General features: G+C 38.6%; 6 protein-coding genes and 1 pseudogene across 6 annotated transcripts; 2 read left to right on the top strand and 5 right to left on the bottom strand.

Moving 5' to 3' along the window:
• Positions 1-2,876: 2,876 nt before the first annotated feature.
• On the bottom strand, positions 2,877-12,765 carry atp6ap1b (ATPase H+ transporting accessory protein 1b). The gene is made up of 10 exons (XM_042491350.1): positions 12,608-12,765; positions 8,786-8,906; positions 7,441-7,515; positions 7,156-7,346; positions 6,557-6,594; positions 6,362-6,447; positions 5,989-6,215; positions 5,852-5,887; positions 5,238-5,481; positions 2,877-5,125 (listed from the first exon to the last, which is right to left on the bottom strand). The coding sequence occupies exons 1-10, from the start codon at positions 12,727-12,729 to the stop codon at positions 4,913-4,915; spliced, it is 1,353 nt and encodes a 450-aa protein (XP_042347284.1). The 5' UTR covers positions 12,730-12,765; the 3' UTR covers positions 2,877-4,912.
• A 2,860-nt stretch (positions 12,766-15,625) lies between these two features.
• gdi1 (GDP dissociation inhibitor 1) lies at positions 15,626-24,370 on the top strand. Its single transcript, XM_042491351.1, has 11 exons — positions 15,626-15,914; positions 17,589-17,696; positions 17,903-18,002; positions 18,208-18,342; positions 18,427-18,625; positions 20,058-20,189; positions 20,293-20,392; positions 20,789-20,960; positions 22,146-22,290; positions 22,423-22,477; positions 23,447-24,370. Exons 1-11 carry the CDS (start codon positions 15,870-15,872, stop codon positions 23,597-23,599), a joined length of 1,344 nt encoding a protein of 447 aa, XP_042347285.1. The 5' UTR covers positions 15,626-15,869; the 3' UTR covers positions 23,600-24,370.
• A 2,863-nt stretch (positions 24,371-27,233) lies between these two features.
• On the bottom strand, positions 27,234-44,066 carry itih6 (inter-alpha-trypsin inhibitor heavy chain family member 6). Its single transcript, XM_042491344.1, is given in 19 exon segments — positions 27,234-28,063; positions 29,144-29,464; positions 29,467-29,526; positions 29,608-29,721; positions 30,189-30,236; positions 31,011-31,040; positions 32,258-32,305; positions 32,411-32,428; positions 33,128-33,154; positions 33,264-33,669; positions 33,671-34,863; positions 35,535-35,706; positions 35,844-35,960; positions 36,073-36,242; positions 37,275-37,522; positions 37,653-37,763; positions 40,142-40,296; positions 42,869-42,904; positions 43,606-44,066. Coding segments are annotated over 19 exon segments (3,636 nt in total). The 5' UTR covers positions 43,720-44,066; the 3' UTR covers positions 27,234-27,815.
• Positions 44,067-45,474: 1,408 nt separating this feature from the next.
• On the bottom strand, positions 45,475-60,365 carry pfkfb1 (6-phosphofructo-2-kinase/fructose-2,6-biphosphatase 1). Its single transcript, XM_042491348.1, has 14 exons — positions 60,256-60,365; positions 53,080-53,205; positions 52,816-52,912; positions 51,889-51,955; positions 51,257-51,331; positions 50,656-50,712; positions 50,438-50,559; positions 50,140-50,347; positions 49,314-49,460; positions 49,096-49,200; positions 48,270-48,399; positions 48,117-48,179; positions 47,970-48,034; positions 45,475-46,009 (listed from the first exon to the last, which is right to left on the bottom strand). Exons 1-14 carry the CDS (start codon positions 60,305-60,307, stop codon positions 45,950-45,952), a joined length of 1,374 nt encoding a protein of 457 aa, XP_042347282.1. The 5' UTR covers positions 60,308-60,365; the 3' UTR covers positions 45,475-45,949.
• A 7,417-nt stretch (positions 60,366-67,782) lies between these two features.
• On the top strand, positions 67,783-73,808 carry LOC121946502 (annotated as a pseudogene).
• A 2,532-nt stretch (positions 73,809-76,340) lies between these two features.
• Positions 76,341-78,583, bottom strand: si:dkey-78k11.9 (P2Y purinoceptor 1). The gene is given in 2 exon segments (XM_042491087.1): positions 76,341-76,436; positions 76,438-78,583. Coding segments are annotated over 2 exon segments (666 nt in total). The 5' UTR covers positions 77,008-78,583.
• A 1,263-nt stretch (positions 78,584-79,846) lies between these two features.
• ccn5 (cellular communication network factor 5) lies at positions 79,847-87,100 on the bottom strand. The gene is made up of 5 exons (XM_042491357.1): positions 86,919-87,100; positions 84,931-85,147; positions 84,138-84,386; positions 81,572-81,813; positions 79,847-81,188 (listed from the first exon to the last, which is right to left on the bottom strand). Exons 1-5 carry the CDS (start codon positions 86,982-86,984, stop codon positions 80,901-80,903), a joined length of 1,062 nt encoding a protein of 353 aa, XP_042347291.1. The 5' UTR covers positions 86,985-87,100; the 3' UTR covers positions 79,847-80,900.
• Positions 87,101-104,079: the final 16,979 nt, after the last annotated feature.

The following is a 104,079-nucleotide window of genomic DNA, read 5'->3' on the forward strand; positions in this document are numbered from 1 at the left end:
TATGCTTTGGCACATCTTTGCACGCTCTTTTATGTTGTTTTTTGGTGTTTTCAGCTGTTTTTGGTACATGTCATATTTTGACATTTTTGCCATACTATAGCCTTGCCTTTTTGGTCATTTTTTCAACATGTATTATTATGGTGTTTTTGGCTGTTTTTGCAAAATTCTATGCTATGGCGCATCTTTGCACGCTATTTTATGTTGATATGAGATATTTTCAGCTGTCTTTGGGACATGTCATATTTCGACATTTTTGCCATACTATAGCCTTGCCTTCTTAGTCATTTTTTTTAACATGCACTTTTATGGTGTTTTTGGATGGTTTTGAAATATTCTATGCTCTATGCTTTTATGCTGTTTAAGGTCTTTTCAGCTGTTTTTCGAACAGGTCATATTTTGACATTTTTAGCCATCTAGTCATGCCTTTTGTGTCATTTTTTGGACCTGCATTATTATGGTGTTTTTGGTTATTTTTGCAACATGCTATAATATGGCGTGTCTCGGCACACTACGTAATGCAGTTTTAAGCTTTTTTGGAACATTTCATGTTTTGACATTTTATGCCATACTATAGTATTGCTTGTTTGGTAATTTCTTCGACATGTCTTATTGTGGTGTTTTGGGCCATTTTTGCGACATGCAATGTCACACTATTTATTAGGTTTTGAGATGTTTTCAGCTGTTTTTGGGACATGTCATATTTTGACATTTTTCGCCATGCTATATTATGTCATTTGTGGTTATTTTGTCAACATGCTATACTAAAATGTTTTTCGCCATTTTTCGACAAGTTGTACTACGCATGTCTCCACATTTTATTTTGTGTGTTGTTGCATGTTTTTTTTAACCTGCTATACTATGAGGTGTCTTAACATGCTATACTATTTTATCTTCAGCTATTTTTTCAACAGGTAATGTTTTTAAGTTTTTTTTAACATACTATACTAAGTCATTTTCTTCTGTTTTTTCAGTAGTTCATATTCTGACAGTTTTCAACATACTATACTATGTCATTTTGGGTTGTCTTTTAGATATGCGATATTATTATTTCCATCATTAGTGGAGAATGTGTTTACCTTGTTGCAGGGCGGAAAATGCACTGCAGTCCTCGCAGATATTCCATATCCTTTCTTACTCTCTGGTTTCCTATGCTAGGCATGGACTATGGTGCCAAACTGTGAAGGAAAAAGACAGAGTTAGACCTCTTATAGTTGTATCATGTTTACACTCATCATTGTAAAACAACCTAAAAATTATGCTTTGAAACAAATTGATTACTTTAAAATTTTCAGAGTATTGCATATAACCACAACATTGACATTTTTTGCTGTCGATACGAAAAAGCTATGGTAATACACTTTTGATACGATTCAAATTGGTTTAAAGCACCATTACATCTATACTCCTCTTTTTGTCATTTCATTTCCTTTTTAAACCAGAAAATATATTTAGAAAAGTGAATAAAATAATATAAAGAAATATAAAATTGCCCTTTTTCATGAAAGTGACCCATTCGCAACACACTGATTTCCGCATCAAAAGATGTGAAGTGGACAAATTATTCTGCAAAATAAGATAAATGTGGCAAATATTTAAGAGATGCACCTTGTGGTTGTCATAGCTGCTGGTGCCGACGTGCAGCACGGTCTGTCGGGGTACTGTGACTCCCAGCCAGTCTGGCGGAGGATGGGGGGGGGGGAGGAGCCTCCTCTCCTGAGAACAGCTGAAGCATACTCTCTGTACAGGAGCCGCTGACATCTTGAAAACGACTTGTGGGCGCAAAAAGTAACGGAAACTGAAGGAAAAAGCAAAGTTACACTGGTACAGTTACCTGCTGTGTCGAGCTGCCACGATGTAGTGTTATTTTGTCTTGACTTTAAATTTTACTCTGTTTTACCATACTTTTTTATTACTATGTATTTTTTATTTTTAACATTTTTCATCTATTAAAATGTGTTACCTTTTATCTTGTATTAATAGTATAGTATTTATTTCACTTATTATCAGTGATATATTTATTTATTTTTATTCATAGGTTTTATCCTGCGTCTGTTGTTTCCTCACTTATTATTGCATTTCCTCAACTCCTGGTTTTAATGAGAACTCCTATTTTAAGTGCCTGTGTACTCATGTGTGTGTGTTTTATTGTGTAAAGCACTTTATGTTACAGTTTTGCTCATATGAAAAGTGCCCTACAAACAGTCTGATTTATTAACAAATTTAAATGAAAAGCTACAATAATTATGAATTACGTTTTCTTGATTTTTTTCTACATATTTTTGCCCTATAATTCTCTCTTTATCTTTTTAACATTCATTTCCAGGTATTTTTTTTTTTTTATCTTTTTCTATGTCTCACATTTGTGGGACAATTCTTGCCAAGTTGCTCAATGTGTAAAGGTGAAAGGTGAGGTGAAAGGTGTACATAGTGTAAACTACTTTTTTGGGCTTTTATGCCTTTATTCCATAGGACAGCTTAAGCTTGAAAGGGGACAGAGAGAGGGGATGACATGCAGCAAAGGGCTAAGGCCGGACTCGAACCCACAGCCGCCGCGGCGAGGACACAGCCTCAATACATGAGTTTACATACATGTAAACTTATTTTTACATTACTTTATTTTTATTTCATCTAATGCGTATTTCACATTTTGCCAATTTTTAGCCTTTTTTTTTTTACTCGTTTCTGACAATTGAACTGCTGTATTGTGTAAATGTTCCTGGTGTTGTATTTCTAAACTCTCATCTGATCATTTTGTCCCTTTGCTTTCTAAAAAAATCAAACATATTTGCTCAGGTTTCAAAGGATTAAATGCTTGTGAAAGACGCCTAAACGCACCACAAGACAAGTGATGTTGATCCGGGTTCCAAAGGCTTAAATCTCAATTTATGTATCTTTATTTTCATTTAAAGACAATGTACATGACATGGCAATTGCACAGTATCAAGTTTCACAAAAGCAGAGCTTAGGCACTGTTAGGGACTGTTCATTATTTATGAGAGGGGAGGCACCTGAAATAGTTTTTTGAGAACTGGGAATGAAGCTATGTTGTTTGATATGGCTTTGAAGAGGGACATTCAACTTTAAACTGTGGTATTTTGCTTTTTGTTTTGTTTTGGGGTGTTGTTTTAGGGGGGTGGGACGACACTCCAACAGCTGAGATAGAGGTCGCCTTGTACTCCAAACTCCAAAAACTTGAAAGTGGGTTTGAAAGGCATTTTTTTTTTTCTGGTGGAGGGAAGCTCATGCATTTTTCCCAAGTCACTCAGGGACACTCGGGGTCATGATATACATATAAAATAATTAAGTCACATCCCAGTCACTCCCCTTCTCTGATAAATTAAGCACAGTCCATTATTATTTTGGGGGGGGATTAACCTGAAGCAAGGGGTAAACTTGTTTTAATATAAATAAATACTCTCAAGAAAAATTGTTTTAAAGTGGTGGATTCGCCCTTGAGGAGCTAAAGCTAAAGTCAGCATAGGGGAGTCCGGAGATGGTTGCAACACTTGAATTTTTCCAAACAAGAACAAGCTACCTGATTCCCTCTGCACATGCTCAGTTTACTCGCTATTCCTCATGCTAAAATAAGCAGCTTATGGCAGAAACAGAAAAATTTATAAAGAAAAATATAATTTAATGTGAGAAAAAACTTTTTTAGTTTATTTTTTTCTAATAGTATTGCCTGCTTTTTGGTTAATTTCATGACTTTTTAGTCATGTTTAATATGTGTCTATGTAGATATCTTTCATGTAGGTTGTTAGTGCTTATGTTTCAGTTGTTAGCCTCAAGGTAAACTACTTTATGGCTGCTCTTGCACTCCTCTGGGTTAGCTGTGACAAGTGAAAAATGTAGTAACATACTGAAAATAAAATTTTAATTGAGGCTACATGGCTCACAAGCGCCCATACACACCAATCATGTTAAAAAAGTTATTTAAGTGTTGAATAAAAAAGATTCCTAAATGGTTAACAAATAACCAAAATTTATTTAACCAGTTGTTGATGCGTTTTCCTGTCAAACCAGTCAAAAACGTACCTTTGTAATCGCAACTTATGACAAAACCATTACCTTTTTATTTTCATTTATCATTATTTTTTAAACTTTTTTTTCTCTCTGTGAAAACAGGGATATGGTGTTTACATTATTACAGATACAGTGTGTTAAATATAAAATAAATAAATAGGTTAAGTTTTTGTCCTTGTTGTTATTCTATAATGTTTAATTTAATCCCGGGCCATGTTACAAATATGTTGGACTACGGGGTGAATATCGAGATAACAGTTAAACCGTTTAATAGCAGACAAATATAACTGATTTTGTGTCACATTTTGAACGCTCTGGCTTACAAGGGCTCTAAGATACAAATAAAAATGTCACAACCATCCCCAGCCTCCCCTACTTTATAAGGCAATCCCAAAACATAGCCACAAACCGCAATCTACTCTTTATATACAGGCACTTCTTTCATTACCAGTAGTCTTTATAGTCGAGTTGGAGAAATTAAAAAAGTAAGAACTGAGGTCTGAAATGGTCCTCCAGCATCCAGCGATCACATTCATGTTGGCATGCAAAACATTCTCTGGTATGAGAAATGTGTGCAAATCATTTTAGAGAAAGCAGCCAATGTGTCCAGGCCAGCAGTGGCACAAAAACATCTTTTAGCACATGCACTCAAAATCAACTCGTAAAAAAAAAAAAAAAAAAAAAAAAAAGATGAAATGGAATGTGCCTTGCAAGAGACAGCTGTGGGAAGATTCGAGAGAGAAAACCACAGGCGAGAATATCAGAGAAAAGGTCCATGTGCCAGAAAAGTATCTTCAGAAAAGGACCAGACACAAAAAAGCAACACGACAAGGAGGGACTCTCCTGGTAGGCACTGGAGGACTGAGGAGTGTGTGTGTTTGTGTGTGCTTCACTCCGTCTGAGGCACGGATATCGATGGACCTTTGGGGTCGTCGAATCGATCCATGGTGTTTAGCTGCATGATCATATGCAGACCATACACAAAAATTAACAGCATGAGCAGTGAGGTCAAGAGCCCCATCCAAATCCCCGGGGTGAAGAAGCCTGCACAGTCACTGGCATAGGAGAAATCTGTTCCATTGGACAAACTGAAGCCCTGAATCTGTATCGGAAAATGCACAAAACTCTCTATGAACAGGAAAATTAAAGAGACACCTGATTGATGCATTGCTGCAGGAATATCGCGTGGCAGGATGTAAAACACGGCACTATACCTGGAAGTCGGCAAAGTGGAGCCTCCACTCGGTGGTGTTGGGGTTGGGGTTGGTGTCGTTTCGCACCAGCAGAGCATCTACGTAGTTGGTGACAGACTGGCAGTGGAAGGAATACTCTATGGGGGTGTAGATGCTGCGGCTCCCGCTGAAAGATGCAGTCATACTGCCAGACTGCAGCTGCACAGAGTCCAGGGTGGACCAGTTGCGTGCAGACACAGGGAAGAGCCGCTGACTCATGGCAAAGCTGGAGATTAACAGAAAAGTATCTGAACGACAGCATATCGTATATATCATTATGATAAATGGTCATGATTGTTATTCATTAATCTATGGCTTAGCCCTCGATTTCTGGTCAAGATAAAAGAATTAACACTAAACAAACGAGAAATATAAGGTCTTAATTAGTGAGCTTTAGAAGAGGATTTTGCCATCTTTGGACAGAGACAGGATAACAGTTTCCAGTGTCTGTGCTGAGCTCAGCTGATTGGCTTCAGCAAAATATCTAACAGACAGACACAAGAAAAGTATTGATCTTCTTATTAACTATTTATCAAATGAGTGAATTTAACAAAAATTTCTGACTATTCCTTTCAATTAGGAATTTATTTCCTTACCTTAGAATAAAGCCTGTTTCATAAGTGAGGACAAGCCTAAAGTGAGAAAAGAAAACAACATTAAAAATGTCTTATTTCCTTTCTCCTGAAAGGAGTTCTCTTGAACAAACATTAAAAAACACTGCAGGACATCTCACAGTGAGTTGCTGTTGTTGCACATTGATCCTGCCAAGGAAGGTGTTTGTGTAGCAAGGTCGGTCCACTCTCCGTCCTTTGTGAGGCTGACGTTGAGATTCTCAGCCCAAAGCATTATGCAGGGGTTACCCGACACATTAAACATGATGGGCGGTTTGACGTCGCGCACAACTTCTTGGAGCAAGGAGCGCCCCGCATGGTGGCTAGACATAGATGTTTCTGAAATCACCTGCAGAGATAATTAAAATAAATATTAGAACACTTCATATCTTAATGCGAATTTCACTTTTTACAGTATATGATGTCAGGATGAAATCAAAAATTAATAAATATCGCATGACTCTGGTACACAGTGTGCTAGATAGAACATCTTACTCTTGATGGCTGGAGTCCTGTGTATATTGCAGTGTATACGACATTTTTGTCTTTCATGGTATCCAGAACTTTCCCAATAATTACATCTGTTGAAAGCAAAATGAGTTACACATTGCACACATCAAATTGTACTCTAACAGTGGTAAAAACGCTGATGACTTTCCACAGTGAAATTCTTCAACATTTAAAACTTACCGTTGTCATGGAGGACTTCCTTGCAAGACTTGTCCGAGCTAGAAAACCGTAAAACTGTTAGTTTCCACATTTACAACAAAATTGCAAATTATGCCACACAGCTGTATGCCTCTGCACACCAATCAAGTTGCAGTTACAACTTACATCTATATCTGTGAACACATGAATGATTTACACCCGCCGCAGCAGCACAAAAGATCTATACGATCAGCACAGTTTAAAGATTAGTGTCAATAATTCAGTATCTGACCAAATGTGATGTGACCTTGACCTTTGACCACTGAAATCTAATCAGCTCACTGTTGAGTCCACTCGAACATTTGTGCCAAATTTAAAGAAATCCCTTTAAGGTGTTTTTTAGATAGGTCACTGTGACCTGACCTTTGGCCGCAAAAATCTAATAAATTCATCCTCCAAGTGGATGTTTTTGCTAAGTCTGAAGAAATTCCCTCACTGCATTCTCACGTTCATGTGAATGGTTAAACGGGCGGACAACCTAAAAACATAATGCCCCGGCCTCGGCTATCACCGGCAAGGAGGCATAAAAAAATGGAAACATTAACTGCACTGACTCATATACTGCAGAGCAACAGTCTTACCCAGTGCAATAAGGAAGACTGATGAGCAGCAGATTGCTGGCAGATGTGTCGATGCTGAGATCTGACAGAGTGTCTGCGTCCACAAGCAGCGGCGAGACACCAAGCTTGTCTTGCAGCAGAGCCAGGACAGCAGAGGAGCCGGACCACTCTAAAGCAGGGAGCGTCACTGACGAGAAGGACTGCAGTGCAGCCTGAAAAGGAGCGAGTGGAAAGAATCATCAGTATCATCAGCCTGACAAAATTATCTTCACTTAGGACTCATGTTTAAAGATATAAAAAACCTACCTCCAGGTTTTGAAAGGCACTATCCTCCTTGTTTCCAAACACTCCTCCAAAGACTGTGAAGTCATCTTTGCTTAACTGAGCACAAACAAAATGTCACAATTCAACAACATGAGCGGAGAAGCAGAAGAATATTGGCATCTTAATACAATGAAAACTGAAATCATCAATCAATCTCATTGACCACAGAGACCTGAATTATGTGCTGCAGAGGAACTGTGAAAGGGGAAGTAATGCCAAAGCTCATTGTCACACCAGAGTGAGAAGACGGTTACACAGCGTCACATGGAACTGCAGTACGATTACAAGTGACTCATTACTACCCTCTTTTACACAGTTTACAAGGACAAGCTCTCTAATTCATGAACAGTAAAATCTGTGAAAATCTGTACAAGCTGAGAGCAAAGTCTTAACTCTTATGTGTTGTGCTTTATGCACCTTATATCTTAAACAAACTTACAAAAACCTGCAGGACTCTTACAATTGCCAGTTCTTCGAATTTGAAATCAGGGCTGAAGACTTTTCTATTTGTCACTGCCTTTTATTAAACCAAATAACTATGTATCTCTCACACTGCAGTGTAACTTCTGGTCTTGTATTTTCTGTTATATTGTTTTTGTTGTGTTTGTGTGTTTATAATATTCCTCTGAAACCTGATCAATTTTTTTTTCTTTAAAAAACATAGAAGGAAGGCAACAAGCTACTTAACAAGACATGATCCAAAAGCTAGCAAAAACAATGGGTTAAAAAGTTACAAGAAATTTACCTGAGCATAAGCAAGAAACAAATAAGAAAATTATCTAAAAAAATGTGCTGAAAATTGTAATTATGTTAAATACTTTATATTTTTCTGTAACATAATTTTAAAAATTAGAATAATTATAAATATAGCTTTCTTGACATTTGTCCCTATTTTTTGTTTTGATTATTTTCTAAAATATTCCTCTCTTCTTTAAAACAAATGTTTAGGTAAAATTTCTTGTAATTTGTGGGACTTTTTTGCCAAGTGGGTCATTGCCTTTTTTGCCCATGTTTTCAAAAGAAGTCAATCCAATTTGCTCAGTTTTCAAATGGTCCTATAACTCCTGAAAAGCGTCTGAACGCAGCACAAGAAAAACTGAAGTTTACCCAGGTTTCAAAGATTCAATGGCTTTATTTATTTTGCATTTAGTGTCCCTGTTTTTGATGTTTTATGGAGTGCACTTTGAAATGCATTGTTGCTGATATGTGCTATAAACTTGTGTTGCCTTCTTTTCAAGACTTTTCACCCTTGGCTCAAATCTGTTTAGTGACTGTAACCGTGTTTGCCACAGAGCAGGAATATAGTTTTTATATCTCGGGGACTGACCTTGTCCTGCAGGAACAACAGCACAGTGTGGGGTCCAGAGCCAAGAGCAGAGGTGAGGTAGGCAGTCAGCTGTTCATTGGATGTGATGTGACCAGCTGCAGGAGAGGCCAGTGGTGGTAGGCTGAATGTGGAGGAGAGATAAAGAAAAATCAGTCTACACCACCAGGTGAGCAAGAGGGTGACCCCCGATGTTCACTATTTTAAATTAACCCTAAACCTTGCAAGGCCAATATTTACATAGAGCTGACCAGTTGGGACTAATCTATGTCATGAGATTTTAGGAATGTCAACGCCCTCTAATCAACTACTGCCTTACCCTCACCCAAACCAGGGCATGAAGTTACTTTCACTCATAACATTTAACCTGTGTGCCAAAGGTAAATACAGTTACAGTTCCTACAGTATTTTTTTTTTAATTAAGGTATTTTTTATTTTCCAAATACATCACAAAAAAAGGAAACAAATACAGCTTGAACATCAGAAACAAGCTCCTACCCAACATCTGATTTTCTTTACATCAACATAACACATAACAAGCTGGTGGAACAGAGTCCTTCCATTTGGATAATATAATCTTTTTGGCCCGCGGAGAGCAAAAGGCAGTCATATTTATATTAAAAATCACTGAAAGGAGCATTTGCCAGGGCCACGCCAAAGAGTGCAATTAATGGAGAAGGGTCTACTGTTTTTCCACAAATACTACAAAAGGTCTCAAAGTTCCTACAGTTTCAGGCAAGCCACATTAAATGCTGCATGTGGGATTCCACTGCTTTGATTTCCATCATGCATGAATTTGATTTGACTTGATTTATTTCAAACACATAAAAAAGAAAATAGAGGAATGAGCATACAAACAGGCAGACAGACATAATAAGTAATACACAGACAATAAAAACATAAAGCAAAATAAATATTCAAACACATAATGATCTGGTTTACATATTTGAAAAGGAGTGACAAGTGCAAATTATTTAATCCAAGCTCTTCTTTCTAAGTCATTGAACTTTAATTGACCAGCTTCCTTATTCATTTAAACCTATATAATCCTGTGTATTCTGCATATTAATTTATTAACATACCCAAAATCAAACATCTACACTTTTACATTATTATTTACAGAAAAAAGAGGAAGATAAACTAGCAAAAAAATAAATATCAAGTAACCAAATAAATTAACAGTAACCCCTGTAAATGCCTGGTGATTGTCAAACCCCGTCTTCATCGCTGTACCTTGCAAAAATCACGAGAAACCTTTTGCATGAGGACATAAATCTTGTGTTGCATGGTTTCAGGCATGCTCCAAAATCTTGATTAAGTACCGAATTTTTATCTAATTATCATTTCCCCGTGTTGCTCAGGTTACAGCCACAGCTGGCTAGTAGACAGTAAATCATCTGCTATGAGCATCCCCGACAGAGAGAATATTAGTGTTGTTGGTTCAACTATCCTTATATATTTAACAAAAGATGTTATCAATTATTTTGAGATTTTACAGAGAAAAAAACATCAGTTAACGGAATACTTCTAAATGTGTTTAAGACTTTTGAAAGACTGCAAATCCAATATTAGTTCAGACCTTATTTTTAGATTATTAAAACCAATGCCTTTTAAGACTTTTTAAGGATCTGAGGGAACCCTGAAATAAATCAATCAATTGGTGTATCACTGCCACCAAATCAAAGGTCAATTGTGTCAACATAACAGAGTAACACTGAAACTGTGCTTCTGTTTTTTATTTCTCATTCAGAGTTAGTTCAAGAAACCCAGAGTGAAGTCACACTGAAGGGTTTACATGAAAACTTTAGTTCTGAGTAAAAAATCTGCATTTAAAAGTTTCTTTTATGATTAGCAGGGGTGGGGGGAAAAATTGAAACAGCATAGTATTGCCATATTTTTTGTGGCAATATTGTATCAACACAAGGATGCCATGTATCATTTTTTAAGTTAATTATGATTGCAAATACAAGATAAACTTTAGTTAGCTGACAAGAATAACCAAATTAATTGCTTTAACAGTCCACCAGTTACATGTGACTGCTATAAAAATGATTTTAGAGGGATAAGGAGACTGAAAACTTTATCTTACTCAATAAAACATTTGTCAATAAAGCTTACCTTTTCAGGACATAATTTGCAGTCAAAAAAGTAATACATTGCAAAATATATATATCACAATACTTATCATATTTCAAAACATTTAAATCACAATAATACAGTATTATTACTAAAGTATCGTTATAATATTGTATCAGGGGCTTTTGGTGATTCCCATCCCTTATGGTTAGGATGTACTTTATCCTCTTATTGGAATCACATAGAGAGTGACATTAATGTAAAATACAAAAAAAAAAAGCCATCAGGACATTTACAGTCATACATAATGAAACTCTAAACTAGCTGCAATTTCCTCTTCCTCTGACTATAAACACCTCATACAGTATTGTACTTTCATATTTTCCTTCTGTAGAGGCAGCCTGTTGTCCCTGTCTAATGTCTGTCTGCTACATATATTAGGGAACTGTGAAAAACTCAACTGTAGTGTTAAGATGTATTAGTAACTTTAGTTTGGATATACAACTCAACTCTATTTATTATACTGCAGCATTACTGACAACTTTTTGAGCTGCACCAATTGTTTTACTGAGCATTTAGATATAGTTATATTGTTTTCACTGTTGTATTTATTGCCATTAGTAGTTTTATTTTTGTTTGGTTTCTTTGATAATTTGCCAGTTTTCTTTTTGTTTTCTGTCCCTTTTCGCCTTGGATTTCAAAGATATATTTGTTTTATGATGAAATGAAAATTTTGTCTTTTTCTTTTTTCTTTATTTTATATATTAATCTATTTTCTTTTTTAATTTATGTTTTATCTTTTTATCTTTTTTACTCGTGGTTTTATTGCTTTTATTGTTTCTGTTGTTGTTGGGCTATTTCTTTGTATTATTTTATAATGACTTTACGCATCCCGCAGCTTGTTAGCATTATTTTTGTCCTCTACTTTTAATATTATTCTCTCTACCCTAGTTTCTTCTTGCTTGTGCACAAAGTCTCGGTCTGTTTGGCTTTCCGTTGTTGTATCGCTGCGTTTATATCCCATTTCTGCTTTGCTTTGTTTGTCAAAGTACTTTGTAAACTCTGTTTTTAAAGGTGCTGTATAAATAAAGTTTAAAATGTTTGGCCCCAGGGAGAGGAGTTGCTATCCTGGTGGTGGCTAATGTGGATCCAAATAAATTTAAAAAAAATAATCTTTTTAGCATTACATTTGACAAAACAAGCCATGACCATGCTGATAAACACGCCTGAGACAAATACAGATTATTATGAGCAGAGATGCTAACTCACTGCGTTAATGGATTTAAATTATGTATGCCAGCTACAATAAAGGCATGTGACTGTGACGAGTGAGATATGGACTTTCACAGTGATTTGAGAACCATTATATAGCTCGAAGACTTTAACAAAACAGCTAATAAGCAGTGTGAGTTTTCATTTGTCAAAACAAACGTCAAATATTTTTTGTTTGTAAGAATTTAAGCTAGGTCGACGAGCTAGTCTTCAAGAGTATAGAGTTAGCGACAAACGTTAGCATGACATTAGCATGACATTAGCATGACAAACAGGTCGGACAAACAGCGTTGAGAACAAACGTCAAATATTTGTGTTTATAGACTTAAAACTATTAATCTTGGTCGACCAGCTGGCTTAAAACAGAGTTAGCAACTAGTGTTAGCATGACATAGCTTAGCTAACAGCCGGCCAACGTTGACTGTTTTTACGTGAGAGTTTTACTCGATAAATAAATAGTTAAAAATGAAACATTACCCGTCATTGGACCACATAAGAAGTGGCACTTGAGTAGTGGAGCTCCCCGTGGAGAAAAGGGTGAATAAAAAGGCGATTAAAGCCGTTAATAGCACTCGGCTCGAGCACCCCGCTCCTGCCATCTTTCGTTTTTCCGCACAGTTCTGCTCACGTGACGCAGATCAGCTGACCGCGTGCTGACAATCACGTGCCGCTGCTGCTCGAGCTGAAGAAAACAGGACTTCCGGCTTCTTTCATTCTGCAGACTGCCTCATGGCCCTGCCCACAGCTGCCCTCCTGAACTCCACCACAGACCGCAGCTTTGTCCATTTTGTTCTGGACACATAAAGACTCAAGTTTTGTCCCTCTAAGTCTGGACACAAGCTAGCATTTGCTCTCAGGGGCTTTCTTTACTTAATAGAGGATGGCTTCTTCTTTTTTACAGGCCCTTCCCAAAGCAATATTTTTCCTTGAGTCTGCTGAGTGACTGCAGAAAAATGCATGACCCTCCATCCAATATAAACAATCATATTTTATTATATTCACACCGAATGTAGGTATTGGAATAAATGCAGCAAGCAAATACCACAGGAGCTACAGTTATCTCCCAAAACAAACGCCTAATTTTTTTTAAAGATTGCATCATAATCACAAATTCTGTCTGCACTTCAGCAGAAAATGATGGATGCATGAAAGAGTGTATTTAAAATTAATACAAAAATTAATAAATAATAATACAAAAATAATATAAAGTATACATTTAAAAGCATGTATTTTAAATACTTCCCTCCATCTGAATATTTGTTATAAATGGATGGATATGTGTTTCTGTATGTGTAGAAGAAATTCTATTTCTTAAGCTAAATAATCTACTTAAAAACCCTCTCAGCTCAGCTGGAATATGCATCTTCACAAAACTGAAAACAGGGCTACTTTTCTGACACCATGATAAGTTGTTTTTTTTATAGTTAGGCTATGAGGCTCTCTAAATAATTTTTAAGCTCTGGGGTGGTAGATGTATTTGTTGATTTGGCTTAGAGGAGGGGAATTCAACTTTAAATGGTTGTAATTTTGTCTTTATTTTAAATACCACAGGATCACAAAATTGGAAAGTATGTTTTCTTTTAAAATCTTCAAAATCACTTAATTTATCACAGCCAGAAACTACAAAAACATGATTATTTGGTTATTTGTGGTGGAGGTAGGGGTATACATTTTCCTCCAGTCACTCTGGGAGACTCAAAGAAAAAACTATTTGTAGCTTCAGGAAGGATCATGATATACAAAGAAAACCCTACCTGAAGCTACAAATGCTACTCTGATAAATAAAGTACAGTCACTTACAGAATATCATTGACATGACTTTTTTTAGTAGATTCAATTACCCAACAAAATATAAAGGGGGTGAAATTTTTAATGATACTAATTAAAATGCGATGCATCAACGCATCATATGAATTTTAAAAATATAATGTATAATAAACTGGTAAAACACTGATACGGATCATTTCACTGCATTTTGAGTACTTTTACTTTTAATACTCTCAGTGCATCTTGCTACTTAGATACTTGCACTAAGGTTCTGAATGCAGGACTTTTAGTACCCTACCTGTGGTGGAGTAGTATGTGGTACATCTTACACCAATGATAATCTAATGATGGGATGTATAATAGTACAACAGTCACAATCTACTTAGAATACTTTCAGTACATTGTCCTTTTAATATATATATACTTTTACACACAGAGCACTTTCAATGCAGGGCTCTTACTTGCAACAGTGTGGTATTAATACCTTTGCTAAAGTAAAGTATTGGATTACTTCCTGGATAGTGAATACTTAAGTGCAGTACATAGCAGAATATATATATATATATATATATATATATATATATATATATATATATATATTGCCATTCAGAATAAAAACAGAATAAAAAAATTATAGCATTAGAAAAAAAAAAGAAAGAAAGAATAGGCTTAATTATTAAGAAAAAAAACAAGGCCGGATCTAATAATTTGTCCTTCTTATTATATTTATACTTGAATTAATGTACTTAGTTACATTCCATCAATGTTAACAAAAAATACACATTTTCCAAGTCTATTCAATACATTTTTAATAATAGCATTCTGTTCTCAATACCTATTACTAACAACTTTTAATATTTTATCATCACAATTTATAATGAACATGGAATGCCAAAAAACAAACAAACATATAAAAACATATATAGAAATAAATAAATAACATTTTTAAGGTAAAATAAGGTGCCGGAGCACATAAAAGAGCATCAGTACAAAAAACAAATAAATAAAATAAAATAAAAAATGAAAAAAAAAAAAATCCTGCAGACCCCCCCTACTGAGATCTGTGGCTTAGCCCCCACTGTCATTAAACTGTAGAAACACTTCTGCATAATACTGACTGTGCAGATGTGTATAATACAGCTGAGCTGCTCTTTATCAATGACAGGTACACCTGGCAACTGTCCATGGTGCTGACACACTTTTAAATTTGGGCATATCACTCCTCGTGTCATCATGTCCCATCATCCACATATGATGCATACACAAACATTGTAACACATAAACAGACAAAAAGCGGAAAAAAAGTAAAGTTTTGAACAGTTTCTGTGTGTTGAGAAGGGCCTCCTGTGTGTGTGTGTGGTCAGTGAGTGAAAGTAGCTCCCATCCACACAGCTGTGTCGGCGGAGGGATACCGCTGCCTGCATCCGCGTAACGCTGCGCCTACAACTGGAAGGGAAGGATAGAAAAAGGAAACAGAGAACGCACAGACTTGGACAAAATGTATTAAAAATGACAATAAATAAATACATCTTAAACTCCAAATCAAAGTGCGAAAATCGAAACTAAAAATGTGCACACTGGCTCGATAACGCCACATCAGCGCCGGGTTTCCTGTTACACTCAGCCTTCCAGTTTGAGCCCATTGTGTGGCGGGATGGGGAAGAGAGGAGGAGGATGCGCACTATTTCCTGGCGCGCACTGACATTGTTCTAGAGTGCTCCACGATCAGGGCCATCTTTGGTCGTCCTCGCCGGTGACAGTGTGGACAGTTTATTCCATTGGTCATTAATGCCTAATGATTAATAAATAATATTTCACTTTGAACGAGCCGTTGAAAGCACTCGGGCAGAGGAAACAAAAAGGAAGCCGAATAAAAGCCGGCTTTTTGTGGACTCTGTGGTGATTCTTTCCTTCAATACCCTTCATTTCTCAAGGCAAAAAGAGGGCGAGACGGGAGAGGCGGTGATACAACATGGATGAGGAATATGATGTGATCGTTTTGGGCACCGGACTCACAGTAAGTAGTCAGGCTTCATTTGCGGAGGAATGGAACAGATTGTGCGCACTTTCATGTTTTTATTATTTTTATTATCATTATAACAATGTATCCTCTTATCTTTACCGAGCCCCCTGCATCCCCCCTGTGCGCTTGTGACATTACAAAATGATGATTAGAGAAATGTATCCAAATGTACTTCGACCTGCTCGTGCATGACAGGAAGCATACGTTGCGTCCCGGGAGTTATTTTATTGTCCTCGCGGCTGGCTCAGTGTTGTGTTACACCCTGTAGCATCTTTTAGGCGTAACCCCACAGTGTGTCATGGTCCTCTTTGCATAGACAGGCCTCCATCCTGAGGTTGGCGCAGGCCTGAGCACGGGTTTATTAAATGACTGAGCCATTCACCGCTGCCTCTCGCCGCAATTCACTTCACTTAACACACCCAATGCGGCAGAAACATGCAACGATGCGTTTAAGTGATAGAAATCTAGATTTTCGCCTACACAAAGGTCGACATTTTGGCAGTTTTTAACACGTATTGAATATCCTTATTTTGGTCAATGAATAGTCATAATAATCTGCATTTTGTGATGTGATGATATCACGCGGATATTGTTCTCAAGAATGCGTATTATTGTTATTATCATTATTATTATTACAGTAGATACATATGGGTGATTTATTCACGCATGCGCACTCCGTTCCTTCTGCCCTCCCTGCAGCCTTCTGTCAAAATTGTGTCTTCAGTTCAATCTCTTTGAACCCGACGAACATTTTGTTTAATTTCTTTCAAAAACACAGGGAGAAAGTAACGAGCAACTTACAAAGGCATGGCCCAAATTTTTTCGAAAAAAAAAGTAAAAAAAAAAAAAAAAAAGTTGGGATAAAATTAGACTACCTAAAACAATGTAAAATAATAATAATAGTAATAAGATTTAAAAAACAATCTAAAAGGTGCTGGAAAATATGTTTTTTATATATTTTTTGTGAGTAATATGATTTAAAATATAAAATTATTGTAATTATAAATGTTTTGGGGATTTCTTTTTTTTTTTTTTTACTTTTTTTGATAATTTTCTTATAATCCTCCCTTACTATTTTAGGGTAATTTACATGTCACATTTTTTATGTGTCATGTAAGTGTTATGTTAAAATAAAAAAATAAATTTTCTCGAGTTTCAAGGGCTCAAATAGCTTGTTAAAGGCGTCTGAATGCAGCACAATTAAACTGATGTTAATCCATATAAGAAAAGGGTTAAAATCTCTTTCCTTTTACTACCCTAAGTCACTTATTTAACCAAAAGGCAATGAGCAACTGTAAGAAATGTCCCACAATTTTTTTTCAAAGCTGGAAAAAAACTACCAGGGAAAAAAGCTGCTAGGGGAAAACTATATTTATAATTATTATAATTACATATTTAAAATTATGTTACAGAATTATTATATTTTAAAGGACATTTTCCAAGTTTTGTTTGCCTTTTTTTACTTTCTTTCACTTCATTATTATTACTATTATTATTATTATTTTACTAATTTCCAGGATATGTTCTTGTACGTTCTACTAATCGTTTTGCTAATTTCTGGGTCAGTTCTTCTTTTGTTGCTCATTAACATCCTCCCATGTTTTTGAGAGAAATCAGGTCTCAAAGGATTAATTTCTCAAATTAATGTTAAATCTTGTTTTTTTGCAGGAATGCATCCTGTCTGGGATCATGTCTGTGAACGGGAAAAAGGTCCTGCACATGGACAGGAACCCCTACTATGGTGGCGAGAGCTCCTCCATCACCCCCCTGGAGGAGGTAAAGGGCTCCTGGGATCTATAAACACCAGTCAATATATTTTATATCCCTCAGTACATCTCATTTTACTTCCAGTGCCATTGTGCATCAGCTGCCGTCTTCATTCGCTCATCCTGCAGGATGTTTTAGCTTCTGTCAGCTTCATAGATTTCATCCTCGCAGGATGTTGTTTAAGTTTCTCTTAACTGTCATGTTTTTTCCCGCAGCTGTACAAGCGCTTCAGTCTTCCAGATAGCCCGCCCGAGTCGATGGGCAGAGGAAGGGACTGGAACGTTGATCTCATCCCCAAGTTTCTCATGGCCAACGGTCAGTCCCACATCGCTGATTTCATATAAAAACTCTATCTCCATAAAAGTCGCCATATACTGAGGAGAGAGACAGACAAGTTTACGTCATTACGATTAGCTGTAGGATAGTGAATTAACTGGGATTCTCCATCTTGATGCTTTTAGGGAAGAATATTGGATGGCAAATAATAAAATGTATTGTGTGTTTGTGTGTGTGGTCACAGGTCAGCTTGTGAAGATGCTGCTATACACAGAAGTGACACGGTATCTGGACTTTAAAGTAGTGGAGGGAAGCTTTGTGTACAAAGGAGGAAAGATCTTCAAGGTGCCGTCGACCGAGACTGAGGCACTAGCTTCAAGTAAGGCCCTCGAATACATTAAGCATATTTCAATCACATTTAAGTGGGCGTGCTACGTCGTAAAGCTTTTATTTGAACTTGCAGATCTGATGGGAATGTTTGAGAAGCGAAGGTTTCGGAAGTTCTTAGTCTTTGTGGCCAACTTTGACGAGAATGACCCGAAGACTTTTGAGGGCGTGGACCCCAAAACCACAACGATGAGGGATGTTTACAAGAAGTTTGACCTCGGCCAGGACGTCATTGACTTCACCGGCCACGCCCTGGCCCTCTACAGGACAGATGAGTAAGAGCAACAGCAGAAAAGTCAAACATCAGCAGGACTTTGATGGCTGCGTTCATGTTAACATGTAATTACCAGGGCTGTGCTGAATGTTATTTTTTAACATTTTGAGCTTTTAGTTTTTTGAATGCAGCAATGAATGTATGTCATCATATTTTATGATGCCATCACCCTTAAAAAAAAAGTTAAATCATTGAACAAAATCCTCAGTTTGAGAACAGTGATTCATCAGATTAAATACATTACTCTCTTCAATGATATAATAATAATAATCTTTTATAAATTTGACTTTCTTTAATGATTAAATGTATTTTTTTACCGGACCGCCTTGTTGATAAAGGTGTGTGCCTCCCTTTATGTACAGACGTCAGTGAAAATGTCATTTTTGTCATAATTTGAAATTTCATTTTTGTCATATTTTCAAAGTTCATAAAAACATGTTATGAACTTTGAAAATATTACATCTAACTTTTTTTCAATAAATTTGAACTTTTAGACTTAATAATGCACTGAATTAAATACAAATAATAATAAAAATAACTTCATCTATAAAGCAACTCTTAAAAAAACATTTTACAATAAAAAAAACAATAATAAAGCAATGTAAAAAAAAATCATAAGACATAAAACGGGATAAAATAGTACAAATAGTAACAATACAAACAACCACATGAGAAAATTAAAATAAAAGGTAAAAGCAGAAAATCAATTCTTAAACTCACATGTAACCAGTGAAGGGCGCCGAGGATCGGTGTGATGTCATCGCTTCTCTTTGCGAGTTAAAACCCAGGTGGCAGCGTGCTGTATGAGTTGCAGTTTTGGGATGTTTTGCCTGCTGATGCCAGAATAATTTACCTGCAGTAATCAAGTCTGAGGGAGGAAAAGGCATGGATCACCTTTTCTAAATCTGCAGAGGAAAGAAATCAACTGATCCTCATTAGATGTCGCAGTTAGGCAAAGCAGGAATACAAAAGATAGTGCTGAGTCAGAAATTACATCTAGATTATGGGCTTCTTTTTTACTTTAACAGTTAAGGCACCCAGACTATAAGAGATATTGTGGATACTACAGTTGGGACTGGAGGGGGAAATATAATTCTTTTTTGGACATCCAACTTTAGAAACATTGGTGATGCTTGGCATTAATGGAAAATACAGTTGCATATCATCTGCATAGAAATAAACATCTATACTATGTCCAATAATACTAATAATAATAGTTTAGCGTAATCCTTATCTGCAACTGTAGACATGCAAAAAAAAGAAAAAAGTATATATAAATGAAGCTTTACTATAGCCTTAGTGATTACAAAAGAATATATATAATATATGCTCTACTGACTGCCCAATGTCAGATACGGTTTATTTATTTAGTTGCCCACCCAGTTTTACTCCGTGTATTCCCAGTCATTATCTTGTTCTCTTTTCTCCTTCAGCTATCTTGATGTTCCCTGTTTGGAGACGATCAATCGCATCAAGCTGTACAGTGAATCTCTGGCGCGGTACGGGAAGAGCCCCTACCTCTACCCCCTGTATGGTCTGGGAGAGCTGCCGCAGGGATTTGCCAGGTTTTTTTTTTATTTTTCTATCTCTAGTGCTTTATTATTCCATAGATTACAGATTGTAATTAATATTAAACACAAACCTGTTCTTACTCACGTGTCATTTCAGATTGAGTGCAATCTACGGGGGGACCTACATGCTGAACAAACCGGTGGATGAGATAGTGATGGAAGGCGGCCACGTGATCGGAGTGAAGTCTGAGGGCGAGGTATGCAGATTTATCGCCCGTGATTATGCAGATTTAAAGATCAGTCATTAAGTTTATTCATGCAAAGCGGATAAGGAAATGAGGTTCTTTAACTCTTTGAAACCTGAGCAAAATTGGCTTGATTTCTTTCAAAAACATGGGAAGAAGACATCCAGCAGCTAACAAGAAATTAAAGTTAAAGTTAGAGTTGAAGTTAGAGGTTAAAGTTAGTTAGCCCTCTCTTTTAAAAAAAATAAAAAATAAAAAATCTAAATCTACTAGGTTCTTGCAATTTACAGCACATTTCTTGCCAGGGTGCTCGTTGCCTTTTTTTCCCATGTTTTCGTAAGAACTCAAACCAGTTTGCTCAGGGTTCAAAGGTTTAAAATGCTGCGTGCTGTGTCATTGTTGCTGCAGGTGGCTCGTTGCAAGCAGCTCATCTGCGACCCCAGCTACATCCCGGACCGCGTCCGTAAGGCGGGTCAAGTGATCCGTGTGATCTGCATCCTTAGCCACCCCATCAAGACCACTAACGACGCCAACTCCTGCCAGATTATCATTCCTCAAAATCAGGTTAACCGCAACTCAGGTAAGAATCATTGTCACCGTTAAACTAATCAGCGCAACGTTAGAGCACAATGTGATTGAGTTTAGTTCTCAGAAATTGGGGCAGTGAGATCAATAATGAAGATTGATTTTCTGTTAAATGTAACTGATTTGATTTGAAGACCTGAAGAAAACAAGGAGCCTTCTTACAGGGACAAATTACGTCATGCATTTAGGAGGAACATGCTGGTTTTAGTCCTCCTAAGCTAAAATCTTACAGGTTGATTTTACTTTAAATCACTCACAAAACTAAGTAAATATTACTAAATTTTAAGTTAACTTAACAGTTAGATATAAAATAAACATAAATCAAGATTAATAGTTATATTTACTTACATTTCCTAGATTTTTTAAAGTAAAATCAACTTGTCAGATTTTACAGTGTAAAAAGCTTTTTTTCTTAACCCATAAAGCAGATATAATCAATGTTCTTACATTAACAATGGATCACTTGTATGTGAAAACGGTCACTCATAAAAACTCGACAGTTCTCAGCTCCACAGAGGTTTTATAGTCTTTCAGTTCATTTTTTTGATTTCCCGACAACAAACTTTACTGCTCTGGTTCACTTTCACGCCTCTCATCAGCTTGTTTCCTGACGCAAACTGCACAGAAGCTCTAATAACTGACAGAAGGGGTGGTGTTTTCAAAAGATTACACTCTGAAACCCGGTTTCAAAAGTTTGCATTTCCAGGATGGTGTGAACGAAAGGCTAAACCGCAACAAAAGCCTAACATTTCATGCGAAACGCCCCCTTACATATGCCGGATATCCAAAAAAAATGGCTTGAAATTAATATCAATGTTGCCTCTTATCTGCTTCGTATCTGCTCACAAGTTCACTCTAATAACTGCTTGTGTCTACATGGTAACCCCGAATTCCCACAGACTCCCACGAGATTTCATGTTTCAGGTGATCATTTTATCCCAAATCATAATCCTTTCCTAATCCTAACTAAGTGATTCTGTGCCTAAACCTAACCAGACCTCAACCACAGGTTGAGTTTTGAGTTTTGCGATTCTAGCAACGACAATAACAACTTCGGAAGTGAATATGTTTCTGTGAATATGTGCGTGTTTCCGTCGCCCTCCAGTGGCCAAAATAATCATGTAATGCAGCTTTTTGTTAACTCTGATTTGACTTTCCTCTCCTCTTAACCCTTCTTTAGACATCTACGTGTGCATGATCTCCTATGCTCACAATGTGGCAGCCCAGGGGAAGTACATCGCCATCGTCAGCACCACAGTGGAAACCAGCGAGCCCGAGGCTGAGATACAGCCGGCCCTGGAGCTGCTGGAGCCCATCGACCAAAAGTCAGTCCAACTTTTACTGCTAATTATTCTGTGCCGTCAAAGTTATAGTTTAACAAACATGCAGGTAATAACACTTATAGCAACAACAATATGTATTTTATTAATGGAGTTGTTTTGTGTGTTTTTTGACAGGTTTGTGGCTATTAGTGACCTTTATGAGCCCACAGATGATGGTACTGAAAGCCAGGTAAGACAAATTATAAAATCTTTAGAAAGCGGCTTACTTGATTAAAACAAAATGTATTAGATGTGGCAGTTTGGTTTGGTCAGTCCATCACTTTAGTACAAATTGAAATCAAATTGATATATAATATCTCAGCAGCTATTGGATACATTGCCATCAAATTTTGCACAGATATTCATGGTCTTCCAAGAATAAATCCCTCTGACTTCTGACATAATGCCAATAGTTAGCCTACTGTGTGTGTGTGTGTGTGTGTGTGTGTGTGTGTGTGTGTGTGTGTGTGTGTGTGTAAGACTCCAAGGCACAGAGCTCTAGTCATGCAGCAGAGATAGAGAGGGGCTGAGTGAATCAATACTCTGCACACAGTTCTTAAATTAAATGAGATTTTACATGTTTAAATAGCTAAATTTGCAGTAAGCTGCAAGGCTGCAGACCACTGCACAAAACCAACAAACAACTAAACTGATAATGTTTTAGCTCCTCATTATAGATTTTCCATCGGTTAATAACCGCCAAGCCTGGATGTTGTTTTAGCAACCTGTCACTGCGTTTCTAGCAGGGATTGTGCCCTCAAAACAGGGTTTATAAAGCTTAAAACCAAGTGGTTTCTGTGCCTAAACCTAACCCTCCCTCACAGCAATGCTGAAATCTGAAATCTGAAGTTTGAATGTGACATAAAAACTGCTAATTTAATGTGTCCGTGATTTGCAGCAACATAAAATACCAACATTTTTTCTGGCGTTTGGGTTGTCCCACCAGCCTCAGCTTTGTGTTTAGTGTTAACTGGCGGTTTAGTGTTAAAAATAGCACGCTAACACGCTTAAGTAAGATGTTGAACATGGTAAACATTAAACATCAGTGCGTTAGCATCATCACAGTGAGAATATTTGACGTTAGCATTTCTCCCAAAGCGCTGTTGTACCTGAGCAGGCGGGCTGTAGATTTTTAGTCTTCTTATTTTATCGTTGCCAGATCTTCTCCTCGAGGTCCTACGATGCCACCACTCACTTCGAGACCACCTGCAACGACATCAAGGACATCTACAAACGTATGACCGGGAGCGACTTTGACTTTGAGAACATGAAGCGTAAACAGAACGACGTGTTTGGGGAGGATGAGCAGTGAGCTGTAGAGGGGGGCTTCCTAGAGAGGGCGGGGCCGGGAGAGGAGGCGGGGCAAAAAGGGGCGAGAGAGGCGGCAGAGCCCGCGTTAGAGGGCCAGGGGCTGCCTGAGAGCAGACCTTTAAAAAACAAACGGGTGGGAGTGACGCGGAAAGGGGGTGTGTGTCTGGGCTCTGCCTGCCCTCGGCCGCTTGCCTCCTTTTCCCTACGTCCCTCTCTCTCTTGACAAACACATCAACGCTCACAAACACACACACACACACGCTGTTCAAACACTCACACTCCTTATCTCTGTCACCGAAAAGCAGGGTTGATATGGTCTTTCATTCCATTGTAGAATTTACAGTATAATCATGTCTTAACTATTGTCATTAGAGGTGAATTTATTACTTGTTGGCGATTTTCAAAGCATTTCATTCTTTCTGTAACGTCTTTCTCCTCATATCAGAGGTTGGGTGTTTGGGTGGAAGATCGATGGCGTTTAGAGGTGCGAGCTCTGACATGAGAGATCTGTAACAGCTTAGTGTAGAATCCTCTGGAAGGGTCACCTCCAGTTGACGTGCATGCATCTTTTACACACAGTAGTATTGTACATAGAGTCAAAAACGACACCGCGGTATGAAGGCTGGACCATTCCACGCATCGCTCCTGTCAACCCTGCTTTCACTTTTTCTCTTTCTCGGTCTTTTACCTGTGTTAAACGTCAAAAGACGCCGCTCCTTTTGGCAAAATCTGTTGGTCAGGCAAAAAGAAAAAAAAATAATGTGATGAAAAATTACATATAAATGGGCTGTTCTGTCAACTGATAGTGCTCACTTTGCAATGCTGTTGTGTTCCCTGTGCTATACAGGCAAGCTAACCAGTGGCTATTAACTGTCACCCACCGCCCCCCCTCCCCACCTTCCTCCTCTCCAAAAAAATACCGTTCCTTTGTTTATCTCTGTTTGTGTGATTTTGAATTTGAATAGTTTACGTTCTAACATTTTAAATTATTGAAGAGTTTTATTTCTATATATTTGGTGCACATTTCACTGGCTGAAGTTATGAAGTTTACAGATCTGAGGTTGAAACTGTGGTCTTCAAGTTTAACAAAAAAATAAAGAAAAAAGAAAAAAAAAGGGACGAAGCAAAAGAGAGGATTTTTGTAGTGTTCGGGAAAGGACGTATTCTGGAAGATTTGGATCGAGTGGTAGGAGACATAAATTTGAGAGGCGAGAAAGTGTGGCGCGGGTTAAGGAATGTATGCGGGGAACGTTTTGGATTTTGGATGAAGACTGAAATTTCGGCTCATAGTGAAAGCACCAGATTGTGTCTTGGTTGTTTCAACCCTTGTGTATGTCATTTAGGTATTCCCTTAGGGACTAAATCCTACGAAAAATTAGTTAAATAGAGGGAAAAGCTGGAAACTCCCATAACTTTTAAAGACTTTGTAGCAAAAGGTATGAAGCCACAGTTAGAGTAAAGGCGCCACCCCAATGAGATCGAACCAAGATGCTTTTATTTGGTTTTAGCCTTAATTCTGGGTCACACCTCCGGGCCCTCTAAAAAGCTTCATTTTAACAAGTGCGCAGGTCAGTCTAGTGCCAAAAATGGTGTCGCTGTTATTGGCAAAAATCGCTGACGATGTTAAAAGTGCAGTTTGGTAGTGCTGCTCTGCAGATCTACGACAGAGAGGATATTGTTTTCGGTCGGGGCTGATATTGTACACCTGCGTGGAGGCCTCGTATCTCTGCAGCCGGATTGATCTGCGGCTCGTTACACACCAACAACAAAATGAGACGCTCCGATCGCTTTCTTTTAAAGCATCTCACCACGACAAATCCCTTAGCAACTCTAAACAAAGTTATCGCGTGTTTGGGGTGTTGACGTGTCTTATTGTTACGCTCTATTTATTTGAATTTCACTGACGTATTGTGGGAAGTTTTATGTCATATGCTGAATATGCTATGCTAAGAAAAAAAACAGATTTTAAAAGTGATGCACACCGAAATTCTTTTTTTTGGTTTGTTTGTTATTTGCTGTGTCACCTTATTCAGTGATCATTCCAGTGTTGCATCAATACTTTAATATGATTATAAGCATTCCTAAGAAACAGGTTTTGATGGAAGGATAGCAGCAACAAGTCAGTCGCAGAGCTGAAATCAAACAGCTGTGTGTTCACAACAGTTTTCACACTGTGCATCATTCAACATTGTGTGTCCTCTTCATCCTGGAATTATCGGATAAAAACTGGAAAACTGTTTACTCTTTAGATATATCTGAAGCCCTCCCTCCCCCTGCCCTCCCTCAGCATCAGATCCTCTCTCTCTTTTTTTTATTTATTGAAAACAAAAGCCTCGTGTGTGGTTGTACTGTTTTAATTTCCATCCAGTTCGGCCTTTTGGAAACCACTATTGACAATATCCCTTGAAATTGACAAAAATAAAATAGTTCAGGCTGAGTAGTAGAAAACTTACTGTCCTTGTTTGATCACTAGTATGTGAACAATGCCTAATGTCTTGTGTAACAAATAAAATGAATTAAACTATGAATGAAATGATAGAAAAATAAAAAGCACATGGCAAACCTGGAAAGACCCCGATTTTGTGATGTGTTTCTTTTTGAGGATGCAGTCGGTGCATCCAGCTGAGTAACCTTTTGTGGGAGTATTATTTATACAAAGGGCTCCTACAGTTTTAGACTTTTTAAATGCCGCCCAGAATTAAATGTAAGACTTTAAAAAGAAACATGAACTGACAACAATTAATTGAGATTTGGGACAGTTTTGCCTAAATGTTTATTGTAACATAAAACAACGTTTTTTGTCTGGTGGCGCAGACAGGGGATGAACAGAATTGGGAAATATCTGCCATTTGTTCTTGAGTTTTGTGTTTGTAACTCTGGCTCGATACACCTTGTGCAGAGCTTTGTACGCATTGCCTTTGCTTGTTTGCTTCACCGCAAAATTTTGGTTAAACACCCAATTTTTGTTGAATCTGCTCTTCCCTATAATGGCGTACAGCGTACAGCGACATTGGACCGTTCGCTCTGAGCTTTCTGGCCTGAAACAAAACATGAGTGTCGCTGGTTCCACTATCCAAAAGAGGTAATGCTAATGCCAGAGGCAAGTTATTTAAAAGAAGATATATACCAATTATTTTAAGATTTTACAATGAAATGTCAGAAGTACAATTCTGATATTCCCATTTGTTTGCATTTTTAAGACTTTTGAAAGAGTGTTTAAGGCTTTTTAATACCAGTAAAGTCCTAATTTTTAGATTAACTAACCCTTTGAAACCTGAGCAAATTGGCATAATTCTTTCAAAAACATGGGAAGAAGAAATGACTCAAAAATGGGCAAGAAATTAGTATTAATTGAAAGAAAATTACCTGAAAATTAGTGACAAAAAATAAATTAAAAAGACAATAAAAAATTTTTTAAAATGGAAATGACCTTGAAAAAGTGCTGTAAAAATTATAATAATTATGCAACATAATTTTAAATATGTAATTATGGCAATTATACAGTTTTTCTTTTTTCCCTACATGTTTTTCCCTAGCTTTAAAAAAAACCCAAAAACTAAATCTAAAAATTTCTTGCAAATTGCGAAACACTTCATACCAAGTTGCTCATATCTTTGAAATAAATTGCACCAATTTGCTCGAGGTTTAAAGGTTTAAATGCTTGTAAAAGAGCAGCAGACCCCTGACATCCATACAATAATATTTTATATACACTTACACTAAAAAAATACAACTTACAGAATGATACAGTTTAAGTAATTACATGACCTGCCTAATAATCATCCCACGATGAAATATAAGAGTATTTTGTCTTTAAAGTGATGACAGTTAGTGTGTAAGGCGTTTTGGAGAGAGCGCAAACTGCTGCAGCACAAATGGACATTTTGTGGTTGCCATGCGAACAGGAGCGTCTCTGCCATAGATACAGAACACAGAACGTCAATCCAAGTGAAATTCACTGATGGGGAACAACAGCCTCGCTCAGCCCCTCACTATATTCGTGAAGAACCACACTTCCTCATCACTGCTTTACGTGCAGCTTTCCCTCTTTTGTAACCACACCTGTGCTCCTTACTGAATATTACACATCGTGTCATTTTAGCCTCACGGAGTCCCAGTTCTCGCTCATCCTTTGTCCAATAATCATGACGTAATAATCGCTGTGACCTGAGCTGTGCAGCAGAGAGGCGACAAGGTGGAGCAGACTCCAGCTAGAATTACACACGATCCACCACGTAGCTCTCGTACGGATGACCCAGTAGTCTCTCTATCTCTGCCTTGGGCACCACCCAACACTTGCCCATGTGGCGTTTCCGAACCGTGTCTTTCAGCGTCTTGTCCTGCAAGGTGACCCCCATGTGCTCTGATCCCCACCTCAAGATCCCCCGCGCTGAAACTGCCTCATTGTGTCCATCCTTATAGTCCGTTACCGCTGTTACAGTCATGTCAGCGTGCTGAAACTGGCCTGTTGGAGATAAAGGACAGCAGTAGTGGAAAGTAACTAAGCGCATTTAGTCAAGTACTTAAGTATAAAACAGAGGTACATGTACTTGAGTATTTCAATTTTATGCCATTTAAAGGTCCAGTGTGTAGGATTTAGGGGCATCTATCGGCCAAAATGGTATATTATATCCATAACTATGTTTATATGAGATTATAATCACCTGAAGAATTATTGTGTTTTTGTGACCACCATGTGTTGTTTATATTTACATACAGATCGGGTGCTCGTCTACGAAGCCCAGCATGTTTCTCCAGTAGTACAGAATGGACAAACAAAACACTTGCTCTAGATAAGACGATTTGCATTTTTGCGTCAGCCATCGCAGCTTTTTCACATGCCTGGCACATGGGGGAAGATTCAGTTGGTTGCAATCTGCAACCTCACCACTAGATGCCAACAGACCCCACAAACTGGACCTTTAATACGTTTTCTCCACGAGATTTCAGTGAGAAATATTATATTATCTCATTTATTTAAAGGTAAAAGTTACTATACTATACTATACTATATAACACTACACTAAATTATACTATACGACAATGCAGTACACTGCCCTATACTGTAATGTACTATACTAGATGACACTACGCTACACTATGCTACTCTATACTATACTAGACTACATTATATATACCATATTATATTACACTTCAATACACCATACTATACTATAATGTACTATAATACTGCAAAAACACTATGTAACGGAATAATTCACCCACAAAATGATAACCTGTGTGTCAACATCCATTTACAAACTCTCACACAACTCCTGCAGACCAAGTCCAAAGCCACAAATGAAAAGAAAATTAAAAAATAAATAAATAAATAATCTACTAATAATTACATACAATAATATACAAGTCATAGGACATTTTTCTGCTGAATGAGGACTTTTGCTTTTGAAACTTTCAATACATCTAACCTATAAAGGTTATATTGTTTTACTTGGGTAGGGCATAAAAAGGACTTTTTCTTACTTTAATTTAAGATATGAGTACTTCTACTACCAATGAAGGATAGTGAGTGATGAGTACTTACCCAGCAGGCCTTGGGTTGAAGCAGACAGCCCCCGACCGTCTGTGATGTAAAAGCCCAGGTGAGCCAACTGCAGGTAGCTGGGGTGTTTATAGTGGTGGAACAGGACCAGGAAGCGCACCTCCTTGGCCAGCTCGATCCAGCAGCTCCGATGGTTGTCCACGGTGACGGTCACACCCTGCCTCGTCACCGACCCCTGCTGATTAATGGGAATAATATCCCGCCCTTCCCCTTCCACCACCACAGCGTCCAGTGAGAGGGAGATCATGATGTCACCAGAGCCGCCTGTCGGAGAGGAAATGGTGAGCCGGTCGAAATAGGTTGGGAGCGTTCCTCTGCGCCGTGCTTGGAGGGAGCTCCCATCAGGTGGCCATCGACAATGATCCCTTGAGGAGAAAGAGAACAAATTTTCAGATGTCAACATTAACTGTGTGCGTGTGCATTTATTCACTCGTTTCTCAGCGTACCTCTCTCTGGATCCTCTAACAGTCTGAGGACATCATTCGCTCTGCCGTCAACGGTGAAACACAAATTATGATGCAGCTTTGGCAGCTGGACCACAAAATGAGGATCTCCATCAACTATGACAGACAACACAAAATCATTAATACAACACAAGCACAGAAAATACAGAAAATATTCTAAATTAATTTGATGGTGTAATTGGAAGTCATTCAATGAAAATAGTTCAGATTGGATGTTGGAATTTTAAGGTTTTTTTGATCATTGCCAAATGTAGAATATTGTATTTAATAGCATGAAGAATATATTATATTATAATAATATTATATATATATATATATATATAAAAAATATTGAACATTAAAGAATTCTAACCAGAAGTTTCAGCTGGTTGCAATGTGCAATCCTCACCACTAGATGACACTAAATCCCTGTAAATCACGCTGTGTTTAAATTAGACTCCTTAGCCATTTAAAACAATATTGTCAGTTTTACACTGCCTCCTTTTTCACTTTTAATGTTGGAGACGCAAACTCGCCAGTTTTCATGGAATGACTCAGAAACATTTAAAAAATGGGTTGTTGACCTGAAGACGAGAAGACCCGGATGGTGCTCAGTCTGGTCGGAGCGGCATCTGAAAGCAGGAGACAATAAACTGTCAAATTTCAGGTTCACCAGGAACTTTGTGTCAATGGAGGCAGCTATTCCTACACTCAGTGGTCATCTCCCACATCCACCTGTTGACTGATTAGGTGGTCTAACACACCCACATCACAGCCCTAAAACCACGGGAATCATTGTATAAACGAGCACTTAAAACTTTCATTTTCACCATTGCCATATTCTCAAGAAATATAACCTGCTCAGTTGGGAAAACCTCCTGAAATATTAAAAAAATGTCTGCCTTGTTTATTAGATTATGCATGGTTTGCATTTAGCCATTGTATCAATCATTTAAGTGGAATGTGAAGAAATGGTTAATTGAAAACCGACAATGTCAGCACTTATTATAGGTTATTTTCTATTTAATCTAAAAAGGATTGTACACATACTGTGCCCACAACATCTGCTATTTATATTTTACCCACTTATATTGTTAAATTGTGTTGTTTATTCTTACCTTGTATATGTTTAACTATATTTTGTGCTTTTTTGTTTAATGTTATTAGTCTTAACCATTGTACATACTGTTATTTTTATGATGCCTTTTAACATCAGGCAAGGGACAACTATGAAAATTAGTGTACACCGTCCCTTTTTTAAATAAATACATTTAAAAAATCAAGTCCTCCTCACTCCCAAACACTGAAAACTATGACAGGACTAAACAGGTTTTCAAGCACTTTTGGTACATTGTATAACACAAAATATAAGACATGCAGCTGCAAATAACAGCTGCCATTCTTACCCAATGATCCTGTGTCTGGAGTATCATCCCCTAAAAACAAGTCAGAAAACGTGTGGTGAATTCCAGTAAAGTGAGACAGTTACGTTACTATTTGATAAAAAAAAATATAATAAAAACTGACATTATGGCATTACTTCCGGGGGTGTGGCACACTGTATCCAACATCAACAACAACAATAAAAATAAAATACAGCTGTATGAATTTTAAAAAGATGGATATTTTGAATGATGTGCAACGGTCAATCAGAGATTTAAGACATCAGGTTATATTGATCTTTTTTTTAATGTGATTTGACACTATCCCAGTTTGCCAATTGCACATTGTTAACTTTGGTTACTGGTAAAGCTGGTACTGCCATTTACTGGGTTCCCTGTTAATATTTTTTCCCCTTCTTTGAAAATAATTTATGTTTATTGCTGTTGTCTATATTATTATTGTGCATTTAATCAGAATCAGATATATTTTACAGATCCACAAGGGTAAATTGAGATTCATTACAGTCTCTCTGATGCCAAGTATAGAGAATTATGGAAAATAAATAAGTATAAAATAAGAATTTAGTAAAAATATAGAACAAAATCAAATTATAAAATTAAAAAAATAAATAAATAAAACTTCAAATATGTGCATTTGTAAAATATATGTGAATCATATGTATTATTCTTAAATTTCAAACCAGTATGTAAAAAAAAATAAAATGTAGAATATGTATAATATTCTGAGTATGTAAAGTGCATGAAAATATATCATCACAAAGTATACCAATATGTTCCTCATGCTACATTTAAATATACCAACCACTATGTGTGTTTCAAAATGTAAAACAATGTGCATAATGCTACAGTGTACAACATATGCATAATTCATCAGGCCTAAATTTAAATAACAACAGAATGTGTTTGAAGTGACCCAGTTTGCCAATAAAGCTGCCCCAGATTGAATACAGCGACTGACAAAATATGGTTTAGGGTCAAAGTTTGATTAAGGAAAAGTCATTAAACCTGTCTTTAATGGGGTTTTTTCTTTCTGTAGAGTAGAGCTCTTCAGCTTCTTAGAATAATATCAGATGAAGAGTTAAGACACTTAATCATAATTAAAAATGATGCAGAAGGTCAGTTATGTTTTCAGTATTCACCCTATTTGACACAAAACTTCAGAGGCCTGAAAAGCAACTGAAACTAAAAGTACAAAATTGCCTCTGTCAATTCTTCTTCAGAAATAAAGATGTATTCAGTTTGAAACTTACATGCGTCGTAGTTGAGATCGTAGTCGTAGTCATAGGTTGCATCATAATCTGCGGAAATGGAGGCAAACAATGAGAAACGGAGTTCAGGACACGTTCTGCAGCTCAGGTTTGATTTAATGTGGAATGAGACAAAAACAAACATGAAAAACTCACCTTTTACAAGGTCGATATCTATAAGAGAAAACATCAGATTCATATATAGTTACAAAGCTGTTACATAGCTGATTATTGGAGTATAACATAATAAAACTGCTGTCATGGTGTCTAAATATGTTCACATTCAGTTACAATGTACTTAAAACAGGGGTCGACAGAATATCACTCTGGTCGTTTATCGAGGCTGATATTTGGCGTTTTGCCCATTATCTGTATCAGCATTTTATTTTAATGATCGCAGATAAAATAAATTAATGAAAAAGTGTGTGTATTACACTCAAACAACACCAGGGAAGGCAGTCTGCAATACATGCAAAGAAAGTGTCAGCACGGGAGGAATTTTACTTTATAAAATCTCAGGCAGCTATTTTTATTCGTTCACTTTCATTTAAATTTTCACTGAGCTTTATAAGCAAAAAAAGTTGCAGGGAACTTGCTGCATATGACGTTGAAAGTTTCAGTTTTAAACATTTGCAAAAGGTGTTTCCACAAAGATTTGTATTGGAGTTTGTTATATTCCAAATTCTAGATTTTGGCAGAAATATTTTCATATTGTTATGATAAATGCATATCAGCTGCAAATATTTGTCATCAGTCTCATTAAGTACTAATAAATAGTAGCAGTATCCGACCTAAAAAACCAATATCGGTCGACCCTGAAATTAAAAGCTGAGAAAAAATCGTTTATCGATATTAAGAAAACATCAGTTTCACCTTTTCTCTGGATGAATGTGGAGACATCTGGTGGAGAGATGGAAAACATTCATTTAGGAATAATACACAAAAGTGTGCACCATGAACACTCAGCCTGTAGATTGATTGACGATTGTAGATTAGAGAACAAACTTACCCAGAAGCCCTGCTGCTTCCCACAGCCGTTGCCCCTCTGTTACACCCGGCATGGGAGCAAAGGTGGCCGACACGAAGGTGGCGACGCTCAGGTCTGTGTTGTTGTCGTCCACAGCTGGAGCGGCTGCCGGGGTGGGAGAGGTGAGCGGAGACAGCTGGGGCGGAGCGGTGGTGACTACAGGCACATCTGGAGCAGATGTGGTGCTGTTTTCTGCCTCTGTGGAGGGCACAGTCACTCTGACAGGAAGGAGGGGGGTCCGCACCGTGCTGGGCTGTGGGGTAAGGGGTCTCCCGGGCAGCGGTGCAGGGTTGGTTCTGAGCGGGGGTGTGGTGAATGTTAACTCTGTGGTGGTGGCGGAGGGGGTGGTTGTTTTGGAGGCGCTGGGCTGGGGGGTTGCTGTCTGTGGGTGGGTCGGGGGGTGGTGCTGTTTTTAGAGCATTTTGCAGAGAGGTGGGGATCTTACCGGCAGCTGGAGGAGGAGGCGGAGGAGGAGGAGAGGTAATTTTGGATTCATTATGGGAAGGAGCGGGCTTTTTACCGGATAATGGAGCCGGGGCCGTTTTAACAGCACTGGGACTTGAGGTCGTCGTTTTCTTGGATGGTGAAACAGCTGGTTTTGAAGTGGAAGGTGAGATTTTCTTAGTTTGCTTTGGAGGCGGCTGAGGGGGGTCTGGTTTTGTTTTGTTGGGGCGGGCGTTAGAAGGTGTGCTGGGCTTTTTCACAGCCCCAGCAGCTGATATTTTGGTGGTGGCGGTAGTCGTTGCTGTCGTGGTTATAGTGGCTGCAGTGGTGGGTTTTGCAGTGGTTGGATTCTGAGCGGCTTCATCTGCGTCGGGCTTTACTACAACTAAAGAGGTAACTGGTGTTACGAAGTTATATTTGAGGGATAAATTTGTGGCCTTTTCTGCCAGTAACCTTTGAGTGGCAGGGTCAGTGGCGTTCAGTTTGGCCAGCAGCAGCTCCTTGATGGTGAAATACGCCCAGAGACGGTGCACAAAGCTCGAGATTCCCTCCAAGCTTCCTGAACAGTCTAGAAAATCTGCACTCTCGTTCCCCTTTGCGTGGGACACCAACACGTCGTTCTCCAGCTTGACATGTTGCTTTGAATCAATGGCGGACATCGACACTTTTAAATCCTTCACCCCTGGTTTCACCCTCCCTGCTACCACCAACTCGGAGCCTTGAAAGTAGTTTGGGAAAAGGGAGCGAGTGATGTCAAACGCCTGATCATCCAGGTACGTAAGCTGGATGTCTGATAGCAAAGGGCTGGCGACTTCATCATAGAAGCCCTTCAGCTGCAAGGCTGCGTCTGCGTCCTCGTACACCATCCTGGCCACGCCGCGGTTATCCAGCGCGAGGCGTTTCAGGAGGAGGAAGTCTGCGTCGTCTCCGAAGGCAAGGCCAAACAGAGAGGCGGCGCCCAAAGCTTTCTTGGCATTGACGAGGATTGTGTCACCAGCTGTTACTCCGATGGTTGCCTCCCCATCAGTGAGGAAAATTACCAGAGGGACACGACGGGATGAGAGGTGGCTGGAGGAGGGAGAGGACGAAGGGTTGACGAGCTGGGCAGCTGAAAGCAGAGCTGCATTGATGTTGGTCCCTGAAACAAGTGGAAGAAAGTGAAAAGAAAAGTGATTTTGAGAACATAATGATGTCACACTGAAGTTGGCCTTTGACCTTTTGGATAAAAAAATGTCATCACCTCATTATTTTATCCTTTCGGACATTTGTGAGAAATTTTGTTATAATTAGCACGTGTATTCCTGAGATATGGCCAAAAACATGTTTCATGAGGTCACGGTGATCTTGTCCTTTCGACCATCAAATTCTAGTAAATTAATTATAAAGTCCAAGTGGACGTTTGTGCCAAATTTAGGGATCGTCCCTGAAGATCTTTTTGAGATACTGTGTTCAACAGAATGACATGCAAGGTCAGAGAGACCTTTTTTGAATTTGAAGAAATTCCCTCAAGGATTTTTTGAAATTTTGCGTTCATGAGAGTAAGACAGATGAGGTCACAGTGGCCTTGACTTTTAACCTATGACCACCAAAGTCTAATCAGTTAAATGTTGAGTCTGTGTGAATGTTTGCGCCAAATTTATAGAAAAAAATCTCAAGATGTTTAGATACTGCATTCACAAGAATAGGACGGACAATCCCAAAACACAATACCTCCGACCTCAGCTGTCACCGGTGTAAAGGCATGAAAAAAAAACCAGCTGGTATTATGATCAACAAAGGCACAACTCAAAAAATATAGTTTCAACTCACAGCCTTCTGCAATGATCCTCTTCACGAAGTCTTTGGCGTCTCGCACATTCTGCCGAGTCGCCCTCACCGTTCGCCCTTTCTTCCAGGTGTGAACTTTGTCTGAGAAGGTGATGATGTTGAAGTGGTCTCCCTCTCTGAGATCCCCGAGAATGGTGCTCATGGCCTGTTTGGTCTACTGACAGAAAGTATCAGAATCACTGACGGAAATTCCACATTATATTTGCAAAATATTGTTATATTTTGGCAAGTTTTCTCATCTCAGAGCTGTTACTCTGGCCACGCGGAGTCCATGAGGTTTGTCCACTTTACCTGTCTTATCTTTGTGCCGATCATTGAGCCGCTGACATCGATGACAAATATGACATCCTTAGGAACCACAGGAAGCCCTCTGGGTGCAAAGTAATGCACAAAGTAGCCATCATAAACCTGAGAGAGGGTGGAAATACAAAAACTACACTTACTGGTACCAAAAACATATTTCTGTATTGTTACAAACATGCACACTTGCGTACTTGACAAATGAAAAGTTGCTCCTGACCTGGACTTCACCCATGAGGTCTCTGAGGTCCACATCATACTGAATGATGAAGTCTACATTTAGACCTTTGGAGGAGATGCTGTTCTGCTGCTGCAGAGTGGGACTGTAGCGAACTCGAGCACAACAAGTGCTCCGCTCAACATGAGTGGAGGGAGGCGCCTCTGAGTCACCTGAGGGAAAGACGGACATGGTTAATCCATGTAGCAGTAACCGTGTATCTAAAACCTCTATTTCAAAACAGTTGAGAGGCTGTGTAAAACCTAAATAAAGACAGAACGCAGCGATTTACAGATATGTTTACGTACAGTCCAAAGACAAGATATTAAATGCTCAAACTCAGACTTTTTTTGCATCATTCATTCATAATTTAATGCCTGCAAAACATTCCAAAAAATTTGTGACAGGGGCAAAAGTTGTGGAATATTAAAAAAACACCAGTTTGGAAACTTACACAGGTAAACAGGTGCACTGGTAACAGAACAAGGTATCATGTCTGGGTATGAAAGGTGCATGCTCAAAAGGGTGGTCACTTTGTGAAAAACTGCTTGAGCAAATAGTCCAACAGTTTAAAAACAACCTTTCTTAATGCACAATTGCAAGTAATGTAGGCTTTCGCCATTTTAAAATCCATAACATCGTTAAAAGATTCAGAGAATCTGGAGAAATCTCTGCATGTAAGAGGCAAGGTTGAGAAAACAACATTGAATGGCCGTGACCTTCGACACCTAAGACTGCGCTGCATTAAAAACTAACACAGTGGACTAAATGTGGTGGCATAAAACCAAGTTAGATGTTAAAAAACATGTCGTTATTCCTCACAGTCTCTCTCTGCTGGCCGCCAGCTGTTTACAGACCTGAAAATTTAATCTTGCAGCTTTTTTAAGACTTTCCAAATGTTAACTAACTGGATGATCCACTGATTCATAGATGTCTCTTTCCCAATGTAAGTCTATGGAAAAAGGTTTCTCTGGGCCCGTGGGTGTAATTCTACCATTGGTCACTTTGTGAAATTTGCTTTAGAGCCTGGCACACTTCCTGGGGGCTTATACTTCTTACTGTTGCACATTCAGCTCTAAACACTTGACGGTCAGTACAAGGCAATGAATCTATATTTCCAACACTCTGAATAGCATTCAAGGTCCTTTGGACTTTGTTCATCCAAATTAAAAATATATGCTGACAGGTAATAACTCAGATTTGACCTTGAGCAGCGTTGGAGAGCAGTCGGCTCGTCCTGAGAGGAAAGGCTTTGATGAAACTGAGGCCCGTCCGCTCCATTATACTGACATCCAACGTGAGGTTCTGCACAAGCTGTCCCGGCCTCAGACCTAAACTGAGCTCATAGCGGCCGAGTCGACGAGGCAGCAGCTCCTCGTAGGTCAGGGAGAAGGACATCCGAGCTCCTGACGGCACGCTCACTGCAACACGAAACTTCTCTATCTCCCTCTCTCTGGAACACCGCAGAGAAAAGGGAAAGGAAAACTCACAACGTTGGATTGAAAGTGCTGGAAAACATGGAGCATGAAGACACATTTAAAGTTTGTGAAAGGTAAGGAAAAAAGAACAAATTTGGGACTGACTTGGTAGCAACAAGTCCGGCTGTTTTTCCTTGCTTCTTAGCAGCATCGTAGATTTTCCTGGCAGCAGCTCTTTCCTTCACCTGGGCCACATACACCTTGCCGTTAGAGGTGCTGATGGGAAAGAGGAAGAAGAAATAGCTCTCTGTGTGACTCACAGTAGCCGGATTATATTTCAGTCACAAACACGCCCGGCCTGCGCTGAGTCTCTGAGCGTGATTTACTTTATTTCGCTCCTTGTGTTTCCACGGTGATCACAGAGCCGCTTCACAAGCGCGCATCATGTTTGTTGACAAATGGAGTTCATCGCATGCGAAGGGGAGGTGGGGTCATAAACAGGGCGAGTGGAAAAGAGTAATTTCCCTCGAAAAACAGCATTAATGAAGAGAGATCCTGCAGGCCGATGACGCTCCGAGGGAGTGCCGCCTGTGTGCTACACCCGGCAAAATCCCAACCAAAACCACCGCTCAAAGGCAATCCAATTCGCACAGTGCACTTCCTAGACTTCGGCGACTGCTAATGTCACGTGATGAGGTGCTAAATCAAGGTCAAGTCCTTTGAACAAATATATCCAAAGAGAAAAAACATCAAGGGCTAACTAAAATAAACCTACAGGCTTGAAGCAGGTCTTGTTTGAGAAACAGAGCAGAATGGTGAGAGTGGAAAATGGTGGCGCTTGTTTTTATATGTGTGGCTGGCTGAAGGGGTAAAGGAGCGGCTGTACATTGGTGACCTACACACAGAACACAGACGTCTTAGTTTCAGACGCAGCGCTAACGCAATACATTTTTCCCCGCTGGCATTTGTTGATGTGCAGACGGCTGTTTTCGGCTCTGAGTGTGAAAATATGTGCAAGTGTGAAAGTGAATGATTACGGTTGTAAAGAATAACTGTGCAAACTCCAGACTCGCACATACTTAAAAAAAAAAAAATCCATCTCCATGTCAGCACACATGCATACAGTAGATTTAAGTGTGCATGTGTGTGTGTGTGTGTGTGTGTGTCATATCCAAACTGGCTGGCTGCCTCAGTAAACTGTGCGGGGGAGAAAAGGGGCACTGGGCAAACTCCTGTCATTTTCTCTATTAACTTTCTGACTTCCCTTTACAAAGGCGGGTATTCATCTGCCCTCTGGTTCCCCCTCCTCCTGACCTGCTTCCGCTCCCAAATCCAGCTCCAGGGTCTGCGTTTGGCCTGCCATGTTGACTTATTTGTTTTGTTTATATTTAGCATTTTTGAAGGAGAGCGGTCAGCAAACCCTCTTAGTAATCAAATTATGCATCTCTCTCCTCCGGACCGGAATTCAAGTTCCTTACATAACTCCTCAGAAGTTTTATTTCTGGATTCTGCACAGAACATTGCTTTTATTTACTTTAATTTCTCACCATGTTGCAGGTAAATATTATTTCTACTGGCAAGAAATAAAATATCCCTATCAGTGCTTTTGATTTCATAGATGTGGATCAAAAGTCCCCATCTGTTAACTTTAAAACTTGGGTCGATATCGTTTTTCTTGTGCTCCATTCACCTTATTAATCATTTAAACCTTTGAACCGTGAGCAAATTAGTTTGATGTCTTTAAAAACATAGAAAAGGGAATTGAGCAACTCAAAAAGAAATTACCCAAAAATTTGCTAGAAATTCCAAAAAAGTTATATGAAATTTTTTTTGGGGAAAAAAGAGAAAAATAGAAAAAAATAACGAGCAAAAAACAAAACCAAACACCTGGAAAATGACCCGGGGAAAAATGCAAAAAATGTTAATAATGAAAATGAAATGAAATGTTTTTTGGACATTTGAAACATTTTCCTCTCTCTTTTTCATATTTTACAAAGGTCTTACATTTTGTGGGATATTTTTTGCCAAATTGCTGATTGCCTTTTCCCTCGTGTTTTTGAATAGAAATCAGACCGTTTTGTTCATGTTTCAGAGGTTTAAATGTCTGTGTGAGACATCTGAATGCAGCACAAAGTGATGTCAACTGATGTCGATCCAGGTTTCAACCTTTGAACCCTGAGCAAATCAGTTAGATTTTTTTTTTTCATTGAGAGAAATGCCCAGCAAATTACAAGATTTAGTAGATTTAGAAAATTATTTTTAAAGCTAGGGGACTTGTCTAAAGAAAAAAGAAAAAAAAATACGTACATATATTTTTAAAATATTTTTTTACTAATTTTTGGGTCATTTCTTCCTTGTGCTCATGGCATTCCTCCCGTGTTTTTGAAAGAAATTAAGCCCATTGCTTAGGTTTCAAAGGGTTAACTGTTGACTGTATAAAATAATGGACGTAGCCACGCCTCAAGTTCGGCATTTCGGCCGTTGCCATCTTGTTTTCTTTTGGAGGCAGACACATGGAGGCACCTTTTAGCTGCAGTACAAAATCCACTAAGATAATTCGAGCATCTTCCACAATACAAACATCCCTCCGGATGGGTAGTGATGCAGAAACACTGCACACTTTATACACGAAAGACAACAGAAGACTGACTTACATGGTGAAGTTGGAGATGAAAGCAGAGGACGGAAGGTCCACCTCGAAGGCGGCCTCCTTGGTGATGGGGAGCTGGTTCCATACTGAACTCTGGACTGTGGTAACAGCGTAGCGGGACACAACCGAACACCTCACATGGTAGTCTGTCACCTTCAGCTGGTGACATCACAAATACATGTATAAATCACGTCAGAGGCTGGAGGAGAAGGTAAGGATTCATTATCACATAGGAGTGTTTTCCTTGAAGCGAAAAGACACGTGAATATTGTGATCCAGTGAATGCATGAGAGGTGGTCCTAATGTGCTGATAGCAGCGGTGGAATAATTATTCAGATCCTGAATTTAAAGGTCCAGTGTGAGGCATCTATCGGCAGATGTGGAATATAATGTAATAAGAGTGTTTTCTTTAGTGTGTAATCACCTGAAAATTAGACTTGTTGTGTTTTTGTTAACTTAGAATAAGCCGTTTATATCTACATAGGGAAGGGGTCCTCCATACATAGGGAAGGAGTCCACCATGTCTCTACAGTAGCTCAGAACAGACAAACCAAACACTGGCTCTAGATAGTGACATTGGCATTTTTTGCACCCTAGTTAGAAGCCCTTCCACAGCAAGCAGTGTTGGAAAAACACCAATGTTTTAAATGTGTACTGCATTATGCAGTGTTTTTACCGGTATAAATAACTTGGTGTTTGTTTTGGAGAGAAAGAGATTCGGCTCTTGGTAAACACCTCCTGAACAATGAACACTGAAGAAATTCAAAATGATTTAGATCCAGAACTCAGAAAACCCCACAGATCATAACTGGGGGTCCATTAAGCATTCATTTGACGCCACCAATCAGATGTGACTATAACCGACAACCGTGGATGCTGACTTAAACCCAACGTCCCACCCTGACGCGTTAAGAAAACAACTCAGGAACCTCACACATAACTTTTCTTTTTTCCCTCCTCATATCACGGTCGGCTCTGCATCGCTCTGACGAGTCAACGAAACAACACAAAGCGGTTCCCTGCATGGTGCCTCTGTCCTCCTCCTGTTTGCTCGGGAAACGCCGGCGCCTGCTGAGACCAATCTGGTCAGTGCTGGCCACATTACTGCAGGACGAGGGCGACAGGCAGGAGGAAGAGAGCCACATCAGCCCTCCAGCTCAGTGGTATTTAGGAAGGCTGTGGTTTGAGCTCTATAAGCTGAATGACTGTATGTGTGCAGGCGACTGCTGCACAGCTAACAAACTGAGGGGGAACCACAGTGGAGCTACTGAGCTGCTGCTGTTTGTTTCGCTGTCTGTGAAGCTGCAGGTCACTTTGTATCTGTGCTGGAGAGATAAAGCACTTTTACTCAAGTACTCTACTGGAGTACAGTTTTGAGGTACCTGTACTTTGAGTGTTTACAGTGAATGATACCTTATACTTCATCTTCACAGTATTTCAGGGGCAAGTATTTCACTTTTTATTCCACTACATTGATTTTAACAGAGGTTATAGTTACATTTCAAATCGAAATAACACAACAACAAAAAAAGCTGATGGCTCATAAAATCATCACAGTTCTCAGCCATTTTAAGGGATTTTTGTAGCTTCTCAGCACAAGAGGAACCATGAGTGACGCAGTTGCACCTTGATTGGTCCAGATGTCATAAGTGTATGTTGATTTGTTGAACACAGCCAACTCAGCACCGGCGGAGGAAAAACCCAGATTTTGACTTGTCAAAGCAAAAGTAAATGGCAAATGGACTGCACTTGTGTGGCGCTTTTCTAACCTTACGACCACTCAAAGTGCCATCACACCACATGTCACATTTACTCATTCACACACACACATTCACACACTGGTGGCTGAGGTGACCATGATGATGCCATCTGGGTTTTTTTCAATGATAAGTTCAGCTGAGTTATTATACAAAAGGGAGATTTTCCACTATGATTGACAGCTATGACAGCCAATTCGTGGGCTCGTATTAAATGAGGCTCTGCACTGCGCAGAATTTTGCTCTCAATGACATCAACCATTGAAAGACGGCAACGCCTGCATCTCTTTATTTTAACCTCACTTAAGCATAAGTGGGGGTAAGTGGGGGCGTGTTGTCCATCTTTACAGACAGTCTAAGGTTTCTGCTAAAGAGCTCAATAGCTGAAAAAAAAAATAGACATGTAAAGTCTTTTATGATCTTACGCCCTTTTGACGTAAGCCATTGTTTTTTTTACCTTCCTCACTTCCAATTCTTTTCTCGTGCGCTGAGCTGAACGGCCAGTCAGAGTAATTTCATTCACTAATTGGCTCTGCTGTCTCAAACATCAATATAAGATGCCAAATTGGCCAAAAAAAAGGGTTGACTGGCGCCAACGGTGCAGGACACAAAACTAGGGTGACAGAATCTCACTAACGGTGTGTCAGGGCCTCCAGGGAGTTTTGGGGGCAGCAGTGGAGCACTTTTTAGTAGGGGCATTAAGCATTAGGTATATGGCTGTCATTGCAAAGTGTGTCACTAGTAGTGGCCATTGGGGACCCTTTTTCCCAAACTTTTTTGGGGGGCCTCAAACAATTGCCTGACTTGCCTGTTTTGATGGTGTGCCCTTAGGATTCATAGATATTATAAATGTTGAACAGGAGTGTCAAAATTGATGATCTCATATTTTTGTAGCATGGGGAGCTCAAATCTTACACCAGCAATTAGAAGAATCATTTAATGTACATGTTATGACGGTAGCTTTACAAACTTACCACTGCTTTTGCTGTTTTGCTTTGACGTCTCACTCTCTGGAAAAAAAAAACAAAAAACAAAACAAGGCAAACAAGTTAATCAAGTGCATTGGAAATTGTGTAAAATGAGTTTTTTTTTTCAGATAGAAACCACTTGCATATTGTTATGATATCAAGCATAATACATAATAAGTGCTATCGTTTGTTCAAAATGCAACCTTTTTGAAGTAATCTCTACAATCTTCCTATGTGAGGGGCTGGGTCAGGATTTTGTGTCAAAATAGTCTGAATCAAAGCCATTCATGAATGGAGGGGAAGTGGAACTGGAAATAAATGCTTTCACTGTACACAGGGCCAGTGAGGGTTGCACGGTTTGCTCTCAAATGTTAATTTTGCACACAAGTCATTGCTGTGTCAATACATTACCACATACCCTGGGCATTGCTGGGAATTCAACATAAACAAATAACTTAAAGAGTGGAAACCCTTTATATGGAAACACACGAATCAGATAAAAAATGTGACTATATGATACGTTCTGTGCTGGCTGCATCAGACATTAAAATGTCCCTTTATAAACATGGACTTTTTAAATTTTCAGCATTTTGCAGATAATTCTATCAAATATTTGTGATTGAGGTACAGCTAGTTTTTAAATATAAGGTTCTGTATGTCCTCCTGCCTTGATTCAACCTGGTGTTTCAGAGAGTAACATACATTTTTGGCATTTAAAAAAGGTAAATAAAAGGAAAACATACCTGTAAAAGAATATTAGCCCCGAGGTTTGCTTCATACTCCCTTGATAATCCCTCTTGCACATAAAAAGTGAAGAATACGAGAATGCACCGAATCTTGAAGTTCATCATGTCCATAATAGTTCAGTTTTTTTGGCTCCAAGATGAAACGGTCTCACGGTGTCAGAGGCAGCTCGTGCAGCAGGACGCTGTGCACATACCTCACATTTTACACCAGATATTTTGTGCAAGGGGCAGTCTGTGCCCTCCCTCACCTCGCCTCGGTTTAAAAGGCTCCACTGCGGCGATAACAGTGAAATGTGCTCTGATATGATTTAAACATCCGTCAGGTGATGCGGTGAAGAAAAAAATATGGCGAAAAAAGATAGAAGTTCAGTCAGAAAGTTGCGTGAGTCCCGCTGGGTTTGCAGAAAGCAGCTGCCTGCTTGTGTTCATGCATACTGGAAATTTCGCGGACTGCTGCCACCGAGGTGCACGAGTGAAATGAGGGATTATTAACCGCTGCTCGGGTATTTGAGGGAAAATACTCCGCTACCAAAACACCTCCTCCTCCTCCTCCTCCTCCCTGTAGGAGTGCTCCTTAAACACGCTCCGAGTTTTATTCCTTAAAATTACTTCCAAATGCGACTCTTTTTTTACTTCCCCTGGAAGCTCTTTCACACAGACGCATTATTGTCTGAAGGGAACATTGTGTCTGTTGTGAAAGTTAAATTTAACCTCTCTGTGGGAGAGTTAACAACAGAACAGAGCTACCAAGCCAACAAAAACACTTGTAAAGTGGATTTATTTTCTGAGCAAATGACATGATGGTTTGTTTTATTTATTTACACCATTTCATTTAAAACCCGCCTGAAGTTTAGCGTTTGTTCAGCATCACAAACGTTAGTCAGATCCTCAAACCTACAGCGTGTTTTGTTTGTTTGGGTGCTGTCCGTGGTGCTGATTCCCACCTTCATAATTAGATTATTAACAGATTATCTGTGAAACAGTTACAATGATAACCTATGATAACGTGCTTTTCTGTATGGAGGCAAATAAGAGACATCAGTATTTGAATACTGACATTTGAACACAACTGAATTCACAGCACTGAAATATTTTTACTTTAAAAACTACATATCTGATTTTTTTTCTTGGTTCTGAATTTACATCTTTGTAATTTCAATATATGTTGTTCACAAATTCAGATCCCCAAATTTCCTACTTAAAAAAAGGAATATTTTTGCTCAAACTCAAATTGGCCGAAACATTCAGGTGTGATGGCCTTTTCTGTCTTGGCTAGCCTGGATGTTGCCATTTGATTTTATGTTCAAATTAAACTCAGATCTGGATATTACCAATTTAATTTGAGGATTTTAATCTTTTTTTTTTTTTAAATCATGAAACTGGAATTTTTGTGACCTTAAATTTCAGCTCATTCAAAAACGCAAATCAAGAAATTTTCTCTTTTCATCCCAAATAGGTGAATTCAGAACAAATAAATTTACTTTGTTCTCAAAACGTTAACTGCAAGTTTCACAATTTCATTACATTTCAGGATTCAGTTTTCTTAACCCACATTAAGATCTAAAAGTTTAACTAAAAAAAATTCAAATCGTAACATCTGCACTTCTGAGGACAGGATAGACAGCTGAGCCTTAAAGCTTTGATCAATTGGATTTGAGCAACTTGAGTCTTTTTTTAAAATTTTGTAAGAAACTATGAAACTCTTGGATCTGAATTTATCCACATTTGATTTAAAAAAATAAATAAATAAATAAAGCAATCAAGAAATTTGGAATTCAAATTTCAAATGGTTCAGAAAACGATTCAAAATTAAGAACAAATAAATTCAGAAAAGCAGTTTTCAAAGTAAAATACTGCAATGCTGTGAATTCAGCAGTGTTTGAATTCCAGTTTTATTTATTATCTAAGAATTCGGTGGCTTTTAAATTCAAATACTTGCATCTCTCGGCCTCTCATGCCAGGACACATACAGCCTCTCAGTCTCAAAAACACAGTGCATTTTATTATTATTTTCTATCGCTAAAACATTTGTAAACAATGTGACACTTTTAAAAAGTTGAGAAAAGTAAACTCTATTCAGATTAGACGCAGGAACATTCACAGTCATGATGCAAACCGAATCTCCTGCAGGTGCACCTGCAGGAGGGAGTCCATGTGCTTCTGTGCTGAATTTTTCATGTAGGCTGCTTAAGATCTAGCCCTCTCCTGCCTCAAAGCCCCTCGGCTTCTTTTTTCACACAACCCTTTCGCTGGAGTGCATCTCTAATATTTAGTGAATACAATAAAAGCAGCAACACGTCCAGTTTTACACGGTTGCAGTGCTTTTCTCACAAATTACTATCTAAATGTGGTCAGGAACCGTCTGCAGAGCTTCTTCATTGTTTCTGTTGACGTCGACATTCTGCAACGAAGCAACACAAATACTGAGAGTCCGTTTAAATATTACCGGCTTTTTCCTATAACCATACTATGTATCAGTTCGAAACAGATTTTTAGTGTGTTCACACTGAAAAGGAAGTATATACTCAAACCACACACCATGCATTCAAGTGCAGCCAATTTTTTTTTTTGTAAGGCACTTTTCTCCAACAATGCAAGGCTGAAAATATGTAGAGGTCAATCACAGTTGGGATACATACAGTATCGTATATATATATATATATATATATATAAACACACATAATTACACACAAACACACATACAAACACTATTTATAAACTATGTAAATGTATATTTTGGTTAGTGGTGAAACGGCTCCACAGAAAAACAAAAAAAAATACTAACCCTAACCCTTTACTTTCTACTGAAGTTTAACTTGCAGTCATTTTTTATTCATATTTATTCTACCATTTATCCTGTATTGATATAATGTAAATAAGGTATACTTCGTTGTCCCCAGAGAGGGATTTCGCTTTGGCAGTAGTGCTACATAAAAGCTACAGTGGTACACCACAGACATGTTAAATTACATACGACAAATATACAAACAGGACATACAAAGTACTGCACATGCTTTGAGAAAGATATAAATGCACAGGCATTGTAGAAATGAGAAGAAAGTCTATAAAACCATAATACATAATGCATAAAACAAAGTGCCTCCTTGCTTTTTTATTGAGTAGTGTTGTAGCCTATAGTTTTTTAATATCACACCTCCAGCTGGTTATTCTGTATACTGCACCATAATTTCCTTTGTGAAGCTGCTGCACATGTTCTATTATTAATACTGTTTAATGCCTTTTATGCTATTCATACTGAATATATCTGAGTATATTCATATCTATGTCTTTTTTATTTATCCACAATATTACCCACTGTACACATGCACATCTCTGCTAGATTAGTAAAATGTCCAGGCAAAAAAGAATAAAGGGTAGGGAAAAAACACATTTTAAAATCATTTTACACAGTTACTTTGATTTGTAGGAACTTTTTCCTGAATCATTTTTGTTTGTTTTTTTTAAATTTCATTTATTATGTCTTACTAATTTTCTGGAAATTTTCTTGTACTTTTAACTAATTTCTTGAGATTTTTTTCAAGAAATCAAGTCAATTTTCTTAGGTTTTAAAGGGTTAAGGAATAAAGGAGGAGTGATAAGGAGTGAGAAATATATTGCATTCTGTGTAGTTCTGTGATACATATCAGCTCACTCCTTATTCACTATTTATTTTCTTTTATACTATCTAGTTTCTAATATAAATGCTTCCCATGTTTCAACAGTTTATATATAAAAAAAACAAAAAATGTTGGATTAACGTTAGAGAAGGAAAACCTAGACTGTATTATGGATATCTGATGTATTGCAATGTTCTTTTCCTTGTTTTGAGTTTGCACAATTTGCAATAATACAGTGACTTTGTACTGTGAGTGAATGTGAAATGAATGCGTTTCCAAAATAAATATCTATAGAAAAAAAAGGTTAAAATGAATACCCCGTTGTACCAGAGGCACTGCGAAGCAGCAGAGCAACCTTGTGTGTTTGTATATTTCACATTAAAATAAATCAAGAAAAACAACCTGTTATTTAAATGATCCATTTGATACTTTTCATTAGCAAGAGGAATATTGTGCTGCTTTTTCTTTGTTTTTGTTACATAGTTACATAGTCTAACTTTACAGATGTGGTGATTTTTAGTTTTATTCTTTGTTTTTTTTTTTAATCTTCCTACTATGAGAAAACAAAAAGGAGTTCAGCCATATATTTTCACATTGCTCACCACTACAGGCTACATATCCATTTCATCAATTCATACACACGACTGAATGTTACTGCCTACAGTAAGACGTATGCAATGTACCACAGAATAGTTGGCAAAGCTAAGTATTTATTATGACGAATGTGTGCATGTGCAAACTTACCACTGGCCTCTCTCTGTGTGTGTTGACTGCTTCAATATTGAGGAAAAATGACTCGACTTTACAGCCTGAGATTGAAGAGAGAGGCAGAGTTCAGGGGGAGATTTACACAGATTGGATGTGTCACACGCTCAGGTGTTTATCACCTACCATAAGCTATCGGTGTGAGTTTGAGCACCGTGTGAAGAGGGCATCGGAGATAAGGCAGTTCATCTTCAGAGGGGAGGAAATAAAGGTTGTTAGGAGTGTTTGTGGGTTTGAAACAACATCACATGCCGTTGTGTTACAGCTGGATTTCTGTACCTGCAGGTTTGTTTAGAAAGTAGGCCAGCAGGCAGCGAAACACAGCCTGGTGGCAGATTACCAAAACGTTTTCCTGCCTCTCTAGCTCCATGATCACCGGCTCCAGACGATGGACAAGGTCCTCATAGGACTGGACAAAGAGACAGAATTATTAATGAGGTCATCAATTATTCAGTCAGACTCGTTCCATTTTACCCTCAGTCCATTCGACAAGGGCAAGTAAACACTATCAGCTGACCGCACGCGACTTTATTCACATACTCATGTGATGAATATGCGTCCTTTGAAGAAGGCGCTTAAAGAAGCTGTTTGACATTTTAGGAAATACGCTTCTGCTTTCTTGGTAAGAGTCAAATGAGAAAATCGATACCACTTTTAAAATTCAGAATGGTATCAATCTTCTCATCAAACTTTTGGCAAAAAGTGAACAGTGTATTTTCCCAAATTGTTAAACTATTCCTTCCACTGCTTAACTTATCAGACAGTTTTGAAGTGGGCAGCTGCAACATGTAAATGTGTGTGTTCCTGAAACACGTCCACTGATACTGCAATGGTCACATACAAGGTAAAGAGCGCATATTTGCAATAGCTTGACCACATATGTGTGGGGTTGCAAAGTTAGTCGAATAATAATCACAATCAGGATTTTAGCTTCCCACAATTCAACTGACGTTTAAAATGCTCCACTCATAGAACACTTAAATAAAACTAACAGCAACTCTGCTTGAAAAGACCTGTCATGCCGCTACGCCCCTGCAGCTGCAGCCTGTGAAAAACTCACAGCTTCAAAAAAAAACAGTCTCAGTACATTGAGGGGAGCACTTACCTCACCCTTGGGGTAACGATACCGATACTTGTCCTGGTCTCTTAGTGCAAACTCTTCTGGGTAATTCTCCTGAATCTCCTCGTAGGTTAACTCCTCACACACACCCTGAGTGAGAAAACGTAACATCACCAACTGAAAAGACGACCTTAAATATTCGTCTCTGATATAAAAGTAGTCTCATAAAGGATTATGTTTTATGATGGACTTTGCAAACTCACGGCGTCTATCTCGTTGAGGGCCTTCCACTGTTCGTACTGGACTCCCAGAGCTTCTGCAGTCTGGATGGTCCTCTTCATGTGACTCGTCCAAACCTTCAGGTCTTTGATATTCTGACCTCTGATGAAGGTCGCCAAGGCACTGGCATACTGGGAACATGAGTGGAGCAATTTTTGAAATTGGACCAAAACTGAGTGCTGCAGCCAGCAACCACAAAACAGGCTGCAACGTAACCAATCTGGGCTTTTGTGCACCATCAGTATAAGTCCACTAAAAGTGCTTATTTTTGCCACTGACAGGCTCAGATTATTATTCTGTCTGAGTAAGATCATTTTGTTTAACCAGAAACAGTCCTGAAATCTGCTTAAAATGACTCTTTATCTAAATAGAGTCCAGTGGGTTTGACAATGGCGATTTCTGGCAGTTTCTGATTAAACAAAACAGAGATTACTCTTTAACAAAAAGTTCGACTCCTGTGCAGATCCTTTCAGTGTTGACACTTGTAATCTGAGCCTGTCAGTGGAAAAAACAAGCATTTTTTGTAGATACACACTGACGATGCAAAAATGCCAGAGTGTTTACATTGCTGTTGGCTGCAGCCCTCCGCTCAATACTGGACCAGTATGAAAATGTTGTCCCATTAGTCACTTTGAAGCAAAAACATGGGAAAATAGAGCCCAGGTTGAAAAATACCAAAGTTCCCCTTTAAGTTTATTTTCAGTGCAGGACTTTTGTGTTTTACAGAGTATTTTTCAGCGTGGTATCAGTGCTTGGACTTCAGAAACGGATCTGAATTTTCCCTCCACTTGTAAAGTCTAATGTCCTCACCTTCTGTCCTCTGGGGGAGAGGCCTGAATCTCCACCGATGCGACCCAACAGGTTGAGTTCGCTCTCTCCGTGGCGGCTCAGGTAGATGGATCTCGGTGTGACGTGGATGTTCATGAGGTAGTAGACTATCCTGCTTTGAATGTGGTCCTTGACCTGGTTCACCAGGTATCTACTGCCCACGTCAAAGATCTTGATGTAGGAGAGCTTCCTGTTCAAAGTCAGCATTGAGGGAAACAAACTATGAAATTAATTTATCTGGAAGAGAGACGAAAAGCAGGAAGAAAAGCATCATGGGTACCTGTCCCTCTCATCATCTATAGGCATGTAGCTGGCCCTGTAACATTCAATGCGCTGGCTGAAGTCTTGCATGGCCTCGTCTATGTCCCGATCCACATAATCTGGACTCCCAAATTTTACTTGCTGGAAAGGAAAGACAGTTTGGGAATTTTATTAAAACATGTTATCCCTACAGCTTCTAAAAGAAATTAAAAATATGAAATGAAAAACCTGACAGACCTTAATATTTTCTGCAATGATGTCTGGGTCATCACAGATTGATTCCACAAAGAACACCTGCACACAAGAGGTCATTCAAAAGTTTGGTTTATTCTGTGAAATATCCTTTATTTTCCTCTTGTCACCATATATTTGTGCTTTTAATTTCATCCTTAACCCTTTGAAACCTGATCAAACTGCCATGATTTCTTTCAAAAACACAGGGGAAAGGCAATAAGTAATTTCAGGAGAAATTATATAATAATTAGCAAGAAATAAGTAAAAAAAAGTACAAGTGAACTACCAGAAATTACAGATTTTCCCTAGACATTTTTCCCTAGCTTTTTAAAAAATACTTTTCTAAATCTACTAAATCTTTCAATTTGTAGCACATTTTTTGCTCTTTACCTTTTGATGGCAATGAGAGAGAGTGTGTGTGTGTGTGTGTGTGTGTGTGTGTGTGTGTGTGTGTGTGTGTGTGCGCGCGTAAATGAAAGCCCGTCCTGAAAAGACGCCTGTCCCAAACATAAGCCTGTTGAGTTCAATGATTTAAGCAAATAATAGCTTGTGCTATTAATTTGTGTTTTACGGTAAGTATATTTCCTAAAATGTCACTACTCACTTTGTAGCCCTTCTCCTTTGCGTAACTTAAAATGATGGCCCTCCTCTCCCTCGTGGTGTTGGTAGCATCAAATACCTGCATGGGACAGGACCAGGTGTTATCGATACATCTTTATATTGAAAAATAAAGCACGTTTACATTATTCATAATGGCTGTTAACAATCCAGCATCTGAATCATAAAAGAACACAATATGTTGTCACACACTTTACGTCACGCTATATATGAGGTTATAGATTTAAATCCATGGATAAATAACTGTAAGGAATACTTCTCCACAGAGAACCAAGTATCTAAACACTGACAAAATACTGCATTCTGTTCAAAATCAGACTCCAATGACAAAAACATTTTAGCTCACTGAACACAGGAGCTGCTGGTCTACCACTGCCCCAGTCAGTTAGTTTGTTGGTGTTATATTTTGAATTTGGTGAATCAGAACAAACCTTTAAAACAGCAAAGTGGGTGGTTCTTTAAATGATTTGAAAGATGTTCTTTACATATCAGATCCGTGTCCCTTTAACGAGACCCGACTGAGGAAGTTAAGAGTAAAACACACACATGCAACCAGAATAAATACTGAGTGTGTTTTATCGTGATTAGAGGGACAGTTTCTGTTGTCCTCTTACTCACGGCTACTTGTCCCTGTTCCTTTGAGAAGTAGGCGGCGACGTCTTTGAGGGCGGCTGCTGCACAGGCCCTGAGAGAGAAGTACAACTTGTATTAGCAAAAGAACCAAAAACTGCAAAATATGAGTGAATGATAAATGTTACATCTAAATGACACTGGAAGACAAATAAAATTTAATATCTGTCTATTTTGACAATTATCTTTTTTCTTTTTTTTTTTTCTTTTAATTTTGTTTTTCCTGGCAGCCAAAAGATTTACAAAAAAACTTTACTGTTTTGGCAATAATAAATTACAACCAAATTAACTGCCTGAAGGTAATAAATTAAAGTAAAAGCCCCAAAATTAGTTAGCAGGTAAACAAGTGAAAGCACACAAAGATAGATACAAATTTAAAAAGTATATTAATGAAATAAACAAATAAATTAAATTCCATTTCCATTAGATTCCTAATCAAGACAACCATCTCTACTATGTGAATGATATTTTAAATAACAATAAAGTCCCACTTAAAATAATAAAAAGAGAATAAATTAGTTAAATAAAATAACATACAAAAAGTGGGAAAAAATTGCACATTTTCTTGCAACTTGTTTTTTTGTTTACACAGAAAGACATTAACATTTTCAAATGAAAATAACCAAGTGCCTTCCCCAACGGTCATGTTTCACAGGCATCAAGTGCTGGTGCCAAACAAAAATATGCATGTTGCAGAGCAAGTAGAGGGAATGTTAATATTCACATAATGCACAGGTTTCTTGTGTAAATCTTGTCTTTTGGGTTTTATAAAGTTAATCCATCTTGACCATACATTGGTGAATTTATCTTGCTGTCATCTAAAGGAATATGTGAAAATCTCCATAGTATATACAGTATTTGACGAACTATGTCTATCCAATACTCAATCGAGGGAGTTATAATTCATCATCTTACTTGCGGATCCTCATGGCCTCCTCATTGTCAGGCTTAAAGAACTCAAAGTTCTTATAGATCTTGACGGCCTCTCTGCGGTACTGGCCCACATTAAACACTGGTTTGATCAGAGAAACAGAATAAAAATTCATTTTTAGGGCAGGAAAAAAGGATGGCATTCAAAGTATGATTGATTCATGCTGTAGTCAACACTGAAACAGTTAATTCATGGTCTCTTTCATAAATTTCTGTAATTAGGATTTAATGATTCACTTTAAAACTGACTTTTTGTGGGCACTCCAATCCAGTTCAGGTAGCGAGTGAGCTTCTTGGAGATGTACGTCTTCCCTCTGGCTGGCAACCCCACCATCACAATCAACGTGGGAGAGTTACAGAACTGAGGCACCGAGGCTGAGATGAAGACAAACACACAATAACAGAAAACTACTGTGACTGAATACTGTTGATGTTCAAGTTTAAAGTGTTATTTTTGCACGTGACCAGTGGCGGTTCTAGCACAGTTGGTTCCCACGTATAAGGGGCTTGCCTTTCCATTATCGCTCGAATAACACGCCTACATCACCTTTGATTGGAAAGATGTCACTTTGTAATAATGAGAAACACTAATCAACATCGGGAAAAGTTGTGTGGAGTTTGGACTGAATGGAGCAGACCGCAACAGGATCTGCACCAATGGCATACGCCAAGCGACCAGTCAAACCAGAGGGGAGAAACAAAACCGAAAGCACCAGGTGAAGAGAGGGAGGAGAGCCAGCATCAGGGCGAGGCTGGCCCGACTTGGACCGAAAGCTGATGAGATGAGACTGATGCTCACTAAGCAACAATAAATCTGGGACAGCTCTGTGCACATCTTCACAGAGACATGGTTAACCCCTAACATCCCGGATCAAGCTACTGTATTGGACAGGCAGACCTTGTTGGCAGCCATAAGGACACAACACTCACATGCCATCAGCAGCAATACGTCCAAAGAACCAGATGGAATCTTCATAGTAGTTGCTGATTTTAATGAACTCATCCTACAACTCCAAAGATGTAGACAAATAAATCAAACCTCTACAATCTACCATTTTAGAGCTGTGATTGCAACAGAAATAAAACTGCAAATGTTTTAAACATCCATCGCCATGTTTCTTGGAATGCTAGTGTGAAAGGAGAAGATTTGGACGATTTTTTTTTTCTTTAAAAATGGAGTCTGCTGGCTTTGACAAGCGCATGGGTGGGGAACTGAAGCCATTAACTGCTTCTCCATTAGAAAGGATTGTCTCTGGCAAGGTAAACTACTAAAAATATTCTCAATACAGAGTAAATTTAAACTGATATTGATTTTTTTTAGGTGGCTAAAATACATTTTATGGCTGTCCCGTCTAGAGCAGTTCATGCTTAGCTACCCTGCTGGTGTCAGCTTATCCAAACTGGGGGCATCCTGACTGATATCTACTGTATGTAATGATTATGATAAAGTACCCCATACAACCCCACTTCAAAAACCCTGACTATCCCTTTAAATGCAACCAAGAGACAGGCACAACTCTGTGAGGCTCTGTGTTGCAGGACACAAGCTGAGTGCATGTTGATGCCAAGGTAATCTCCATTAAGAGAGACAATGAGAGCGCTGAGATGCAGCTCAAATGTCTGCAAACTACTGTAGTGAGTCATAAGGCTTATCTGCAAATCTTCGGCAGCACTTGAAACAGAAACTGTCCAACCAACAACAAGCACATTCAAACAGATACTGAAATGAGAAATTAAAATTTGCAAATAGTCAAATACTCCCTTAAAAAGTGAAAAACTTTTACGAAACAAATGCTGTTCTCCTCTTTAGTCATGGACCACATGTAAACAGTTACAAATTTTAAAGAAAGTACCCTTGAATCTATAAATAATCTATTTTTTTAATGTGTGTCTTTAAGCGCTGACCATCACACTGAGGTGCACACACCAGAAAACACACACCCTTTGACAGGCTGTTATATACTATGACTATTGCACACTTAGTGTAAAGTTTTTTCGAACCGCTTGCGTCACATAGGCTTACATTACGACATGCTTTTAACAAAATTACCTGACGACCTCGATTCCTGCGTGCATACAGAGAGAGACAGAGAGAGAGAGAGAGGGAGACGCGGTGCTGCTGACAGAGGAGCCGCTGACAGGGTTTACTCTGAGCTGTTTGGGTTAAAAAAGTCTGAAAAGTCCGAAGCCATTCATAAAACATTTGGTACGCCCGCGCCAACGACAGCACTGACTCCACACTACTGAAGTTGCTCCCTGTTTGGGAACTCTGCTCCTCCAATGCAGCTGTTAGTTATTTTGTTTTTCGACCATGCTTATTGTTGCTGTGCATAAAGGTGTGAGATCATTATGTCAAGAAGTCAATATATTGCCATTATTACAATAAGAGTTTTTCTCATCGTATTAAAAATTATACCGATACGATTATGAGCGTTATGACATCGCACACTCCTAATCAGCATATCCTGCACAGAAGTTTTCACACAAACCTGACATTTTCTTTTAAAATCCAAGAAAACTGGCTTGATATCTTTGCAAAAAAAAAAAAAAAACATGGGAAGAAGGCAATGAGCAACAAAAGAAAAAAAAATGAAAAAAAAGTAGTGAAAGGTACAAGAAAAGTATCTGTAAATAAGTTTTAAAATCAGGAGAGTTAAAAAAACAACAACCAAAAAACAAGGAAATTACCTGAAACAGTGCTTAAAAATATATAAAATGTTGTAACATACTTTTAAATACAATCATGATCATTATATTCTTTGTTTTTCCCTAGCTTTTTTCTCTTTCCCTTTCTAAATCTACTAGTTTTTTCGCAATTTGTGGAACATTTATTACCAAGTTGCTCATTGCCCTTTTTTTCCATTTTTTTTTTTTAAGAAATCACACCACCTTTGCTCATGGATCAAAGGTTAAATACTTATGAAAGGCATCTTAAGGTAACACAAGTAAAATGATGTTTTAACATAATTTCAAAGCGTTTGTGTGTTTCTTACCCAGTCATGACCCAGTTGTTGCATGCTTGTCTGTCTAAAAAAATGCCACTAATTTATAAGGCAGACTGCAGGGTTGCTTGCCAACTGTACCCTCAAAAAGTACCCGGATGGCCTGTGTGTGTCTATACAGAGACAGGGACAGAGCCTCCAGGCTGTTCGATTATGAATGGAGTATGCTGCGTCAGCAAAATGCTCAAAGGCCCACGTCAGACACTGAACAGAGAGCCAACTCGGACCTGGCTTGGTCCAGCCTGGCTGTCATCCCATGACTGACTCCTCTGTCTCTCAGACTGCTGCCCACCATCCTGCATCCCCCCGACGGGCCTGAAGGATTCAGCAGTAGAAACACACACACACACACAACTGCTGGAAGTGTTAAAGAAAACACAAGCTTCATCTGCTGAAACATGAGTTAAAGTAGAGGCAGAGCACACAGCAGAAAGACAGAAAAGATTATGTTTCTTCTTCTATTCAATTCTGAGCCTGTTTTTTTCGCTGCACTTACATCCTCTCCTGCGGTTCAAGTTGCAGCCGATCCATGGCACCCAGATCTTGAGCAGAGGAGCCTGAGTGAGTTTTCTCTGCTCTGTGTTGAAGGTGAGAGCCATGAGGCCTGAGTGGCAGGTGGAGGAGTGAGCGACTGAGGCACACGGCTCTGTTTGCATGTGTGTGCTTCACTGAACACTAACCGACTGCAGGTCAGCTGACTGTTGCTAAGGAGAAGTACTTGGTAGGCAGGAGGGTGAGAGGGGGTCAGACCTGAGGCCATGCTGCTTGTCTGCCTCTTGGTCTGTTTTGTGATTTTAAAAAGGCCTAAGGGGAGCTGCCAAAATCTCTGTGGTGATGTCAGACAGCAGAGAAGCGTTCAAACACAGCGGTCTGTACATCTGTGGTGGTGACACAGCTGGTTTCTCAGTGAGAGTAAGAGCAGCAGAGTCATGTGAGACCAGTAAAACGAAGCTGGGAGCCTCTCATGAATTCAGACGACCACAGTGAGTCCTGCACACGCTGTTTATTTATCAGACTGTGAGGTAGAGAGTGGAGTTTCTTCCCTCTCACCACTAGAGGGCAGACCTAAATCTAAAATCTGGGATACTCAGAGAGGCATTGATACTCATCATGCTTCACTTGAAGTCCACTGTTGCAAATTGAAGGCCAGGGGCAACCTCATGCATGTCGCTAAGATTTTAGGATGTTTTAGGTCTTTAAGATGTTTTTGAGTGTCAGGACATTTCTTGGATTTTAGGACATTTCTGGGACTTTTGCACATTTCTAGGACTTCAGGACTTTTCTAGGGTAAAACATCTTATTTTAAGACATTTCTAAGATTTTAGGACATTAGAGGTTTAGCTAGGACCTTTGTTGGGGGGTGTAGGGGATCCCCAACTGACACCTTTTTTATAAACAAGCTCTATTTTGATGTACTCTGGCACCTTATGTATGAAAAAGTACAAGAAATGCACAAAACTATCCTCTGAAATGTAAGTACTACAAATGGTACTTTGAGCTTTATTCACTTTCTCGTAGGGGAGCTACATAAAAAGGTCGATGCCTCACGTCTTTTTAGTAAATATTATAAATATTAATGTAAATAAATAAATATTATAAATAATAAATATTGCCAACGTAAAGCTAACCAGCTGTGGACTGCAGCTTCATACTGAACGGACAAATATGAGACTGACATGAGTCTTTTTCATCTAACTCTTCACCAGATAAAAAAGTAAGGATATTTCTTGAAACATCAAACTTACGCTTTAAGTACAGCACTTGAGTAAATGTATTTAATTTCTATTCATCGCTGAACGTACTATGATGCTTTTTGAGACCTGACAGCTTTACTACGAAGTGTTAGTGAGGAATGTTGAGTCTAAAGTTTTCTTGACAGGTTTAAAAAATGGCTTCCTTTTAAAATGTCAGGATCGCCATGGTAACTTATTCTGCATGGCTAATCACTTTAGAGTCCAAGTTGTGGCTTGAAATCAGCTAAAAAGTGCCAGTTACAGCTCCTTTGAATAGCATCACAGTAGAGTCAGTGTCTATGAGCAACAGACTGTCAGCTGAGGGAAAACGTCACAAATGTACTTCATCTCACTTGTTTCGCCGTAACGTTGCATGAACACAGACACAACTACAGCAGGGCTTAGTGTATAAATTGTGTTCTGTTTCGTTTTGTTACCGCAGGAATCTACACTGAAGCAGAAAATCTGAGCAAGAATATTATTTCATTTTATTTGCAAGGTCGTTCCTTCTCTCACTGAACTATGAAATATGTTTGTTGTGTTCTCTGGTCCACTTACAAAGAAGCCTATTTTAAAATCACAGATAGCATTATAGCACTATATTATTAATCAAGATGACAGTTATTTGTATATAAAATGTAATAAAATTCCTTCAAACCATACTATAATGTTACCACTGTGGATTATATTCACAAGCTTAGTCCGCATTTGCTGTAGTCTGTTTTACATTGCTGGTATATTACAGCTAATTGAACACCTATTAAAAAAAATGATAATGGTATTGAAACTTATTACAGATAATATTCAATAAATAAAATTCATTTCACGTTGATTTGTCCAATCAATTTATACGTATATTTATTTAATTGCGGGACAGCGTAAGTATACATAAACGCAGTTCTTGAGTATAACATTTAAATGAGCTGCATCAGTTTAGTGCAGCCGTCACATAAAAAAAAATAAAAAATAACAGTGACAAAATTATCATTCACTTTTGAATTTACACATTTAATAATTTTCTGCCACCCTTGCCTCTGTCACCTTTAATATGTGAACATTTTTGCTTTCTACTGTAATCAGGGCTCCTGCAGCTTCAGGTAAAGTAGACTGAGGACTTTTAAATACCACTTGGAATTCAGTATTGTAGCATAAAGCATGGCTTGTTAGATGATTTCTGTTAAATCATGGAAAAACAATCATTTTTAGAGTGGAATACATAGAAGACAATGTATATAAAGGTATCTGTTTAGTTTACCACTAGAAGTGGGAAATATCTGGCATTTCTGGCTGGTTTTCTGGGCAATTTTGTGTTTCTCAATATGCATGTGAGATTTCACTATTTGAATTCCCATTATGACCATGACCATCATTTAACTAAAAAACAGATGTTGCTGATTACTTTGAGATTTTTTACAATGCAACGTCAGAAAAAAACCCCAATTCACAGTATCTTACTTCCCATGTTTGAGCATTTTTAAGGCTTATGAAATATTCATTTAAGTAACCCTATTCCAGTTCATAGTATGTCCAATGTGCTATGCCAAAAATACCAGGACGTTTTACTGCATCCAGCTGCATTTTGCAGTATGTAAGCCGGGATGCTTTTCTAGCCTGAAGGAGAAAGCCTTAGTTACCAGAACAGGTTTACAATCACCTTCTCTGACAAGAGCTTTAGGGTTTGTTAAGCCAGCTCATGCAAAGAAAACCTAGCTCACACACACTCCTCAGATGTGTCCTGAGACGTCAGCTCTCTGAGCAGACAGAAAACCTGCCAGACAACTTCCAGCAACAAATACTGGAAATCAGCTCTCTTTTTTTCTCTGTGTATGACACATGAAACTAATCCTGCCTGATCCCAAATGAAGGGGTCACATAATGTCAGTCATTCCACAGACTTCCAACTGGGAACACCATGTACCCAGTTTGGCCACTGTTGAAAGTCTAAGAACCACTTTCTCTGTGATTGTGATTAGCAGGGCAGCGATAGCTACTAATGACCAGTATTTCCAGTTTTGGCATAAGCTGGACCATTACGAGAAGGTACTGCACATGCTATTCCATTGGGCAGCTGCCCTGTGAAGGAGTTCAGCATGTCCTCCCAAACAGCAGCCACAAGGGACTGTAGCTGCTGCTTTTCCTTTCAATACTATCTCTCATGCACAGACTGCACATATCAAAGAATCGGGGGAGTTTTTCAAGGAAAATGAAACAATTCATTAACAAATTCCACCAAATGTTACAAAGCAAGCAGCTCTTCTTTTCTCTGGTGATCATCTTGCAGAATTAAGTTTTGACACGTGTTTGTGTTTAGGACCTGTTAAGGTCCTTGGCTCTTTTACTTTCATGAAGTCACTCCACATTGTTATAACTCATGCATGCAAGTATGCAAAGCCTTTAAACAAAGCTACATATAAAAAGATGCATAAAACTGCAAGCATCTCTCCTCCTGTCTATTTCTTACGATTTATATTTACTAGCTACTTGTGCAGCTCGTTCACTCAACAAGGAAATTACTTTATGATGACATATGGAGTCTATTTTTACTCCCATATCATCTGTGTTGCACTCAGTCAGTATAAACATATCTATGGCCTGCATGTGCAACACATTAGGCAAAACCATGCTGCAAGGCCTGTTGTATGCATTGTGTTGGCATGCTCTATGCAAAGGCGGTCCATCTGTGAGCTCACCTGCACTGTCACACCTGCGGAGCCTCACATGTTCCAGCTGGGGAAGCTCCATTCTGCACTACGCTCCAGTGAAGCAACCAGCAGAGCGGCTAAACTGTCGACACAATCGACACACTGGACTATGAGGCCAGTGGCAACAGAACTGACACTCTTTTTTAAGACACTAAAACCCCTCGGCCAAAAGTATTCTCAACTCATCTCCGCCCCCTCCGAGCCCTCTCTTTTCACGCCACATGTGACATATGATAGCAGCAGACTGGGCTTGTCCTTTAATGTTTGCCAGGGCCAGAGTTCACAACATACACACATGGCGAAGAAACGCTGCACTCAGAGGGTGCGTCAACAAGTGCAAAGGTCGCTAAGAGGGTGATTGCTGTTGCACGTGGAGAAAACATTTACTCTTGCAGATTATAATCACTCATCATGAATGTCTGCCCTTAAGGGGATCTGTTATGCTTTACCTTATTCATATATGTAATGTTACAATATTGAATGTTCATCTTAAAATGCAGTTTCAAATGTAAGGAAAATGTATGGTAAAGTCAGCAAAAACCTCAGCCTTCAAACCATTCTGCATACTGTTTCCACAGTTTTGTTTTACTTTAATGGCAAGTTGATATCAGCAAGTGACAGATTTCTTTTTTTATGATCTTCTGCTCCAGGCACGCTACTGCAAGTGTTAAGATTACATAGCATACGCTGCTACATGTAGCTTCATGCAAACATCAGTGAAGCTTGTTAGCTTGTTTTTCTTCTCCCCAGTTTTAAATCATATTCTTGCTGAAACATGTCTGATTTTACACACAGAAGCTTTGATTGTGCTCTCTCACTGTAGAAAGTGCTTCTATAGTTAGTTACAATCATTTTCCAGCAGTGAGTACACTGATACATGCAGCAACATGCTGTAACTGTAAGTTGTTGATTTACGGGTTTTGAAAAAAGTGAAACCAGGTCCTCAATAGAAGCTGGTTTTGATCCCAATCCTGATAAAGAAGACCCAGAAACACTGACCAATCAAAGCAGACTTTTGGGCTTTTTCGGGAGGGGGCTCAAAGAGCCAGGTACTTAAACTGAGGGTGAACACAGAGGTTTCAACAAAGACAGCATGAAAACAAAATGCCTCCAGCCTCGGATATTGCCGGCATGGAGGTAAAAAAAAAATACTAACAGCTTCTTCTCCAGAGCTGTAGCCTCCATCACTCCGCTCTACACAACACATGCACACACACCGACCTACGGCTGCTGAGCACTGATTTGAGCACATGCACTTTTATCATAACTATATATAATAACTATATTACCAATGCACTATAAACCTAATGCTGCCGTTTTTATTGATATGCAAGGCACACTGTTTTAGTAACTGTTATTTGTGAGTTTTATTTTATCATTATCTGTGTTTTATATTGTTTTTAATTTCCAAATATTAATCTTAATGTTCTTAGTCATCAAACATTATTTTGTTGTAAATCTACAATGACAATTAAGAGTCTTATGAGTTAATGTTTGTCTTAAGATTTAAGAGATTCTCCCCCACATTCTGAAGTTGACTCCCCACCACACACGATTTATTTAATTTTTTCCAGCTGCGAACAACTCATCCACTGTTTTGTACATTGCTTTGTGGGAGAAGAGTGTGCATCAAACTCTCTCCTTTACCGTACTTATTTTTTCACTTTTCCTGTGTCAGGGTTCATGCAGCTTCAGGCAAGGTAGATTAAACACTTTTTAAGATGTTTTTAATACCATTCAGAATTAAGTTCAAGACCAATTTTCTAATAACCAAAACTGAAGCACAATTTTATTTTGCCTAAATGTTTATTGTAACATAAGACATGACTTTTTTTTGTCCAGTGAAAACATCAGATTATCTATGTCAAATGTTGAAAAAATAACCCTTTATAGAGTGAAACACATGGAAGACATTAATCATATAAAAAGTATCTATTTGGTTTACTGACAGAAGTGGGAAATACCTGGCGTGTCTGGCTGCTTTTCTTGGCGATTTTGTGTTTTTCACTGTGCATGTGAGATTCCACTGCTCAGATTCCCATCATGACGAGTTTAACAAGAGGAGGTTATTAAATTCTTTCACGAAAAAATGGATGTTACCAAATATTTTGGTAGTTTCACTATGCAACACCAGAAAAAAACTATTTATAAAATCCTACTTCCCATGTCTGAGAATGTTTGAGACTTTTAAAGATTAATTTAAGTCAATTTAATACCAATTAACACCTTATATTAGATTAATGAATTGAATGAATTGCCTTTTAAGACTTTTCAAGGATCTGCGGGAACCCTGTGTGTGAACAAAATCAACATTGTGAGTCTTCATGTCGTGCAACGCTGACAAATGCTTTTGCTAAATAAACCACAGTGAACCACTTGCTGGTGGGAGGCACAGGTATTAAATTTGGACTTGGAACATTTAGAGCTCTCAGATGTACAGCTCCATTTACTATTTGCAAGTCTTGAACAAAACCTCTATTCACCTAGCTGAAAATGTTCCAAAATGTTCTCATGGAACAGTGATAATCGCCTTGACAAGAGACTCAAAAACTGGTTTAATGCCCCTTTAATCATCAGGTTTCGGATGATATTGAGTTTTACAAGTTCTTTATGACTGTTGTTATCATGACTGGTTCAACCACTTTCATCAGTACAACATAATATTTGCTAGCTGCCCATAGTTTCTTTGGTGTGTCCTTTGACAATGTCGAGTTTTCAGTTAACCCTTCCTGCACTTCAACAAAGCGGCCACATAGAAGCGTTTCTCTGGAATTAGCTCAGTGCATTAGCTGCTGCTGGAAACCTTTTCCAACTTCATTCTCAAACTCAACCCCTGGTATTGCTGTGTCTTACATCTCCTAACCCCATGATACTCAACTTACAGCCCAGGGGCCATATCTGGCCCCTGATGAGGTGCCCGCTGGCCCCACCAACCATTTTCTAAGTCAAAATAAAAATACATTGATTCACACTAAGAATTGATTTTGTAGTTTTTCTATACATAAGGTGCCAGAGTACATAAAACAGCAGCAAAATAGAGCTTGTTTATCAAAAAAAGAGGTACCAACAGAAGTACTAGCTAAACCCCCAATGCCCCAAAATCCTAAAAACATCCTTAAATCCTGGAAATGTCCTAGTAATGTCCTTACATCCAAGAAACATCCTGAAATCCTCGAAATGTCCTGAAATTAGGGCTGAGCGATATGTTATAAAGTGTTATCAAGATATTTTCTTTCATATCAGTCGACATCGATATATATCACAATATACATCAAATCACTATTTCTGTCAAGCTTTAACGTTCCCTTTTACTCCTAAGTGAGATATGAAAAGAAAATTAGGTTAATTTTGTTTTAGATATTTATTTTCTGTCAGACACTGAACATGACAAATACTGTATACTGTAGAACAGGCATCACCAACTGGCAGACCTATTCTACTAAAATTCAAAGAGGTCCAGTTACTAAAATTTCCTCCCAGCAAAGGTCTGAACCACCACACTGAAGCAGGCTGCGGACATGTTCGCGTGCTGGAGCAGGCTGGCAAGTCAAGTCAATTTTATTTATAGAGCCCATTATCACAAAACATGGTTTGCCTCAGAGGGCTTCATAGTGTACGACATCCCTCTGCCCTCCTGAACTCCTGAAAAAGAACCCCTTTCGGACATGTCCATGCACTGGAGCGGGCTATCGAATATGTCTGCACTGGAGCGGACTGCGGACATGTCTACACTGGAGCGGCCTGTCAAACATGTCCACGCTGGAGCGGACTGCGGACATGTCGCCGCTGGACTGGGCTGTCGCCCATGTCTGCACGCTTGAGCGGGCTGTCTGACATGTCCACGCGCTGTAGTGGACTGCAGACATGTCCGTGTGCTGGAGCGGGCTGTCGCACATGTCCACGCGCTGGAGTGGGCTATTAATCATTTTACTCAGAAATTAACTTCTGAGTAGGCCTACTTCTCCGCTGTGATGTTTTTTTGGTTTGGCCAATGAGACGTGGCGCTAAGTCTTATATTTCAAAATACCTCCGATGCAACTGCTGCTGAACATTTATTGTGAGTTAAATACCATCTCTTCATTCTTCTTCTTTCATCATTTCTGACCATCCCTAAATTCCTTCTCCTCATATCTCACAGCTGTCCTTGATTAAATGTGTGCTGTACGGTGAAACCCATGTCGTGGTTTCAAGTCTCTGTGTGTTCCTGCACTAACTGAATACTTACAGGCCGGCTGCCACATCTGTTAAATGGCATTTAAACATTTATTTACAATCATAAAATACACATAAAACTGCCAAACCTGATGACAGTTATTACTTACATCTACAACTGTCAAGGATTTAATTACACAAGAAAACCGGAGGCATATTTCCATTGTGGGGCAGGGGAGTCCAAACTTTTTTGAATGGAGGCCGGATCATACAATGTGAAAAATACACGGGGGCCAAATGATTCTCACATTAATTTTTTTTCCAAATCCCATACAAATGAGACAAACACAAATATTTCATCATTCCTGAAAGCTGCAGTCTTTACTGTTGACTCTAGGCCTCTTTGCTGTGGCTATGTCTGATGCCTCGCAGGAAATGTCCAATGTAGGTAACACTTGTTACTTTCACTAGTTCTGCCTGCATAGTTTCTACCTGACGCATGTCTACAAACTATATGAAGTCCTGCTATTGTAAGGTGCTTTGTAAAAAAAAAAAAAAAAAGTCAGTAATATTGCTAGATTAACCATTTTTTTTGTGGTGGGCCACATTTAGTATTTTTTTAAAGTCAAGCTGAGGGCCATTTTAAAATTGGTTTTAGGGCCACAATTGGCCCCAGGGTCTGACTTTGGACATGCCTGCCCTAGGGGTACAAGATGTCAGGTCTGGCAAAATTGACAGGTGCAAATACAGTATCTATGTAACTATATACAGAAATAAAAGAAACATTTTTTAAATTATTAGTAATATTTTCTGTTTTTGTGATTGAAGGGGATGCTTGAGAAAAGAAAATATGAATTGGTGTTTGACCCAAATGGGAGATTGTTTTTTTTTTGGCTATTCTAGCTTATTTGTTTGGTATGGGGTATAAATATGAGTTGTAGTTGAGAGTAGTTTTTGTATATGTGTATAATTTTTGTTTTATCGTTATGGGTCTTGTTTTGTCGTTAAAGGTCTTTGTTAAGGGTCTTTGTCCTGTTTTATTTTTATTTAGTGAATTGTATGTGGAGAAAATCTAAATAAAATCTTACAAAAAAAGAAATAAAAGACACATAAAAGAACAGCACTGAATTGATTTGTGCAAGGTCCTTATTATGAGAGACTATTTGCTAACCATTTCCTCAAAGCTTTCTTCAAATGTATCTCTGCTTAAACCAGTTTCAGAAACACTTGAAGTTTCTTCCATTTAATTGCAGTCAGATATAAAAAGGTGTTTAAGCCCGTTGAACTTCTGAATCTTAAAAGAATAAAATCGGTCGGGCTGCATCTTGTTGAATAGTTATGACTGTCGATGAAGTGATTACAGTAGGTTGACAGATATTTGGGGACATCATTATAAACAATGTAATGTGCAAGTCCTAACTGGATTTGCATAACTCTTTTACTGAAAGGAAGCAAATTAAATTGTAGAAAATGTGCTGAATCCAGATGGATACGGGGAGGTCACTGCCAGTCCTATTTTCTAAATAGCACAGCGTCCAGAGACGGTGCAGAGGAACTGACTCCAGCACCTTCACTGTCAAGAATTTCTGACATTTAGCAACAAAGTGTAGACAAATTTAAAGCTTTTCTAAATATTTCTTCCTATAAACAGACTTTGGTTTGAATGAAAGATCAGCGGAGTTCTCCTTTAAAAATTACTTTGTCCATGAAGTTGTTTTTTTTTCTTTCTGTGCGCACACACAAAAGAAACCCTGAAGTCCCTCGGTGGTAAATGAATCACTCCTCTGCAGAACTCAAACAATAACGTGGTTCAGAGCAGAGAATTGCAAACCATCTGGGTTAAAATAACAGATATTATCTTCCTATACTCTCCTCCTCTGTTCCGGTTTGCCTTTGGTGATTCAGAAAGTGCTGATATGGAGCAACTGAGACTTGAAGATAAAACTTTCGTATCCTGTAGAAAAACGATTCAATAGGGAGGAAACAGTAAGCTAATGTACTCCAAATCAAAGGTCATGCACAGACAGATAGGGGCATTACATTGATCACTTTTGAACAAAGTTCCCAGACCAACATTTTGAATCAGTGTAACAAAGTGACTACACGTTTTCTTCTTCTTTTCTCATTGTCATAGTGTTGGTTTGTTTTTTGAGTTCTGAAAAGTAAACTACATCTCTGCACGAATATAAAAAGTTCAACATGCCCCTGACTTAAACAATGTTTAAGTCAGGGGCATGCAGAGTTATATGATTACTGACATTTCAACCAGCAGCTTAGCAGGACTATTTACCGACAACCTCGGACACTGGCTTCCTCTTGGAGAGAGAAAAAAGTGTGAGGCTACAGAGGCTTGAGGTGAGACGTGATTTTACTCACTATGTGCTGCTGCACGTGAGCTTAGTTTTTTTTTTTTAAATTATCAACAATGTGGTTTCATCTTAAGATTGTTCAGCACGGTTAATCTTTTTACATAAACAGGCCTACACAACAGTTTCTTTTCACAATACTTTGCATCTTTACTATCTGTGCCAGCTATTGGAAATCCGCAGAAAAACCATATCAACATCTGACTCAAGTCATACATCTAGGCTGTGGTGTTGCCATATCCTGTGTACTGCGACGGGCAATACCCTAAATTATAGTTTAAGATGAATGATTATTTGCAAACATATCATGCAGACAAACTGTCAGACCAGATGAATCATACATTAAATCTGACAATGCAATGTTTATCATAAAACCTCTGGGGGCTTTAAATCTAATAATTTCAATAATTTACATTTAATAACATGCTGTAAAGACTTTGCAACAGGACTTCATGCTTTGTTAGTAAGGCGCTGATGCATGAATCTGTCATGTGTCATGTGCACAAGGACTTTGGTTAAATAGTGCTGAACATCACAGTTCTGGGAAAAATAACTGATGTCACAGATGACTGAACATAAGCACAACCAAACATAGACTCATATTCACAAAAATGTTGTTAAGTTAAGGAGCGGTGAGCAAGTATCAACTTGTAGATGTTTAAGGGCAACATCTACATAATTGTTATTTTTTTTAAAAAGTACATTTTTATCATATTTCTTATTATTGCTTGGTCTTAAAACTTTGATGAATCATGTCTTTTTTCTTTGATAACAATTTATATTTGATACAGTTAATAACTTTCAACGTCATATATGCTCAGCTGTCACTCCATCCATCCAATTCTAACCCTAACCCTGCAAATATACATTTGTTCAGTACAGTTCTGCATCTCTTTTACAGTAATGGGGTCATATCCAGCCTTGGTGTTCATCCTGCTGTTTTCAGCCACTCTATTCTCCAGTGGTGACGGTGGAAAAGTGCTGGTTTACCCTATAGATGGAAGCCACTGGCTTAACATTCTTAGTTTTTCAGGGTAAGCCCTCCAAGCCTCTTCCATCAGATTTAGAGGAATTTGTGCAGAGTTCTGGTGAACACGGGGTGATCATCATGACTCTGGGGACCCTGCTCAGTGACCTCGGCCCTGAGATATCAGAGATCATTGCCTCAGCGTTTGCCAACCTCCCTCAGAAGGTCGTGTGGAGACACAAAGGGAAAAGACCTACCACTCTGGGAAACAACACCATGCAGGTTGAATGGCTGCCTCAAAATGACCTACTAGGTCACCCTAAAACCAAAGTTTTCATCACGTATGGAGGTACTTATGGAATTTATGAGGCCATCTATCATGGTGTCCTAGTTTTGGGCATTCCTCTCATCTTTGACCAGTTTGACAACATGGTGCATCTGAAGTCTCGCGGAGTATAAGTTACCATGGTATGCTTATCACAGTCTGGATGTGATGGCAGTCTTTGTGGCATTAGGTTTGTTTACCATCACATTAATTTGGGTTTTCTGTAGATGTCTCATTGGACGTTTCATAAGACACAAGAAGTCTACATCCAAGTCCAAGAATGACTAACCCTATGATGCAAACTGAAGACTGCTGATTAAAATCAAATATAAAAGATCTGCAATTTACAGTGGTACAGAAACCATGGAGTTACAACAGAAAGCATACACAGAAATTACTAATGAATTATTAGTAATAATGTTGGGAAATTTTCGAAAGTTTATGAAAATGAAAAGAAAATGAAGCATTAACTAATCAAAAATGCTCTTTTTGCGCGTATTTTGGACATTTTCTTTCCACTAGTCCGAAAAAAGACATTTTATGGAAACAAATAGCCCCAAACTTCAATATTGACCAGTGCATGTTTTCACATGGGCCATCTCGCCTTAAACATTTCTGTGAAAGTCTGCATCCCGGAAGTTTGTAAAATGGCAACCAGATGGTATTATGTGCAGAGAAGCAAAACAGGCGGAACAGGGAAAAAAATGGGCGGAGGTTTGAGAGGGGACCTCAGCATAACTGCATTTACTTGGACAAAAGTGAAGCAGCATGGTTCCGTCAGGGACATGTTGAGTTATACATTTACTGGATTTCTACCAGCAGCTCAACACGACTATCTTTTGACAACCTTGGACACTGGATTCCTCTTGGAGAGAGAAAGAAGTCACAAAGTGTGAGGCTGCACAGGCTTGAGGTGAGGAGTGATTTTACTAAACAGTGTTGCTGCATGTGAGCTCAGTTTTTAGCTTGTTATGGACAGTGTGGTTATTATTTTAAGATTTTTGAGAGGAATTCCAGCACGCCACAGTTAATCTCAGATTACAAAGCCTGCAGAACAGCAATATTTGGTGCAATGCATTTCACAATGGTGTGTGGATGTGCCCTAGATTGCATGTTAAGATGAATGATTACTTGCAGACATACCACAAAAGACAAATCAGATGAAACAGATTTCATTCTGGACCCTGCAAAGTTTGTCATGTAACATCAGTAGGATTTTATTTTTTTCTAATAGTTTTAATATTTTACATTTAACAACATGTTGTGCACACTGTTAAGACTTACAGGACGTCATGCTTGGATAGTAAAAGGCACCAATGTATGATTCTTGCATGTGTCATGTGCATGAGGATTTTTTTTTTATCTTGGTTAAGTGGTGCTGAATGTTACTTAACAGTTCCAGGAAAAGTAACTGATTGAGACACTCAAAAAGAACAAAATGTAGCAGATGGTTAGATTTAGAAGATTAAAAAATGTGTTTCTGAGGACTGAATGTGAACACACTAGACAGATTCAGTCACAAAAATGTTGAGTGTGGTGTGGTGGGCAAGTGTCAACTTATGGATGTTGCAGGAGCAATTACATTTGTTTTATTTAAAATGAAACCCTGTAATGCACAAAGATTTATAACCCTGAATGAATTTCACTGTAATGCATCTCAACCTTCAAACATAAACCTGTAAATTGTACATTTTCACTCAGAAATATCTTTAAAAATAAAAGTGGAAAAATATCCAGTATACTATGTTTATGATTATTTTATATTATTATATATTTGAATTTATGTTACAGAATATATTATATGTATTTTTTTTAATCAGGTAATTCTCTTGTTCTTATTTTCACTTTTCTTTTCTTGTAAGTTTTTATGTAATTTTCTTTAATTTTTGTTTTTTTTTTGTTAATTTTTGGGTCATTTCTCATCAAGTTACTTACTGCCTCATTATCATGTTTTTGAAAGAAACCAGGCCTCTGTGCTCAGGTTTCAAAGGGTTTATAGCCCCGGCTAGTATTTGCTTGAATCAGTAAACTCAAATATTTGGGACAGGCATCTATATGGGACAGGCTTTAATTTCCTTCCAAATAAAACTGTAATTCAGCAAAGATGGAAATGCAATCAAGTTGTTTCATTAAACCTCGTTTTTTGCATCTCTCTTCTTTAGTCTGCCGGTATTCTTTGGTGCTCATAGTTTCAGTAACCTCAGTCTCACCAAGCTAACCATGTATGTAGCATGTCCATATTGGCAAAAGTTTAAACATTTATATTTCTATGTATTTTCTGAGCAGCTAACTAACATCATCTCCAGCAGTTAGCCAACAACCTGGTGTTATACATCAAAGAACTTCTATAAAAATGGACTGCATGGTAACTGGGTCTCCAATTGAGACAGGCATTTATCTGTCAAAATGTGTTGCCACACCAGGCTAGTATAAGGGACTGGGCGTCTAATAGGACTAGGCTTATATTTGAAATTTTACAGTAGATACATATTTGCTAAAACTGCCAGTACATTAACATAAACATATGAGATGGATAATTTGTGAAAAATTAGATTACCCCTCCCACTCTTTGTGTTCTAAAGACATGTGTGCTTGGATTTACCACAGCTGAAAGAAAACAACCAATAAGCAGCCGAGGAGTCTGTGACACAGCTGTCAATCATGTCAATCACCGCTTGTGAACTGAGGTCACTGTCAAACTAGGCAGCGTTGATCGAAAATAAATCCAGATTTTGTTACTTTGTTGCTATTTGTCACCTCGAATGTTTTCAGAAACATATTTTAGTGCACTGTTTAGTTGAAAAATGAGAACGTTTGCTCGAGCCAATAGGCAGTGCTTAGTTTTCAGCTCTAGTATTTTCAAAAGGCAGTCAGGTAACAAACTTCCTCATTTTACAGCTAAACAGTACACTAAAATATCTTTTTGAAAACATTTGAGGTAAAAAACAGGGAATGCAGTAACCGAATCTTGATTCATATTTTCATTACTCGTATAGTTTTCTCCTACCTAAGAGAAGAGCATAAATAGAAGACATTACTGAATCTCAGAAACCAATGGGTACTAATAACAACAAATTGTGGATATAAACAAGAATAAAAGAACTTTGTTCATCACTTTTACTGCATGAGGCCCAATGTGTGGAGGTTGTCCGCCCTGCTTTTGCCAAAAACTCTCCATATAGTGTAATTAGAACTAAAAGTAGCCTGAACCCACGTGTACATAGACCTAGATCAGCAGGATTTTTTGTCATTTATTGCCTGATTGCTGTATAATCCTTTTCAAGAGTGATGCGGAGTGAAAACTTCACTTTGTTTATCGTCCACAGAACAGGATTGCATGCCAATATGTCAACAAAAAAAGAACAGGCTGGAGCAACAGTCCCGAACAACCCCCCACATACTTTTTTTTTTTTCCCATCCAAGGTCGGAGACAGAGTAAATGCAGTTCAAATAATCTGTTTAAAATCAAAATAAATATCGTGTTTTAAAAGCTTGAAGAGCCACTCTCACACTAATAGTGTATGTCATCCAAGAGAGACAATAAAAACAGATAAAATGGTCATATTTGTCATAATAAAATGTAAAGTGTGGTTCATGGATTCACAATGTCAACTTTGTACATCGATTAACATTACAAGTTACACGTTCCACCTTAAAAGTTGTCGGCAGCCGGCGAGTTTTAAAAAAAAAATTCTACAGCTGATGATAAAGGCTGCAAAACATTATTTCATTTTATTGTTATAGTTTCTTAATGCATAAAAAAACTTGTCAGGGTATAAACAGCAGCCACGACTCAGCCCTGAGCACTGTGACCGTTCTCTATTGACCAATGAACAGACGGCAGAGTTTCTAGCTCCAACTTTTTAGTGCTTAGTACCCCGACAAAAGGGTGACAAAAAATGAGGACGATAAGGAACGGTTCTAATGTTAAAATCCACGACTCTTCACAATGGAAACGGAAAACAATGCAAACTGAATGAACTGTACTGAAATGAACTGGACTGCTGCTAATTTTCAACATTTGTTTAATAAAGCTCTGTGTCTCTTTTACAGTGATGGGATCAATCCAGCCTTGGTGTTCATCCTGCTGTTTTCAGCTACTCTGTTCTCCAGTGGTGATGGTGGAAAAGTGCTGGTTTACCCTATAGATGGAAGCCACTGGCTTAACATGAAAATCCTGTTGGAGGCGCTTCATTCTCAGGGACATCAAATCACAGTACTGCGTTCCTCTACCAGTTGGTACATTTCAGAGTTTTCACCTCATTACACCTCCATCACCATCACCCAGGAACAGTCCCAGAATTTGGAGAGCCAAGACTTCATGACCTCTTTCTTGAAGAGGTCAATAGAGATCCGGCGGCACAGAGGCTCACTATGGGCGTTTGTGGAGTTTTATAGGAATCTTTTCAACATGATAGGGGAGAACCAGCAAACTGTGGCAAAACTGGCCGTCAGCATCTTTGAGAATAAGACCCTAATCAAGGAGCTAAAGGAAACTGGATATGATCTAATTCTAACTGATCCTGCATTTCCGTTTGTGGCAGTTGCTGGTGGCACACTAATCTCCAGCTTCCCATGGTTTTTGTTTTCAAAGTCCGCTGGCTTTTCAACGGGGAAAGCCCACTTCGCCATCGCTCCCTCCTCTCTCCTCCTACACCCCCCAATTATTCTCTGAGTTCTCTGACAAGATGGACTTTTTCCAAAGAATCAAATAACATTAATCTTTCATAGCATACTGGTTTACATGTATTACTATGTCTCAAATCCGCCTTACCAGGCTGTGTGTGATCATATTTTGGACCTGAATGTCAGCGTGTGGTCTCTTTCATGCAGGGAGCTGATATTTGGCTTGAATGCGGGTTGACTTTTACATTCGAGCTCCCTCGTCCCACCATGCCCAACGTTAGTCTACATTGGAGGCTTTCATGGTAAGCCCTCCAGGCCTCTTCCATCAGATTTAGAGTCAAATTTGTGCAGAGTTCTGGTGAACACGGGGGTGATCATCATGACTCTGGGGTCCCCTGCTCAGCGACCTCGGCCCTGAGATATCAGGAGATCATTGCCTCATACTCGCGTTTGCCAACCCTCCCTCAGAAGGTCCAGTGTGGAGACACAAAAGGGAAAAGACCTACCACTGCTGGGAAACAACACCATGCAGGTTGAATTGCTGCCTCAAAATGACCTACTAGTTCCCACCCTAAAACCAAAGTTTTCATCACCGCCTTATGGTGGGTCTAATGGAATTTAACTAGGCCATTCTAATCATGGTGTCCAATTCTGGCGCATTCCTCTATCAATGGACCAGTTATGGACAACAGGGAGCGTCTGAAGTCTCGCGGAGGTACCTGAGTTTGTTTGAAGGTGACAACCATTGGATGTATGAGTCTCGACAAGTAGCTCTCAAGAATATTGCTGGACCCAGAAAAGCCAATACAAAACAGAATATGCTCAAGACAGTCCACAGCTTCACCATGACAAACCAATGAAACCTCTAGACAGTGCCATTTTCTGGCTGGAGTACTTCATGAGGCACAAGGGGGCGCAGCGCATCTGCGCACTGAGTCATATAAAGTTACCATGGTATGCTTATCACTGGTCTGGATGTGATGGCAGTCTTTGTGCATTTGGTTTGCTTACCATCACATTAATTTGTTTTTCTGCAGATGTCTCAATTGGACGTCGTCTTTTTAAGACCACAAGAAGTCTACGATCCAAGTCCAAGTATGACTAACCCTGTGATGCAAACTGAAGACTGCTGACTAATCAAATATAAAAGTATCTTGCAATGTTACAGTGGTACAGGAAACCATGAGTTACAACAGAAAGCATACACAGAAATTACTTAATGAATATATTAGTAATAATGTTCGTGTTGAAATTTTTCGAAAGTTTAAATATAAACAGATTTTAAAATGTACAATCGATAGCACGATAATTTTTCTATATGTTTAAATGCCTTTTGTTTATTGGCAAAAATAAAATTCAGTTCGATTTGTGGATCCTTGCATTGTGGTGATACTGCTGTGGAGTAAAGTGCATCATGGTAATTATCAAAAGTTATGTGCTAATTTTTGCTATTTTTTTGTCCCATTTTGGCAATCAATTTAATATTCAGTAATTTGTAGTGTCCAAAGTGACTGTAGACTACAGGAAGTATCCCCCAAAAAAAGTTCCGACTTGGGTGACAGTTTGTTTTTTTTTTTTTATCTTAACATGGGTTACAAATGAAACACTAGTCAAGGAAAGCAAATTACAAGAAATACATCCCCAAATAACATTGACGTTAAAGAATGCAATGTGGTGAGCACAGGCACAGTAGGTAGGGGGAGATTAAAAATAACAAACAAACTACGGCTGAACATTGATATAAGGCTGGGGAATGATCATTGGGCACATTTGAATTAAAACAATATAAACATAACAAAATGGGGATGTCCAAATCATGACTTTTTCCAATCCCGAATCCGAAGTGATTTAGAATGGGGAGTGAAAAGTACTTGCCAATACAATGTAGATTCTCCTTTTCAACCTAGAATTCAATTTCCCTAAAGCACGATGTGTCAGAACAGCACCCTGATTGCAGTTCAATTCAGCTAATATAAATATATTTGCTTTTCAAGCAGGTCAGCAAATTTCTTAAAAATAATTCATCATATTACTGTTCTATCCCAATCAATCTCATGTTTTTAGCTGTGCAGATATGAACTCGTAGAATAAGTGATTACAAGGCAGACATCAGGTGAACAGCTCAGACCATCAATCTGATTATTATCGGCAGTTAATAAGTAATAATTTATGATACTATAACAATGTGGCAAATCTGAATGGTATAAATAATTATAAGAGCTCCTAAATTTCACGGCTTGTAAAAAGTGGTCCTGAGTGGTTACTGTAAAACATATACAGAATGTTGAGGAAAGGAACTTTTTTTTGTATGCCTTTGTTTGTTTGGCTGGTCGGGGAAGCAAATTTAGAGAGCAAAAAAATTTAATTTCTACTATGTATTGTAAGTATAACACAGCCTGAACATCGTTATTCCGCTGATGACACAACACTGGTTCAGTTTCTGTCCAGTAGCATATACCCAAACAAACATAGTAATATTTTTGAGGCCCATATTGCTTTATAAACTCTCAACAACATCAAGATGTATTTAATAACAGCTGAAAAATAAGTACCCAATGAATGAACTATTTAGTTCATTTGAGTTACATTTGGTAAAAATATACAAGCTGTAAAAAATTATTTGATATACTAACTAAATAGTTAGACAGGTTGTTTCAAAATTTACAGACCGGAATCGTAAAGTTGTTGTGTTTGGTGAGAGAGTTGCAGCGGTAAAACTCATCGAGGGTCACAAGGATTGAGGTGTAAAAGTTGATGGTCTCTGCGGTAAACGCCCAGGAAAAACTATTACAAACCACAGCAAAACGTTACAACTGACTGTACGTAATATAAAATAACAACTGAGACGCCAATCACAATACAAACAAACGGACAGTGCCGAAATGACGCTTATGCTTCTGTTGAAGTTTGAGCTTATTTTTTGGCATGTGGGTTTTTCGAGGATGTATGGAAGGGAATGGTCATCTGCTAGAATTGTGTCAAAGAGTGCATCTCCTCTTTAGTATTTTTTCCACTTGACTGCAGGCATGTTCAAAGTCAGTGAAGTTAATAGAATTCAAATTACCTGTTTACAGCGTATTACATGATCTCAAGAGATTTCACCTTAAAAAGTTCTGTTTAACTGATAAAGAGACATACATGCTTTTCCTACCCCAAACACATTATGTGATCTTTATCACTATACCAAACCTGTTTTTGAAAGAAAACAGCGAACACCTTTAAAGCTGCAGTTAATCTGAGTTTCCTCTTTATTAGGACACTCGTACCAGCATGTGGTAAACTCGCATTATGACAAACACCAGATTACCAAAAAAATAAGCCTTCAGAAAAACTTATTTTTTCAGGCAAAGAAAGCAACAATTACTATGAAGAACAACTACAATGATAAGTCCGCAACTGCACTTAATCACAACACCACTGTGATGGACAGTGCATGCAGCCTTGAGCTATTGTTGTTTACAGTTAAGTTAAAATCTTACACAATCTTAAATGTCATCTGCAGTTGTGCCACAGGCACACAGCCTGAGTTTGAAAGAAACCGACTGCGAATACTTTACGAGCTCGCTGGAGCAGCTGTCTGATCTGACGGAATATCTTCATGTCCATGGAGGTAAATCCAGAGGGTTGAGAGCCCTGATCAACACACAAAGCACGACTTATCTGACAGAGCACGGCAGAGAACGACAATCACATGTCCGTAGCAGCCCAGTGTGATCAGCAATGGGACACAAAAAACCAGTGAGTGTCCATCCAAGGCTGTATTTCAGGTAACTCTCAACAAAGCTTCTGTCGGTGGTATCAAAACATTTTTCAGTGTTTCCAGTTGGTTTGCTGTATGTTTTGATGTAGAACATGTCTGGAAGACTTTGAACACTCACCAACAGCCAAACCATGACTGAGATGATCACAGAGTGGGTGACGGTTATTCTTCCCATCGCTCTCATTGGATGCACAATGGCCAGGTACCTGTACACACTTATACAGGTAAGAAACCCGATGCTGCCATACAGATTCAGGTTGAAGCAGAATCTTGTTATCTTGCAGAATACCTGTCCAAAGATCCACTGACTCTTCATGAAGTAGTACACAACCAAAAATGGGAGTGTGAGCAGGTACAAAATATCTGTAAGTCCAAGGTTGAGAACAAAAATGTTGACGTTACCCAGTTTCTTCCAGTTTTGCAGCAAAGACTTCAGTCCCCATCCATTAGCTACCAGACCGATGATGAAGACCGAGATATAAACAGGAGGCAGAAATCTGCCTGAAAAGTCAAAGCTGATATGAGGACAAGAGGTGTTCTTCATCGTCTTTTGGACAGCAGGTAGTACAGTTCCTTCTCTTTGTGTTTGTAGAATCGATAGCAACAGAATCACTGCATGTGTGGTTCAGAGAAGACTTCCTGTTTTATGCTACAGGGTCTACATACCACATTTCAGTTCCTGCACCTGCCAGTGTTCAGGAAATAACACCGTTTAGCTTTTATTTATTTATTTATCTTTTAAATTGAAAACATAAAGTTAAAGTCATCTAAGGCCAAAGTAACAGTTTGGTCTAGAAATATAGGCTTATATGTATTTATGTGAGACCTCACATGTAGATCTTTATTTTTGGGATGCCTCAGAAACCCTATGAGGAACTGAAATTAATGTAAGTTTTAGTTTAGTAGCCATTGTTTCAAGAAAGATTTCCAACATGAGTTTTCAACATTAGATACTTTCAATTTTTTAGCACAAATAAAAGATAGTAGAAAAAAAGTTTTTTTAAACTTTTAAGCAAACTTTACAGTTTTGTAGCATAATTGACTTTCTAGTTGTAAGGTTGTTTATTAGAGGTAAGCACTGTGCTGGTGGTAACCCATAAACAGCAATAAGAGGTTAAAAAAGTTGTTTTCTGGTAGGGTTAAGCACAGCAAGGTTTGCCACATCCTGTGGTAACACGCCTCTCACAAGTGAGCTGATGAAATCTTCTGATACTGTATGGTACAAGTCACACTAAATAGACTGCTTGATGTAAGTCTTGTTATATAGTACTTTAATAAAATCCTCTTAGATTAAAGCTATCATCCTTCCCTCTTTGTCAGTAGATTCTTTTGTTCACTAGATGTCAGGATGTCTCACATGGTCATCTGATCTGTCTGAGGTACAGTGTGTGCAGAATTATAAAAAAAAATTCAACAAAAAAAAAAAAAACAATTCATAGTTGTTTTTTTCCCTGTTTAAGTTTTTTGGGGAGAAGTTTTTACTTATCAGTTGTGAAGGTCCAAGGACAGAGGGATGTCATATGTTGTAAATTCCTGTAAGGCTAATTGTGATTTGTGATTTTGGACTTCATAGATCTAACTGAATTGAAATACTTATTTGTACAGCTCTTTGGGGGATGCCTTGTGATTGGTGTACAATGAAATTTGACTTGATTGATCTGTAAAGCACTTTGGGTTGCCTTTGGGTATGAAATGTGCTATATAAATAAATTTGCCTTGCCTAATATTAATCATTTATTTGGTTTCACTTTTCATATGAAATCACTTAATCAATTTAATTTGACACTAGTGTGAAATTTAGTCATAATTAGCATTTGGATTCTATGGTCAAGAGTTACAGACCAGAATGTGTTTTGTGAGGTCCCAGAGACCTTGATTTTTGACCTTTGACCACCAAAATTAAATACGATCATTCTTAAGTCCAAGTGAATATTTGTGCCAAATTTGAGGAAACTCCCTTGAAGCCTTGTTAAGATATTGTGCTCAAGAGAATGAAACGGGCTCAAGGTCACATCAACCTATGACCCCAGATTCTAATTAGTTCCACGTTGAGCTTAAGTAGACGTTTGTGCCAAATTTGATGAAATTCCGTTTAAGGTTTTCTTGAGATATCATGCTCATAAGAATGAGACAGATGAGGTCACGGTGACCTTTGACCACCAAAGTAACATCAGTTTATTCTTAAGGTCAAGTGGACGTTTGTGCCAAATTTGAAGTAACTTTCAAGGCATTCTTGAGACATCGGGTCCATGAGAAAAGGACTGTTGTATGGATGGCCACCTCAAAAATATAATTCCTCTGGCTGTGCCTTTGGCCAGCGTGGAGGCATAAAAATAACTTATCATGTGTATTTCTGTGTACTTAAAACGTGCTTTTAACAGCTCATCGGCAAAAGGAAGGAGTATATTGTACAGTAATTATCGATGAATGATGAAGTGACACATTGGGAAAAGCTATTGTATTTACAACATGACTTTATAAATCTGTGTGTACCATAATATGAAAAAATATAAATCAAAAACACAAAAATCATTTGAGAGTAAAAATGCAAGACCTGTTTAAAATAAAAAGCCATTTTTCACCAAACATACAGAGACATCTGTCCAGAACTATTTACAACAAAACAAAACATAAGAAATAAGTGCAATGTCATGTGACTACAAACACACAAAAACAAAACTGTACAAGTTAAAAGTTGCATTGCTCACATCGTAAAATAAGATCTGTCAACACAAAGGTTGGGGTCGTTATTGGAATTTGCTCTTTAAAACTATCTTCATGACCAAATTAATATTTTGGCCAACGGTCCTCAGTTAAAAGCTTAGTCTTCTATGTCCAGATATCTTATTGCAGTATTACTCAAATGTTATTGGCCCACTTGTCCCACAAATTTTAACCCTGTGTAAAAAGAAATGTGGATTACTTCTGATGCAAACATAAAGAACTACATATAACGAATTCAGTCCTGTTTTTTTTTTTTTGTAACTATGAGCCTACAGATTTGGAAAAAGTGAACCAATATCATTGTCATCTAATTTTCTGTATCTTGAGTGAAAATCATCCAGAACACTTTTAACAAAAATTAAATTAAAATCAAACATGGTGCAAGCTTTACTTTCTCTCTCTGGCTCCCTGTCACTTTGAGGATAGTTTTTTAAAATTTCTGACATACAAGGCATTACATGATCAGGCACGTACGCCATAACTGTATAAATAATGGACGTAGCCACCGTGGCATCACTCATTGGTTTGTGGACTCCTGTTTTGAAGCCTCAAGTTTGGCATTATGGCTGCCCTGATGCTGGATATTTGGACAATAAGTTGGAGCTGTGGAGGAGCCGGGGGTGAATCTGACTCAAAGCAGCCAAAAATTATGCATAACTTAAAGCCTTAATGAAATGTAAACAGAAGAGTTACATACAAACACACAGTACCAGGCTGGTAACATGTCTGCTGTAAAGTTGGGCATTTTAACATGGAGGTCCATGAGGACTGACTCACTTTAGGAGCTAGCCTCAAGTGGCCATTAAAGGAACTGCAATTTTAGGGCCAGCATACATGCTGCGTTTTTTGCGCCTCAAGTAAAAGGCAGGTGCGCTCATAAGCCACAGCGATGCTGTCGCAATGTGCAAGCATTCCCAGGCGCCTGTTTTTCAGGGTACGACGGCTCTGCCCTGGCATAACAAAACCTTTTGGAACGAAACAGCACCCATGTGATAAGGAACAACCAATCATAGCTGGCAGATATATTTCCATTCTTCCAAAAATATTAGTATCGGATAAAAATGAAGGAGTTGATCACTGTAGTGCAGGGCTACCCAGAACTTTACATCTGTCCCACAGACAATATTCAGGGCTGGAAGAAGATCAGCCGTGCACTCAGAATTTCTGATAAAGCCTGGTTTACACTGTACCATTTTGACCTGTTCAAGATGAAAGATGACCATCATGACATAATGTGGTGCTCTGTACTTAAATGAGCTGTTGTGCCCTCTGACCTCTAGAAGGAAGTCTCTGAAGGCTAATCAGTGCACATCGTTCTTAAAACCCACTTGTTTTCTTCCCTCTTTTTACTTGGTGTTTTTACATTTATTTTAATATGTCTTATCTGTGTCCTGAATCTTTCTCTGTACATTTACTTTTTTTCCTGTGAAGCACTCTGTCACCTCTCTGTTTAAAGTGCTACATGCTGTAATTTAGCTTGCTTCCTCTGGATTTGCCAAAATAACAGATTTTAGAATAAAGGTCAAAGCCACCACCATAATGACTTCCCAAGGTGTGGGAGTGAAAAGGAGTTGTGAATAAGTGCAGAGGGAGACTGTAAATGTGTTCATCCCAACCCAATCACAGTTTTTATCTACATTTAGTAGTGTATCCACCTCGTGATACGAGTCAGTGAAGTCTTACTGTTGTGGTTGAATCTTCGCTCCTACAGGATCAGGGCCTGTAGCCCCACAGAGCCGGGTTACTGTAAGGTTTGTACGGGCAGTTGTTATGACAAACACAGGAGTGGATCATCATCACAGGTCGCTGTATCAGTCTGCCGGAGGGGCAGCGGAAGGTCACCTCAGCGGTGGTGGTTTGGTAAGGCGAGCAGCAGCGGGAGTCAGTGCACTGTCCGCAGTACCGGAGCTGGTAGGCGCGAGTGCTGTAGCAGCCCTGGTGAACGAGCCGAATGGGGCCTGGTGACGTGTAGCTGGCTTTACAGCGTCCCTGCCGTCCCCACTGGGAAAACAAAAACTTACAACATTTACAACAAAACTCCACACGGTATCTTTGATTTTAAATTTGGCTGTGCACAGCAGCTCTGCTTCAGAAATCTTTTAAAAAAGAAAATTAAAATTTACAATAAACATATTTTCTCTTACCCCCTGTTGTTTTTATCCATGCAGACGAACTCTCTAGTTCGTAGAAATTTCTTTTTGAGAAATTTTCTTTCATTACATTTTACAGTATTGACCAAAAAGGTTTCAGGAGTAATTATCTCCAAACTCGATACATCTGTTTGTTTAAGGTGAACTGACCCTTTAAAGCAATCTATAGCATCTAATGTAATATTTGAAGCGGCAGAACCTTAAAGCATTCAGGCAGTAGAAACAAAAGCTCACCATGGGTTGCCTCGGGACCGGCTGAACTGTATTGCAAGGCCGCACTTTACAAAGTCGAGTCTCCATTTGCAGCTTGCAGGCTGGATTCTGGTTGGAAACGCGTGTGGAGACTCCAGCTCCACAGCTCTGGGAGCAGGCGCTCCACTGGGTGCTCTGCTCCACACAGGTGGAGGCTGGTTGGACCAGTTTGTTTAAAGGGTGATCCATCGAGAGAGCCGGCCACAATCTGCCAGGTCTCATGGCTTCCGAAAAAAAAACAAAAAGATTTTTAGTTCAGATCTTATACACAGTTCATGTTGCAGCACATAAAAAGGGCTTTTATAGTGTGTGTGTGTGTGTGTGTGTGTGTGTATATGAATATGTGTATATAGTTTAAGCTGTAGGTCGGAGTTTAACGCCGGCCGCTGCAAAGGCCTCAGCTTCTGTGAGGTGCCCACTTCACCACATGAGCTAGCTTATGTTGATAGTGCAACAAGGAAAAATGTATCTATATCAAACATTTTATTGCTCCTATTAATATTTCACTATTTTGGGAATAATCGTGTTCGAAGGCGAAGGTGAAGCAAATGTTGGTGCAGCACAATTACACAATCAATGCGAAGATGTTGTAAAGGATGCAAACTCATGCCAAGCAACGTGAATCCTCTGCTGTGTGAGATGAACTGTTTCAACTTTAGCAAAACAGCAAAGATACAGAAGAAAAAAAGGAGACGATTCGGAGAAAAGTGAATAGAGCCATATGAATACACGCTATATTCTAAAAATATGTATTTTTTTCAAACCTGTATGAGCTATTTTGCTGAGTTGCTTCTCAGCAAAGCATAAGTCAAGTAACTGAAGTTGGGCTTTCATTGTAAAAGGTAAAAGAGGACTTAAGCAGTAATGCCCCCTATGACCAATATAAAAAAAAAATAAAAATAACAATTAGTGCTATAGTCTTGATTCTCGTTTTCACATCTTACACTTCACTTTACTACAAATTAAGTTTGCACTAATGGTACAATTAGTTTCCTTCTTAAGTTACTCACTGTTAAGGGGGATCATTCATGAGTTATGAAAAACTCCATTTACAAAAAACAAGTAATGCAAGGAAAAATGTAAAACAGGAAGTTTAATGTTCCCATGGAGTCAGTGAGCTCCACTGTGGGCTACTACCTGGTTTTTGCAGAACCTGAATTTTTGTTTTTAAATTACATCATGGCAAATTTGAAGAATTAAAAGTATGCTGAATTAAATGCAGTGTATTCATGGATATCGAGCAGAGCCTCTCTGGATTACTTTGATACTGCAGAAAACTTAGAAATGATGTGATGATTCCCAGTTCTGGAGTTACATACAACTTCAAGGTTTAAGAACCTCAGCACTAAAACTAAACTAGCTGCTGAACTCATTCACCTCCAATAACTTCAACATCTAATTCAATTGTGTTTTTGCTCCCAAAAATTTCCAATTCAGATCTAATCCAATGCTTTGGATTTTTGTGAATTTAAAAAAACAAAGCAAATTTTTGTTTATGCCAAAACTAACATGTAAATGTCATAATAATCAGCTGATCTTTAGAAATGACTTTGCAGGTTTTTGTATCCAAGAACAAAATGTGCTGTTGCTGCTCTCAAAAGGTTGTTTGGAAGTCCAGATGTTTTCAGAGTGGCTTCAGTTCCCTCTCACATCCGCCACCTCCCCTTTTAATGGAGTCATCGTCTCTACATGGCTTCAAATGTTTAATTGTTACACAGCTGCTGTTGTTGTTATGAAACTAGGAAACTTGGTGCCTGGTAGAAAAAAAATATGTTTTCATTTTTCCAAAAAAAATGTGAGTTATATTTGGACTTTGGGAGTTTTCCTTTGGTGAGGCACACCCCAGTTTAATGCAAAAACACTCCAGTAAAAACTTCCAGACACGACCACCAGTGACAAACCTCATACGAATGAAGGATGTTGCCATGAGGACCGATCATCAATGAGCAGGATTTGTTGCTGAGAAATGGAGTTATAGTGTGTGTGGAGATGGATCCAACACTGGAAATATGTTGTAAATGACCAACGCTGTCAGGAAACAATTTAAAGGAATACTCAGACATTTTTGGGAAATGAACTCATTTCTTGCAGAGAGCTCAGTGAAAAGTTTGATACCACATCTAAGTCTGCTCATTAACCCTCTATAACCTGGATTGACACACTTTTTTAAAGCAACTGCTTTATTAAAACTGAAATTTGCTACATCAAATTTAAAAAGTTTCCAGTCATTTTTTTAAAAATAAAATTCTGTGAAAATTTAAAAAAAAAAAAAAAGAATAAGTAAAAATAGCTTCCTGAGGTTTTACAAAGTAAAAGTTCCTCCCATGCTGATACTTTCTTCGCAATGTATTGCAGACTTCCTGCTCTGGTGATGGTTGAGTAATTAACTTTATCGGCGATCATTACGATAAAACACAGATACTGGTTAACGTCAAAATATCAAATATTGGATCCGATAATCTGTCGACACGTAAATTCAATACCAATTAAGGCTTTATTTTTGAATGAATTCAATGCTTTTTAAGGATCTGCAGGAATCCTGGTTTACCTGTGATGGCATCCTGAATGACCGTGTTCTCCAGGTTTTCACACACCCAGTCCTTGCAGCATTTCCCCGGTAGCCGGATATATTGCGGGTTGGGGCAGTCCGGAGTGGGAAGACGGGCAGTCAGAGGGCATGCTGGCACACAGCTCACCCCTCCACCTCTGCAGTGGCAGTACGAGTCACAGGAGGGCTGAAACGACTCGCCCTCCTGGTATGTGATGCCGTTGACTTCACAGCCCAGATCCTCCTGACCTGTCAAGAAACACACAGCACAGACGCCACTTTAACTTCCTCCACCACACCTGCACCTTGGATTGATGTGGGAAACTTAATCAGGAAGCGAGGGATTAGATTAGGTGAGGAGCGAGGGAGGGGGAGGTGGATGGATGCAGGGGGACACAGCGGAGGAAAATGAGAGTGAGTGGTGAGGACACAGGAGCTGCTGTCTTTGCCAATATTTCTGAAGGTTTATGGGAAACCAGGCCTCTCTACTGAGAAACTGAGTGTGTTTTTCAATTCACGAGTGTTGTCTCTGCAATCTATCACGCTGCTCAAAGGGTAGTCATTAGAGGAAATGTGTCAACAGCAGTCCTGGAAATAGAAGTTGAAATGTTTTAGAGTTCTGGCAGAGCACCGCCGCCCGGCAGGCCGTCCCGCTCTGCTGAGCAGACTTTAAACATTAACTGTCTGTTTGTTCCGCTCGTGCAGACTCACTGAGGCCCTATCACCTCCTCCCTGCATGTCCTCCCCACACAGACGAGGGTCGGGCTGTTTGCTTGTTAGAGGAGGCGCTCACCGACACACTCCCCAGGGTCTCCGGGGAAGCTGGCGCTGTAGTCGCACTGCAGTCCTCTCTGGCTGTCGCAGGGAAACATCTCGGTGCAGGGCTCGCCGCGCTGCCGGGCGCACACCTGGCAGCACCTGCAGCCATCCAGCACCAGAGGGACTCCTGAGGGGCACTGGGGGACAGAAGTGGGGCAAAGGCAGGGCCGGTCACACAGCTGGGACAAGACCTGCAGGGACGACACACATGGTCAGAGGACGATAAAGCAAAGAACGCCACTGTTTTGACACCATCACCACATAGTCACTTTTCACAGTCAGCGTCTGACTCACATCCTCATGACTGCATTTTCACATGAAGATTACAGAAAATATTATTGGTATTCTGAGAAAATGCACGCCGGCATCCAGCACATTCAAGCCAAACCACTGTTTTCAATAACATGTATCTGGTGGAGCCAAAACACAGGCGAAATCTGGACGAGCCAACTCTCACTTAGCCAGAGAAGAAGAATGTCTTCATTGCTTCATGACACTTGACATTAGCCCACAGCCCACATCATTGCTTATCTGTTAATCAGCTTTACACTTTAAAAGAGACAGATGATCATGATAACATGGAAATCAAGTGTGAACTTGCCATAAGAGTTTTCTCAGCAACTTACTTTGCTTATCATGAGGGGTTAAATGATGAGTCAATAATTACAGAACTTGTTTTTATACTCTTATGATTTATTTCTCGATTCATTTTCAAAAGTTATCTCCTTCCAGCTCCTCCAATGTAAAGATTTGCTGCTTTTCTTTGCTTGTCTTCAGAAACTGAATATATTTGGGTTTGAAACAGACAAAACAAGTAAGTAGCATTTTTCACTATTTTCCAACTTTTTTCCAAACAGCTAATCAATTGATCGTGCAAATATTAAACAGATGTCATCAGAAGCTTAATACCTTTGGGTTTCAAACTGTTAGTCAGACAAAATAAGCAACTTCATGATTCATGATTTTGTCACTATTTTCTGACATTATACCAAACAGCCTATCAATCAATCATGCAAATCAGCAGATATTATGTTAGTTAAAAAGGCCTTAAATGTAATTAAAAAGTCTAAAATTTGAATTTGTGAAGTCTTAATTGCCACAAAATTACAAAACTATTGCTGTGTTTTTCCTTTATACTTGCATTTGTTATATGTCTGTTGGTTAACCTAACTCACTCTACAGGGGTCCATAGCATTTTCTTGATTTTTACATGGCCTTTCATGGACCTATAATAATAGCATGATAATAAAATTGTTGAGACCATTCACAAGATGTAACACAAATGCAACTGTACAGTATACTTAGCTCCAAATTATACATGTTGTATAGAAATAAATCTGCAACCTCTTTCAATCTCTAATAGTTGGTTATGTTCAGATTTACTTCAAATACTTGAAACTACATTACAGTCATACAAGCACCCCTTTCTGTATTACACACAACAAAATGCCATGACTTTTCCAAAACTTTCAACATTTTTTTTTTTTTTTGCAAATTCCATCACTTTTCCAGGCCTGGATAATGAGATTGTGAAATTTCATGATGTTTCCAGGTTTTCCATGACTGCAGGAACCCTGGCTCTAATAACCATATTGTTAAATATAACCTACCTCTCCACAGGAACACATACTAAACATAATTTGTGCAAAAAAATAGTCTTAAATTATCTAGAAAGGACTTAAAGGGCATTAAAGTTATGTTTCTGATATCTGTAGACACCCTGCATATCATATTTGCATATTTTGCACACACAGTAGTCTAACAATCACTCTCCTATTCTTCATGCCAAGACAGGAAGATGCTCCTCAACACAAAACACAGAATAACTGGAAACTGACTTCCTGCACAGAAATTCCTTTTGAAGAAATATATCAATCTTGCAACAATAAAGTAAGCCAAGAAGAATCACACAACTCTCTCACGGAAAACAAACGGCCGTAAGTACGCAGTCTGAGGCCTCACCTGTGGAGCCACACACAGCAGCACAGCCACAGCGATCATCGCACAGTCACACAGCAGTCGGTCCATGGGGGCTCGTGTTGCTGATGGAGCTCAGTCTCTCTCACCGACCTGCGTGACGCTGTTTGCTAACTGCTCATTCTTGCGCCTGCTGACATTTATAAAGTCTGGACTCTGATGTCACAGGCTGGCTACCGTGTAAACAGCCACTGGACCGGCATCAGAAATGTTTCACATTCCTCCTCCCTGCTGCCCATTTCCACTTCCAGACACACACACACACCTCCACCCCCGAGTCTTTCCCCTCTTTTTCCTCTCCTCCCTCTCTTTCCAGTCTTGTGGCGTTCTAAGTTTACACAGCTTAACACGAGCTGAGGGGAGAAAAATACATTAGCCCAGTTGTCTACAAGTCAAACAACCCCCGGGTCTTTTGTGGTGACGACTCCGATTAAAGTCGACGAGATTTTTATCTTGCTGATGTTTTTACAAGCTGCTGCTTCACTGTAGGGTGAGTCAGATATAGCCGCTGATCTTTTGAAAGGGCGGATATAGAGCAGATACTCCCACAATTTAATTTGCCCTCAAGAAACCGAAAATACAACTGAAACCTTAATGTGTAACCTCATCCAGACTTAAAAGAGATTAAATGCTCTTCCCTCTGGTTTCCACGGTGTGAGGGCAGCATGTCTGAGGTTTCCATGAGATTGAATCATGGTGATCTTTTCTATTGTGACCGACACTTTTCCTCTGAAGAGAATTCAAAAAGGAGCCTGAGAGCAAACAGGACCCCACAGGCCACATGGACACATCTTGTATTAGACACAACATAAGGGATTTGGAAAACTTGTACTTCAAGTTAATATTTACTTCTATGAATAAAAGAATATCTCAAAGAGCCCCATGTAACTTCAATAAACAACTTCATTACAACACATCTGCTCAGAGAAGCTCTTGGTACAGCACATGGACAGTTACAACAAAAACAAGAGTTTACCAGCCTCACACAGTGCAGCCGCACAAAATCATCTATAAACACGCAACCATGGAGGAGGAAAAACAATGTTGTGTAACCCTCGATCAAGACTGTTTACCATGCGAGTCATGAACATCTACAAGGTCCTCATCTTATCTCAACCTCTGGACGCTCTGAGCCTCCTCACATTAAGAAATAAAAACCAAAAAAATAAAAATACAAAACCATGGCAATGCATAAATGCATGTTTCTTCATATTTAACCTGATGTTATACCACAACAGCTGAGCTGCTTTATTACTTCAGTTACTTTAACCCTTTGAAACCTAAGCGAATTGGCTGGATTTCTTTCAAAAATGTGGGAAAAAAGCACAAAAGAAAATGTACGAACACAAAAGAAAAAAAAATATCAAGAAATTAGTTGTCATTTTTTTAGCAAGACGTCATCCTCTCCTGATTTGTCATGTGCACTAAACTGCCTTAGAGCTCATTTCGACCTGATCCGTGTTCAGTCTGGCTCTGATTCGTCACGGCAGATGGAGCAAATAGATTAAATTCTAGTCTATGTGTTAACCTCACTGGCTCTGCTGAGCTGCAAATCGACTCCGTCCCAGCTCCGGAGCTGTCTATTTTTGCCGGCACTTCGCATCAATTCAGCTGAATGACAGGAAGTCAGACAGCAACACAACATTAAGCATCCGGTTAATTTTTAGAATAAAACACTGTGTGTTGATGTTCGATCAGATTTCACTTAACTACATCAACAGAACGCCACAATGGGCGGATCCAGGCGTGCAGTTAACAGGTGAGAGGTTTTCAGAGGTCAGAGTGACCGCGTGTGACTATAATTACTGCGGGAACTCCTCGGTCTCGCCACTCCAGCTGATCTGTCAGTACTCAAACCGCAACCGGTGGGGTTTGATGGATGAGGGAGCACAGAGCAAAACCGCAGCTGAGCCGTTCCACAGCGCACACGCAAGCAGTGGCAATCCAGGGTTACGTTACCACAGCTGTGGCGCAGCTTTAGCCTGCATTCAAACAGAAATATTATTAAAAAGTCATGCAAATGTAAACATGTCTCCTACTATACACCATTAAAAAAACAGACACTGTTATGTAAACCTAAACAAAATCAGCACCTGTATAATGTTGTGATATACCAAAACAAACATTTTTGCCAAGTATAAAATATGTGATCGCGTATCTCTTACAATTACTGATCACTGGAGCGTTTCTCCAAGAGTTGAATACGTTTCAAGTTTTCAAGGCAGGCTGCTGCTTTTTTTCGGCCCCACCACTACAGCCTAGACACACCACCCACACTGAAATGATAAGGAGGAATGGCAACTTCTCTGCAACACTAGATTTGGTTTGAGTGCAACCTAAAGTCATGCTAGCAGCTACATGAGGCTGTAACCTACTGAGGCCCATCAGTGCTTTAAGCTAACTGTCAGCATGCTAACATGCTCACAACAATAACAATGCAAACGTGCTGCTGGTGTTTAGCAGGTGTAATGTTTACCACGTTCCCCATCTTTGCTGTTGCAAGCACTCTGATGTTAGCTAATAAAAAATTGATACAGCATAGTATCGCCATATTTTTGCGTGGTAATATCTTAGATACAGGGACACCAAATATTAATTTTTTTCAATTTATGAATTATTAATGTTATAAATACAAATTAATATTTCGGTAGCCTACTAAAATAACAAATTGTTTTTTCAGTCTACTAGATACATTTTTGCTCCAATAAAAATGTCTATAATGTGATAAACAGACTGACAACTTTATCTTATTAAATAAAAACAATTCTTGACAAAGTTTTCCTTTGAGGACATCATTTGAAAAAAGGTAATAAATTGCAATATATCACATTTTATTTAATCACAACATCTTTCATATTGCAACACTTTTACAATCACAAAAATATTGTATCGTGACTTTTGTATCATATCATGTGGCGACTGACTAACACCAATCCTGAAGCAGCTTGTGTGGCTAGAAACTTGAATAAAATCACATTACAGAAATATTTATTTGATGGCACAACTACGTACATTCAGCACATTACAAGGATGCCGTCATAGCCACAATATGCCTGAATCTAAACACTGAAGCAAAAAGACTGCGGTCACTGAAACTGAAAGTAAGCCATTCATGGTTAAGGGATTCAGTCAAAAGTAACACCAGATTCCTGAATTTCAACATCAGCCATTTCTCAGAGCTGGGTGGGCAGTGAAGACATCCAGCCGTGAGTTATAAATAGATAGAGACGGACAGAAAGATAGAGAAGAGGAAAGTATGTGCGTCTGAGCCCCAGGCAGGTGGGCCCCAGGTGGCCAGCCAGCGTGGATGTACTGCAAGGCCCCAAATTCTCTTTGAAAACTATGCTGTCCTGGCCACCGCTGCACGTGTTTTCCATGCTCTCCAAGAATGACAGAGACTGGAAGGATTGCAGCGTAATGGCTCCACTAGAACATACACGAGCTTGAAAGAAAATCTCAAAGCATTGTACATAACAAATACAACTCACTTAGACTTTTGTTTTGTATGGAAAAATCCTCTCACGGTGCTTAAGATTCTGAATGCGAGCTCCTGCGCGATCCTAAAATATTTGGTTGAGGACACGTTGTATGAATAGACCATCAGTGCAGCTTCATTATGCATGATTTATGAACAACTACTGTGTGAAAAGGATGTAGCCAAGTCATAACATCAACACAGTGATAGTGAAATCATACGTTTTCTGCCAATTCCAACCGAGAGAGACAGAGAGCACATTTTTCCAGAGCACACAGATGTTGGAGGGCTTCCAGACAGTAAAGTATCACTCTCACTGACAGTGGACACGTTTGAAGAAACCTCCAAAATCCTGCACAATGACCCTCATTCAGTTTAGCTGAATATTGTTTTGGTATGTGCTGGTATGTAGGAACAAGCCCACTGGATTCCTTGTTGATTTGCACATGCAAAATACTGCAGGGCAGAGTTACGAAAATATTATCCGTCCTATAAATGTTAGAAAAGAATGCACTGATCTAGAGGAAAAATCACTCCACCAAATCTGTCACTGCAGAGCAAAAATGTCTAACACATGTTCGGAAATCTTGTCCAACAACCCGAAAATACCTCAGTGTGAGAGCAGAACAAAATTCAGCGTAGACCCAGACTTGTAATGAAACTCAGAGGTGACACTGTGCTGCAGGTATGCAGGGCTGAAAGCACATTGACAGATGTGAAACCTGCAGTTCTGTTTTCTTGATATATAAATTATAAAGATCAGTTCCATGCTAAAATCAGACAGTAACACGGGCTGACTGAATATCAGGTGTCAGTCTGTCTGTCTACTACTTTGGTCCAGACTGTAAAACCTCAACATTTGGACTGATTGCCAGGAAATTTTCTAAACGTGATCATGTATCCTTCTGACTTTGGAGTAGGGGTCGACAGATTATCAGCCTGGCTGATCACTTTTTTATAAAGTCAAGTAAAACTTTAAATTAAAAAAATATATAAATAAAAATATCTCCATGAGGTTTTACAAAATAAAAGTTCTTCCCATGCTGACAATTTCTTAGCACTTTTTAATTCATGAATCATTAAAATAAAAATTCTGAAAATACCAAATATCACCAATATCACCTCTGGTTGCTGGCAACTTGCTGTTTTTGGTTTTGAATGTTTCAGTTTTGAATAAACATTTGCTAAAGGCATTTAAATAAAGTTTTGTGTTGGAGTCAGTTATATTCCAAATTCTAAATACTGACAAAGATTTTCAGTATTTTTGTAAATGCATATCAGTTCCGATTATCTGTTATCGGTGTCATTAATCACTAATAATCAGCATCAATACCGGTCGACCCCAACTTTTGAGATCCAGATTTTTCCTCTAGTGCCACCGTCAGGTTGACATTTTTGGTTTTAAGGGAAATATCTCAACAGCTATTGAATGGATTGTAATTAAAATTGGTTCAAACCAGCTTCCGTGATGTCACCCATTGGTTTGTGGACTGCTGTTTTGAATCCTTAAATTCTGCATTTCAGTCATCGCCCATCTTGACTTTTTTGGGGAATAATAATACACCTGATGGCAACACATCAATCGCAAAAAAAGTTATTACACTAACATGAGGTGATACTTTAGGCGATTCAAAAATTGTATTTCATATTTTATTATTATTTACATTTTTTGTTTTATTGAAGAAATTAAAAAAATTGCACTTTCTATGTTTTTGTTCTTTTATTTCTTTTTCTTTTATTAATTATCTTGTAACTTTTTGCAAATTTTTGGGTCGTGTCTTGTTAATTTTGTCATGTCTTGTTGAGTTGCTCAATGTCTTCTCTCCATGTTTTTGAAAGAAATCAAGCCAGTTTGCTCAGGTTGCAAAGGGTTAAATACTTAATATATTTCCAATTTAATTTCTGACTGGATTGAAGAAAGGCATCCTGTTAATACTCTGTTCATTTCTAAGTTTATACTCCTTGTGAAAAGTACATTTTGGTACCCCCAGCGTTTGGAACCTCAGCAAACCCAGACAATATTCAAGTCTGCCAGTCTGTGGCTTTGGGTGGTGCCAACTAGCTGTGATTTGAGTGTGACTCAGAATAAACAGGCTGTGGGCTGTAACAGCCCCAAATAATACTCAAATCTTTTCCCAGGACAATATTTGACACATGCCTAACATGCAGAGCAGCTCAAAGTGCACTCTGTAATTGGTGTCTGTGGTTTTGGCACCATGTGGCGCTGAAAGTTTTCCAGTCATTGGCAGGTTGTGTGTGCCAGATCTGCAGGTATCCTTTCAGTGAAGGGGGCTGATTAGCCGTGACTGCTGGAACAGTCCGAAATAGCAGAAAGCATGGAAGTGGTCCAGCTTTGCAGCCTTGAGTCAGAGAGCAAGTGGGAGTTGTAGTCTGTTCATGATGTTGATGTACTGAGTTATACTGACTCATTATTCCAGGAAGGATTTTCGAGAGGGAAAGTAATGACGGACACTGCTGGTCACCACCACACCCTGCAGAGGTCACAGACAGGACTGTCCGGATCCATCGAAAACATAATAAACGCTCAAACTGCACTCTGTCTGTTCTGTCTGCGTCTCTTCCATCTTTTTTTTTTTTATGCCTCTCCTTTGGCACACCTCAACCCAAACGCTTTCCTCTAACAAGAACATTGCCAAGGACATCTTTCATTAACATTGGCCTTGAAATCAAAATTATGGTTAAATGCCTTCTCATTTATGACCACAAAATATTTGTACTGTATGAATCTTGGCAGTCGCCTGAAAAATGAAAGACGCGCAGCTTTAAACAAGCCAGTCATACAGCATTAATAGGTAGGAAAAAGACAAGAGGAAGGAATGAAGTTTTAAGCAGATGGAAAAATTTCATAACATTTACATAACATAATAAACCGCAGCAAAAGCACTTTCACCACTAAGAAGACCATTTCCTCTAAAATTGCTCTTGTGAAATAGCAGAGGAAATACTACAGGTGCACAGCTGTTTTATGATGTAATATACAACTTAAATTCTCCCGAGTGGTCTAAATATATCTAAAAGAACAAACTGAGACATGATTTAACTCGGCCTAGCCACTCAGCCGGAGACTAAATATGGTAATTACCAAAATTACACACACCAAAAGTCTAGAAACGTCCCAGAAAAGAATCGAAAAACCACAAAAGGTAAACTTTCCAGAGATAGTTTTCTAAAGAACTGATTGTGTAAGTCCTTTGTGCATGTGTCTGCAGTTTATGATTAATGTGTGCACTCATAGCCGGGGCTCTTCCAACCTGCATAACTCCAGACGCAGCCTAAATGTTTTCCCTAAAGTGACACCTAAAATTCCAGACATTCCAGCTCGATGTGTGAATATCCCACAGTGTTGCCACAGGAACACCCACAGCCGACGATAAGGACATCGTCCTGACCAAAGGTCACCTCCTGACGTACTCAGGGTTGAGGTCACTGCCGTGTCTACAGCGACAAAAGAAAAGCACGCATCGTCCAGACACTCATTTAGTTGTCAGCTGCACTGACAGATGTATCAGCAAAGGTAGAAACTACTGTCCGAACAACATCGCGTGTTATATCAAAACCCAAAGAATGTTGCTCTAATTACAAATGACAACTTCTTAACAACCTGTTCCTAACACGATGATTTTTGGCTTTTTTTAAGCATGAAAGGGGGAAGAGAGCGAGAGGGGATGACGCACAGCAAAGGGCTGCAAGCTGGATCCGAACCTGCGGCCACTGCAGGGAGGACACAGCTTCTGCAGATGGGGCGCTCACTCCAGCAAGTGAGCCACTGGGTGCCCCGATCTGAATGCTTTTTAAGACTTTTTAAGAATCTGCACAGATGCTACCTTAGATAAATTTTGATAGCTTTGGTCACCCCATTAACTTTTTATCTAGCGCCACCTTTAGGTCAGATTTTTATTTCTCTAATATCTGCAAAATAGTGACATTCTCATCTGCTTCAGCTGAACTCAGTGTTGACGTACTTATTGTGATTCGGGTACCGTGCAGATTTAAGCACCAGTGTCTAAGTACAACCTCACAGAGCTGCAAGCTAGTCTTGCTTTCCTCCACTGATGTAGCCATAAAGCTTTCTAACACATTGGTAGTAATTTTGGGTTATAGAAAAAACTTCACTTGCATTTTGCTGTCTCATCATCCCTTCAATTATGTAAACTTTTTTTCGCCTGAGCCCGGGTTCAGGAGGTGTTTGTGGAGGGTTGATTGCAGCAACACACAGTGGAAATAGCCTCCTGCATTCGTTGACACACCTCAACAAACAACACATCCATTTCTAGCTTCTGTTACTAAAAATAAATGAGAACAAATAAATAAGGAACAAGGATTCAATTCATGAAGGGCAACCACTTCCTTGCATGGTACACAGTGTCAATATATATTTAGCTGAGATTTTGCACTAAGTTCAAACAGAGGAAAGATACTGTATATTCTGCAGACAGCTGGAGACATCTAGGAATACAGGGAACTCACTTTTTTAAAATGCTAGCCCCCGCTGGTGAATAGTGACGACAGTTATAACAGACACATTTACATGGTATAGGAAACCATAATATTAAAGTGTAGACGCATATGATGGGATTCCTCTGAGAGTAAAGCATACGACACATAACCGAGGGAATGTTAGAGGAACATTTAATCTAATTAAGAAAGAATTCATATTATGTTTGCATGATTGATTTGTTTAATCTGCTTTCTGTGAACCGGGAGAAGCATCACAGACCTTCATATGTTACTGAGAAGTCGAATTATTCCCATCAGTTCCCTGAGACAACAGCAGTAACATTTTGAGTGCAGCTCAGAGTCCATGAGCGTGAACGACTGACCACAGCGCTGAGATAAACAGTGAGTGCTGAGAACACCACGCCGCCCTTTAACTGAATTATAGGTGAAATGGTTCAGTGGTGGCATGAAGTAGCAGCTGCCAATGTGTGGGAGTAGTCAGGATGTTGCTTTCCCAGCCATAATTTGGAAAACAGTCTGCAAGCATGCTATGTGACTATTCAAAATGTTTATATATTTCCTTTAGATCCGTTTCTGGTGATAATTTTTGCTCCTGAGTTATGTGTGTGAAGGTGTAACTGGAGCTCTAATGGTGATTTTTAAAAAGATTTAAACCCTAGCTTCTCAGGCTTACTGCATCAATGTTTATTATCTAAAATGCCACTTTGGCTGGTGAGTCAAAAAGTTTATTTGGGACACTGACTGTCAGACTGTAATATGTCAACCAAAGTTTGCAGCAACAATCTCCTACAGACACAGCAACGCTGAACGTGCAGCCCGTCCCTCTCATGGCCATATGATGCAAAATTTGTTCATTTAATGTTGTTTTCAACATAACTTCTATTATTTTAATATTTATGCAAAAAGTGAATAATGCTGCTATTTATTATGTTTGTGTTTAATACAAATTTTGGTGAAATTATTACAGTTTTTGAACATTTTCCAGCACATTTCAACAATATTGCTAGAATATCTATTATCATGATAATTTTGGTCATGATAATCGTGATATTAAAATTAAAATCAATACATCTCTATTTGCAATACATATTTATTTTGGGCCAACTTGAGATAACTATTAAATTGATCATTTGTTAAACGGACTTGAATTTATAACTCGTGCATATCTAAACCTAAAGCAACAGTATAGCTCTGCTCTGTCTGTTAATGTTGTTATTAACACTTGTGCTTTTCCTGTTGTGCCAATTCAAAATATGTGCTGTGAAAAGGGTCTATTGTCCCGGAGACAGAATAAGGACATTTTAGTGTCCTGTTAAATAGATACTTGTGAACACACAAGACAGGATTTGGATATTAAAGACCAAACGGTAATGTATAGAGAAGAGAGTGTTGCAGAGTGACACTCGGCCTCGTCCTCCAACACACAGACCTGTTTTTCACTGCTCTGATATAGAGGATGAAAAGCTCGGTGCAGTCTTTGAAAAGCAGGGAAATTGATGCTGTGCTATAGATCAAAGGACAGGCAGAAAAGAAAAAGGGCTTTAAAGGAACTGAACCTGGGCCTCATACGTGACAAGAGAGGTGCCTGGATGGCTGAAAAGATAGATTTAACAACGAGTAAGGTAGATACAAGATTGTAACCAACATGTATACAATTTAATTGTAGAGGATAAATACACCATAAGGCTGAAAACTTATTTCTTAGATGGCTAAATGACCAGGAGCTGCATTGTTTACACTTTTTAAGGCACCGTGTACTTCTGATTTAATGCTGTTTTTCATAGTTATGGCTACAGCACTCAGTTTCAGTTGTCTAAACTGACAGCAACTGTTTAGTAAGGTTATGTTTCAGTGCCACCTGCTGGACATTTTTAAGGAGGGCACCCTAAAATCCAAAACAATTGCTTGCTTTTTTAAAGGAAGACTTCACCCATGAAATGACCATCTTTATACAGTATCAATTACTTGCTACGTGTTATGTTAAATTTGTTAAGAAAACTCTGTTTTTCTTGCATGCCTCCTTGGTAAACAATCGATCCATAAACTGAGAAAGATGACGACGAATTGGAGTAAAAGAGTGGACGTGCTTCAAAACAGCAAAATGTTTTTTAAAAATCAGTTTCTAAACTCCAACACAACTTGTCTAGTATAATCCCAAATCTTTTTCATTCACTCATATGCTCAGGACATCACAAGCATGTGCATTTTCACTACCATTTTAAATACTTGTGCTTTTACAGTCTCATGAAGAGATGAGGCAAGCGTGTGTATTTTATGCATTGTTACACGCACTACTAATGTGAACTAAGTGTTTTAAACAGTATGGTTATAACAAAATTGTATGAGTTTGGGAAGAACTGAGCATACTTCTGAATAAATGAGACTTAAACTTGTGTATATTTGTTAGGATCCCCAAAGCACAGCTAATCTTTCTGGGGTCCACAATGAAAAACATACATAAACATGACTGTCAACACATAGTAACATATTCAGAAAGATACATTTGACATGATTATCAACACAAATAGCAAACATAAAACATACATAGGAGAAAAACATTAATAGTTGAGAACAGGACATTTTAATAACTCTCAATATAGTTTGCCGCAAAAACTACAATTCTCCAAACACAGAGCATCCTACAAATATGATTTTCCAGGATGTTTCCTCTTTGCTTTTTAAACATTGATTTCTGTGTTAATTTAGTCAGTAACAGTAGCAAAGAATCCCATGCTTCTTTGCGTTATATGGTACTGTGCATTTATACTGCACAAGCTCTTTTAACGTTTTTGACAGATGTTTTGATATGGTTTTGCTGTTAAAAGTGGTCTCTTTTACCCCAGTTTGCAAGAATTTTCTCTCTTTGAGATTCTTGGATCACTGTGGCGGCATGAGAGCAAAACAAAGTTTCTGTCACAAATTCAGGGTAAAACAGAGGGAGTCATTTATAAACAAATGATAATTTTGTGGGTGAAGTAATCCTTCAACAGCTGTCCCAGACAGATCTGTCTGTAATTAGGGAAGCTCAGAGTCCTCCTCCTCCCTCCCCTGTTGAGGGCAGGTAGTCGCACAGTATGAGGTGAGATACGGGTCTGGGGAAAGTTTTGTCTTTGACCAGAATATCTGCTGGACTCTGCCATCATGTCTGAGCATCACAGCGCTGACAGACTCAACAGCCCAGAGCGCTCTTGGAGACTGGGGATCCTCTAACTGACCTTACTGTCAAATCTTCTTTGATTTCATGACACTTGTGACAAGTTTGAAGGCCATGGAGGTCATTTTTTACTGAAGCACTTCTAGGACAGCTCACAAGGGATTTGACTGATCTGCCACAACTCTCTGCTTAGTAACTTCGACTCTGGATAAGCCACCTTTTGCAGGCTTTTTTAGAACCGAACATTTTGGAAAATTTGCTTGTTTGCTTTCTTAGTTTAGTGTAAACACTGGAAATGGGGGGAAAGCAACAAGCCTGACTTTGTTCAAATGGCGACAAAATTAGCACTTCTAAGGCTCACTTACTAAAACATTATCCCGAAATAAACCAAAGTTTGACAAAATTACAGGAAATCATCACGTGTGGCTAAAATAAAGTGTTGCACAAAAACACAAATTGTAATTTCTCAAACAAGACAAGGCTGGAATAAGATTTTAATTTATATAACATTAATATATATAACATTATTTATTCTAATACTGTTTTTAGTATAATTATGATGCATTTTAACACACTTTGGGAATGCGCTTTATATCGTACATCATTGTGCTGATCAAGGCAGCAGGACCCAAGAATTTTGCTCCTTTTATATTTTTTCTAATATGAAATGATGCAACAGTACAGTGAATCTGAAGATTGGCGTTGTATTGTGAGCTTTTGATGAAATGGTAGGTGGATTATTTTAACCTTTGGACACAGCCAGGCCAGCTGTTTCCCCCTGTTTCTAGTATTTCTGCCAAGAGGAGATAAACAGATTTTGGCTTCAAATGTGGCTTCCAAACAAAGAGTGGTATCAATCTTGCATTTAATTGTCAGCAAGAAACTAAGTAAATAAGTGTATTTACCAGAAAGTCAAACTATTCCTTTTATGCTTAAATGTTATGCATGCCATTAGTGTACTTCCAACTTTGTAGCAACAGTTTAGGAAATATCTTCAACGTGAAAATGGCCCGTGTGTAGGAGCCATGAATTAATTCAGAAAATAGAGAATTAGGTAACATTAATACTGATTTGGGATGGTGTATAATTTGGTATGGTTACATGTTTTTTCTTGTTTTAGGAGTGTTTTAGGATATTTTTATTAATTCGTTTGAGTTGTATAAGAACTCTAGCCAACACAGCCACAGCCACAACCTAAACACCACCGGGATGATATTAAACACAGACTGTGAGCCAGAGGCGTTATTGCTCAACATGGATGTGGCTGGACGGGAAAAAATCCCCACAGCCACATCCTAAACTGTGGTGAAAAAACTCTGGAGGAGGAATCGCAAATCACAAATGGGTGTAACTGAGACTTTTGGTCAAATGGTGTACATTCACATTGTCTTGTCAATATAGGTATTGCAAAGAGGAGAGTTCAGCTGGACACAACATTTTGGTAAATGCACTCACTCGCTGTCTCATATGGATGACACTCATATCTGTACGCTAAATATGAAGCTAAAGCCAAAAAAGTTCGGCTTAAAGACTGGACTTTAAGAGAAGCAACCCTGGCTATGTTAAAATATAGTATGTTCCAACTTTCCATGTGTTGGTGTATTTTCAGCTTTGCAGCACTAAGACTGCAGACAGTTACAAATGTCTAAGGGGGCTGTTCGTTATTTATGAGTGGTGCAAAAAGGGTGAGGCATGTCAATTAATTTTTTAAGCACTTGGGTGGGACTTGTGTTTTTTATTTTGGATATTTTGTCCTACAGCCACAGTGGCAAGTGGACAAAAAGTTCATTTCCAACCCTTGTGTAAGGTTGTACACAGAAGATTAGTGTAACAATTTCATTATATGTGACAAAACTCCATTAAGGTTTCAAATCTTTCAATGTTTTTTACATATATATATATATATTCTATGACTTTTCCAAGCCTGGAAAATGAGATTGTGAAACTCGAGGACTTTTCCAGGTTTCCCATGGGTGTGTGTCCCTGGTTTGAAAGATAGACAGAAAAAGAAGCGAATACTCCAGCCACCCCCTCCTCTGATAAATAACGAACAGTCCCTAAATTAAAAGAAAACTGGGAATCCTGGTCTTGTGGCGTTTTCTCTGATATTGATTGCACTACATGGCCCAAAAAATCCTTTATGCTGTCCAGGGGGAGGGTCAACTACATTGAAAAGATGCTAAAACAGAAAAATTAACACAATATTGCATGTTGACATGATACCACACAGTTTTAGACAGGTGATACTCAGACTGAGCACATACCTGTTCACCTCAACGTCCCTCTCTCCTGTCGGCGCTGTTAGCTCGCGTCGCCACGTCTGACCAGTTTCATTGCGTTGTCCCGTTGATTTTATGTTTGGTAATCCTCTCAGAAACTTGCTTTAGATCCCGAAGTCCTTGTCTTGAGCAGGTACCATCCCCTCCGGATGAAACATAAAAGGGGAGCAACAAAAAAGCGTCTTTTCCTACAAGCTAGCTAGCAGCTAACGTTAGCTATCTTGCTCCTGGAGACCCGCTCGCCCTTAAATTGTATTATTTTACCAGTTTGTGTTATAAAAATATCCCGCAGCTGCTGGTCACCGAGGTGTTGTAATCCAAAGGTATTTTTTTCCTCCAAAGGACTGACTTTTAAATGCCTGATGTGAAGATAATCAACAGTTCAAGATGACAGAAATCTTTACAAAACAAACTAACGTCAACAAATGGGCTACGTCTGAGCAAATGACGTACTTAGAAAACAGCCAATCAAATTGCAGAGATTGTTCACTGCAGCCAATCAAAATGTAGGCACTTGATCGTAAGCATGCTTATATGTAAATTTTTATTATTATTTTATATTTGTTTGTTTTATTTTTTACATTTTCTTTAATATTTTTTGAAAATGACCAATTGAAAAGTAAATGCAGGATTTTAAAAAAAGATATGTTTCACAACATATTAGATTACAAATTCAGAGGAAAAAGAAGCTATTCTGAGCGGTGCTTCTAAAAGGCTCTTTTTATATATGAGATAAGATGTGATTAATTTATTTTCCTGAAAAAAATTTGTCTTGAGCAAAGACACAGTTGCATGACATTCATACAATACAATACATTAACCACCAGGCAAACGATTTACAGTGAACTACATGATATCACATGACTTGCACTCAAACATTAAGGCACACATCTCATACTAACTGTACCATACTATAACACAATTAATTATTTAAAAAGCATAAAAACATGTGAACATGAGAGCATAGTAAAATCCTAAGCAACAAGCCTACCTCTTAATCAACATCATACATCAAACACGTCATATTATCTTACAGTCATTGTACATGATTCTGCCTCAGAGCAATGTGCTTTTAAGTGGTATAATTGATAAATAGCAGAATAATTTCGATATCATGCATTAATCCTGAATTACATACATTTTTAGTAACCTACCACTAAAACAACACTTTTTTTCTAATGCAAGCAAGAGACACTTTGTAGTAAGATTGAAGATATTTATGCAAATGTTTTTGTTTAAATGTTTTTCTTTTTTCTTTTTATTTTATTTAATACTATGGACCTTTCTCTGTTTCATTAATAAAGTTATTATTATTATTATTATTATTATTATTATTATTATTATTATTATTATTATTATTATTATTATTATATTATTTTTTTAATATTTTTTTTTTCATTTTTTTCATTTTTTTTCATTTTTTTCATTTTGTAGCTATGTTTTTCTTATTTGCTGGTGTCACAATATCTGAATAACATCTCACACATTTTCAAACACTAGGCAGATTTGAGGTATTGTCACCACGAGCCTTTACTTCTACTACTATACAATTACAGTTTCACAACTTGTAATTAAATTTTTCCCAATATGATTTTCCAGTTTTATCTTGGTATTTATGAAAATTGCAAGCACAAGGGTAACTGTGAGGCTCTCAGATAAGAAAACAGATTTCACAATCACCCTTAGGGAATATACTTAATTTATCACAGTAGACTTTCTTTCTTTCTTTCTTTTTAACCATGATCCTCCCTAGACCAATATTTTTCCTTAAACCTCCCTTAGTGACTGTGGGAAAATGCATGATCCTCCCCCACCATAAATAACAGTATTCCTCAGTTTGTGGCTATGATAAATTGTGTGATTTTGGAGAATTTGATCAAAAGCATACTTTTTAAACCAACTTGCAGATTTTGGGGTTTTCCAGTTTAAATAAATACAGAATATGACCATTTAAAGTTGAACATCTCTCCCCTAAGCCATATCAAAAAACCAAACTCTCACCACAGTGCTTAAAAAAATATTCAAAGTGCCTCACCCCGTTATCACCCCCTCCCCTCTCACAAGTAACGAACAGTCCCTTATCTTTACAAACGTCATCATAGGAACTGTTTGTTGTTAAAACACTAATGGACCCGCAGGAGAAGCAACAGAACAACAGCAACAAATAAGACATTTTATTTCCAAAAGCCACAAACCTAGAAGATATTGTGTGTCGATAAAACACACCAGGCCTCCTGTGAGCTGCAGCCACTGGGTGGAGCTAACTGTCAGTCATAAAAAGATGCTTCTGTGGCAAAGAAATGCTTCAACCAGGTTCAACCTTTTTTTTTTCTGTGAAAAGGAGTTCTACTGAAAACTGACTCTATTATTCTGACTGATCAGACTGTTCAAAACTTATTTTCCAGTTAATAGCACTAATAAATGAAGCTCTACCTCCCCTCTGGTGTATTTTATTGCAAGCAGGGAACTCAAAACCTCAAAAAAGGATCAAGATGAAAATCATGTGACAAGCTATCTCTTGACTTAAATGATTAAATATAACTCATTTTCTGTGACTGATCCTTTAAGAAGAATAACGGACTACAGACATGACCAATAAAGGAACTCTTGAACATTTTAATTCCCTGGGAGCTCGTAACATCCTTCAGAAGATATGAAATTGAAGCATTGCAGCTGTTTCTTCGCATTTGAAATCTGGGAAACAACTATGCCAAAAGTTTGTTCTGTCAGTAAACAACAGACATTTGGATAAAGAAAGTAGAAGAAGACGTTTGAGTCATTCTTACATAGAAAGGAATGATGCTAATGAGGTCAGTTTTAGGAGATGAAACTGCTGACTTAAATCTGCTGGCATGGCAGAATGAACAAATAACAGACAAGAAGCTGGACATTTTAACTGTGAACAGATGCTTAGAATTTAATTTCCACACTGTGGTGTCAAAAATCATTTAGAAACAAAAAAAGATCTGTTCCTTGGGTTGTGTAAAAAAGATTACAACATTTCATTTAAATAATTTAATTAAAACCAAATATGCAGAAAAGTGCTGACGCTGTAACGCTTTCTTTGGCCACAAACTGGGCTTGTACATTTGATGGTGGGAAAAAAGGGTAAAAAATTACCATAAAACATTAAAACTAACATTCAGGAAGCCTCATTTTAATGTGGACAATTGTGAGAATAAACAAAGGCACTCCATCTTCAGGTGAGATCATCTCAAATATTGGTTCGTTAAGCATGGGCAATCTAAGGATTATTATAGATTGCATCCTTGAGGAATGAATATATAACATTATTTCACCTGAAGTTGGAGTGATATTTTTCCATGGTTGTCTGCATTTATTTGAGGCTTCCTGAATCTTCTTTTTTGTACTTGCTTTCCCAAGAAGCACCGGTAAGACCAGTCGTCACAGCCAAGCAGCCCTTCCCTCTTCCACTGTCACCATTAGACATTGTAATTATGCCACATAAGGAGATGTTTTGTTACATGTTACATGCTGTGCATGAATAAATATCCCAGTTTTTTTTATGAAAAAGTCACTCAAAGACAGAGAAAGTAGGTTAAACTGATGTCGATCATGTAACTGCAACTAAGAATTGTTTTTATTAACTTTTTATAAATTCATAATTTTGTCAGTAAAAAAAACAGCAAGTTTTTTAAATGCTTGTTTTGATTTTACAGGGCAGAGGCGGACTGAAGGGTGGCGTCTGGGGCTCCAGCCCTAAATGTTTTCTCAAAAGTCCCAAATCTGTTATTGCTA

The sequence above is a fragment of the Plectropomus leopardus genome, chromosome 8 (assembly GCF_008729295.1).
Source record: "Plectropomus leopardus isolate mb chromosome 8, YSFRI_Pleo_2.0, whole genome shotgun sequence".
NCBI lineage: Eukaryota > Metazoa > Chordata > Actinopteri > Perciformes > Serranidae > Plectropomus > Plectropomus leopardus.

Coding starts and splice junctions, on each gene's coding strand:
- ccn5 (XM_042491357.1), bottom strand. CDS start 86,984: ATGGACCGACTGCTGTGTGACTGTGCGATGATCGCTGTGGCTGTGCTG. Junction 85,148..86,918: donor TGCTGTGTGTGGCTCCACAG/GTGAGGCCTCAG, acceptor TCGTCCCTGCAG/GTCTTGTCCCAGCTGTGTGA. Junction 81,189..81,571: donor CGGTCCCGAGGCAACCCATG/GTGAGCTTTTGT, acceptor TTGTTTTCCCAG/TGGGGACGGCAGGGACGCTG.
- atp6ap1b (XM_042491350.1), bottom strand. CDS start 12,729: ATGGCAGGAGCGGGGTGCTCGAGCCGAGTGCTATTAACGGCTTTAATC. Junction 8,907..12,607: donor CTTATGTGGTCCAATGACGG/GTAATGTTTCAT, acceptor CTCCACATTCAG/CCTACCACCACTGGCCTCTC. Junction 5,126..5,237: donor TCCACTTTGCCGACTTCCAG/GTATAGTGCCGT, acceptor TTTCCGATACAG/ATTCAGGGCTTCAGTTTGTC.
- pfkfb1 (XM_042491348.1), bottom strand. CDS start 60,307: ATGGAGCTTCCCCAGCTGGAACATGTGAGGCTCCGCAGGTGTGACAGT. Junction 53,206..60,255: donor CCGCAGGTGTGACAGTGCAG/GTGAGCTCACAG, acceptor TCTTCATCTCAG/CCTCGGTGCCTCAGTTCTGT. Junction 48,400..49,095: donor ATCGTTACCCCAAGGGTGAG/GTAAGTGCTCCC, acceptor CTCTTTGTCCAG/TCCTATGAGGACCTTGTCCA.
- gdi1 (XM_042491351.1), top strand. CDS start 15,870: ATGGATGAGGAATATGATGTGATCGTTTTGGGCACCGGACTCACA. Junction 18,343..18,426: donor GACTGAGGCACTAGCTTCAA/GTAAGGCCCTCG, acceptor TTGAACTTGCAG/ATCTGATGGGAATGTTTGAG. Junction 22,291..22,422: donor CTGGAGCCCATCGACCAAAA/GTCAGTCCAACT, acceptor GTTTTTTGACAG/GTTTGTGGCTATTAGTGACC.